The following is a 137031-nucleotide window of genomic DNA, read 5'->3' on the forward strand; positions in this document are numbered from 1 at the left end:
CCACCCCATCCTCTCCATTTGGTAGAATCCACTGACAGAACAGCCCACCTGCCGTTGCTGGGGCAGGATTCCAGACCCACCCGAGGCCAGGGCGTGACTCTGCCTCAGTTTCCTCTTCTGTAAAAGGGATGATAGTAGACCTTGCTGCCCATGTTTGGGAGGGAGAAGTGGATCTGGTGTATCGCAAGGGCTCCAGCCTTGACATTTATTTATACATTCAACACATTTACTGAGGCCTCCAATGTGCGGGCACAGGTCATGGTGCTGGAGACACGGTGCCCAGGATGAAGTCGACCCTGGAGGAGCTTGGTGGGGGGGGGGGGCGGTGCTGGAGAGACAGGCAGTGACTGGGGCTATGGAAAGGAAGAAGAGGATGTCAGGTAGGGACACTGCTGTGGAAGAAACACCGGAAACGAGTAAAGGAGGTCAGCTGAGGGGCGGGGAGGCAGTGCCCCGGGGATGGACAGAAGCCCTGACAAAGGTGCACTGGAACCAAGAACGGCAGGAGGCCAGGCAGTGAGCCTTTTGTTCACCTGGGGGAGGAGGGACCAAGGCCCCCAGGCGGGGATGAGCTCGGCCTGTGGGACAGCAGGGGCCTGGACACACTGGAGTTGGGGGGAGGGTAGAAGACGACCTCGGAGACAGAGGGGAGGGCGCTCCTCCAGAAACGTGGCACCCGCAAACCCCAGAGCAGCCTCTCGGCGGGCGGGATCTGGCTGCACCTCCTGCTTGGGTGGGGTCCGGAGTATCATCCGTAGCCCCAGCCGAACAGACCCCTCATGCCTACTTGGGGTCCCGCACCGTGACGTCCAAGCCCGGATGCCGGGGATCTGAGGGGGAGGTCACTTAGAGGTCTCAGCCAAGTCCCCCTCCATCCCATGAGGATGACTTCCATAATTTGAAGGCGGAAGCCCTGCCCCCAAATCGCCCTCAAAGCCTTCCTGTGACTTCGGGGGTGACCTGTCTCAGACTCCAACGCTGGGGGTTCCCAGAGCCTGGAGGGGTCGGACGCCCAGACCATCCGCCCCATGCCCAGAAGCCGCGGTCCCTGCGCCACCGGGAAAGGCCGGTGCAGCGGGCGCCTGCCGGGCCGCTGCGGCAAAGGCTGGGCGGCCGCGCCCTCCCCCCGCGGTGATTCACCCCGCCCCCTCCCTCTGCCTCTCCCTCCTCCCCCCAGGCCGCCGCCGCCGCCGCCGCCGCTGCAGTGCGCAGGAGACCGCGGCCCGTGCCGCAGCGCGCCCGAGCGGGAGCCGGAGCCGGGCCGGGGTCCGCGCGCCTGGCGGATGCGCCCGCGGTGCTCCCCAGCGCAGCAGCCCGAGCAGCGGCCGCCCGCGCGGCGGGGATGCCCGGACGCCGGGCCCCGGGGCTGGGCCCCCGGCGGTAACCGGAGCGGGGGGGCCGCGCCCCCCCTCCTCCCCCCTCGCCGGTCCCAGAGCCGCAGCTGCTGCGCCCGCGCGCTCCCGGGGACATTCTAACCGCCGCCGGGTCCCGCCGCCTCTCGCCCCGCTATCAATACCGGCGGCCCGGGAGCGGGGCGCAGCGTGCGCAGCGCAGCCATGGGGACGCTGCTGGCCTTCGTGGTCGGCGCGGCACTGGGTGAGTGCGCGGGGGGCGCGCGCGGCGGGGCCACAGCGGGGCACTGGGCGGGCGGCGGGATTCGCGCTCTGGGGCCGGACGGCTGGGCGAAGGCCACCCCCGGCCCATCTCCCGGCCCGGCTAAGTCCGCTTCAGAAGTTGTGCGCGCGGGGAGCGGGGCTAGGGAGGGCGGTGGAGGTGCGGGTGGGCAAGAGCGGGCGGGGGCCCGTCTGGCACAGCTTCGCGGCTGCGGGCGCCCAGCCGGGGGCGAGGAAACGCGGAGTCAGCTGCTCCCGGAGCCCCGCAGGCTGCAATGTGACACCCACAGCGGCGGGAGGGGGTGGGGGGAAGGCGGCGCCCGGAGACGGAGATGAGAGAGACTGAGAGACAGAGAGAGATGGAGACGGGAGAGATGGGGCGAGAGACAGAAGGACTCACACACAGTACTCCTGAGTGCTCTGTTGGGAGGATGGGGACATGAGAATAAAGAGAAACAGAGACAGAGCGAGGGATGCAGAGCTGCCCGAGAGAGACTGAGGAGAGTTAAGAATCTGAGCGGTGGAGAGAGAGAAACTTAAGAGGCAGAAAGAAGTGGAGACACGGGCAGACACGGGGAGAGATGGAGTTTTAAAGGGACAGGGAAAGGTGGAGAGAGATGGGAGAGGCTGTCTGAGCCTGGAAAGAGGACACAAAGTGGTGGGACCTTCAGAGAGCCCCTTAAGAGAGAGAAAGAAGGGGAAACAGAGGCACTCAAGGAGGTGGAAAGAGCAGAGGAGGACAAGAAGCCCCAAGATTAATAGAGGAAGAGATTCAGGGACGCAGAAAAAGACCCAGAACTGGAGCTGGAGACACATGCATTAGCAGTTAGCGCTCGAGGGGGCAGGAAGGAGGTGGCAGGTAAAAATGTGGAGGAGGGACCCAAAGGGGTTGGAATCCAGTAGGGGTGCAAAGGCCCTGAGGCAGGAAGGAGTTTTGAGAAGCTGATAGGAGGTGGGATAGGGGCCTGGAGGTCAGGGAGCCTGGGGGCGGGAGGACAAGGAGGCAGGAGAACTTGCGGAAGCGGGGATGACACAGGAGCTTCTGGGACTGGGGAGCAGGGCTGAGTGTGGGTCTGCCCTGGTTCCAGGGCCCATCTGCCCCTCTGAGGCCCTGCCTTCTCCCAGCACATGTGTCTGGGGCTGGCGGGGTGTGCAGAGCAGTAATGGTGGAAATAACTGCCGCCTTGAACTTCTAATGCAGCTGGAAGTCTAGTCCCACCACCTGGATGCTGCAGTCCCCTGGGCAGGGACCCTGAAGGTGGGGTGCTCGGGTGACAGACCCTGAGTTACTGACAGCATTGACAGCCTGTTGGTTGGGGGCCTCCTGTGGACCGGGCCCCCCGAGGCCTTACCTAACTTATGGAATCTGCCCAGCAACCTCCAGAAGCAAAGACGATCATTGCCCTCACTGTTCACAGAGGGAAACTGAGGCTCAGAGAAGATGAGGACCTTGCCAAGGGCACGCAGCACCTGGCAGGGCCAGGTTTGGTGTCCGGTTCTGTCCCTTCCTTATCATTATTGAGGGGAAACAGATGATTTGTGGGGGCCCGGAGAGCCGACAACCGGCGAATGTGGCATTGCCCCGAGTGACGGGTGCCCCTGCGCGGCCTGTCCCCACAGTGTCGTCAGCCTGGGCGGGCTGTGTGGAGGTGGACTCGGAGACCGAGGCCGTGTACGGGATGACCTTCAAGATTCTGTGCATCTCCTGCAAGCGGCGCAGCGAGACCACCGCGGAGACCTTTACAGAGTGGACCTTCCGCCAGAAGGGCACCCAGGAGTTCGTCAAGGTACGTGGGGCCGGGGGTGGGCGTGGGCGTCCGTGTGGACCGGGGCTGGCTGCCAGGAGGGCTTGTTTGTTTTCAGTAATGTGCTGGTATCGATGACTGGCTCCCCCTTGACCCACTGGTGACCTCGGGCCAGTGGCGGAGCCTCTCTGAGCCTCAGCGCCCTCCTCTGTAACGATGGGGCGGCCGTGGTCTCCAGCTCAGCTCACTCTGAACGGAGTGAGTTGATGTACCTGGCGCTGGCTGGCACAGAATAAATGCCGTCGGAATTATGTAGAACCAGCAGAAATGTCTTGGACAGTTGTCCTGGGAGCACATAGCACCCGCTGGACCTCCCGTGCACTCTGTGTGTTTTGAGTTACGTCTGCTTGGGCGCCATGAGCTTTGAGGGGCTGCTGGAGAACAGGGGTCTGCAGCAGCTGGGGTCAGGCTGCCTCTGTCCCTGCCGAGGAGGGTGCCTGGTGGCTGGGGACAAGCTATAGAGAGTGGGGGCCAGGACGGCTGGACGGGCACCGGGACGGTGACTGAGTGACGTGCGCGTGTGTGGTCTCAGGGCGAGGGGCACAGTCGGGGGCCCGGGCAGACCCAGGCAGGATCCCGGCCCTCCAGACCCTCCCTGCCTGAGGCCATGGGGCCCGAGTCCCCACACGTGTCCCTCTGTGTGTCAGGGCGAGGGACAGCACAGAGGGGTGGGCGGGGAGGGGGCACAGGCGGTGACCCCTGCTCGCCGCCCCCAGATCCTGCGCTATGAGAACGAGGTGCTGCAGCTGGAGGAGGACGAGCGCTTCGAGGGCCGCGTGGTGTGGAACGGCAGCCGGGGCACCAAGGACCTGCAGGACCTGTCCATCTTCATCACCAATGTCACCTACAACCACTCGGGTGACTACCAGTGCCACGTCTACCGCCTGCTCTTCTTCGACAACTACGAGCACAACACCAGCGTTGTCAAAAAGATCCACCTCGAGGTGGTGGACAAGGGTGAGTCGGGCCCCGCTGCCCCCTCATCCCTGTTGCCCACCGGCGGCCAGATGGAGGGACAGATGGCAGGGAGAGGACAGGCTGGCTCCACGCCTGGGCCGACCGTCCATGGTGGCGGGGGGAGCCGCACCTCCTTCCCCAGCTCCAGCTCTGGCCTCTGTTTCTCTCTAACCCCGGAGAGGTCACAGTGGGCCTCTCCTGTGGAAGTTCTGGGTGCAGAACTCAGCTCTGCCCCTTGTGCTGTGTGACCTCCGGCAGGTGTCTTTCTGTCTCTGGGCCAAAGGGTTGCCCTGTAGAAAACAGGATGAAACGTCTCAGGGTGTTGTTTGAACCCTTCTCGTGTCCTGGGAAGGTTATGAGCATCGGGCAGTTTGCTGGATGTCAGCTCCTGGCGCATGTCTGGCTCACAGTGGGACCTCAGTACGCGGGGCGATGGATGCTGGTGGTTCTGGTGGCCGAGTAGCCAGAGCCCCACCTCTCTCTGTCCCGCGGCAGGGGAGAGATGAGTGCGTCACCCATAGCGGTGCTCCTAAATTCTGCTGTGCACACGGAGCACCCTGGAGGCTTGCTGAGGTGCAGTCTGACTCAGCAGACCTGGGTGGCCCAGGATCCCCCTTCTGACGAGCTTGCAGGTGAGGCCATGCTGCAGGGCTGGGCCATGCTGAGCAGCCAGCATCTAAGGTGCTTTGGAAACTTTTCATCGTTTTGGCTTCAGCTGCCTCAACCTGTTCTCTGAACCATCTTCAGATGGGGATAAACTGGAATTTTCCAGGGCCCTACAGCCATTGGCTCAGAGTCAGGGAGATATCCCTGACCTTGGGCAGCAAAGACCCAGGGCAGGTGTGTCCCGTGGGGCCCGTGGCGCACACCCATCGTCATGGGCAACACACAGGGTCCTTCCTTTCCCCAGGATGGGTGCCAGCCCAGCGCCTTACGTGGAGTCCTCCTCGAGAGTCCTCCGGGCAGGGCTCTCACTGTCCCTGTCCTACAGGTGGGGAGGGCCGGGCTCGGGCAGGTTAGATGGTGTGGTCAAGGTCGCAGAGTGGGACCTGGACGTGAACCCGTCGAGCCTGTGACTCCTGTGTCTGTTCTCAGCACGATTCACTGCTCCCTTGTCAGCCAGAGCCTGCGGGTTTCTTTTTATAATTAGCATTTTTACGTTTATTGTCAAAGTGATCCAGCGGAATTCGACGCAGGAGACAGTCTGAGCGACTCCCCGGTGTAGGTGCCGATGCTGGGTGGGCGGCCACCCCCAGACACAGCAGATGCAGCCCCGCCCGCGTGAGTCGGGTGGGGGAGTGGAATTGCTGTAACAAAGGCGCCCCCAAATTCCGCGGCTTAACAAAATCTGTCAGTCCTGTCTCCCAAATCAGTGCTAGGTGAGGGGTGCGGAGGGCGGGGATCCGCGATGCCCTCGGGCAGCCAGGTTCTTTCCATCTTGTGGCTGGGCCCTTGCTCAGAATGGCCCTCATCTTGTGGTGGAGGCAGCAGCTGAGGCATGGGGACCCGGTGGAGCCTCTCCTTCCACGTTATCTGCATGTTACACCCCCTCCCAGAGCGTGTGCTCTCAGCAGCATTTACCACGACACGGAGCCCTTCTGTGGTCTTCCCGCAGCCTGCGGCCCCAGCGTTATCTGCCACCAGATTGCAGTATTGCATGCATGAGAGTACAGTATTTTATATCATACTCTACAGTATATTAACATTACCAAACACACGACAGTATTTTTATCCTAACCCATCATACTAGAGTATTTTTAACATTACTCACCATACTACCATATTTTTATCATTACCCACCATGCTATAGTATCTTAAAATACTATGAATTATATTGTAGTATTTTAAAATTTTTCTTGTTATATTATAATATGTTCATCATTGCCCATCATGCTGTAGTATTTTTAACATTACCCATCACACTGCAGTACTCCTTTCGTATTATTGTCTGGTTAGCGTTGCCGGCCGCCTATCATCTTTTTTATTATGACCCCCCCATCAGACTGTGGTTTCAGCGTTCCCTGTCAGCCTGGATCGCCCGCCTCCTGGTAGTAACCCCCAGGGAATGAACCGAGTCATTTCCAAAGGAGGGGCAGTGGGGGTTGGTGGTGAGACCCCCTCCGCCCTGGCGGGGTCAGAAGACGGTAGGAAGCACCGGGGTCCCCCAACCAGGAGTAGGGCTGGCAGGCGGGGATGAAAGGGCTGATTCTGCTTGGGATGTCGTCGGTGTGAGTGGAAAATGTCTGAAAGCCGGCCCCAGCGGTGTGGCTGGGGCGTGGGACCTGGGGGCTACCCTTGTGGGTGGTGGGTAGAGCTCTTAGGAGGTTGGGGATGTTTGAAGAAATTGAAGGTCTCCCCACAGCAGGTGCCTCTGACCCTCTGTGTGACGCTCTGCCTGGGTCCCTCATCTGTAAGGGAGAATGACAGCCACCCCGGGTGTCTGTGTGGGTTGGTGGAGGCTGCGCTGGATCCCCGGCCGCTATCGCTGAGTCTCTGGCTGTGCAAGCTCTGCAGAGCAGCTCGGACGCTGCAGTCACCTGCACTCGGGGCTGAACCCTGGCCCTGAGTCCAATCCTGGCTGTGCATCCTTGGCCCAGCACCTTCCCCACTCTGGGCCTCAATGTCCTTGTCTGGAAAACGGGTTACAGACCCGTGCTGTCACTGTCCTAATCTAATTGGAAGAGCCGGAGATTCCAGGTTACCAAATTCCTTTGGGCGTTCAGTCCCAGGAGCAAGACCGAGAATTCCAGTGAGGTGACTTTATCCACTTGTAGCCAACTCAGTGTCTTCCTGAGGGCAGCCGAGCGCGAAGCCAGGACGTCTCTATCCTGGGGTGGTTTGGAAGAGTCGGGGAGATGCTCAGATAGAGACGCTGGGGTGAAGCACAGAGCCTGGCCCAGAGGTCACGTTCAGGACAGCTTTGGAGGCAATGAAGGGGTGAACGAATGAATGAATGGACGAGTGAATGAATGAGGTGTGGAATCCGTCCCGGCCCCTCCTGCAGGGAAGCAGGGAGAAGCATCCAGCGCGCACCTCCCTCACTCTGGCGCAGAAAGCCCGGGTGCCACCTGCGCGGGGTCAGGGGCCGCAGAAAGTGGCCGCGCACAGGGCGGGAGGACGCGCGCGCACCGCGGGGAAAAGCAGATCCGGCCGACTGGGAAGGGAGCCGGGATGCGGGGCGGACCTGCGACAGCCGGCGCGACGCCCGGGTGGCCTTGCGCTCTGGTCCTCTGGCTGAATCGAGTCTTTTGCAGTTTAAATTGAGGCTCAATGAAAGGAAGCTGGCAGTGAGAGCGGCCGCGCGGCCCGGAGGCTGGGGGTTCCGCCCCGCCGCTTGGTGCTGATGGCTTGCGCTGCCGAGCCTTGTGGATGTTAACTCGCTTCCTTTTCCCAGCAGCCCTGTGAGAGGCCATGAGTATTATCTTCCCCATTTTGCAGAGGGGGAATCAAGGCCCAGAGAGATAGAGTCATTTGCCTAAGGTCACACAGCTAGTAAGAGGCAGAGCCAGGATTCGAACCCTGGCCAATTTGCCCCAGCGCCCCTGCTCTTCCACGTTGTACAGCCCCAACAATAACAGTAATAGTAATATTAGTAATAGCAAACATTGATTGAATGCTATTTATGTCAGGTGCTAGTCTAAGGATCTTTAAAGCTTATGTCATTCTCATGACACTCCCATGAAGGAGATATTGTGATTATCAACTTCTAACAGATGGGGAAACTGAGAGCCAGAGAGGCTGAGTCACTTGCCCAAGGCCACACAGCTGGCAAGCAGCAGAGCCAGGATTGGAACCTGAGCCCTTGGGTGGCAGAACTATAGATCTGGGGGACCTGCAGCCACCTGAGTGACAGAGATGACCCCCGAGTCACACAGGGAGGCATGAGGAGGGTGACCCCAAGGCCCACCCAAGGCTGTTTATTCAGAATCACAGCAATAACAACGGCCCCGGGGAAGCTGCATGGGTCCCATGGGCCTGGGGAGGCCCAGCCACTTGCCCAAGCTCAACCGCAAGCTGGAAGCACGCTCAGGCTGCCCTGGCTCCCCCAGCCTGGGCTCGGCAGCCGCCTGACCGTGCCTGGCCTCGCAGCCAACAGAGACATGGCGTCCATCGTGTCGGAGATCATGATGTACGTGCTCATCGTGGTGCTGACCATCTGGCTCGTGGCGGAGATGGTGTACTGCTACAAGAAGATCGCGGCCGCCACGGAGGCCGCCGCACAGGAGAACGCGTGAGTGGCGGTGGGGGTGAGGGAGGTGACCCAGGCACCCGGGACTCCCCCAGGGGAGCCTGAGCGGAGCGGGGAGGGGGCTTGGGGCAACCCAGTGCGCCGTCCTTGTCGTCAGAGACAAATATGGCTGCCGTCAGGTCCAACCCCCCTCCTCCCTCAGACTCAGCCCCCACTTCTCTCGGGGCCGTGGTTCAGCCCAGCATCCTTCTCCCCAAAGCTATAGGAATCCAGGGCCCCAGCCCCTTTCTCCCCTGGGACCTGGGCGTCTGAGCCCCCGCTTCCCTCCTGCCTCAGACCCAGGACTTCCTGTGGGTCTCTAGGAGTCTAGCCCGCAGCCCCCTCCTCTAACTCCGGAGCCCTGAGCACCTGGGGCACAGACCTCCACCCTCTTCAGTCTGCTGGGGGTGGGCCGGACTGGTGATGGGTCACCTGTACACCTGGCCTTTGCCCCCACAGCTCGGAGTACCTGGCTATCACCTCAGAAAGCAAAGAGAACTGTACGGGCATCCAGGTGGCCGAATAGCCCTGGTAAGGTGGGTGGGTGGGCAGGGCCCGGGGGCCCGGGCGGTGTCAGCCCCCTCGGTCCCTGATGCCCTGTCTCTCCCTCACCTTCAGGCCCTGGGCTTCACCTCAAGGAAGAGCCAGCCCTACTGGGAAACACCCGGGCACAGCCTGCCCCCAATGGGGGTGGGCCATTCCTGGGCCTCCACAAGCCTCAGAGACCTGCCAATGGAGCCTCCGGGGTGGGAGGGGGCAGGGGGCTTGGCTGACACCCCAATGCAGCCTTCTTTCTCCGGCCCCATCGCCCACCCGCGCCATGCATGATGGGTAAAGCAATACTGCCGCTGCCCCCGCCCTGCTTCTGCTGCCTGTTGGGGGGGGCGGTGAGGTGGGGGCAGCGGCCCCTCACCCCCCTTCTTGCTGATTTGCACACATTGGCCGCTTCAGACACGCACTACTGGGGCCTAGCCCCTCCCTGCCCCCTCCCTGCCCAGAGGGGGTCGTGATGGGCCAGAACAGCTTGGGGCAGCGGGTTCTGGGAGCCACTCTGACCCCCAGCGGCACTTCCCCTCCTGCTTCCTCTGGCTGGACCTGGGGTCCCCTCTCCTGTGATGCACTCCTGCCCCAGCTCAACCCACCCTCTCTCACCAGCCTTGGAGTGTGGCCACTTAGAAAGGGCCCATTCAGCCTCGTCTCTCTTGACACAAATAGTTTTGTTCATGGAATAAAGATTCTTGGACTTGATTGGAAGTCTGTCTGGTGAGCCGAGTCACCCTCTACCCGCCTCCCCACATCCAGGCGTTTCAGTTTTCCTGGGGACCCTCCGCCACCCCCCGCACACGCTAGGAGATGAGAATGGGGAAGGAACCGGTGGGGGCCCAGCGCTGGCAGCTGCTCAGACTTGGTTAGCCTCAGAGTCGGGGGGATCATTAGCTGAGAGCGACTGTGAGTAGGGAGGGAGCCAGAGGGAGAAGAGGCGCCCAGGCCAGGATGGAGGTTGGGGGGCTATGGAGAGAAGAGCGGCAGGCAGGAGTTTGGGTGTTTGCTGTCTTCCCAGCAGTGCAGGTCTCTCTGCAGAGGTGGCAGCTGCGGAGAGGGAGAGGGAAGGAGAGAGAGGGCTGCGAGTGGAGAGCGGAGGAGAGATGGGGATCCCGGCTGAGCAGCATGGGGCTCTGAGGGGAGGGTGCCTGGGGCAGCTGTGTGGGACAGCCTGTCTGGGGAGCAGCTGTGCTCTGACTCTGGGTGCTTGGCTGTCCACGGGCAGGTGTCTGCTGGTGACCCCAGTGTCTGGGCATCTGTCTGGTCCTGGGGCCTGACGTGCGTCACTCTTGGCTGCCGGTGGGACAGTGTGGGTCTGCCTCCGGACACTTCCGGCCTCTTGGCCTGGGCCTTAGCGCTCAGTGCTGCCTTTTCCGGGCCAGGCCCCCCATCCCCCGTCTGTCCGGGACTTCCCGGCTCCAGAGGTCATTGCTGCAGGCGGCAGAGAGGCTGCCAAAGCAAACCAGCCCCCGTGACTTGTAGGAAGGCAGCTGGGGGAGGGGTGGGGGAGAGGGCTCAGGGCCGGGGCCATGGGAGGGGGCAGAGTTGGGGCAGGAAGGGCCCGCAATTAGGCAGGGCAGGGCTGCCTCGTTCAGGAGCTGGACAGGGGTGCAGGAAAGGGCAGGGGCAGTGGTGGGCCTGGGGCTGGGCAGGGGTGCCGGGAGGGGTAGTGTGGACAAGGACAGAGTTCGGCCTGCACTGGGGCAGGGTAGGGGCTAGGCAGGGGGCAGGAGAGGTGGCAGGGGCAGCTGGGGCCCTCCCTGAGGTCCCATCCTTCAGTCCTTACACGCAGCCTGTTCTGTCTCCTGGAACCCCTGCCCCTGCTCCCTCCTCCCCTCACACGGCCTCACCTGGGCCCCCTCCAGCCAGAGGCGAGGCAGGTTGCTGGGCCGGCCCAGTCCAGCCCCTGCAAACCCTACCCCTCCAGCCAGGTGGCCTGCGATGCTGCCAATCCCTTCGCCCGGCCCCTGCCCGCCCCTTCCCCGCCTCTGGCCCAGCCTCCTCCTCCTCAGGTGAGGCAGCCAGGCCTAGCAGGCCCCACGCCGCTCCGGCCGCCGCTGCGGGGCCACCATGCTCCTGCCCAGGCCTGGAGACTGACCCCAAGGCGGCACCACCTCTCAGCTCCGCCCCCACCTGCCGGACCCCAGGGTAAGGACCAGGGCCCTCAATTACAGTCCCCAGGATGTGGGTCCCCTCACTCCCACCCAACCTAGAGCCCACCTCCCAATCAAGGGGCCCTGGGGGACCTCAAGAGTGGAGTCTCTGACTTCTCTCCAGGGACCTTGGAGCTGTGGCCCTTCTTCAGACTCAGAGATTGGGCCCCAGTCTCCTCCGCCCTCAGACCCAGGAGTCCAGCCCCCAGCCCCTTCTCCCCAGGACCCAGAAATCCAGGCCCCCGGCTCTCTCTTCCCTCGAACCCAGGAGTTCAGACCCTCAGTCCCTGCCTCCCCCAGGCCCAAGCACGGGCGCCCCAGTCCTGCAAATCCAGGTGTCTCCTGGCCGCTGGTCAGACACTGACCCCATCCTTGAACCCAGCCCAATCTGCGTCCGTGATCATGGCGTGCGCTGGCTGGGGCCCAGTCCCTGCAGCCTCCCTGGATGGGCGCCTGGGACTGGGGGCACCCGGGCTGGGCTGGCCCCCCCGGGCCCTGCCTCCCCGTTCGTCTCCCCACAGGGCCCGCCCCGGCCCAGGAGGTCAGCCGGGGAATCATTAACAAGAGGCCGTGACATGGCGGAGAAGGAGGGTGAGTCCCCCTTCCCTGATCCCCAACTTTGGCTCTGCCTGCACCCCTCCCTCCATGCTCTCTTCCCCACCCTCCACCCCCTTGGAGCCCCCTCTCTCTCACAGCCCTCCTGGGCCCCTCCCCACCCCCTTCTGAAGCCGCCCCCACCTGTTAACTATTAACCAAATCTGCGGGGCTGCGCCACCACCTGCCTCCCTGCTGCCCCTTATGACTTTCCTGGCTCCTTGCCTCAGTTTCCCCTCGCCCCCCAGTGAGTTCTCAGCTAACCCTGGGCCTGTCATCTGTGTAGGGCCAAGGTGGGGAGACTAGCTATCATGGTTAAGGATGCAGAGTCGGGAGTCGAATGCACGGGCCTGTGTTTGAATCGGCATCTGCCGCTCTTTTGCTGTGTGACCTTGTGCAAGGGACGTTACTTCTCTGGGCTTTGATTCCCCCTGAGTCAAGCGTGGAACCTAATGCTACCTACCTACCCACGTGAGGTTGTTGGGAGTGTAGGACATACACAAGGCACCAACATGGGGCTTAGCACGTAGGACACATGCCAAGGTCCAGAGCCGTCATGACGGGTTGGCTGCCTGGGGGTCCCAGGGACCCAAGACCCCCAGCGACTCCAGGCATTCCTCCTGCTTCCTCGCATTGTGGGCAGAAGAGCAGAGGGAGGACTTTGGACCTGGCCAGGGTAGATGGAGAGGGAGAGACGGCAGAGAAACCACCCAGCAGGACGGGGAAGCGCCGGCCGAGGGGCTGGCACTCAGGACTCCTGGCGGCTGTGCTGGGGGCTCCAGGCAGCCTGGCTCCCTCCCAGCCTCTCCCACACCTGGGAGCCAGCTGGAGGGGCCCACTGAGAGGTGGCCTTTCCTTCCTCCCTCCCCAGCTGGGGCTGCCTCCCTCTCTTCTTCCTGGAACCAGGCTAGCTGGGTTCGTTCCCAGGCTGTAGCACTTTCTAGCTGTGAGGCCCTGGGCAAGCAGCTCCCCTCTCTGGGCCTCAGTTTCTTCATCTGTAAAATGGAGATGGTCCTGGTGCACCTTGTGGGGTGGCGTGAGGATTTAAATGCCACGTAGGCAGGAGGCGCTGAGCGTGTGAGCTGAAATGACCAGCGTGGACCGCTGGCCTCCTGGGATCTCAGCAGTTACCAAATCAGCCCTCAAGCCACTCAGCTGTGGCTGAGCGAACCCAGGCTCCCGCGGGCTCGGGAGGAGCCACTGTGCCCTTGCTCAGCAGGTGGCTGGCCGGGCCCTGCACCGTCGGGATGACTTCTTCCTCGAGCCGACCGAAGGGAGTCACCAGGGCTGAGGGCTGTGGGTGAATGAATGAGGGAGGAGAAGCCGAGCAGGCCCAGAGGATGGCCAGAGGCAGTCTGGGCACAGAGAGAACCGAGGCAGAGTGGGCGCCAGTGCATCCCCAGGCAGCTCGGCCCAGTCTCGGGGGGTGGGGGGGGGGTGGTCCAACCCGGACAGATGCTTACTTGATGGTGACCCGGGGTAGGTGGCTGCACCTGTCTGGGCCTCCTTCCCTCCTCTGTAAACTGGGATGATGATAACAATGCCTTCATCATCAACAGTTGCAAGGATTTCAGGAAACCGCAGGAGAGGTGGGACAGGCTGAGTCGGCCTGCTAGGATTCTAGGAGCTGTTGCTGCTGCGGCGGCTGCTGGTTTGAGTCAGTGTTGTGCTGGGGGAGTCTGCCCTAGGCCAGGCGGGGGCCCTGGGACTGGAGGAAGTTCTATCTGAGTTGATACTCAGGATGGGCATGGGCTAGGGAGGGCGTGCCGGGTGGAGGGAAGAGCGTGGCTGAGGTGGGAGGGTGGGGGGTGATGCACTGCCAGTGTGCAGGGGCGCAGAGGCACTCTGGGTGTGTCTGGAGGTGAAGCTGGAAATGGAGCTGGGAGATGAGAGGTGTGCAGGCTGGACCTGGTCTGCTGGGATGGCCGAGAGGTTGGCCAGGCCCTGCAGTGCTGGGTGTCTCCACAAGAGGGTGCTGGAGGTCACGCTGTGTTTCTTCCTCTAATGTGTGTCTGTGTTTTATGGGTTCTGTGGTTTGGCTGCTTTTTGGAAACTCTCTCGGGGGGTCTGGTAATGACTTTGGGGAAGCATGTTCAGCCCCCGAATCGCTAACAGCCATGCTTGTATCCTTAGACTGTCCTGGGGACTCTGGGGGCTCACAGGGGATTCTGGGTAAAGAAGGGACAGGTTGGATTTGGTGTTTAGGAGGATCCCCCAGGCATCCGTGGAGATGCTGGACCGCAGGGAGGACTGAGCCCAGGGGTGGATGGGGCTGGGGGCAGGGAAGCACAGGGGACAGGAGGCACTGGCGAGGCCTGCAGGCCGTGGAGCTGGCAAGCTGTGGGGGAGGGAGGCATCCTGCACATGAGGGACGGTGCTGAGGATGGGGGCCTCTGAGACTGAACCTAGCACCTGGGGAGACATTGAGACCAGATGGGACCTGGGGGGCGTGAAGGACCTAGGGGATTCCAGGGGGAGGCATCTAAGAGGCTGCCGGACCCCTGATCCGGGACTAAGGGGCCAGGACCAGGGCTGGAGACAGAAAAGGGAAACTGAGGCTGTGGAGGTGGGTGAGACAGACTTGGGTGGGAGGAGGCCTGGAGGGCGGGGGCCATGGCCCGCCCTGTGAACTCCAGATTTCAGGCAGTGGGTGGAGGCTCAGGAGACGGGGAAGGGACATCAGGTGCAGGTGGTATCCCAGAAGTCAAACGAGGAGAGCCTTTCCTTCAGGGAGCTGGAGTCGTGCGATGAGGACCGAGACACGGAGCTATCAACCGAGGGCAGTTTTAGAGACAGGAGCCGAAGACGTCCCTTGGGGGGTGTTGGCAGCCGATCGGTGGGGGCAGCAGACCTGTCGTGTGGGAAGAGATGGGTGGCCCCTGGAGGAGCGGGGTCTCGAGGAGAAGTCGGGGCGCTGGCTTGCTGAGCACAGAGGCCTCTCGCTCCTGAGGACTCACGGCGAGGATGCTGTCCCTCTCAGAGTGAGGGCGCCTCCTGTCTCACCAGAGGCACTGGCTTTGGGGTCCCCTGAACCAGAGGGCATGGAAGGCAGTTCTTCCTCTGCCCTGGGAGACGGGTGGTGATGCCTCCCGCCCCAGCAGACGCACCAGAGCCTCCAGGCTGGGCTGAGCAGCCGAGGGGAGCCAGACCTCCCACTGACCTGGAAGGTGGCTGGGGCGGAGCTGGGGTGGGACTGCCGGCCTTTTCTTGTGATGGAGGGTCAGCCAAGGGGGGCTGGGCTGGTCCGGCTCCCTGGGGCCTCTCTGGGGGGATGGACTGCTCTCTAGTGCCTTGACGGGAGCTGCGGGGCTCTCAAGTCCTTGAGACACCCAGACACTGGCCATCCAGGAGGCTCCTGGGCCACTCCCACTCCATTCCGGGTGCTGGCTGGCCTGTGACCACCAGCTGTCCTCCCACGACACAGAGGGGAGAGCTGGGAGCTCCTGCAGCCCTGGGGGGCCCTGCAGATGCCAAGGGCAGTGGAGCGCGTACCAGGCCCGCTGAGGCTTTGAGCAGCCTTATCTCTTTGGGCCCTGGACAATCCCCAGAGAACGGGTTGGCTTTTACTCCCCAGGGGCCCCGTTGAGCTGGGAATGAAATCCCTCTTCTCCTTGGGCCCAGGCCTCCCCAGCCGGCCCAGCCTTGGCCCCCCTGGCCTTCCCCAAGCTTACGCTGTTCTGGCCACGTCAACGGCTTCGCTCGCCCTCTGACAACCTGTGCTCGTTCTGGCCTCCCTCCTTGCCTGTGCTGCCCCCTCTGCCCATGGTCTTTGCATGGCTGGCCTCGCCCTTCAGGCCCCAGCTCAGAAGTCACTTCTTGGGAGGCTCTCCCTGAGCCCCATGCGGATGCCACCCCGGCCCCGACCTGCGTTATTTTCATAGACTTTGCCACAATCTGGAAGTTACCAAGTTCATTTACTCATTTCCTTATCTACATCCCTACCTTGCCTTACACACCTGAGACCTGTGAGAACCGCAGCTCATCCATCTTGTTTGGGGTGTGTCCCCGGAGCCTGGAATGGAGCCAGGTGCACAGCAGATGCGCCGTAAGACCGTGAATGAATAAAGCTCCACTTTACCCATGAGAAAACTGCGGCCCAGAGAGAGGAAGGCCCTTGCCCAGGACCACACAGCTCTAATGATTTTGCAAGCATTATCTCGAACCTGCTGTGTGCCCGGCCTACAGCACAGAGAGGGGTAGGGCGGCTCTGTGGTTATGCACCTGGGCCCCGGGCTCCTGCGCTCAGCCCTGCCTCTTCCTGGCTAAGTTGCCCTGGGCATGCGACTCCATTCTCTGTGCCTCAGTTTCCCCCGTCTGAAAAATAAGACTCATAACTGAGACAGGAGCTGAATGTATTAATGCATCAGGGCGGCGTAGACACAGCGCGAGCCTCTGAGCAGAGCTTGGTGATGATGAGGATGATGATTTTTATTATTTAAAAGAACTTTAAAGTATTGCATTTAGGGATGAGTGCTAGGTGGATGCCCATTAAGTAGATGAGGAAGCTGAGGCTCAGAGAGGCGATGCCACCTGCCCAAGGCCCCACCCAACAAAAGGTAAGGCCAGTATTTTTAAGTGAGGCTCACAAATTCCACACTTAGGCCCCCAACCTCCAGAGGCAGATTTGACCTTGGAGCGGGGTCCTGTGGGAGAAGTCTGGTTTGGAGGTTCCCCGGGGACAGAGGGTCTGGAACAGCAGGGAGAAGTGAGGCAGTGAGGAAATGCTGAACAGCAGGGAAGAGAGCTGCCAAGAGGGCGAAGGTCAGGGGTCATAGCCCCCAAGAGGCTTGGAGAAGCCCTGGGAAAGTGGGCAGAAGTGAGAGGTCCAAGAAAAGATGGCATAGTGTGATGAGAGAGATACAGAAGCGTGGTATCACTGGGGAGGAAAGATCCCGTAAGTGCAGGCAGGGAGGGTGGCAGCCGTCCCGGCCACACCCCTTCCCAGCTGGAACCCTTAGGGAGCTGGACACCTGGTCGTCCACACTGCAGGGAAGGAAACTGGGCCCAGGCCATGGCAGGCTTAGGCTTTTGCCTAGTCAAGCCTGGGGGGCAGGGCAGAGCTGGCCTCGTGCCGAGACCCTGCTGCGGAGAGAATAGGCCTGGTGGGACCCAGCATGCTGTCTGTTGCAGGTGGCCGGACTGTCCCATGCTGCTCCGGACCCAAGGTGGCAGCTTTCACTGCGGGGACCCTACTGCTCCTGACAGGCATCGGGGCGGCGTCCTGGGCCATTGGTGAGCGTGGCCCCCTGCCCATCTGGCCTCCTGGGGCCCCTGCTGCCCCCCGGCCTGCCCGCCCTCACCTCTGCCTTCTCTGCAGTGACCCTTCTGCTCAGGAGTGATCAGGAGCCGCTGTATCCAGGTGAGCAAGGCCGGCTGGGGCTGTCTGGGGCGTCCTGGAGGCGACTGTGCCTGGGGGCGCTGCTTGGGGCAGGATCCTTTGAAGCGATGAACAGATACAGACATGCTGGTAATAGCGCACGCGCTTGCATCCAGCTGCCCGCTCTGGCCCAGGCGTTGTTCTAAGCTCTTCACTTGTCTCACCTGGTGTTTTTCACACTCTATGCGTGTTCCCCGTTATTGCGTCATGAAATTAGGGAGTTGAAAACCACATTTTTAAAAGTATGAAATAGATTAGAAAATGTCAGAGTGCCTCTCGCTCTGTGAGTAAAAGCTTTGTTAAGCTTTGCTTCTGTTTGATGAGGGTGGCAGTCTTATTCTCTCCATTTTACACATGGGGAAACTGAGGCTCAGAGCAATGTGATGGTTTGCCCCAGAGAACAGAAGTTCAGGGCTACGTGATAATGTAAAAATGTGTTACTTACTGTGGGGCGTGGTCAAACAGGTTTGAGAGGTGCTGTGTGAACTCGGCGAAACTTCTAGCTCTCCTGGGGGGGTAGCTGCTATTATTACCCCCATTTACAGATGTGGAAAGTGAGAACAGGCAGCTGGGAAACGCTGGGGCTGGGAGCAGCTCTTAGCCTTGCCTGGTGGGGATGTGTCTGCAGGCAGGTGGAATGAGTGACCACACTAGTAAAAAGGTGCAGAAACGAACTGTGGAATGAATGAATGAATCTTCCCAAATTCAAGCTCCCAGCTGCCGTTCTGCGGCCCGGGGCAGCAGGAGGAAAGGGGAACTTGGGTGATGGAATGGATTTTGCACTCCCACAAGCCTCATCAATTCCGTAAAGGATTGGGCTCACCTTAGAAGAAAGGGAAGTGTGGACGAGGAAAGCTGCCCTCAGTGTCAGCCCTCGTGGGCGCACTGAGAGAGCGTTTCCACGTGCCGGGCACATCAGTTCATTCAGTCCTCCCACCAGCCCATTTCAGGAGGGGAACACTGAGGCGCCACAGGCCAAGGGACTGACCGCAGGTCACAGAGCCATGCGTGACAGGTCTGGGATCTGAACCCAGCGGCACGGATCCAGCCCTTGTGTAGAGCTGCCACACTGTTGTTTCTCAAGAAAAAGTCAAGAGAGTTGCCATAGTGATGGCTAACGTGTGCCAGGCCCTGTCCGTAGCCTTTGCGCAGTGGCCCTGGGAAGCTGGGGCTGTTGTCATCACCCCACTTTGCAGCTGCAGGAAGCTGAGCCCAGTGGAGGGAGCTGACTTGCCTGAGACCACGTGTGGAGTAAGTGGCGGGGCAGAGGGCTCACGCCTGCCGGCAGCCACCCCGGGGCTCCCCACTGCCTCTGGGCTGAAGTTGCAGCCCCTGGTGGGCTCCGCGGCTCCCAGGCTGTGGGCCCCCCTCTGCGCCCACCTCATGCTGGCTCCCGGCGCCCTCCAGGCTCCAGCTCATGGGCCCTCTCATGCCCTGAGGGACCCTCCTGGCTCGCAGCCTTTGCTCTTGCCTGTTGGCACTCCCGCCCCAGGCAGGATGCGGTTCTGCACGTCCTTGCTGAGCCTGAGGCCTGTCCTGCCCTCCGAGTTGCAGCATCCTCTTCTGAAGCTGGGTGGGACTTGGAGGAGATGCCCTCAGCCAGATCCTGAAACCTTGACTTTCGTGTCTCACCCTTCGGGCTCTAACTTTCCTGAGCAAGGCCTTCCTGTTCCCCAGACTCGGTGCTCCCTCCCACACCCTGTCGCTGGCGTCCCTGAACCCCTACCGCTTCCCCAACTCGGGGAAGCTCCACTCTACTCTGACTGCATCTGTCTCTCCCTGATGCGTGAATTTCCCAGGGGCACTGCCCCAGACAGTGTCTGTGGCGTAGTAAGTGCTCAGGACTCTGTGCTTAAGGAAGAAGCAGGAAGACAAATCCGGGCATGACGTAACTTGTCCCCAGCCTCCAGTGGGACAGTAACGAACCCACGATTCCCACTAGCTCTCGCCGACCCCGGCGCCCTTCCCCTCAGTTACACGTGGGTTTTTCCAAAACGTTGGGAAATTACAAAACAAACAACAGCAACCACAAAACTATATCCCCACCTCATTTCTCGGGGATTTTCACACCTCTAAATATATCAGATGATTTGGTAAGCAAACAAGGTGACCCAGAGCACTCTTCTTGCATTGCTTAAAATAATGCAAACAAGAATAAAGAGTTTAAAAGCGAGGAGCAATGGCACAGAATGTGGCTTTAAAAGTAATTGGAGGGGGCATTTGACATCCCCTCCCCCTGCCACCTCCCCCAACATACATCCACAGAGTGATCGTTTTTTCCTAAGACCTCACACTTTCTGGAAGTCATATTTCTGGAGCCCTTCTTTAGAAGTCATTTTTTTTTTCTTTTGAGGAAGATTAGCCCTGAGCTAACTATTGCCAACCCTCCTCTTTTTGCTGAGGAAGCTGGCCCTGAGCTAACATCCATGCCCATCTTCCTCTCCTTTATACGTGGGACGCCTACCACAGCATGGCTTTTGCCAAGCAGTGCCATGTCCGCACCCGGGATCCAAACCGGTGTACCCCGGGCTGCCGAAGCGGGACGTGCGAACTTAACCACTGCGCCACCGGGCCGGCCCCAGAAGTAGTTTTAAAATGAGAATTCATGCCCACCCCTAGGTGGAATTTCAAACCTGGGTCTTGGTCTTGGGACTCAGGCAGTGGTAGGGACCACCCAGGAGAGGTGCCAGGCATCCCCTGCCCCACCCTGGAGCAGGAGGCCATAGTTACGACAGGCCAGCCAGGAAGCTCTTAGTCTGGGCCGTGGGTGGGTGTGTTCAGGCTGGGGACGGGGAAGGGGCAGGGCGTGTGCAGGTCGGGGGACCTGGGCTCTGAGCCCTATGCTCCTGGGCAAGTAACGCTCTCCAGGCTCGGTTCCCCATCTGCAAGATGGGCGTCGAGATGGCCTCCACTCCCCAGGGTGGCTGTGGGATTCTAAGAAGGACCCTCCAGATACGACACATAGTCGAGGCCAGCCCACTGCCGTCCCCAGGGAACACAGCCAGAGTTTTATGATAGCGCTGGTGTTTTTAACCCCCAGGAGGGAACGTGCCTTGAGAGGCTGTCTAGGGCGACGCTGAAAGCTTGGGGTTTGGAGTCACTCGGGCCTGATCCTCTCTCGCTGCCTCTGACTCCCTTGGTGATGCTGGGCAAGTCACCCCACTGCTCCAAGCTTCAGCTTCCCCATATGGAAATGGAATAACCTCTGTGGCCTCGGGGTGGTGGGCCCCGTCTTGGTTGATGGCGGGACAGGGAGAGCATGCAGCACGGCACTCGGCACACAGTAGGTCCTCAGCAGGCCAGGTTCTCCCTGGCAGCCTTGCCTCCCCTTGTCCAGATCTGCAGGGCGGCAGGAAGACCTCTCAGCTTGGGTGTGGCCTCGCCGGGTCCTTGCTAAGAGGATGCAAAAGCGAGTTTGCAGCAGACGCAGTTTTCTGGAATGTGCTCTCGGAACACCAGCCATGCAGGAGGCTCAGGAGAAAAGGACTCAGGAGTTCACAGCTGACCTTTCCCCAAGCCCGCTCCCTCCCTGCCTTGCCTATCCTGGTCAGTGTCAGGCCCGTCCTTCTAGTGGCTCCAGTCAAACACCTCGGATTGTCCTTGGCCCCTCTCTTTCCCTCACACGCACATCCAGTCTCTCAGCAAACCCCGTGGGCTCCACCCACAGCATCTATCCAGAATCTAATCTCTTCTCCCCACTGCCCCACCCTGGCCCGGCCTCCATCCTCTGCCTCCTGGACCATCACAGCAGCCCCCGCCCTGTCTCCCTGCTCCACCCCTGTCCCCTGCAGTCTGCTCCCCACGGCAGCCAGGAGCCGCCTGCAAACCTGAGTCAGGTCAGGGCCCTCCGGGCTCAGAGCCTCCCCTGGCTGCACTCACGCGGGGTAAAAGCAAAGTCCTCGTGTTCTGGTCTGTCTCCCGCCTCATGTCCGCTGGCTGCCTCTGCTCCAGGCTCCTTGCTGTTCCTCAAGCACCGCCCCCAGCCTTGGGATCTCTGCGGTTCTCTTGGCCTAGTTCTATGCTCCCTCCCATGTCTTCACCACTCTCTTTCTCACCTCCTTCAGATCTTTGTTTGGGTACCACCTTCTCGGGGAGGCTGTCGCTGCCCCCGTCAAGCCTGATTTCTCTCCCGGCCCCTTCTTCTCTTGTGACACGCCATATACTTTGCTTTGTCCTGGTCAATCTCCGTCTCACCTGTCGGCCCTCGAGCTCCACAGGGCGGAGGGTTTGTCTGACTCGTTCATTGCCCAGGATAGAGCCGGGCGTGTACAGAGTGTCTGGTAAATGAAATAATACACCTAAGGGCCGTGGCCAGCTGTGAACGAGGCTTGTCTGTCTGTCCGTCCGGCCAGGTGTGGGGAGCAGCCTAGGGGGAGCTGAGGGGAGGGTTGGCTCTCCACATGCCTAGCCCTAGGCAGGAGGGATCCCCCGTAGGCTCTCGCCAGCCCTCCTGTACATCTCTGCCCCGCCCCTGCTCAGTTTGGGATGTTGTGTTTGCTTGGGTGACTTTGTTATTGTTGTCTGTTTCCCCAGTTCTCAGACTTTGGCTTGGTGAGGGCATAGCCCAGGACTGTCTTGGTCATCTTTGTGTCCCCAGCATCACCCCACACCAGGGTGGGACTGGGCATGGAGTACGCGTCTATTTAATGCTTGTTGAATGAATGAATGAATGAAAACTGCATCCTCTGTTTGGAGAATTATCATGCACTTTCCTCCTATATTCAAGGCTCTGACAAGTCCTGCGGAAAACATAGCATTCTTTCCTTTTTTTGTTTTTTTTTTAAAGATTATAGGATATCTATTTAAATATTTTGGCAATCTGATGTATTAGTCAAGGGTCTTCAGGCTGCAAAAGACAAAAGGAAAAAAAATAAAGAAACTGGCTAAACAAAATGGGACGTGATTAACTTACATAATCAGATTCTAGGGGTTCTTCAAGCCTGACTCCACGAATGGGCTTTAAAAATGTTACCAGAAGTCTCCTGGCTTTTCTCCATGTTGGCTTATATTTCCCTCACGGGGGCAAAGATGGGCCCTGGCAGATCCAGCCTCCCACGCCATTCTCTTGGGAGCTGGGTTAAAACCGTTTCCCTCTTCCCAAATGTCCCAGCAAAGTTCCAGACTTACATGAGCAACCAGCTTAGGAAGCCCAGGGGCGAGTGGAAGTCCCCTGGCTCCCATGGGGCCAGCCAAAGTCCCAGGGCTGCCATTCAAGGGTCCACTGAGTCACGCACGTGCCCTTGCAGGTGCGATCACAGATGTGGGGACATGGGGTGCTCCAATCGGCCTGCAGGGACTCAGGCCCAGAGCCCCAGGCTGGAGAGCTGACCTGGAGGGGCTGGGGTGGGTGACCCGGCTGCGGTCCTGTTGTCCTGCAGTGCAGGTCAGCCCGGCGGACGCACGGCTCACGGTGTTTGATGAGACGGAAGGGACCTGGCGGCTGCTCTGCTCCTCGCGCTCCAACGCCAGGGTGGCAGGCCTCAGCTGCGAGGAGATGGGCTTCCTCAGGTACCGGGGTGCCCCGGGGGGGCGCAGGGGGGGTGGGAGGACAGGCCTGACCCCTGCCCCGCCCAGGGCGCTGGAGCACTCGGAGCTGGACGTGCGGACGGCGGGCGCCAACGGCACGTCGGGCTTCTTCTGCGTGGACGAGGGGAGGCTGCCCCACGCCCGGAGGCTGCTCGAGGTCATCTCCGTGTGGTGAGGAGGGCAGCCGGGGGGGGGGGCATATCCCGGGCCGCCAAGCCGCACCCTGCCTGCTGCCCTCGTTTTCCCTTTATCCGTCTTAACTGGTCCCACTTTTTGTTTCTCTGCATCTCCATCACTGTCTCCCTCGCAGTGACTGTCCCAGAGGCCATTTCCTGACTGCTCTCTGCCAAGGTGAGGCCCCGACACTCAGAACCTCCTCCTTAGACTCCCCAGGGCAAGACCACATCCCATCAGATGCCCCCAGGCAGGCCATATCCTCTAGATCCTATAAGGAGGGGCCTGTGTCATCCCAGACTCCCCAGGGCGGAGCCCTGTCCCCAGAGGTCCCCAAGGATGGGCCTACGTTCCCTCAGATCCCTCAGGCCAGGGTCGTGTCCTCTCACACTTCCCAGATTGGGGTGTGTCCTCACAGACCCCCGGGGGTCCCGGCATCCCCCACTGCCCCTGATGCCCCCTCCCACAGACTGTGGCCACAGGAAGCTGCCCGTAGACCGCATCGTGGGAGGCCAGGACACCAGCCTGGGCCGGTGGCCATGGCAAGTCAGTCTCCGCTACGACGGAGCGCACCTCTGTGGGGGGTCCCTGCTCTCCAAAGACTGGGTGCTGACAGCTGCCCACTGCTTCCCTGAGTGAGTGTCCCCCACGGCGCTGAGGGGGGCGGTGGCGGAGCGGCGAGGTGCGGGAGGCTGCGCCCAGGCAGACTGCCACCCTCCCGTCCTGTCCCCTGCTAGGCGGAACCGCGTCCTGTCCCGCTGGCGAGTGTTTGCAGGCGCCGTGGCCCAGGCCTCGCCCCACGGCCTGCAGCTGGGGATGCAGGCGGTGGTCTACCACGGGGCCTACCTCCCCTTTCGAGACCCCAGCAGCGAGGAGAACAGCAACGATATCGCCCTGGTCCGCCTCTCCAGCTCCCTGCCCCTCACAGGTGAGTCTGCGTCTTGGCCTGGGGACCCCAGAGGCTGGGAGGACGGAGGAGGGCACCGGGGGCTTAGACGCCGTGGGGAGAAAGAAGATGGTCTTGCGGGGCGTGAGCTGGGCAGCCGCTTCGGAAAACCATCTGACGGGTCCTCAACAAGGTGAGCGTGGAGCTCCCCCTGGACCCAGAAACTCCAGTCCTGGGGTGCGCGCCCAAAGTAGTGAAGACACGTATCCACACAAAAACTTATACTAGTGTTCACAGCAGCTTTATCCCGGTAGTCAGAGACGGAAACCGCCTGGTGTCCATCATCTGACACACGATGAACACGCTGTGGTTGATCCACACGATAGAGTAGTATTTGGGCCTAAAAAGGAATGAATTCTGATTCGTGATACACAATGGATGACCCTTGAAAACACTGTGCTGAGTGAAAGAAGCCACAATCTAGATGGTTCCATGGATATGAAATGTCCAGAGTAAGCAAATCTGTAGAGACAGGAAGTAGACTGTGGCTGCCAGGGGCTGGGTGGCATGGGGTCAGGTGTGATGGGGAGGTTGGGAGGTGAGAGGAAAGCATACAGGGTTTCTATTTGGGGTGACAAGAATGTTCTAGAAAGGACTGTGGTGGTGATCACCCCTTCCTATGGCCAGACATGCTCCTTAGCTATTATCTGTGAACCCACTAAAAACCATGGACTTGCAGAATTTAAGTGGGTGGATGGTAGGTATGTGAACTATATCTCAAAAAATCTGTTACCAAAAAAAAAGGTAATTTGGGGCCAGCCAAGTGGTGCAGCAGTTAAGTTCTCATGTTCCGCTTGGGTGGCCTGGGGTTCACCGGTTCAGATCCTGGGTACGGACATGGCACCGCTTGGTAAGCCATGCTGTGGCAGGTGTCCCACATATAAAGTAGAGGAAGATGGGCACGGATGTTAGCTCAGGGCCAGTCTTCCTCAGCAAAAAGAGGAGGATTGGCAGCAGATGTTAGCTCAGGGCTAATCTTCCTCAAAAAAAAAAAGTAATGAAAAATATTTTTAAACCTATGAAGGAATCTGAGGAAGCTGGGGGGCTCCCTCTGAACTCTCCACAAGAAAGACTCACTCGGGGGCCGATGTGCCTTTAACATTTCTCCAACGCACGACTTTTGGGTCAAAAGCAGGCCACAGTGTCATAATAATAATCAAAATAGTGGTGATGATGATGATAACCAAGTCGGAATGGTGACGGTGGTGAAATCATACAATAAGTGATTCCCACAGTGGTGAGGTGGCGCGCACCAGCGCCTGTGCTGTTCCCGGCGGTCCCCCGCGTGCGCTCCGTGGTCGTCAGCAGCCTGGGGGGGTGGCCCTCCTGTAGTCCTGTTTTCCCCTACAGGGAGAGGTCCCAACACGGAGAAGGCCAATGTGCCCCAAATTCCCGCAAGTGGCAAAGACGTGAGCCCCCGCGCCTGGCGCTGGAAGCTGCCTGTCACCCCAGGCTGTGCCACCTGGGAAGTCAGGACCATCCTGTGGTTGGCATTATACTTATTTTTATGGTTATTTTCTTTTTAATGATCCGTGAGACTGGTTTTCCGCTTAAGGGAGCCATACACCTTTTTCTTGAAAACAAAACAAACCCTTTTCTTTAGCGAAAAGAGCGAGGGGGTTAAAGACATTGAATAAGGAAGAGTCCATGGAAACACAGGTGGGTGGGGTGGGAGGGTTGGATCCGAGACACAGGGCCGAGGGGGTCACCACAGGCTTTGGGGCCAGATTCACGTCCTTGCCAGCTGTGTGATCTTGGGTGTGCGACTTTGCCTCTCCATGCCTCAGTTTCCCTCATCTGTTAAGTGACTTCCTACAGTTAGTGAGATGAGCAAAAGGGTGAATCTGAGCAAAGAGTTTAGAGCGGCGCCAGCACACAGTGAGACTCTGTTACTGTCAGTGGTCATGGCCATTGTTGTTTCCTATTATTACCAGATATGTGAGCACTTCCTGTCTGCCAGGCGTGGTGCTCAGAGCTTCACCAGTTTCCCACGACAGCCGCTGGGGGAGACGCTTCTTCTTCCCATTTTGCACCTGAGAGCCCTGAGGCTCAGGCAGTAAAGTCAGCAGCAGGCAGCAGGCAGGGCTGCCAGGATCCCTCGTGTGGGTTGTGCACTGCACAAGGGTGGCACGTCTCAGAGGTGCTTTCTCTCTGTGGTCGGTGTCGACTGTGTATTTATGATGGCGGTTTCTGGCAGCTGGAAGTCAAGTATCTCAAGATAGGGCGACTCTTTCCATTTCTCCTTAAGGCACCTCTAGGCGGGCGCGGCCCTGTGAGCCATGGGTAAGGACTCAAGCTTGTGAGCTGGGCCAACCCAGGGTCAGATTCTGACTCTGCCATTGACTTGTTATGGGGCTTTGGACAAGTGACTGGGCCTCATCTCCGCCCTATGTAAAATGGGCTAATCGTAGCCCGCCCCCCTGGGCTGATGGAGATGAGAGGAACTGACACAGGGAGCACCTGTGAGCTCAGTCGCCGGCAGCGTCTGCTGTGGTTGTTACGAAGAGCAGAGGAAAGGAGAGCCGGGGCGCTGGGGGCAGCTGGACAGAGGTTTGTCCTGGGGCCGCCGGCAGGGGCTGGACCGGCGTGGTGTCTCTCACAGAATACATCCAGCCCGTGTGCCTCCCGGCTGCCGGCCAGGCCCTGGTGGATGGCAAGATCTGCACGGTGACTGGCTGGGGCAACACGCAGTACTACGGTGAGTCCTGCCCCCCGGGACGCCACCAGAGGGAGACGCTGAGCCGGGCTGGGATGGGCAGTCTGGCTGGTGGAATGAATGCCTCTTGGCCCTGGGGCGTGGGGACACCAAGGAGCCCAGGGTGGGTGTGGGAGGGAGAGGGGGTGCGTGCTCCCCAGCTTCGGCCAGCCTTGCCCCCACACCCCCAGGCCAACAGGCTGGGGTGCTCCAGGAGGCCCGAGTGCCCATAATCAGCAATGATGTCTGCAACGGCCCCGACTTCTACGGGAACCAGATCAAGCCCAAGATGTTCTGCGCCGGCTACCCCGAGGGTGGCATTGACGCCTGTCAGGTGAGGGACCGTGTGGGGCAGCCCCGGCCCTGCCGCCCCGGGGATGGAGACCCAGGCAGTGGGCGGCCGGCTCCCTGTCTTGGCCCATGGCCGTCCGCAAGGGCCTCCTGGCCAGCCGTCTCGGCCTCCCCTCCCCCGCCAGGGCGACAGTGGTGGCCCCTTCGTGTGTGAGGACAGCATCTCTCGGACGCCACGTTGGCGGCTGTGCGGCATCGTGAGCTGGGGCACCGGCTGTGCCCTGGCCCAGAAGCCAGGCGTCTACACCAAAGTCAGTGACTTCCGAGAGTGGATCTTCCAGGCCATCAAGGTGAAAGTTGGGCTCGGGTGGGAGCCAGACGGGGGCAGTGTCGGGGACTCTCCTGGGGAAAGGCAGGCAGGGGCGTTCTGGAAACCGACGCTCGGGCCTAGAAGAGGGCGCCCCGGGAGCAGATGGATTTCAGAGGGCTTCTTGGTGGAGGGGAGTTGCGGGGCCCGGGGAGGCCTCTCAGACCTTGGAAGCCCCCAGTTGTCTTTCCCCAGACTCACTCCGAAGCCAGCGGCATGGTGACCCAGCTCTGACCCGTGGCTTCTCCTCGCTGTGCGTGCCTCCAGGGCCCGAATTGATCTAGGTGGCTCCAGCCCCACATGGTGGGGTCCACCCCGGGCCTGGGATGGAACATTATTCTTCTTGGGCCCAGCCCACAGGCCCAAGGATACCCTCCCTCCGGGGTCCTCTTGTCCATAGTGGCGGGCCCACTCAGCCCTGGGGCCACCCGAGCCTCACCCTCCTGACCCCCATGTAAATATTTTTCCACCATCTGGGGATCCCCATCTCGGTGCCCCTGATGACAGGATGCTCTTTAAATAATAAAAATGGTTTTGATTAATGTGGTCTCTGAATTTGTAAACGTAAGCAGCAATGAGGACATTTTGGGGGGAGGGAAGAGAAGAATTAGGGCCTGGCACAAATCAGGCAGGTGGCAGGATCCCTCGATTCCCACTGGCTTAAGAGAAGAGGTTTTAATTGGTTCACTTAACTGGAAATGCCCTGGAATATCGGCTTCAGGTACTGCTGGATCCAGCTGCTCAAATATTTTTCATCAGGACTGTGCCTCATTTCCTCTTTCAAATCTACTTTTCGCTGTGTCAGCTGCATTTCCAAGCAGCCTCTCCTACAACCAGAGACAGAGATGTCCCCTTCCCCACACCCTAGGCATATACGCCATGGACCATTTAGCAGCCCCAGTGAAAAGGGAATGCTTCTTTCTCAATAGCTACGGCAAAAGAAGTCCCAGGCCTAGCTCTCCTTGGACAGATTTGGGTCATGTGCTCCTGTCTCATCAAATCACCATGCACCTGATGCCTGGAGTTTGTGGAGAGGGGTGGTGAGACCCTCAAAGACCACATGACTTTGGGGGGGTTCCCCAAAGGGAAATGTGGTACTGTTGCCAGAAAAAATGGACATAGATGGGCAGTGAGAAGAAAAGACACCCACCTTGGGCCAACACAGGAAACAAGGCCCTGTGGGATGGAGACAGTGGCCCCAGGCCCTGTGAGCACAGCCTGAGACCCCCACCTCTGCCTCCATCTGGGCCCCACTCTTTCCCAGAGCATCCTCAGATCTTGTGGGGGCTCCGATGGCCACCAGGGGGCGCTGCTGCCCCTAAACTGGGAGAAACGCAGGTGTTTCCTGTCCAGCCTCCACCACGTGTTGCTGAAAACCAGATGGTCTTCGGGAAAACGCTCCCTGGGTGCCCCTTTCCCCTGCGTTGCCGTGATAAAAGTTGTAATGTGTCGCCCACCAACCACAAGCCCCCAGGCGATTTCCTAAAACATAAACAGACATAGGACAGCGCCTCTGACTATCTGTTTGGGAAAGGCGCCCACCACCGTCCCTGGACATGGCACCCTTAGCACAGTTGATCCCTTCCTTGGCCTCGTCTGAGTCAGGAGCACCCTGCCCCACGTCTCATTTGCAGGGCGCCACGCAGTTTTTCCAAAGGCCTGCGCGTGGCTGCGCTGTCCTAGCCATCCCCCCGAGATCTAACTGCAGGCTTGACTCATGCCTTGCTTTGTTAGAAGTGTTCTGAGTGACGGGGATGTGACTATAAGTTTTTCTTCATAACTGTTGGCTGAAATATGTACCGTACATGCGTTTTATGAAGTTCAGGGGCTCCAAGAGCACATGGCACACCCTGGGGGTTCTGAGCAGATAGGACCATGTCCCGGAGGGTCTGAGGGGACACAGCTCACCGTGTGAGGGGAGAGGGCCGATCTGAGCAGATATGAACTGCCCTGGGGGGACTGAAGAGGGCATGGCCGCACCCTGGGGCATCTGAGGGGATGCAGCCCTACTCTAGGGGACCTGGCGGAATTTGGACATTAAAAGCCGATAGGTGGTCTCCTGGGAAAATGTCACCCCTGGGGCCACCCTGGATAATGCCAGCATTACTGCTCTTTTGAAGAAGGGGGCGGGGGGGGGGCGGTGGACACTGTGATTCACCCAGCAGCCATCCACCAGTTCCCTTTGTTTGTTGCTAGGGGTCTGGGAGCCTCAGTTTCTCCTCCTGCTCCCACCAACCTTGCCACCCACCCAAAGGAGCCACACAGATATTAGAAAAATAATAATAACACTCCTGGGGTTGCTTTGATGTCCTGCCAAGATCTTAGTCTCCAGAGAGACCGAGTATCAAACCTCGTTCTTCCGTGTCATCGCTGTGCGGCTCCGAGCCAGAAGCACTTGGCCCATCTTCTCTGAAAAATGTAACCACATCAGGACACGAGCAGGCTCTGCGTTTATGGTTGGTGCTTCTATCCGGACACTCACTTTCAAAGATAGAAAGCCCTCTGGACGCCACTTGGAGCGGAAAGCTTGGCGTGGTCTCCGGCTGGCGGCCGCCCAGTCGCGTTGCAGGAGGAACGGCCGGGAACCCTCCCACGGTGTTTATTCCACAAGTAAAACGTGGCCGGGATGGACAGTGACTGTGACAGCCATTGATTTTATGTTCAGAAAGAATTATTGCGAACGTTCAAATAGTGGTAAGTAGGGAAATGGGTTCTAGTTTCTGCAGAAAGAGCCGTGCTATTTGAGGCCCGTGGTTATTTGGGGAGCGGCTGTTTCGGTTCTCGCTGCACAGAGACCACCCCGCTCAGCGGTGGGGAGAGCTCGTGGGGTCTGCAGCTCCGATGGGTGGGGAGCAGCACGGACAGCTTGTCTCTGCTCCCGATGTCCAGCCCTCCGCCGGAAGACCTAAAAGGTGGGGTGACTCGGTGGACAGGGGCTGCACTGGGAGCCTTCTCTATTCCCGCACCTGGCGCCCGGGCTGGAGTGGCCCCGAGGCTGGGCTCAGCTGGGACCACCGGCTCCTTGTCTGTCCAATGGCTTGCGCTTCCTCCAGGCGTGGCTGCCTCAGGACATTTGGACTTCCTCCTAGAGGCTCAGAGTGAGCATCCCAGCAAACGCGGCCTCGTCCACCACAGCCTCACTTCTGCTTGACTCTATCGGTTGAACAGTCCCAAACCTGCCCAAGGAGAAGCGACAGACACAGACCCCACCTCTCGGCCTGTTGATGGGCTTTGGGGCCGTGTTTCAGAACTGCCACAGGAGGCTACAGATGGCGGGAGCACAAAATGACCCCTCGTGAGAGTGTTCAGCCTGAGAGATTTGCCTGCTCTAATTGGGGATGATAAAATTGTGACAGTCATAAATTTTTAATACATTTTCAGGGTTGTTTTTATCTCTCAGAAGTTCATTCTAAGATGACAATCAGCTTTGGGCATATCTTGATTTTTTTCTTTTAATTTTTATTGAGATTATGATAGGTGACAATCTTGTGAAATTTCAGTTGTATGTTATTGTCTGTCAGTCGTGTTGTAGGTGCAACCCTTCACCCTTTGTGCCCACCCCCCACCCCGCCTTTCCCCTGGTATCCACTAACCTGTTCTCTTTGTCCACATATTTAAATTCCTCATATGAGTGGAATCATACAGAGATTGTCCTTCTCTAACTGGCTCATTTCACTTAACATAATTCCCTCAAGGTCCACCCATGTTGTTGCAAATGGGACGATTTTGTTCTTTTTTATGGCTGAGTAGTATTCCATTGTATATATATACCACATCTTCTTTATCCATTCGTCTGTTGATGGGCACTTAGGTTGCTTCCACGTCTTGGCTATTGTAAATAATGCTGCAATAAACATTGGGGTGCATGGGACTTTTGGAATTGCTGACTTCAAGCACTCTGGATAGATACCCAGTAGTGGGATAGCTGGGTCGTATGGTAGTTCTATTTTTAATTTTTTGAGAAATCTCCGTACTGTTTTCCATAGTGGCTGCACCAGTTTGCATTCCCACCAGCAGTGTATGAGGGTTCCTTTTTCTCCACAACCTCTCCAACATTTGTTACTTTTTGTTTTGGTTATTTTTGCCATTCTAATGGGTGTAAGGTGATATCTTAGTGAGTTTTGATTTGCATTTCCCTGATGATGAGTGATGGTGAGCATCTTTTCATGTGTCTATTGGCCATCCGTATATCTTCTTTGGAGAAATGTCTGTTCATGTCTCTTGCCCATTTTTTGGCCAGGTTGTTTGATTTTTTGTTGTTGAGCTGTGTGAGTTCTTTATATATTATGGAAATTAACCCTTTGTCAGATATATGACTAGCAAATATTTTCTCCCAGTTAGTGGGCTGTTTTTTTGTTTCAATCCTGTTTTCCTTTGCCTTGAAGAAGCTCTTTAGTCTGATGAAGTCACATTTGTTTATTATTTCTATTGTTTCCCTTGTCTGAGAAGACATGGTGTCCAAAAAGATCCTTTTAATACTGATGTCAAAGAGTGTACTGCCTACGTTTTCTTCTAGAAGCCTTATGGTTTCAGGTCATATCTTTAGGTCTTGGACCCATTTTGAGTTTATTTTTGTGAATGGTGAAAAAGAATGGTCAATTTTCATTCTTTTACATGTGGCTGTCCAGTTTTCCCAGAACCACTTGTTGGGGCATATCTTGATTTTAACATTTGGCCAGAATACCTATTTGTTGCACCTCTAAATCCTAATGATTTTTATGAGGATAAGCACACCAATTTGAGCGCTTCCTTCATGCTGGGCACCATGGAGAGGTTCGTGTGTTCCCTCAGCGTTTCCCTACATTCGGACGTTAAAGTGTGGCTTTCCTAATTTCTACTATTGACTCCTTCATTCTACTGATATTTATTGAGCAAGCAATTATTAGGTGCCAGGCAGCACTGTTCTAAGCACTGGGGACACAGCTGGAGACCAAACAGACAACGTTCCTGTCCTCATGGGGCTGGAACAAATACCACCGGTAGCGCTTGGGTTATTGTTTTATTCACATCATCTCTTTCCCTTCCCTGTTTTTCCCTTTTTTTTTTTTGCTGAGGAAGAGTGGCCCTGAGCTAACATCTGTCCCCATCTTCCTCTATTTTATATGTGGGATGTCACCACAGCACAACTTGATGAGCAGTGTGTAGGTCCTTATCTGGGATCCAAACCAGTGAACCCCAGGCAGCCAAACGGAGTGTGCGAACTTAACCACTATGCCACCGGGCCGGCCCTGTATCTTTCTCTATTTTTGATCTTAGCCTTGATTTGAACAGTAAAATTAATGAAACTATGGGTTTCGTATGGCAGTGGCATATCTTTTTCAATATAAATAGAAGATATTAGATAGACAACCACCAGTAAAATAATGACGAGTGCTCCTTCGTTGCCCCCCTATACATTCCCAGGGTCTCCGTACCAGCGGCCTGTGGACACATTTTTGGAAACGCCTGTTGGGTCCTCATACAAACCAGGGAAAGGGGCTGTGAATCTGCGCATGGTGGCCCATCTGAGTGGGCTGTGACAGAATACTTCAGGGGAGGGTACTGAGCCCCCCACTGCCAGCCCCTCTCAGCTGACTGGGCTTGGACACTGCCCCTCAGGGGTTCCCTGGGCCCCCAGGAAGCCTGTGTCTCCAGATGCTGGGGTTGTTCTGGGATGGACATGGGAGGCCCTAACCAAGGATGCCTGAGTCAGGGAGGGTGAGGGGCCCCTCACTCACGCCGGAGGGAGAGGGGCCTGCACGTCAAACCATGGCTGGCCCAGCGCCACTCTGTCCCACCTAGTTGACCATATGAAAGGCTGGCTTGGGTTTAGGGAACCAGAGCAGTGCCTTGGGGACCCCCACTTTGAAGATGGAGTCCCCACTGCCTAACTCTGCATGTCCTCTCCCAGGGCGGCCCCCACGATGTCCATGGGGCACTGTCTGCATCACTCCAGACGAATCTCTCTCTTGCCGGGATGTGCCCCTGTCATGCTCCCAAATGCCCAGCCATGAGCTCCTACCATAGCCTCCCCCACTGTTCTCTGCAGAGGCCCCTCTCGGCCCCTCGGCCGGCCTGCAGCCCCTGGATCTCCCCAGGTGCGCATCCTGACCACCTGCTTCGCACACGCTGGCTCGGGCCGCGGGAGGCTGCTGGAGAGAACGGGCCCCGGAAGGAGAGACTGTCTGCCTCGTGGGCTCTCCAGCAGCAGCAGAGCTCCAGGGTCCCCATCTGTGGGGTGCATGACGCATGCTCAGGCCTGCTAACGGGGTGGGGAGCTCCGCCCCGGCCCTGGCTGCCTGTGGTCGCCCTGCCCACTGGGAAAACCCTGGAGGAGCCTGTCTCCTCTCTCCCTGCTCGCCCCATGCTCCTCCACAGGCCCGGCCCAGCCTCAGCCAGACCGGCTGAGAACCAGGATCCTGGGGAGCTTCCCAGGCCCCTGCATCCCTGAACAATGGGCTAGTGGAGCTGATTACAGGCCCCCAGCCCCAACTTAGCCCCAGGTATAAACCAGTGCAGACAGCAGCACACGAGGCCACCATGGGGATGTGCTGGCTACTGCTGGTGTGTGAGTGGGATCGGGGGTCTGGAAGAGAGTCAGCTGTGGAGGACGGACCCCAGCCTTTAGCTCACACCCCTCCTTTCAGCCCTGCAGAACGAAGCGACCTGGAACGAGGGGCTCAGAGGTGAGGCTGGACATGCCCCATAGCCCGGTGAGGGGACAGGGCCATTGGGGCAGGCAGGGAGGGCCCTAGGAGTCTGGGGGTATGCAGCCTCACCCCAGAGAACCGTGGAGACCCCCTGCTCTTGGGGACTGAGGGGACATGACCTCTCCCTGGGGAGTTTGAGAGGACACAGCCCCAGCATGATGGGGCTGGGGAGCCTCAGTGGTCTTGGTGTCCCCAGCCTCACTCCTGTACCTCCACGGGCTGGAGCACGTGGATGAGACCCTCCCTGCAGAGGATGACGGCTTCTCCGAGGGGCTGCAGCTGCTGGAGCCCTTCACGCTCTTTGGGGTCACACACAGGACGGCCTTTGTGAGCCCTGACTCCGGACTGTGGGTCCCTGGGCCTCCCCTCCTCCTGACTGATCCTGTCCACATCTGCTCCTTCCTCCTTTGACCTGTGCCCTCCGTCCTTCTGGGTCCTGGGCCCTGTCCCTTCTCTGATACCTGACCTGATGACACCGCCCTGCCCAGCTCTTTCCCCCCATGGTCCCCAAGGTCTGCACCAATGGCTGGTGTCCCTAGGGGGGCCTGTGGCCCTGTTCACCCCCAGGCATTTCCCCCTAGGGATGGGCCAGGTCTTTGCGGCCCCGTTCTGGGTGGACGGGTCCACATTGAGCAGGGGCCACAGTAGTGCTAGCAGAGCTGCCGGCCGAAGATTTGGCCCCTGCCTTTCCCCACGCCCGTCCCCTGCCCCCAGTGCCCTGCTCGTGGCCACCTGGGACTGAATTCCCTCTTAGGGGCCCTTGGCCCCCAGGCGAGGAAGCAGGTGGGGGAGAGGGGCCCAGGATGGTCCAGCTCCCAAGGAAGAAGGGTCTGGTTCTGGGTAAGTGGGAGACACCGTGAGGGAGAGAGAGATAGAAGGAGAGAGCGAAGGACAAAAACAAGGGGGAGACGGAGAGAGATGGAGAGACAGACGGGAAACAGAGAGAAAGAGAGAGAGAGAGAGAGAGAAGGAGAGACACAGACTAGGAGAGAGACGGAGAAGACAGAGAGAGAGTGAGGGTAGGAGACAACCAGATGGAGAGACAGAAAAAGAGAAAGAAAAGGATAAACGGTTGGGGGCGGGGTGGGGGAGGCAGAAGAACAGAAATAGAAACAGGGAGAGGAGGGGAAGAGGGAGGCAGGCCGCACAGGCTCTGGTGGGCCGACCGGACCGCGGGCTGGGAAGACAGGAGAGCTGGGAAGCAGTGGAGCCCAGCGGGCAGTGGCCGCCAGGGGGCTCATGGGCGCCCCGGGCCAGGCCAGGACGCAGCCGCTCCGGCTGCGCTCCCCCACGTAGGTGAACACCTTCCAGGCGGTGCTGACCGTGGCCACCCGCGCCTCCTGGGCACTGTTTCTTTACAAGGACACCCTGTGGACCATGGGTGTGGCCAGCGGCGGGAGACGCGACAATGGCCTGGGGGGCATCGCGACCCAGGTGGGTGGGGAACCAGCAGAGGCTGCCCGGCATCCTCGGGGAGGTGAGGAGCCGGCCCGGCTGACCCTGTCCTCAATCACGCCTCAGGACGGCTTCAGTAGCGGCCGGCAGAGGGACAACTTCACCATCTCTGGCTCCAGGAGCCCCGACGTCCTGCGCAGACACGAGCAACATGGGCATCCCGGGGTCCTGGGCCTTCCGTACTGACTCCTTTGTGGTTCCCAGTGGCTGTGCCCCAACGGTGAGGTGGTGGGAGCCCCACCAGACCCGCCTGCCCCTGGGTCCAAGCTCTTTCCTCCTCTCAGACCAAGGGGTCCAGCCCATTCCATCCTCAGAGCCAGGAGTCCAGACCCCCAGTCCCTCCTCTCTCAGGACCTGGAGGCCAGGCCCCAGCCCCACTCTCTCCACAGCCCAGTTCCTGCCCTTGGTGCCTCATTCTGGAACAGCATGCCTGTAGCCACCACTGCAGCCGTGGCCAGGCAGGCCGGGTGCGCTGTGGCTGGAGGGCTCAGCAGTTGCACCTACACACCCCTTCCCACGCTGCCAGGCCCCTCCACGGCCCTCCTGCTGCCTGGGTGCCCTGGGCCACCTGCACACACTCCTGGGAAGGCAGCTGAGGCTCCAGCATTGCCACTTTGTCCTGGCCCTGCTTCCTGGCATCTGCGGGGAGGGGAGCTGGGCCCGGGAGCCCCGATGCCGGAGGCCCTACTGTGGCTGATGGTCCATGGCCAGGACATGGTGGTGAGACCTGAAGGCCCAACCGGACCCGTGATGGTGACCGAGGCTGGGCTGGGCTGGAGGGTGGAGCAGAGGTGGGGCACCCATGAGGGGAGAGGCAGAGTCAGAGGAACGGACGGTCATGGAGACCATCAGAGACCAGCAGGCAGAGACTCAGATGGCACATAGACAAGCAGGTGGAAAGAATGACAGGCAGAGAGATGGACAGGAAGACAGATCATCCGACAGATGGACAGAGAGACGAACAGGAAGATAGGATGGCTGGGCAAGTGGACAGGCAGATGGACAGGTTGACAGAGAAACAGAAAAGACAGAATGACATTGGGATGAACAGAAGAGGTGGAGAGACAGACGTCAGGGAGAAGATGGACAGGCGGACAAAGGGTGGGTGGGTGGTGAATCGCTTGGGGACTCACCTGAGGCAGGAGAGACGCAGCCCCCAAGGTCTGGTCCTGACCACAGGCCTCTCTGGCCCTCAGTGCAGGCCCCCGGCGCCTCCCTGTCTTCACCCCCCATCCTCTCGCCCTCACCCCTAGCAGCCGAGCACCCCGGGCCGGCTGCATCCCTGTGATCGTGAACCTGAAGGGCCATCTTACTCCCTGGTGCCCCTCTCCCTGAGGATCGGTTCACACCCCCCCCCCCCCTCAGAGCAAACCCCACCCTGGCTGCGATGTCTCGCTTCCTGTTTAAACCTGGGTGGGAGCCCTCTGTGGGCTCCCCACCCTCCCCGAGCCCCTCTGCCCTGCAGGCTGCCGCCTGGAAGCCGGCTGCGCTCTGGCTAAGCCCCACCCTGCCACTGTCCCTGGGTCTCACCCGCCTTATTGCCGTTCTCTCTGCTCCACGTGGATCAGTCGTTCTCAGAGCCGCGGACCGGCAGCAGCAGCAACTGGGGACCTGTTTGAAATGGAAGTTCTGGGGCCCAGCCCAGACCACCCCGGGTGGGACCCATGTCCGGTTACCAGCCCTTCCAGGACTCTCACGCACAGTGGTCTGAGCACCACTGACCTGAGTCCACACCGTCAGGTTGCCCCTTTCTACTGGATCCTGTCACCACATCCCGACAGGCTGAGATTTGTCCCATCTTAAAAGCTCCCTTGACCTCGTCCCCTCCAGCCATCTCCCCCTTCCTTAGGTCCCCTGCACAGCACAAGGTCGCCCCAGAGCTGTGTGTGCTGGCTGCCTCCCGTCCCTCCTTTCCTTCTCTGTGAGCTCTCTCCAGTCCCTTCAAATTCAGGCCACCAAAACCACTCTTGGCCGGGTCCCCCCAGTTCAATCGGCCATCCTCAGTCCACGCCCTGCTGGACCCTCGGGAGCTTTAGACGCTGCCTGACCCCTCCCTCCTCCATGGAGCGCCTTCTTCCCACTTCAGGGACCACGGCTTCCTGGCTTTCCTCCTGCCCCCTCGCTGAGCGCAGGGCTCCCGCCCTCCCCTCGTCCTCCGCTTCGCCCACTCCCTTGGGCGTCCCTTCCAGGTTTTCTGCTGCAAACACGCCGCCATCTCTTCCCCTTTCCCGTCAAGGGTGCCCCGCCTTACCTGAGCGTCACCCGCTCCTTCCTGCCACGCGCATTTCCATCCCAAATGCCTCCCACTGGAGCCTCCCCCAGAGCCGAAACCCGGGCCTGGGCCCCCTGACCCCTGTGCTGTGTCCCATCCCCGCAGGTGACCGGGCATCTGCTTCCTCTGCCCCTCTCCGTCCCCGAGGCTGGGCTTGCCGTCCACGCACGGGGCTCAGCCAGCCTCCTGGCCATGGACATAGGCCTCGAACTGCGGATCCAGGATGGGCATCTGGAACTCGTGGTACCAGAAGCCGAGGCCATGGTCACCAGGGGCCTGTGTGGGCCCGAGGCCTTGACCCCTCTGGGAATGCCGCAGCTGGAGCCTGGGCCTTTCCAGGCCAGCTGGCAGGAGAGGTGCCCTGTAGCTCAGAATGACCTGTCTGCCCGGCCCACCTGAGGGCCAGGTATGCAGGCCCCAAGGCCTGTGGGCGGCTCTGAGAGCTGACAGACCCCTTTGCAGCCTGCACCTGAACTCTCCCTGTGGGACCATTCGTGGACAGCTGTGTTGAGGAGCTGCCTGCAGCCAGCGGGACCTCTGTCAGGCACTGGCTGCCTTTGCCTGGGCCTGTCAAGCTATCGACATCCCTGTGGGCGGCTGGTGTGGTCCTGGCTTCTGCGGTGAGCTAGAGAGAGATAGTAAAGAGGAAAGGAAGGTGGGAACTCGGTCCAAGAGCACTGTGTAGAGTTGCACAGGCTGTGAACTGCACAAAAATATCCGGCCCTGCCCTGGGGTCTGAGAGGACACAGCCCTACCCTGTGCGTGTGTGTGTGTGTGTGTGTGTGTGTGTGTGTGTGTGTGTGTGTGTGTATGGGGGCAGGGTTTCTGAGGAAAGAGCTGCTCTGGGGTTCTAAGGCGTCATGGCCCTCATCTGGCTCGGGGTGTGGGGGGTGTGAGGGAACATCTTGGATGCAACACTCGGTGTTTACCTCTCACTCTCTGCTTGTTCCAGAACAATCCTGCCCTGAAAACAGCCACTGGGCGACATGTGCCGCCGTTTGCGGGGCCGGCTGACCCCGGAGGAGGTGCCTATGGCCTGCCACAGCCCGAGTCGCGAGGGCTGCGCGTGCGACCGGCTACCTGCTCCGCAGCAGGGCTTGCGTGTCCCTGGCCCTCTGCAGCTGCCCCGGGTGCTCAGGAGCTGAGCCCGTGCTGTCACGAGCTGTGCAAGTCTGGAGGCGTGGTGGCTGCCTCACTGCAGACCCCGGGCATGGGGGCCAGGGCACCAGGCTCTGGCATTGTGGGGTCCCAGGGGGCAGCAGCTGGGTGTCGGGGAACCCCCACTACCACACCTTCCATGGGGCCACCCTCACCGCCCAGGGGGCCTGCCTCTATGTGCTGAGCCCCACCTGTCAGGCCGGCCCAGGGGCACCGGCTGTTTGAGTGGACAGTGAGTACCTGGGCCCCAGGGCCAGTGCCACGGGGGCTCAGCACGTCCAGGCGGATGCCCATGGGGTAACAGTGGTGATGGAGGCCTGCACTCCTGGGAGGGTACAGGTGAGCTTGGGCAGGGGCTGGGACCAGAGGTCCGACGGTATGGAGGGAGTCTGGGCACCCCCCGGGGGGGTCTGATGTGGACTCCCCAGCTGTGTCTCCAAGTTGACGGGACCCAGGCCTACCTGCCCTTACCCCTGGCTGGCAGCCACATGCACGTGCACTTCAGTGGCTCTGGGGCCATGCTGCACAACAACGCAGGCCTCCTCGTCTCCTATGATGGTGCCACCATGTATCCATCATGGTGCCCAAGACCTATGTGGGTGCCCTCTGTGGCCTGGGGGTGGACTTCAACAGGGGCCCCAGGGATGACTGCTGTGGCCCTGATGGCTCCCTGCTGCCCAAAGTGGAGGCCTTTGCACGCAGCTGGAAGGCTCCGGGCTCCATCATGGGCCCCACTCCACTGTGCCCACACGACAAGGAGGGCTGGTACCCGTCCCTGGCCTTCTGCAGGCTGCTGAGGGCCCGAGACTGTGATGAGCCAGCTGAGGCCCAAGGCCACACGGAGAACTGCGTCCACGACCTCTGTGTCACCGGGAGCTCACGGGAGATCTTGTGTGCGGTGCTGGGCAGCTATGCCCAGCAGGCCAGTGGCACAGCCTCCCTGTGTGGCCCTGGAGACACGTGGTGCACTGTGGTGGGCGGCCACTATACCGACTCTCAGCGCATGTGCCCTGCCCTCCTCTCCGTGCCAGCCAGGATTCTTTCGCTTGCTGGCTGCAGAAAACCAAATCAGCTTGTTTTGTTGGCTTGTGTGATTAATGATCTAAGTGCAGCTGCTTCAGGCCCGGCTCGATCAGGCGCTGAAACAGTGTCATCAGTGCTGGTTTACTGCTTCCCACCCTGTTGGCCCCCCTGTCCAGACTGGCTCGGCCTGAGAAGAGCAGCTCCAGAGCTGCAGATGCTCAGCTTGCAGCCCAGCAGGAAAGAGAGAGCCTCAGGTCCTGGAGGGCCCCGCGCAGATTTCACTGTGTCTCCGTGCCTGTGACTGCTCCTGCTTGAACCAGGCGCTGTGGCCAGGCTTCTTCCTGACCCCAGGCTCTGCCCCCTGGGAACCTGCCGGGGCAGAAGCCGGGGTGAGGTTAGCAGTGGGCGGTGGGTCCCGGGTGGTGCCCAGAGGACCAAGGGATGGTCTGCCCTGTCCCTGCCTGCTGCCAGGCCACCTCTGTCAAGAGCGTTAAGCTCTGATGGAGACCCAAGTACGAGACAGTTGGGGACACAATTGTATGAGTCTTCTACTGCTGCCATAACAAATTGCCACAAACTCAGCAGCTTAAAACAACACAGATTTATGATCTGACAGTTCTGTGGGTCCAAGTCCGACAGAGCTCTCATCAGGCTACAGTCAGTGTCAGCAGGGCTGCGGGCCCTTCTGGAAGCTCCAGGGGAGCATCCTTGTCTCGCTCACTCAGACTGTTGGCGAATTCACTTCCTGGACGCTGTAGGACTGCGGGCCCTATTTCTGTGCTGGCTGTAAGCTGAGGGCCGTTCTCCACTTCTAGAGCCGGCCCGCATTCCTGGGCTTGTGGCCCCCCCTCCTCCTGTAAGCCACTTACAGCAGGCGCAGTCCGTCTTGTGCTCCAGATCTCTCCTGCCTCTTTCTCACTAACTCTCCGGCCTCCTTCTTCCACTGTTGAGAGCCCATGTGATGACACCAGGCTCATCCGGATAATCCAGGATAACCTCCTCCATCTCAGGTCCACAACCTTAACCACATCTGCAAAGTCGCTTTTGCCATGTGACATAACCTAGTCACAGCTCCAGCGATTCGGCCTTAGTCGGCCACGCCGAAGCATGTGTTCACATAACACAAAGCGTCACCACACAGGAGCCTGCACGCAGATGCCTTCCATCCCCTTCTTTCTATTCTGTTTCACTTTTTTAAAAGCGAGAATTGCCTAACTCACCTGTCTAGCCTTGAAGTTGAGAACACAAGTCCCCAGGTCAGCCTGCCCCGTGAGAATGCCAGCTGTGTGCTCCCGGAGAAGTCACTTACCCTCTCTCTGTGCTGCCGTTTCCCCTCTAACCAAAGCAAGTGATGGTAACCGTACTAGCTGGCGGGGTTGTTATGAGAATCAAATAGATGAACAGTTCCTGGAGATACAGGGAACGCAGCGAGTCAAGCACTAGCTGTCATTATTCGACTGATTTATAATTTTCACATCAGGGAAAAACTCTGCACTAACGTTGCTTGTCCCCAGGTCAGGACCACAGGCTCTGCGTCCTGGAGCCCTGTTGGTGGCAGAGGCTGTCCCAGGGCCCTGAGTCAGCTTGTCCTGGGGAGGACCTGGGCCATCCCGCCTGGCCCCTCCCCATCTAGCCCGCCCACCTTTTCACCCCTTTTCTGTGGATGTGAGAATTGCACAGGTGAAGAGCAGACACTGAGGCACGGAAGTGAGGGGTCTAGCTCCAGGCCACCCAGCTAGGGGAGGGGCGCTCTGGGCCTGACCTTGCTCTGGCTAATGCTGGGGACATAGCAGAGATGGAGAAAGGCCGGGGCTGTCCCCTGGAGCCCACACTCCGCTGGGAGACTGGGCTGTGCTCAGACAGCGGCACCCCGGACGGTTGGGGCTGTGACGGGGCAGCTCAGGCAGCCTGATCGGGGCTCAGACAAGGGGCTTCAGGGTCTGCGGGAGCCCGGGGAGGTGTCCGGGCCAGCCTGGGAAGTCAGGGCAAGCTTCCCAGAGTGGGGACATCTGAGCTGAGGCCCGAATGAGAAGTGAAGTCAGAAAGGTAAACAAGGAGAGGGCAAGTGTTCCAGAAGAAAGGACGGTTTAGCCTGGAGGAGAGGCGAGATGGTGAAGAGAGTGCAGGGGCTGCAGCCCGGAGCCACAGGGGAGGGGGCCTCAAGTGACAGGTGCAGAGTGGGGACTTTATCCTGACGAGTGGCTCACAGTGACTCTGCTCCCCACCCCCAGTCCCATGCACCTCTCAAGACAGGAAGAGAGTCCAGTGTCCCTCTAACAAGACCCCTCTTTGTGGGAAGGCAGCGGCCCCTGCGCTCCGAAGCAGGTTGGGATGGTGGCGGGGGTAGGGGGAGGTGCCCTGGCTGCCTGGCCTGCTGCTCCTCCCAAAACCAGGGAGAGCCGGGCAGGACTCCCTCCACGTAACAGCGACTCAGGTTAACTACCGGAGTCCCGCTCCGGCTGAATCCAGGTTCCCGAGGGATGGACAGCGTCGGCGCAACGAGCGGAAAATAAAGGGGACGTGAGACTTGGGGAAAATAAAGGGGACGTGAGACTTGGGTTGGTGTAATCAAGTCCAACTTTACTGTGCAAAAGTGTCGTTTTTATATTTTTCAGGATTAGTACAGAAATAGCTCTACAAATATTCTCAGAGAGATAAGGAAGTAAAAAACGAGCACAAGAATATTTATTAGCATTCTATTCTATAGAGCATAAGGTTAATGATCGTCTTCTCTGCAATTAACTATTGTTTGTTGTCTCTAAGCTAAAAGAGATAGGTACCTTGACACCTGTCGTAATTCACGGTATAGTTAAATCAAAGAGAGAAGGTCCAGACCTCCGGACAGGACAGCATTCCTCTGTTTACATCCTTGGGGAGCCACCCCTGCCTCCCTCAATCATTTACACCATTAGTGTAGATGGTTAATGGGAACAAAAGGCAACTCCAGGGTATCGGATCCCCAGGGCTATTTGCGTTCTCAGTGGGCAGTTAAACATCTTTACATTCCCGCGCCCTTTAGGGGGTGAAAGCATTCCTTTGTCCTTCAGGAGGCAGGGCTAACAGTCCCTTGAGCACACTGCCCGGAGGAAATATCATTTTGTTAGTAAGGTAAAGGGCTGAAAAGCTAAGCTAAACTATATATCTTCAAGAATAAAAAGCAGAAACAAGTATAGTCATAACCTTGATAGAAAGCATGCATACCTTTCAGAAAATATCAGCGGTGTCGGCCAGCCATTCTTCACCAGGGGCGTCCCTGCGCCCCTCGGCCCTTCTCAGCCCGGACCCTGTCAGACGGCTGTATAAGTGTTGGTAACAGGGCTCCCGGCAGTTAATGGAGCACCTACCAAGTGCCAGGCAGTATTCTCGGCTGGGGACACCACAGTGAGCAAAACAGACAAAAATCCTGCCCTAGTGGGGCTGCCCTTCCAGGAGAGAAGACACAAAAGTTGCACACTGATACGTAGATTACGTCCACAAAATGCGGGGTTGGAGGGCTGCAGAGCGCTGGGGAAGGGGCACACGGGGTTACACATCCGCAGGGATGGCCGGGTGTGGGGGAAGGGCCATGGGAGCCAAGGGAGGGGGCCACCGTGGGGGCTGAAGGGGAGCATCCCTGCAGCGAGAGCCCGGAAAACTGCCCAGGAAGGAGGCAGGTCCCTCCCAGGCCTCTGGGCACCCAAATCAAGATGAACTTTGAACTGAAAAACTCCCCTGTCCCACTGCAGAGCACCCCTCCATGCTGACCGCCTTCACTGACTCTGAGATGGGAGACCCCCTCCCGATGCACACACACACACACACACACACACACACACACACACACGTGTCTCCTCAGCAATCTCTCCTCCAACATCTGTCCTTCCCCTGATCTTTGAAACCCCTAAAGACAGCAGTGGGGTCTGTCTTGGTCACCATTGTGTCACCAGCACATGGCTTAATGCCTTTAAAAGGATAAACCAGATCTCGTCAAATCACTGATTAAAACATCCATGGCTCCCCATCCCTCATGGGATGAAATTTGACCTCCACGCATCTTCCTGAGACTCACAGGCTGCCTCTCCCTGCCCCCTGCCCACCCCCAGTGCCTCACACCCACACTCCCTCTCCCTCTGGCTCACTCGCTCTGGCCACACTGGCCTCTCTGAAGCTCCTGGAAGATGACGGACTCATTCCAACCTCAGGGCCTTTGCATTTGTTGTTCCCTCTGCCTGCAATGCTCTTGCCCAGATGTCACCTGGCTGGCTCCTTACTGCTATTCAGGTCTCAGCTCAAATGTCACCTCTGCAGAGAGGCCTCTCTGTCCACCATACCCACCGCAGCCCACAGGTTGGCCACGCTGTCACACAGCCCAGTTTTTCAATCTGACATGATCTTCTATTTGTTACTAGTTTTACTGCAAAGGTCCAGATAATAAATGTTTTAGGCTTTCTGAGCCACACTTTTCCACAACTACTCAACATTTCTGCTGTAAATGAAAAGCAGCCCTAGATAATACATCAAGAAATGAGCTGGGTTATGCTAAAATGTTATTTATGAACAGGGAAATTTGAATTTTACATAATTTTCATGCCTCATAAAATATTCTTCTTCTTTTGATTTTTTTCTCAACTATTTAAAAATGTAAAAACCATTTTGAGCTGTTTTATTCACACTTCTGACACCAAATGTGTGGGAATTTTTTCCCCCTACACCAACCACTTCTCCAACTCTCCACCCACCGGCTGGTCCTACAACTCAAATCAGCACTGACACTAACTGCCTGGAGCCAGCGTCAGCCTGCACAGGGGTGGGGCCCAGGCCCCCGGACGATCTCACCTCGGCTGCCGGTAACAAGCGTTTGGGGTCTGAAAGCTCCAAGCTTCAATCAAGGCTTGTTCTTTCTGGCGACCAGCCCCCATCCTGAAGCTGTCTAGGGGCCCCAGCCGCCAGTCATCTCATTGCCGTGTGAAGACACTCTCATGGCTCTGGAGAGTTCAAGGGTGTTACCAGCTGTGTGCCAGGAACTGAAGACAAAGACCAAATATTTATTTTTATTATACCACACATTCTCAGCTTGCGGACTGTACAAAATCAGGTGGCAGGCCAGATTTGGCTCACAGGGCACAGACTGTCAACCTCACTCTAGAACATCAGCACCATTAGGACCGGGATTTCTGTGGTCGCTGCTGCGTCCCCAGCCCCTAGAATGAGACCTGACACGTAACAGACGCTCAGTCAGAGGTGAACAAAGAAATGCTGCAGAGAGGGGCATCGGTACATTCACCAATTCTTTCAAGAAATATTCATTGAGCTTTGCCTTGCGCTGGGCGCTGGGGAGATGGCAGGGAAGAGAATTTGACCTTGGGGCATGAATTGATGTCCTTGGGACAAATGACCTGTGTTCCTCCAGAGCTGGCCTGCCCTCCCCACAGCCACTTGAGCTCTGCGGCTCCTCGTGTCCCAGCTCCTGTGCTGAGCCCGCCCTGCCCGACAGATGCCGTGCCAGGAGCTTTGTGACAGGGGCTTCATGCTCAGCGGCACTGACTGCATACCCCCCCCCACCCCTGTGTGGCTGCTCCACGGGGGGCAGGTCCCACCTGGCCGGGGAGGCCTTCTGGGCCGGGGAGCACCATGAGTGATTCTGCCACTGTGAAAATTCCACCCAGGCCGTGTGCTGCTCCCTGTCCTCCTGTGGGCCTGGGCAGAAGTGTGGGGCCCTGAGGGGCATCTTCAGGTGCCACCCGCTCCCCCCCCCCCCCCCGCCGGCACCTGCCAGGCATCTGGGTACTCACATCTCACCACCTTCGACGGGAGTCCCATTGAGTTCCCAGGCACCTGTGGATCCGTCTTTGCTGAGTCCTGTGGCTCCTCCGGCTTGTTGTCCCTTTTCAGGGCGGAACTGGGGAAAGAGAACAGGTCCAGCAGCCCCTTCACGCTCATCTCAGTGGAGCCCATCCAGATTAACGAGACACAGGTCCACCTCCAGAGGGACAGCCGAGGCATGGCTCAGGTGAGCTCACAGCTTTGGGCACATGTGGGTTCTAGGAATCCCAGCCCCTCACCAAAACCCACAGTGCCAAGGGAAAAAGTTATTTTCCCTCCAATGTTTCCACATTTTTACCTCTTTTCTCTGATTACACTCACTTTCTGTCTATATCCATCAGAATGCATTCAGTTTAAAATAACAGAAACACCTCTCAAACTGGCTTAAGAAAAGAAGGAATTTATTGGTTTACATAACTGAAAAAAGTTTCCAGGTCTCTGGCTTCAGGCATAGCTGGATCCAGGTACTCAAAAAATGTATCCAGAACCTATCTCCATTTCTGGGCTCGACTTTCCTCTGTGGTGGCTTCATTTTCAGGCACATGCTGCCCCACATTGTGAGGACAAAGATGGCTGCCAGTTTAGCACAATGTCACTGGACAGAGGACCTCTTCCCCAAAAGTCCCAGGGCTGTCCCTCATTGGCCCAGCTTGAGTCATGTGACCATCTCTGAACCAGTCACTGGACCAGCTGATCACTGGGCCTGGGTCCTGTGCCAGAAGCTGGGGTGGGGTCAACTTCCTGAGAGCTACATGGATGGAGACTGGAGACATGGCTTCCCCAGGAAATCCAGAGAAAGGAGAAGGGAGTGCTAAGCAGGAGATAAAAGACGCTCGCTATTGTAGTTTTGTCTTTGGCCTTTCACTTAAATATTTCACACGTATGTGAACACCCCCGTGAGCCAAGTGCACTAACCAACAACCACGGCCCCGTTCTCCTGTGCCTTCCCTGCTCCGTCTGCCCCTCTGGTGGACGGTGTGGCGGCGGCCCTCCCTGGGAGCTTGGCTGGGGCAGGCTGGGCCTGCACTGGAGCGGCCTCTTCTCTGTGCTGCTCTCTGACTTTGGCCTCTGGCTCAGCACCGACCTCACCGACGCCCTCACGCTGGCCTGCTGCCACGCTACGAGGGCCACAGCTGTGGGCTCTGCGGTAACTTCAATGGTGACCCCAGGGATGACGCCAAGGCCAGTGTCCCACTGGAGAAGAGCAAGGCTTGTGGGGACGACTGTGGGGCTGCCTGTCCCATGTGTAGTGACGAGGGGCAGATGGCGTCAGCCAGGAGGTGGTGCTGGCTCCTGCAGGACCCTCAGGGGCCCTGCGCCCCCTGCCACAGCGAAGATAACCCAGGGCCGTCTGTATCCAGCTGCGTCGCTGATCCGTGTCTCACCAGGGGCCATGACCGTGTCCTCTGCTTGGCCCTGCAGTCATATGCTGCCGTGTGCCAGGGTGCCAACGTCACCATTGGGCGCTGGAGGAGCTCCTCCTGTGGTGAGTCCTGGCTGAGCCGGCCGGGAACTCACCAGCGAGCTCCGAGGGCCACGCCCGTTGTTGCTAGCAGATGAACTCCTGCCTGCCCCAGCCCCTACTGCACTCCACAGCCTGCCAGGGTGGAGGCTTCCAGACTCTTCCAGGTGCAGCCGGATGCACGCGGGCTGGTGCGGAGCCTGTGCTCCAGGGACTGCTGTACACCTGGGCTGACTCTTGACTGCCTGTGCCACCCCCCGCCTCCCTCTCGGCTGGACTGGGTACCCTTTCCATCCTCAGAGAGCCCGACCCAGGATGCCCACCTTTCTGATCCCCAGAGATGCCAAGATAACAATCCCAACAGCTTCCCGTGCCCCCTGAGCATCCACACTGCGCAGGCGCGGGCTGAGGGCTCCATGTGCTTGTTGCTGTCACCTCCTCAGAAACGCCCTGTGAGCGGGAGACAGAAAACGTTTCTATCTGTATTTTACCGCTGGGAACCCTGAGCCTCCCAGAGGCAAAGTCACTGGTCCAGGGCTAACAAAGGGCATCGCTGAGCCTGGACACAAGACTTTCTTGCTGCAGGGATGGAAGAAGTTTAATTATGGCAACATCCTCCAATTCTTTCTTTATTATAGAAATTTTCAAACATAAACAAAAGGAGAGAGAATAGACCATGAATGCTCCCGTGTCCACCAGGCAGCTTGCGGCCGAACCTGCTCCAGCTGCCCGCTCCGCCCTTTGTTTACTTACTTTGGTGAGGCGAACCCCAGACATTGTGAAAACCCGTAAATACTTTGGCATGAGTCTCTGAGAGACCAGGACTTAAAAAAATGGTTATGATTTGCTCACACCTAACAAAATGAACAGTAATTCCCTGATGTCACAAAAAACCTGTCTACGTTCAGATCTTTCCCATTGTCCACCCCCCGCCCCGCTTCCCCCTACTGCTGCTGCCGGCTCCTAGTGTTTGGATGGCAGAGGCTGGAACGTAAGGGTTGCCGCAGGCATAGGGCATGCTTTCTGGGGGGCACCACCCCCCTGCCCAACCAAAAGCACCCAAAGCCCCCATGGGACCATCCTGGGGGTCAGGAGGCCCCTAAAAGCATGCCCTGCCCCCATGATGTTAGACCCAGGTGTGAATCTCTGACACCCAGGCAGGAGGGGGCCCTCAGAAGCTTTGGAGGAGGAGAGGGGGTGGGACGCTGCTCATGGAGCTGGAAGGTTAACCAACTAGGGGCTCTCTCTGGGACAACATAGGTCACGTCGATCCTGGGCTCCTGATGTGCTAGGGGCTGCCCCAAACACTCCATTTGTTTTAACTTGCTTAATCCTCAAAACAAGGCTGAGGCCAGCACTAAAGAGCCCATTTTAGAGATGGAGGGACTGAGACAGAGAGAGGAAGCAACAGGACGCGGGTGGGACAGAGCCCAGACCTGAAGCTCCCGGGCAGGGACCTGGGGCACCGGTGGCCTGCGGAGCCTTGGCCTCAGCCTTGCGTTCCCTCCGTCCGCCCGGCTCAGTCGCCCCCCGCCCCGCACAGCCACCCCCAGCTCCTGGCGCTGAGCCGCTGCCTCTGCGGCTCCGCCTAGTGCCGCACCACCACGCGCCTTTGGGCTTGGTGGTGTGTGCGCCCAGCGGGGCCGCTCCCGAGACGGGTCCGGCCATCGGGAGGGTCACGAATCCCCAAAACATGCCAGGGATGGGTCCCCAATCCAGGACACCCATACTCAACGGGTGTGGGTGGCGGATTGAGGATTTCCCGTGTGTTACCAGTTAGTCTTCATCGTTGATGATTCCACTATGACTCCTACTGTTTGCTAAAGTCATTCCCCGTTCGCAACGCTAGGTGCTGAGTGCTTCTTATCATCATCACTATTGTTAGTATGGTTGTTTTTATTAGCCATCGTTTACTGAATGCCTGCTAAATGCCCCAACTAAACACTTTGGTAATAATAATGGCAAAAATAACAATAATAAAAAAAATAATCATAACGGCTAAAATCATTTGGCATGCGTAAGTACCAGAGTCTGTACTAAATACCTCATTATTGTTGTTGGTACTGTTTCTTTAGTGGCCAGCGCCCGAGTCCTGACCCATGTCAGGCTCCATCCTACTGCTGGTAGTGATCCTTACCATGTATTGGGCATTTCCTTTGTGTCCGTGCCTGGGCCGAGCATTTTAATAACAACAACAAGAACAAAGGCTAATACACTTTGGGCGTTCACTACGTGTCTCTCTGTATGGGAATGATGATGATGACAATGGCCATATGTCCTGGGCATTGGCTGTGCCCCGGGGCTGAGTATTTAGCGACAGATACGAATGGCACTGGTGAATACGTTTTGGTCATTCACTGCGTGTGTAAGCCTGTTGTCATAATAACAGGTGACATCTTCTGAGATCTCAAACTATGTACCAAGCCCTGGACCAGCATGTTATTAACAACGATATTGGCTAACGTGTGCTGGCAGCGTCCTGGGGGCCAGCTGGGCGCTAAGAGCCTCCACACACAAGCACACTGACCTCGCACGGCCCTGCGTACCCTGAGGTGCAGGGAGGCCACTGAGGCCACCAGACACACAGGGCTTTCAGGGACAGAGCTGGCTCTGGACTCCAGGTTTCTCTGACCCCAAACTGTGTCCTTAACTCTGGGCTGCTTTCCTCTGAGGGAAACGGCTCTCATAGTTTGCTGCCCTCTGGGCCGGTCCTGAGCATCAGGCACCCCCTGTTGTTGCCTCTGAGCAGCCCCTTCATGCCTATTCTCAGGCAGAGCCAGCCCCACGGCCTCTGCTCTTTCTGATCCAGCTGCCAGGCCCCACTTCTGCCTGCCCCTGGCCTCCACACGCCCTGTTCGGGTTGGCCTGGCCGGGCAGGGGACGCTCATCTGGCCTCTGTCCCTAGGGAGGAGACCTGGTCTGGCTGAGCTGACGCACCCGCTGCTGTGGCTGTGACAGACCTGGGCATTTTGACTGTGGCCCAGCTAGGTGCCCCGTTGGGGAGGTCTGTGGTCTGCAGGTGGCCGGCTGGGCTGCCAGAGCCCCCTAGGCACCTGCGTGGCCACCAGAGACCCTCATTACGTCACCTTTGATGGGGCTGTGGCCACTTCCAAGGCACCTGCACCTACCGCCCGGCCCATCCCTGTGGGCCGGACCCCACCCCGGGGGCTTCTCCTTCGCTGTGAAGGCTTCCAACAGGAACTTCTGCAGCCAGCACGTGTCCTTCTTGCACCGCGTGGAGGTGGAGCTTAGCAGCCTGGAAGTGAAGACCCATGTGATCCTGGAACAAAGGCTGCAAGTTCAGGTGAGAGGACAGAAGGGTGAGCCCAACTCCCAGCCCTGTCCAGGCCAGTCCCTCATGCTACCCTCATCCATTTAAGCCCATGCTGCGTCCATCAATCACATAACCATCCTTCCATTCAATTACCCATCCGTCCCTCCACCCCTCCATACAGTCATTCTTCAATCCATCCATCCACCTTTCCATGCATTCATTGATTCACCCATCCTTCTACCCCCATCCTTCCACTCCTCAATTGATCTACCTGTCCCTTCACTGAAACTCCCCTGCATCAGAATATCTCCAGGGATATAGCACAGCATCGATCTATCCAGTCTTCCATCCTTCCAGTCATTGCTCCATCTATCCATCCATCCTTCCATCCATCCATCCATCCTTCCATCCTTCCATCCATCCTTTCATCCATCCATCCTTCCAGTCATTGCTCCGTCTATCCATCCATCCTTCCATCTTTCCATCCATCCTTCCATCTTTCCATCCATCCTTCCATCCATCCATCCTTCCAGTCATTGCTCCATCTATCCATCCATCTTCCCTCCATCCATCCATCCATCCATCTATCCTTCCTTGCATCCACCCATCCATCCATCCATCCATCCATGCACTCACCCGTCTTTATATCCATCCATCCATTCCCCATCTGTCATTCGTCCATTCAACAAAACTTTACTGAGCATCGACTTTGTGTCAGGCCCTGTTCTAGGCTCTGGGGACACAACAGAAAACAAAACAGACAGGTCCCTTCCCTCCTGGAGCTCACCTTATGACAGTGGGAGTCAGACGGTAAAAATAAATATATATCTGATGGTAGTAAGTCCTAGAAAAATAAAACGAGAAAGGAAGCTTGGGGGCGTACATGTGTATGGCATGGGGGTTACAACTTTAAATGGGGTGAGGTTCCCCTGGCTTCATGTGGGGACCAGACTAGTGGGGTCATGGGCGGAGCAAGTAGACTGGAGAGCAGGCTGATGCAAGAGAGAATCCAGCAGGGCAGCAAGCGAGGCTGGAATCAGGGAGGGGATCACGGGGGTGGGGAGAAGTGGTGGGACTCTGAAATATTCTGAAAGGATCAGACATAGGGTGAGAGAGAGGGCAGGTTCCAGGATGGCTTGGTCTTGGGGCTTCCGCATCCTGGAGGGTGGCGCTGCCTGAGATGGGAAGGTGGGGGCATGGGGATGGGGTAAGACGTGAGCTCAGATTTGGATGTGTGGCATTGGAGATGCCCTTAGTGCTCCCTTCCTCCCCCCATATCTGTTGTGGGGGTCACAAAGGGGCATGTGGATGGCATCGGGCAGACCCTGAGCTCCACCCCACCGGTGGATGGCCAGGTGGTGAGCCTCCCCGTGTGGCCAGGCTGCAAGGCCTGCATGTAGCCGGAGGAGGGCCCAGTGAGGCTGCAGGTGGCACCCAGCTCCAGCTGCGCTTCCACAGCCACAACACGCTCTTCATCCTGGTGGGGCCTGAGTTCTGGGGCCGCCTGTGCAGCCTCTGCAGCAACTTCAACGGCGACCCTGGCGATGGCAAGGGCCTCCCCAGCGGGGCGCCGATCCCCAGCGATGCCGACTTCAGCAATGCCTGGCAGACCCTGGGCAGCTAGCCTGGGTGAGCGGCCACACTGGGCCGGGGGAGCTGGGTTGGGGGAAGCGCTGGGCTGGGAGCAAACAGCAAGCAAGCAGGCAGTGCCTCCAGGACAGACAGGCTGAAACAGAGGCCACTGATGCTCCTTAGCACCTGGAACTGCTGTTACACCCACCTACAGATGGGGACACTGAGGCACAGAGGGAGAAGGATCTGCCCCAGATCCCAGAGTAGGAAATGGGGACTGGAAGCCAGGCAGCCTGGCTCCAGAGCCCTTGACCTTAAATACTCTGCTCTACCATCTCCGGAAATGGAGGCGGGAAGCATTTCTGTACCTCCGGTCCTCAGATGTCCCATGAGCAGCCATTAGCCTCATGTGCTCTTTACATGTGAATGTAAATTAATTTAAATGAAATGAGCCCTCCGGGTCCTCAGTCACGCCAGCCAGCCGAGCCGCCTTCCAAGGGCTCGGTGGCCGCCGCTGGCTGGTGGCCCCCGCTGGCTGGTGGCTGCTGTGCTGGACGGCACAGATCCAGAGATCACTCCAGGTGGCAGAGCTGGGATGTGTAGCCGACGAGGCTGATTCCGGAATGCCTGCTCCAGCGACCACTCTGTGCTGAGTGACAGTAGGAACGTCGTTTGTTATTATGGGCGGGGATTTTAAAAGTTTATAAACTGTACCAGGAGCTGCCAGAGGCTGGAAGGGAGAGGCTGGCAGGGCTGGCCAGGCGGCGAGGCAGGACACAAGGCGTGGAGGTGGCCGTGTTGAGTCCCCTCATCCCCCAGCTGCGGGCGGGATGCAGGGGTCACTGAGTGCTACCGGGATAGGCTCCGCATGGAGCAGCTCTGCAGAGTGCTGGCGAACCACTCCGGGCCCTTCGCCGAGTGCCGCTGGCACGAGGACCCCGCGGCCTACCTGGAGGCCTGTGTCTTCCACTTCTACCAAGAGGCCTGGGCAACCGCATGCTGGTTGCTGCGATGGAGGCCTGAGGGAGCTCTGGGCGCCGTGCTGGAGGCCTGCGGGGAGGACTGCGCCCTGCACGGCATACGCCTGCCGGAGTGACCAGCCAGCCTCCGATGTAGTAGGTGCCCTTTCGCCTTCCAAGGAGGACCTCACCCCTTGGCTGGCTGGGCTGGTGCCGTCCCCAGCTGATCAGAGCCCCTCATCCCAGGGGAGACCCCAAGTCTCGCTCCCCGGCATGGTTACCCCAACCTCAAACCAGAACCAGGGCTCCCTTCTCATTCCCACCTCTCACATCCCTGCGCTTGATCCTGAGTTGTCCTCCTTGTGCATCACGTGCCACAATGTTTAAGTGGCCTGTGGACATGATATTAATAAACCCCGTGGGGGGAAAGCACTCACCAGGGACACTGGCGGTTCAGGAAGCATCCCGTAGTCCGTCCCTGCCCCTCCCTGTCCTGCAGCCATCCTAGGTTTTCTCCCTCTGCTCCAGGGATCAGGGCTTCAGGGGGTGGCCTCCAGTCCATCTGTCCCCTCCCCCAGGTGTGGCGTGTCCAGCCAACAGCTACTGCAACTTCTGCGGGCCACCCTGCCCCGCCACCTGTGCCGGCCTGCGCTCCTCGGCGCCCTGCCTGTGCCAGTGCATGGTGGCTGCTTCTGCCGCGAGTGCTTCGCCCTGGAGGCGGGCACTGAGTGCCACACCCTCGCTGAGGCTGCCAGCTGCAGGGCTGCCACGTCCCTCCGGGCGCCGAGGTGCTGCCCACGGCGCCTGTGTCCAGAAGTGCGTGTGCCACCGGCCTGCACAGCTGCTCCAGTGCCGCCCTCACACCTGCAGGCCCACAACTATGCCGCCAGCACGAGGGCATTTGGGGTCACCACCCCATGTGCTACGGGACACTGTGTGGCTCTGTGGAGACCACCCCCTGTGCACCTTCAGTGGGACCCACTCTCGGGTCCAGAGGCCCGGTGTGGAGGTATTGGCTGGAACGTGCTTGTGCCACCACACCCCCGTCGCCTTCTGGGTAGAGGTCGGGCGTCAGGAACTCTGGGGCACCGCATGGGCCAAGCAGGTGGACGTGGATGTGTCAGGATGGCAATGTCACTGCTGGCAGGACAGCCAGGTAGGCATCGCCCAGCGGAGCATCCCGGTGACTAAAGAACAGGAGTAACACGAGGTTAACGAAGTAGCGGCCGAGGGGCATTCCCATGGGAGAGGGAGATCCTGGGGCTCTGTCACCCTTAGATCTGGGCAGAGGGTCCCTGCCCCAGCCCTGCACTTCAGAGGGTCCCCTCTCCGGTCCCCTCCCCGAGGACCTCTGGGAAGTGCCTCCAGAGCCTGTGCCTCCTCCCCACCCCGTTCTAGATGGTGCTCCAGGAACCCCATTCCTTGCCTAAACGGCTCTGAGCCCATTCCAGGGCCCTCAGGGGCCTGGTCTGAGGTCCATCCTCCTGAGAATGGACCATGTGGCCAATGAGCACGCGCTGAGGGCCCCTTGCTGGAGGTGGCTGGGACCACGCTGGGCTGAGGAGCGCAGGCTGGGTGGGACGAGTGTGCAAGACCTCTCGCAGTGTGGGCCAGAGCCAGGGCTGGGGAGCCAGGGGACAGGCCTGGGGCGGCCTCTCCTGGGGTGTCGCGTCCTGTCCAGGAACTCCGGGGAGTCAAAATTCTAAAGTCCCCCCGGCCTCCAGGGCAGTAGGAAGGTCTGTGTCGAGGCAGGAGCGAACAGATTTCACTTCACAGCATGGCAGCCGGGGGACCACGAGATGTGGGCCTCACTTACACTGTTCTTGTGAGCCCCACGATGGGGGGCAAATGGACGTGGCCCATCAGGCGTTAGTCGATGCTCCAGTGAAGTGGGGAAGCCAGTGCTGCTGGGCCCGGAGGCCTGGGTTCCAACCCCTCTGTGCCGTTTGCTAATCACTGACCTTGGTCTAGTGGCCTGACATCTCTGTGCCTTGGTTTCCCCATCTGTAAAATAGAGGATAATGGTACTGTGGTACTACTCTCTTCACAGAACACTTCTGTGATCACAAGTGTGGGTTTTCCACACCAAGCAATTCTGCAGCTCTCTGGGGACACCAGCTGGGTGTCCTACAGTTCAGTCCAGCTCTGACATGGTCTGCCCGGGGGCAGCAGCAGACCCCGCAGGTGAAGGGCTCGGTGCTGCAAGACGGCCCCCCACTTCAGATGTCGATCACAAGGAGTGGGACCCCATCACCCACACTGCTGTCTGACTTGGCTACAAACCGGTGGTCCCCACGACTCCCTCCTCAGTTTCTGCAATTTTTGATAATTGCATTTGATAATGGCTTGCAGAACTCAGGGAAACACTTGCAATTACTGATTTATTGTAAAGGCTGTTACAAAGGAGACAGATGAACAACCAGACGGACAGGGACATAGGCGAGGTCCAGGAGGGTCCCGCACACAGGAGCTTCTGTCCCCGTGGAGTGGGGACGTGTCACCCTCCTGGTACGTGGATGTGTTCACCAACCCAGAAGCTCTCTGAGCCCGCAGTTCAGAGGTTTGTATGGAGCCTTCATCACAGGCAGGATGGTCCTCGCCTCAGTCCCGAGCCCAGAGGGTGGGGGGGCTGAAAGTTCCAGCTTCTCACCATAACGACACACTTATCATGGCCTGGGCTTTCTGGAGACCAGCCCGACCCAGGAGCCCCCAGGCGTCACCTCAGTAGAACAAGAGACACTCCTATCACCCAGGAAGTTCCAAGGGGCTGAGGCGCTCTGGGGTCAAGGACAGAACATCTATTTCTTCATACGTCACGGGTGCCTCCCGGTGTGTGGGGGGACTAAGAGGTGGGGACTGCCCAGGACAGGCCTTTAGTAAGGGCATAAAAGTGTTTGATAAATAAATGAAACATAACCGCAAAGTCAAACTGGCTTTCTAGCAGTGCCCCGCCCCCCAGGGCAGGCTGAGTAAAGATGGAATCTTTAAAAATCTCAAGTCAGGTCACGTGGGTCCTATCTCAAAGCCCTCCCATGACTCCATCTTACTCGGATTAAAACTGTGGCTGATGTGACCCCCAAAACCAGTCTCTGTTATCCCTCTGCCCTCCTCTCCTCCCCTTCAGTCGCTCTGCTCCAGCCACATTGTTCTCTCTGCTGCCCCAATACCCTAGGCAGGCTCCCACCTCAGGGCCTTTGCACTGGCTGTTCCCTCTGCCTGACACTTTTCCTTGAGATGCTCACATAGCTGATGCACTCTCATCCTTCAAGTCTCAGCTTAAGTGTCACCTCCTCTGAGAAGCCCCCCGTCCACCCTTACGACAGGAGCCACTCCTCCCAGTGTCCATTATCATCCCCCATTTTTTTTTCCTTCAATCCACTTGTCAGTATCTTGAGCCATGTTTTCTAAGAATCACATCTTCATTTCCTGTCCACCTTCCTCTTGACAGAATAGGAGTTCCCCTGGGCAGCGACTTTGTTTATTTTGTTGAAAAACAGACAAAACCCCTGGGAGAAAGACAATACCGCATCACAGAAGTAAAATTCTAGTATGCTGGAAGGTACACAGTTTGTTCTGGAGAAAAATAAAGCAGGCAAGGAGGCAGGAGAGCAGTGGGGTCTGACTCCTGAAGACAGGAGGCAGGCACCTGGGGGAGATGAGACAGGGGTTGTGCAGACAGGGCAGAGAGGGTCCAGGCAGAGGGAGCAGCGTGGGCCCCTCCCAAGGTTGGGATGGCGCCTGGTGTGCCACTGGAGCAGAGTGAGTGAGGGGCCGGGGAGAGGAGACGAGGACGGAGGTGACAGAGGCCGGGTTACGGGGCTGCACAGGCCACGGGAGGACCCTGGATTTCTCCGAGGGTACTAGGCAGCCACCGGAGGGTTTTGAGCAGGGAGTGCAGGATCTGAGCTGTGATTTTACAGCACTCACTGGACGCCCCCGGGGAGAGTGCATCACAGGGACCGAGGTCAGCCGGAGGGCTGGCGGCTGGACAGGCCTGTCTTACACAGCCCCAGTGTCTGTGTTCCCGGTGAACGGATCCCAGGCCGGCCTGCCCCTGGCCCTGGCTGGGGGCACGCTCTGGCCTCCTCTGTGTCCTCGGATGTCACGGTCCAGGCGGCCTCTGGCCTCTCTGTGGCCTTTCACGAGTCCCGTGCCCTCTAGGTGAGAGTGCTGGAGACTCACGCTCACACCCTCTGTGGCCCGGGCGGGGACTTAGCCACGGAGTCTCGGGACGATGCCAGTGGCTCCGAGGCACGTGGCTCTCTGACCCCCATAGCTCCTCCCCGGCCCAGCCCTCCGGGCCCACCAGCCTTCTGCGGGGGGCTGCGCGCCCGCCATGGGCCCTGCGCGGCCTGCAGTGCAGCTGCGGCGCTGCAGGTCCATGTGGAGAGCTGTGTCCACGACCTCTGTGCCACGGGGGGTTCGCGGGAGACCTCGTGCGCCGCGCGGGGAGCCATGCCCGGGAGCCCCAGCGTGGCCGGCCGCCCGCCCGTGCGGCCCTGGAGAGCCTGGCGGCCTGCGGTGGGTGGGTGTTGCAGGGGAGGGTCTTTCTCAGCCTGACCCCACCAGCGGGCCCAATGCCACCTCCAGGGTGTCCTCCTGGGTTCGTGCCACTCCTTTGGGTCACTGCACACCGAGAACCCTGCCAACTGACACCCTTCAGTAACGACGACAGCTGACACTGCGCGCCATCGGGTCAGCCGGGGCGGTGGGGCTCGCACGCAGTCACAGGGGACCTGGCGCCCCCATGGCCGGCGTGCACTCCCACACACCGCGCAGTGTTCTCCAGGCCCCGCGCAAGCCCAGCCCAGGAGGCCGCCGCTCTTCCCACCGTCCCCTGGCCAGCCTCACTCAGCTCCGTGGCCAGAACTGGTCACGTCCCGCCGTCTGCAGGAGGCTGGGCCGCGCGGGGTCGGCGGCCGTGAGTGGCCCGCCCGTGCACTGGCTCATCCAGGACCTGCAACAACCCGCTCGGGGGAGCGCAGGGCGGCTTCTGTTTTGCCGGCGGGGAAACCGAGGCGCAGGGAGGCCGGTGACTTGTGCGGGGTCCCTCGGCGTCAGCGGGGGGCGTGGCAGGACGAGGCGCGCGCCCTCCGAGCCAGGCCCGTGTGCGCTGAGCCGCCCCCTCTGACCCCGGCCGCGGCCCTCACCTCTGGTCACGCCTCGGAGTCCTGAGGTGCGTGCCATTCCCTCACCCTCCCGGCCATTTCCTGCTGCTCCTTCAGGGCTCAAAACCCAACTCCAGGGGGCCGGGCGGGCGGGTGGCTCAAGTGAGCGCGGAGCTGGGCCAGTGGGGGGCGGTCTGCCGCCGGGGTGGGCACCGCTCTCCCCGATGAGCTTGCCGAGCAGGAGTGTGGGCTCAGGGAGCCCGATCGCCTGTTCGAAATCCCAACTCCATCACTCGGTTGGTATGTGACCTTGGGCAAGTCGCTTAACCTCTCTGGGCCTCAGTTTCCTTATCTGTAGAAGAAAGGGGGTGACGACAGTCCCTGACTCTGGGCTATTGTGAGGTGTAAACAAGATGTGGAAAAAGAGCTCCTGGTAAGTGCTCAGTTATAGGTAGTTCCTTTTGTTGAAGAGATGACAGTGACCTTGCACAGTTTCTGGCTAGCTCAGTTTTCTCAGTGAATTCGAGAAGAAAATATGAAGAATTATGAGAGAATATCTCTCTCATAAAGAAGCATAAAGCAGGGCCTGGCATATGGTGATTGCTCAGGTAGTGTTATCTCAGGCCATCTTTGTCACCATTGTCATCTCCATCATCACCGTCACCCTAATTACCACCACCATCACCATCACCACTGTCGTTGTCATCATCACCATCGCTGCCACCACCACTACTATCACCATCATCATCACCACCACCGTCATCACCATCATCATCATCATCACCTTACCTCCCGTTGATGCCTCTCCCTTCTCGCCTTTGCCATTGTGACCTTTCCTTGGCCCCCTCAACCCTCCCTCTGCTCCCTTGGTTCTTTCCTGGTTGGAAATGTTCCAGAATAGTAATGCTTGAATAATTATCAGCCCCCATCTGTCTTCCTCCAGAGCTGGCCTGCCCTCCCCACAGCCACTATGGGCTCTGCGGCTCCTCATGTCCCAGCTCCTGCACCGAGCCCACCCTGCCTGACAGCTGCCTGACACCGTGCCAGGAGGGCTGCCACTGTGACACGAGCTTCATGCTCAGCAGCACTGACTGCGTGCCCCACGCCCAGTGTGGCTGCTCCACGGGGGGCAGGTCCCACCCAGCCGGGGAGGCCTTCTGGGCCGGGGAGCACCATGAGCGATTCTGCCACTGTGAGGCTTCCACCCACACCGTGCACTGCTCCCCGTCCTCCTGCAGGCCTGGGCAGAAGTGTGGGGCCCTGAGGGGCATCTTTGGGCGCCACCCACTCTCCCCCTGGCACCTGCCAGGCATCTGGGCGCTCACACCTCACCACCTTCAACGGGATGACCATTGAGCTCCCAGGCACCTGTGGCTCCGTCTTTGCCGAGTCCTGTGGCTCCTTTGGCTTGCTGCCCCTTTTCAGGGTGGAACTGGGGAAAGAGAACAGACCCACTACAAAGATGTCTATCCAGGTGAACAGGACCCAGATTTCCCCACAGAGAGAGAGCATTGACCTGGCCGAGGGAAGCACTTACTGGCCTCTAGGGATGACACTTGAACTAACTGAAGTGAAAAGAAATGCTTTGGTCAAACTAAGTAAGAATCACATGATGTATCCCAGTGAAAGTGCAGTGATTCTGAGTCCACAGAACTTCTCTGTGGGCCAGTTTGGTTGTTCTTGGTTACAAATAACAGGAAACCTCATTAAAGCTAATGAAGTTTAAAATCTCATTAAAACTAGAATTTTGAACAAGTCAAAATTTTAGATTACATAACTGAAAATTCCAGAGGGAGATCAGGCATGGTTTGATCAGGGCGCAGACTTTGTTTCTTGGCATTTCCCTTGATTTGTGGTCCTCCACAGTGTTAGCTTTGTCCTCAGGCTGGCTTTTCCTGTGGTGGCAAGATGACTGCAGTTTTCAGACCTCAAATGTGTACCCCCACTGTTCAAAGCAAAACTCAAATCCTTTCTTCCCTCAACTGCTAAACAAAATTCCTGTGCTTCGGTTTGATTGGACCCCAGTGAACCAATCGTTGCAGCCCAGAGAGTGTCTCAAGCCTGACAAGAGATTTTCACATATTGAGGTATATGGGGTAACTACTCAAGTTCAAAACTGATTTGGCTTGAACTAGAAAGCCTGACTCATGGCCTATCAAACACACATTGTCCATCTGCTTATCCATTAAAGGAAGGACTCTCTCTTGAGATGAAGAATGCAGACTTCCCCTCCTACGCTCTATTGGTAACAACACCCTATTGGTAATGCCGGGATTAGTCCCTTTCCTGGCATCATGGTCCTGTTGACCTGCTAATTTGCAACTGAATACCTCTTTGAAAATGTATCCTGAGTGTGTTTAATGTGTCTTCTTTGTTCTAAAGAGATAGAAGACTGTGCTGAAACCCATGTTTCTCTGGAACGCCTGCTAAGGCCTTCCCGGGTTATAGTCCTCACTCTGGCTCATAGTAAACTCACCCCAATTCTGATTTATAGGATGGTTATGGATTATTTGCGTCGACATTTCTTGGCGTATTCACGGCAGGATTTCAGAGAAACCCACCAGAGACCACCTGGAATCTACACTGAACATTTGGTACCAATAGGGGCCCATTGAGCCCCCTGGATCACTGCACTCTTCAGGTGACCCTGGGGGGTTCTCCTGAAACCCGGAGAAATCCTTATTTTAAGTTGACGGTCCAGAGTTTATATGAGCTGTTTCAAACCTTGAGACTAGGTGTCTTAGGGGGTACTGGTACAGACCCCAGGTAAGAGGAACCCAGGGGGAATTCCTAGGAAAGAGAAACCCAGGGGAATTCCAGAGGCCAGGGGAGCCTAGAGGGAACTCTGGAGTGAACGGGGCAGGCTGACCTTTTTCATTTGGCTTTAAATTGTAAAGAATTGTGTTTATATAAATTCTGAACAAGCTGCTTGATAGAGAATGAGAGACTGATGTGTTCAGCTCCAAAGAAAAGGGACACCAGCTCCTTCCAGCTCAAAGGCATTCTCAGGTGACTGAGGACCTCAGCTGGAGTGTTGGAGGGTCCAATCCTCACGATGCGTAGTGGTCCCATGGGGAACTCCGCTATCACTCATGTTAATTAATCAAAGGCTCATCCGGGGAGGCTCACGTGAGGGTTGGTCACTCCAGCTCTGAGTGCCCATGGCAGTTTTAGGCTGCCGGCGGGAGAAACCAAGGCACAAAAGAGAGTGTTTACGACCTTTCTTTGGGAAGTAACACTCACAAGCAGCACATTTCTGACCCACTACACTGTCCCTAGGAATTGTTCAGACTTTATAGCAAAACAAAACTAAAAGGAAAGTGGGAAATCGAGCTTCTAAAGGCCGACCAGGTCCCAAATGTGCAGCCTCACCTCCAGACTCCAGCTGGCTTCACGCTGTGACTTGAAAGTGCTTAATGAAATAAGGATAGCTGTTAATGGCTGGCAAGATAACCCGGGATAATTTGAAATCACAGTGGCCACTGTGGGTCTCCTTTTTAAGAGTCAGGTAACAAACGAATTTTTAAACAGTTGAGCTCACCAACTTCCAGCACAATTGCTCAAAAACTAAAGGTTCTGGAAGCTGTAAATATTTACAAAGAACAGCAAAAAAAAAAATATTTTACCAGGCTTGTTTCATGTCCTGAGGGCTTGGTTTAATAATCATCAGGTTAGAGGTCCTGAAAAGTGGTCAGACAAAATGCGCTGCACCCCATTTTGTGGTCAGAGATAGTCAGACAGAAATGTGGGTTGCACTCCATTCATAGCTAAGGGTCCTACCGAGCTGCTGCCAGCCTCAGGGGAATTCCATTGGCCATTAGAAGGAACATTCTGATTAGACAAGATCATTTAAAAGTGCACTTAAAAAGCAAAAATTTCAACATTCCAAAATAATCTTATTGAAAGTTTTGTTGCAAAAAGCTAATAGGAAATTAAGTTACAAATAGTAATTAAAGGGATATATTAGGCCATGACTTTACAGACACCCCCATAATCTAGGAGTTAATGAGACTCTGGAGATTTTCTGGGAAACTGCTCTGCTAAAGATTCCTGGAACTGTTCAATACTGCCAGGTAGTTACTGTTTGTCCTGGCTGAAACCGACAAGGTATTCAGAAGGATTTAAGCAACTTAGGATCAGAAACGTGGCCACACTGGAAGCTGACATTCAGAGTCTGATAGGAGTTTTCTTTCCAGGCCTTCCTCCCTAAGTCAAATTAACACTAAGCACCCAGAGGGAAAAAGGCAAATTAGGGTGATGGTGTTGGGCAGGTGTCCTCAACTTACAAAGCCCTGGAAGACTGGAAAGCAGTTCTAGAGAGGCAGTTCAGATTCCATCCAGTCCCTTCATCTCAAAAGGATCATGGCCTCGCCTCTCTGGGAACTGTTATCTAGCTCATCACCAATTCCTGAAACTGAAGGAAAAAAAATGGAAAAAGGCCAGAAAAACAGTCATAAGAGTGGCCTTGCTTCAAATCTAGCATCTTAGTGTCTTCTCCACGAATATTAGTAAAAAGGCTTAAAGTAAAATTTGGACTCATAACTGGTGAGCTTTGTCTTGCTGTACCTGATTCGTGGCAGTAATTTTAAAACAATAGCTGTGGAGACTGTGTATGTATCTGTCTGTGTGTTACATGTGTGTGGTGTTTTACCTGCAGATGGTATGGACAAAATTAAGAGCTCTGATTCATTGGCTTAAACTAAGTGCTTACATAAATTCTAAATGTAATAGAAATTAACCCAATGTCTTTCAAGTTAACATGAGACAAATTAATCTTTGGTAAATGAAAACTTGTTTAAGTTTGCTGGTTTGATTGAAATAGGTGTGTCCTCAGAGCTGTCAGTATTTGGATATGATGCAGACATGCCGCCTGGGTTTACTAGTCAAATATGCTCTTGTGATCTGTACAAATTCATCAGCAAAATAATAGCTTTAAAAGATAGCTAATTTTGTCTAACATCTAATGAAGTTTTTGTGGGGGATCTGAACATAATTGTTGGCAACAAATGATTTAGACAGATGAAAATGGGTAAGAGTTTTTGAGTACAATAATTATATTTTATGGTCTGAATACTTAAAAAACAGCTTTAAAATTTTTGGTGACTTAAAACTTTAGAGTTTTTCTAAATTAAGCTAAATGATAAAAACTTGTTGAGTGTCTGGGTCATTTTCAAATAAGATAAAATACTGAAACATTATTGCTAAATGTATCTAAGTTTATCTACATTTGGCTTCTTATTACAGAGAAACTAAAAAGTGTTTGGCTCTAATTGTAAACATGTCTTGTATTTGTCGATGAAAATAATCCATAACCAATCTATAAATGAAAATTTGGGAGAGTTTATTCTGAGCTAAAATCTGAGGACCATGGCCCAGGGCCTTTCTTCCCGAAGGAAGAAAGGGCACCAAAGAAGTGAGGTATACAGAGTGGTTATATACCCCCAAACAGGATGCTTTACATATGATTGAAATGTCCCTCCCACAACAGTCACAAGATTGCCCTGTCGGCACAGCACTTGATGGACACAGCAGGTAGTGGGTCTGCTGTCTCAGCGGGCGTAGCAGGAGGCAAGCCTACTGTCTCAAGCTGGGTGGTCACAGGTGAGCACAGCAATCAGTTCCTAGCCTAAGGAAAGATGCTTAATCCTTAAGGGAATGCCAACGTTGGGAGGGAGAGAGAAGTTGCACCTTTATCTCAAGGGCCTTTGTTCTTGCCACAGGGAATATCTAAAGCAGATATACAACGCATGCTCAACAGCCTCGGTCAGGCCCTTTTGGAAAGACAAGGTCAGGCCGAATTAGGTTTACACCAAATGGCTTCCTCATATACTCCAATATAGCCTATTACTTGCCATTTTTATTTGTCGTATTTTACTGAAAGATTGTACTACAAAGGTAACGTTTCTAGAAATTATAAAAAGTATTTATAAATTTACCCCAAAATGGTAGTATGAAAGAAAGTTTATAATTGCTTACTTAGTTTTTACTTAGAAATTAAGTCCATAAGAGTCAAAAGTTCTAATTGATATATGTAATTAAAGCTACTAAAAATTAATAAGGAAAACAGCCCTGTATACAAGGAAAGTAAAATATGTTTTCAGTAAAGAAGATAAAAAGAATGGAAGTATTTTTGTTTGTTGGGTTAAGAAAGATAAATTTGTCCTAAAGTACTAGAAGGGAAGATGGAAAGCATGGGACAAATTCTGAAGGTAAAAAGAAAGTTATAGAAGGTTTGTGAAAGAGAAGGTCTGAGGAAGTTCTATGCCTGGTCAAGTTGGCTAAGATTAAAGTAAATCCAATTAAGTAAATGAGTTTTAATGTCAAAAATAAGCTGGCGCAAAAATTAAAATTTGATTTTCTCTCTCAAAAGGATAATTTTCTTGAACTTTTGGTCTTCTCCTGATAAATAGGTTATAAAAGGTTTTTCTTTGAGTAAAGTCTACCTAAAAGACAGAAAAATCTGTTTTGTTAAAATAATTCCCTATGTTCCGAAGGACTGAGGTCTTTCTATTAAGATTTTTTGACTGTTTCTGTTGTCATTTTGAATATATACCTGAGCATTGTTTTGCAGTAAGCATTGTTTCCTATTTGAACAAGTGTTTTAAAACCTTTTGATATTTTTGACAAGCTTCTCCCTCAAAAAAATATTCAAATCCTGAATGAAGGCTTTCCTTTGAGCAGGGAGAAGGAAGAGAATTTCTCTGAGGATTTTCAGAGGGCCCCTGAGACTTTTCAAAGAAATCTGTTCTCTTCCTATAAAGGGGGGGATATTAATTAGACTTGTTTGGGATGCTGAATTGCATGGGAAGCACTGCCAAGTAAATAATGATAAACCTTCTTAGGTTATATTGTGTAGGTAAAGATTATTCACCATTTTAAGCTTGCTACCTTGCTTCCAACATCACAAGGGGAATAAACCATGACTGCATTCTATTATTTAGTCAGTTTACAGATCGGTCTTACTTAAACTACAAGCAAGGATGTTATCAAGCTGGATATGCTGTCCAGCCTCAAGAAGGCCAGCTACTTTCTATGAACTCCGCTAACCTACCAAGAGGTTTCCTTCTAGAGGCTCAAGAAATCGCCACAGAAGAGAAGAAATAAAGGTGGCAACAAAAGGGGGGAAACAGTACTTTTGGAAACTTTCTCCCACAGCAGCTCATAAAGCCTACACTCATTGTGCTACATGCCTAAAATATAACCTGGGGAACCATTTCATGAGTCACAAGGCCACCTTTCCCTTCATAAAGGACCCTTTGAGGTAGGGCAATTGGACTTTGTCCAAATGCCACCATCTCAAGGGTAAATATAGCTTGTAATGACTTGTGTGTTCTCATATTGGGTTGAAGACTTTCCTTCAGAAGAGTGATGGCTTTAGGTAAATTATTATTGAAAATGATAATTCCTGTTTGAGGAATTCCTACTGAGTTACATGGTGACCTGGGAACTCATTTCACCAGACAAATAATTAAATCTATTTGTAACATTTGGCCAATAATGCAGCATTTCCACTGCGCTTACCATCCCCGACCCTCAGGATTGGTGGGAAAACTGACAGCACAATCAAAAGTTAATTGGCAAAGCTTTCAGAAGCATTTCATCTCTCGTGGCCAGAAGCTCTCCCACTAGTGCTCCTCACTCTTAGATCCACACCCTTTGGTCAACATCCGCTGTCTCCTTTTGAGGTAATAACTGGATGGCCCATGCAATGAGATGAGGAAATATATGAACCAACTTTGCTTAAGGGAGATAGACTACGTTGTTGTCAGGTTCTCATTGAGATACTTAAAAGAAATGAAAGGTTGGTAGCTGATGCTTTTCACAGAGCTCCCAGACCTTGAGGATCATGGACTATAACCTGGAGAATTTATTGATCAAAAGAGACATCAAATGAAAGACTCTTTACAGTCTGTTGGAAAGGACCACACCAGGAGGAGAGGACGGCATCTGTGTAGACTGCTGTCCTAAGACTCCGGACCAGGCCTGTATTCCCAACCTTGTGTCTCCATATTTAAACCTTTGTTGTGCTTAAACTGTATACCTATTTTATAATTGCTCCATTTAAGGTTTCAAAATACTATCATACTTAAAGAAAGTGACTGATTTGGAACAGACTGATCTTGAAGGCCAGGCATTTATCGGGTAGCTCTTAATGGAACTCAGTGGTTATGTGGTACAAATCTCTGGCCTTGGCTACTGCCTGGATGCTAAAACACTGCACCCTGAGCTTCCCTTGGATGTAGGGAAGGATTCAGGCTGAGCTGGCATCTGTTGCCAACCTCCCTCTCTTTAAGGCCTGGTGGGCTCATTCAGTGTTCCACTGGTGTGACCACTGAGAAACTAGCTTTATTTGCTCCTCCTTTGGGGCTAGAGGATGTCATATCACGTACAGAAACCCTTAATAGCAGTCAAGCAGGAATAGCCTTATTAGATACTGAAATGTCTTTAATGAGAAAGGCTGTCCTTCAAAATAGAATGGCTTTAGCTATTCTTACAGCATCCCAAGGTGGTACATAGAAATCATTCGGACTTAATGCTGTGTTTTTATACCTGAGGAATCTTCCAATGTGTCATCTCTGCTAAAGCACAAAAAAAAGCAGGTGAGTGCCTCAAGCAATCTCATACCTGGTCTTGATTTGTTTAGTTGGCTCCCTTCCGGTATTGGCTTCCATTTGTGACCTGGATTGCAATTCCTATTTCTATTGCTCCTTGGAATTCTTGTATTGGTCATAATATTCAAACTAATTTCTGTTTTCTCAGCGTCGTATGACTGGCATGCAAGCTAGAGTAATGATTGCTCAGCAACTTGAGATGGTTGATGGATCCTACAACCCTGGATGAATCCCCTTTTACTAAGGCTATGCCCAAGAATTCATTTTTAAGCTTATCATTTCAAGCATTGGATTACCTCTTCTATAATTGTTATAACAAGGTAACTGTAAGAAGTCTTGTAAAAGCACATGTGCAATGTTTGTGTGATAATCTAAAAATAATTGACAAGTTACATCGCCTCTGAAACACTTCCCTGGTTAATATATACCTCTATACTTGTCCACTATATCTGACTATTTCCCCCCAACGTGGATAGCTGGGCAGATCAATGAAATAAAAGCCTAGGACCAAGGGACATGTTGGACCCAGGGCAGGCAGCAGCCACCCTGGCACCGAGGGACAATATTTTGATCAGCAATGCTTTCTATTGAAAGATTATTGATCAAAAGGGGAAAATGACAGGAGATTTTCACATATTGAGGTATATGGGGTAAATATTCGAGTTCAAAACTGATTTGGCTTGAACTAGAAAGCCTGACTTATTGCCTATCAAACACACACTGTCCATCTGCTTATCCATTAAAGGAATCTCTCTTGAGATGAAGAATGCTGACTTCCCCTCCTACGCCCCATTGGTAACAACACCCTATTGGTAACACCTGGATTAGTCCCATTCCTGGCATCATGGTCCTGTTGACCTGCTAATTTGCAACTGAATACCTCTTTGAAAATGTATCCTGAGTGTGTTTAATGTGTCTTCTTTGTTCTAAAGAGATAGAAGACTGGGCTGAAACCCATGTTTCTCTGGAATGCCTGCTAAGGCCTTCCCGGGTTATAGTCCTCACTCTGGCTCATAGTAAACTCACCCCAATTCTGATTTATAGGTTGGTTATGGATTATTATGGATTATTTGCATCGACAAGCCTATATATATGATCTTAGCCTCAGGAGCTGTTGGCGTGAGAGGCCCCCCAGCCGTCACAGCGGCTCACGCAGGGAGAAGGGTAAAACAGGAGCCCACTCCTTGGGTTCACATTCCCAGACCAGTATTTCTTGTTGCAACAACCTTCAGAGAATGTAAACGCCCTGGAAAAGCTCCCCTCTGAGACCGGGGACCTTTCTCTGGAACCCACAGGGTGGATGTGCTTTCCCCGCCTGAGGCCCTGCCTACAAGAGTTCCATTGTTGGCTGTTGGAAACACACAGGCCGTGCCCCTCCCACCCCACCCCCTTCCAGGAAGGGAACTGGCTTTCAGGATTAGTCACGCCGCAGTGTCCCACACAACAACCCCATTGAATCCCAAGGGCAGCCCTGCCAGCCGAGTGCTATTCTTATCCCCGTTGTACAGATGGGCCAACTGAGGCCTCGGGAGTGAGACTTGCTGCCTGAGGTCACACGGCGAGAAGGAGGTGAAGCGAGGATTTAAACCTGGGCTTTCTGGCTCCAAGTTCCTCCCGTTTCCACCTGTGGGCCTACTGTGTGCCCCCAAAGCTGTGAGTGGGGGGACTTGATTCATCTGTTAGGGACCTGGGATATAGTAACTCTCAAGAATGGTTTTCATTTATTCACTCAACAAATATTTTCTGAGCACCTACTTGGTGCCAGACCCCGTGCTCGGTGCTGGGGCCACAGAGGGAACGGAACAGCGGACATCCTTTCCTGCAGGAGCTGACACTGCAGAGGGGAGAGAGATGATACGCGATACACATAACCCATAAGAGTGTAATTATACAGGTCAGGGGGTGCAGGCTAGTGCCACGGAGAAAATAAAGGGAACGGGGTGGGGCGGGGCGGTTCCAGGGGAAAGATGTGGTTTTAAATCCGGCGGCTAAGGAAAGCGTCATCAAGAAGGACATGTTTGAGCAAAGCCCTGAAAAAGGAAGTGAAGGAGGGACCCACGTGCACACCTGCAGAGTCTGGCCGGGTCAGCGCCTGGTGTACTGGAGGACCAGCAGGAGGTCAGTGTGGCTGGAGCTGAGTGAGAGAGTGAGTGACCGCTTGGGGGGAGGAGATGATGAGGCCAGAGAGGTGACAGAGAGGAGTGACTTGTGGGTTGTGGGTCGTGGTGAGGACTTCTCTTTTACCCCGCGTGAGTGCAGCCAGGGGAGGCTCTGACCCTGGAGGGCCCTGACCTGACTGAAGTTCACAGGCGGCTCCTGGCTGCTGTGGGGAGCAGACCGCAGGGGACAGGGATGGAGCAGGGAGACAGGGCTGGGGCTGCTGTGATGGTCCAGGAGGCAGAGGATGGAGGCCGGGCCAGGGTGGGGCAGTGGGGAGAAGTGGTTGGCTCTGAAAGTAGTTTCTGGGGTCTAATTCCCTCTTCTAACTTGATGTCTGTTCTTGGGACCCTCAAAGTTATGTGGGGCCCTCTTGTCTTTTGTCACCTTCCCCCCCAACACACACACACAGAGTGTGGCACCAGATGACCTGGCCTGGAATCCCAACTTTGACCGTCCATTGACTGCGTGACTGGTGGCTAAGTGGCCGAGCCCCTCTGTGCCACAGTTCCCTCCACTGGGAGAATAATGCCCACCCAGCAGGCGGAGAGTCCTGCGGCTGCCCACGCCAGGACTGTTAGTGGCCAATAGAGAGAGGCAGTTGGCAACGGTGGGTGAGTGACTCAGGGATGTGCGCGGTGCGGAGCAGCGTCCACTCTCAGAGGCCGAGGCGCAGGGGATGGAGGCTGGGAATGCTGAGACGTCAGAGGCCCGGCCACAAGCCAACTGCTGGGTCGGTGCCTCCCTGTAACCACGGTGCCAGCCAAGCTCATAGAACTGCAGACTCATCTCCTTCCTCTGCAGCGGGGCAGGAGCCGTCAGGCCGAGCCAGCCCCCAGCCGCTGGGCAGCAGGGAGGGGCAGGCCCCCCAGCTGGGGAGGGGCAGAGCTGGGTCCCCAGGGTCAGCAGCTGGAACCGATCCAAGAGAAGGAAGAGCTTGTGGGAAGGCAAAAAAAGAACACAGGCTTTTATCGAAAGGGAAAATATATATATAATTTATAGTATATACACAAATCCATAATTTCCTGAGTCCAATTAAATTTTGTTTATTGAACTTTTAGGTTACCCAATTCTGAGTTTGCTTTTTCCTCCATTCCTTTGCTGTTTTTTTTTTTTAATCTTGTGGTTTGTTATTTTGTGTTAACTTTCATTTTAAAGTTTTACCGGGGCTGGCCCCCTGGCATATTTGTTAAGTTCGTGCACTCTGCTTCGGCAGCCTGGGGTTTGCGGGTTCGGATCCCAGCACGGACCTAGCATGGCTCATCAAGCCATGCTGTGGCAGCGACCCACATACAAAGTAGAGGAAGATTGGCACAGATGTTAGCTCAGTGACAGTCTTCCTCAAGCGAAAAAGAAAAGTTTTATTGGTTTTCCCCAACTTTTATTTTGAATTTTTTATCTACAGAAAAGTTTTGTAAACAGTACAATGAACCCAAACACCCCTCATAGAGATTCACTCATCCTTAATATTTTGCCTCCTTGCTCTCTCTCTGTACCTATGCATATCATCTTGTGCTGAGTTTCTCCATCTCAGCCATCTTTGCTGGACCCCCTGTGCTGGCATTTTGGAAGGGTCCGTCCTCTCCTTCGTTAATAGCCCATCAAATCCTTTCCAGGAGGGAGTCACAAAGCATGACCTGGCTTTTCTCTAATCGTGCCTTTGCCCCTCGCTGAGGGCAGACCTGGATGACATCCTGGGGATCTTTCCTGCATCAACCACGCCCCCATACGTCCCCAGGATGCGTCTGTCCAAGGTCTCTGCTGTAACCTGGCCGCAGCGGTGGAAAGCGGGTCTGAGATGGGAGGTGACAGGAGCAGGCCCGGGGTCCCAGCACCCGTGGTCTCCCTCTCCCTCAGTCCCTCCCACGGAGCCTCAGCCGGGGGAAGGTGGGGCCTGGGTCACCCCCTGGAGAGGGACCTGCCCCCCAACAGCTGCCACCAAGGGGAGTGTGGGCACTGGTAGGCAGAGTCTCCCATGAGGGCTGGAAACGCGGCTCGCTGTGTTGAAACACCCAATGTCCAGATGTTGGCAACTATTAATATTTGCAGCACTTTGTGAACCAAAGGGAAGACACACAATAGTTGGGTTTGGCTCTGGGGCAGCCAGTTTGAGATCCTTGCCTTAGAGACTGAGGAGGCCGCAGGGCGCCCCCGTGAGCCCCAAGCCCCCGCCCCAGATACATATCCTGCCCTCTTGTGCTTCCCTGTAACCCCGACTCACACCCAGGATCCCAGCTGTCGGCCCAAGCCGCCTCCCCCAGTGATGAGGACACTGGACGATAAACCTGGTCCTCTGTCAGCAGCTCCGCCCTCACCCCTCAGCTCCTGCGAGGCCTCTGTGACCATGGGGAGGGACAAGAATGCCCTTCTCTTAGTCAGCAGACGCCTCCTGAGCGCCCACCACTTGCCAGGCACTGTCAATAATTCAGGTGGGAATCCTGGGGAGGAGCCGACATGCTCACAGGGAGGCGGACAACGGAAAAAGCAAAGAGGAGTTTCCTAGAACACGCTTTGAAGATAGATAAGTCATAAGGGGACGGAAAGGGCGCAGGGTGGGGGGTGGTGATTTTAAATAGGGTGGTCAGGGAAGGCCACAGGAGAAGGTGGTGTCTGGGCCAAGACTTGAAGAAAGTAAGGGAATGAGCCGTGCTGACACATGGGACAAGAATTTCAGACAGAGGAAACCAATGTTGCAAAGGCCCTGAGGCAGAAACATGCCTGGAGCGTTTCAGGAAGAGGAGGCCCAGGTGGCTGGAGCAGAGTGACAATGAGGGGGACCTGAACCTCCCCCCATCTTGCCTAATCCCTGATCCAGGGGACCTGATCCAACCATTGGACACATTTCATTTGGTCCACAAAGTGTTACGGAAACTAAAAGTCAGTCACCAACACTTAAAAGTCAGGAGATTTCACCATAAAAATCAACATGTCCAGCTTCTCTTGGTGTGATGACATCACAGCAGCACCAAGGGCAGACCTCAAGGGGCCTGCAGACCCCAGGCTGCCCTGTGTGGCACTTTACATGGCTCCTGGGAGCCAGGCAGACTCCCACAGACACGCCCACAGCCACGCCACCCAAAGTGGCAGGACACAGTCACCTACCAGCTCTTGCTCTTTTTCCACAGGTGCTGAATTATGAGGCCCTGAGGAGCAGCTCCACAGAGCCCCAGAAGGCCACATGCATTGGCCCGCAGTATCTCGGTCCCCATCTGGCCAGGCAGTAGGAGCTTGGAGCATTGCCATGACCGCACGTCCCCGGTTCACTGGCCCAGCCTCTCAGCCTCTACCTGGGAAGTGGGCCCCAGCCCAACTAGCCCCCCTCACCTGGGCTGGGGTGCCTCTGGCTCCCACACCCAAGGCTGGCCCGTCTAGGGCCTATAAGCTTGCCAGGAGCCTGCAGAAACGCTCACAACCTTAAAAGAAGAACAATAAAGTTACTGACCCCTGAATATCAAAGCAAAGGGCAAAACCAAAATTAATACAGCATTGAATCAGCGACACCCTGGGGCCTTGATTTCAGTACTTCAATTTGGCATTCCAGAAAACTCTGTGATGTTCAGAAACTGCCTGTAGATTTGGTTTTTCTCACTTTGCAAGAATTCCCAGGATACTGAGAAATCAGCTTCAACAGGTTCTTCAGGGTCAAATGATCGCAAAAGCAAAATGAAGGGGAAATATTTCAAATGCCTTTGGTAACTATATACTGTAATAATATATGCAGCATATATTTACATATAAAAGACATACACCCACATGGACACATATAAATAAGTGGGCACACTTTCAATATGGCTGAAGTCAAATCGGCCTAGAATACTCACCCCAAAAGAGATGCAACCCCCAATAGGATGCAAGCTCCCCATGCCCCTGCAGGCCTCTCCAGGGTCCCAGCGTGCACACCTTCACTGTCCACATGGGTCCTGGGTCCTGCCTCTCTGGCCACGAGCCCCAGCTCCAGCCCAGCACACGCGTGGATGTGGCACTGTCTGGTCCAGCCTGGGAGGAAGTTATTGTTGGCCCAGGTTGGGTACAAGCCCCAAAAGCATCTGTATATCCGAAGGCAAGACCATGGCAATTAAAGATTCGGGAAGTGAAGTTGGTTGAGGTCTCTAATTGGTGATCCCCCAGGCTGAAAGCAGCCCTTAGATGTGTTTTGTTTGACCTGCATAATTTTTTAAAAACCTGAGCCAACTTTTAATATGGGAATTCGGCATAAAGATTCAGATTTCCTACATCTATTGAAAATGTAGCAGCAATTGGCTGGAACCGTACAGAAACTATCCTTTAACTCTATTTTTTCTTTTGCTGAGGAAAATTCGCCCTTAGCTAACATCTGTGCCAATCTTCCTCCACTTTATTTGTGGGTCACTGCCACAGCATGGCTGACGAGTGGTGTAGGTCCGAGCCCGGGATCTGAACCCTTGAACCTGGGCTGCTGAAGTGGAGCATGCCAAACTCAACCACTACGCCATGGGGCTGGCCCCCTCTTTCAAGTCTTTTATTTAAACTTTCTTTTCAAAGTAGTGTATTTTTGGGATGTAAAATTCAAAAGGTACAAGAGGGTGTATGATGATAGTGAGTCTCCCTTCCAGCCCGTGCCCCAGCCCCTCCATCACCCTCCCCAGGAGTAACCAGAGGCGCCCATCTCCAAAGATGTTTCACTCACATACAAGTGTATGCATACACATTATTTCCCCCTCACAGATGGTAGCGTACTTCTCTACATCCTGTTTTATTCCCGTAGCAAGATGTCTGGGAGCTACTTCTGTATCCGTCCAGGTGAGCTCGCTTGGTCTCTTCGCGGACTGCCCTTCAGACAGGACAGTAGCTCTCCTCTTTGCCCAGTCGCCACCGTGCCTTATAGTGTCACGCCCGGCCTGCTTCAGTCATTCGCGATTCTTGCCCTCCCCTTCGGCATCTGAGTTCGCTGACTCTGGCGCAGGTGAAGGACAGAGCGTGCCTCCCAGCCACGCGGCACCTGCCCCTGCTCGCTGCCGATGCCTGCAGTTCCTGGACTTCCCAGCAGAGGGAGACACCACTCTGCTCGCAAGACCACCCAGGGGGTCTTCCCAGGGACTGCAGTCTTGAAACATGTGGGCAAGAGATGCTGTCTGCCCAGACATAAAGACCCTCTTAACTGGACTGGGATCCCCCTTAACTGGACTGGGATCCTTGCCCTCGGGTCTCCCCTTACCCTGTTTCTATCCCCGCCTGAACCTCCTGTTTTGACTGAGCCCCACCCTGAGTGCCCTCTCCTCTCCTTATAGGGACTGTCCCCTCCTTAATGGGGTGGGGAGAGGCCTTGTCCGAGTCTGGGGCCAGGGACTGAGAAACTGCCCAAGGGTACCACATAAAGACAGCATGTATCTGGGTGCCCCTCCCTGCTGAGAACCGGGGGGGGGGGGTCCTTTCTCCTTGCCCCCAGCACGCAGCCCCCAGCAGAGTCTTGACCCCGAAATCCGCTTTCCCTCCCTACAGTCCACACTCCCGCCAGGATCCTCTCCCTGGCCCGGCCCCTGTGCCCCTCCGCCCCACCCCCGCTGTGGTGTTGGGGTCGCCTGGAGTCCAGCTGGTGGCCAGCGCAGAGCCACCCCTTCCTGGCCCTGCCCCTCCCCATGACCCCAATCCTCCGCCAGCCACTCAAAGGCGCCTTGTTCTCCATCCAGCCCCCAGACAAAAGTCCCTCTGTCTGAAAAGACGGAATTGGGGGGAGGGGGCACCCCAACGGAGACCGTGTGGGGGCCTGCACAGACCCCAGCAGGAAGGAATGCCATGAGGAGGAGGGGCAGGAGAGGGAGGAGAGGGGAGGGGAGCCCTGCACAGTGCAGTGGCCTTATCTGGAGTGGAGGCGGGTGCCACCCCAACGCCCACTAAGTAGGCCCCGGCGTCTGGCTCCCAGCACCCTTGGGAGGAGGCCGGGCTGGGAAGGTCTGCCTGGTGCTTGGGAACCAGGTCCCCATCTCCCTAGGGCATGATGGGCTCCATGGGCATGATGCGGGGGTCTCGGTCTAAGGCCCAGCAGCCCCCACCCTCACCGCTACCCCCACGACCTCGGTCCTATCAGCATCTCCTGCCGACCTCAAGCTGTGTCAACAGCCCCAAGTGGCCTGGAAGGGGACTCTAGATCCCATCATGGCCACCAATCCCTCCTCCAGGCACAACACAGCATCTAAGTAAAAGAAATTAGGTTGTTACACCAACGCATCCCCTTCCCCCACCACCCGCCAGTCAGGAGCTCTGCTCTTAAAGCTCTGGAAACTTCCTCCTTCAGGTCCTTTTCTGAGGGGCAGGAGATTGGAGAAAGCCTGGCCCCCAATGTGAGGAGCAGAGTTCCCACCCATCCTATTCTCCCTCTGCCTCACCTGAGGCTTTGGGACCCTGGAGACGCCCCTGAGAAGTTCCCCGGCACTAGTGGCTGGAGGGGTGGGGGAACTGTCTCTTTAAGAGCAGGAATGGGGTGAGAGAACCCCTGAGCTTTAGGGAGCCCGCTCACTTGTCTGGGCGTCTGGGCGTCTGGGCTCGTCTCGCCTACCTGCCCAGGTTTGCTTAGGGCGGGGCAGCTGCGGATAAAGGTGGGACCGGGCTGCGCAGGCACCCCCCTCCCGGAACCTGGAGCCTCACGCAGCCTGGGAAGCCACACAGGTGAGCAGCTGGGGCCCTCCCGCCAGCCCCGCCTTGGCTCTGCCCCCAGACGGCCCCTGCCCCTCCCTCCACACCTCTGTTAAAGACCCTAGAAACTTCCCCCTCAGGGTCCTTTTGGGGGGGGGGCAGATTAGAGACAGTCCCCTCCCCTAATGGGATCTTCCCCCATCATTCTACTCTTTGGGGGCTGGGGGAGCCAGCTGGGGTGAGGGTGAGGCCCACAAGTGGGATTGGGGTGCCGGGGAGACTGGCGGGTTCGGGTAGACAGGGGTTGTCTGAGTGGAGCAGAAGTGTCTGGATCGGGGGCATGTGGTGGACAGGGGTGAGGGGGGTGACTGGTGGATGGGGAATCCAGGTGGACCAGGGCTGGATTAGGGGTGTCAGAGTGGATGGGTGGGTGACTGGGTGGACTCGGGGTGTCTAGGGATTGGGAGGTGTGGGCCCTAGAGACGTCTAGGAAAAGGGGGTAGCGGCTTCCTGGGGAAGCTGTCAAATGGGGAGTCGGTAGGAGATTTCAGGGGCACGGGGGAGTCATTCTTCATACACCCGAAGGGCCTGGCCACCATCTTGGAGGAACAGAGCGGATAGCAGAGGGTGGATGTCGGAAACAGTCCTCACACAGGTGTTAGGACCTTGGGGCCAGCGGGGAGCGGAGAGGGGTGGGCAGAGCCCCCACCCACTGGCCGCCTTCCCTCCAGGCCTTCACACGGCTGCAGTCGCTGGGGAGCCCCGGGGCCTCTTCCGGCAGCAGCCTGAGCAGGGCAGGCGAGGGCCAGGACACCAGCTCCGGCAGCCGGGCACCGCGGGAGAGCCGGCAGGGGCTGGGGGCACTGAGACCACCCGCCAGTCTCCCTGTGCTGGGGTGGCTGGGAGACACCCTGGGGACCAGGCAATGGAACCCTCACTGTGGGCCGGGGGGCTTGGAGGATCCCGGAAGGAGGCCTAAGAGCCGAGACTGAGTCCCGGGTGACGGCACACAGCGTTAAGCGGAGTTCGCAGGGGTCAGAGGGCTGCGACTTCAACGTGGGGTAATCGTAGCAGCAGCTTCATCAGGCCGTGAGGATTGTGGAGTGATCCAGCACGAAATGCTGAGAACAGCCCGGCGTGGGGGCGGCTCTCAGGGAGAACTAGCTCTTATTACGAGGGTTCCCGCCATCCCGGTCGATAAGGCCTCATGCAGTAGCTTTAGACACAGGCGGTCCTTCGACACACCCACGCCTGGAGCCAGCAGGCCCTCTGCCCACACACCCACTTGAGCTCTCCTCCCGAGTTTTTGGGGTCCTAAACACCTTAGTAATGCTCCCTAAAGCTCCAGGCCCTCTTCCTGCAAGAAAGGGATGCTCAAACCAGGATTCTGAGCCTGGCATATGGGACTAACAGGGAAGCTGCGAGGATGGCCAGGACCTGGGGTGCGGGGCATGGCAGGGTGGAGAAGGCTGTGAGAACGTGCAGGAAGCAGAGAGAGACGTGAGATGGGCTTATGTGGAGGGTACGGACAGAGAGACAGGGGCCTTCTCTCCAGCTGGGGACAGGAGTCCCCTCGGGGACACAGCAGGAAACGTCTCATGGGCTTCTCCCCGGGCTTGGGGGAGGGGTGTGTTCTGCCACCAGTGAGATGGGAGTTGCAGGAGTGAACACACTGCAAGGTCACCTGGCGGTGCCCAGCACAGCGTGGCTCAGAGGACGTGTTAGCTCTTGCCATCAAGATTATGACAACATACGCTTGTGGCTGTGGGGCGTGGGCAGGGAGAGGCCAGGGGGACGCGCAGAGACCAGGGGCTGATCGCAGGCATGCAGGACCACAGGACGCGGGAGGATGGACTGATTCTAGACCAGGAAGGGACCAAGTGTGGTCTTCAGGCAGGCCCACGATGTGGGGGGCGGGCAACGGGAAGCATTCACTGCCAGGAGGCACTTGGCAGGGATGGGGCAGAGGCGGGGGTGGGGGTGGCACAGAAACAGGGCGGAGGGGACAGGTTGGGACAGGAGATGGGGCTGGGGCTTCAGCCAGGCCGATTGGTCTCCCCGGTCTGCCCCCTGCCCCCAGCCTCCAGTTCCCTCCTCCCCACACCCAGCCCTGAGCAGCCTGAGGAGGCAGCTGGGTCCCTGTGGGGCCCAGCCCGCGGTCTGCAAAGTCTGGGCAAGGCGGGCAGGCTCCGAGCTGTCTACGGGAGACACTCCCAGCACCCCAGGCCTCCTGCCACCTGGCTCCCAACACCCCGTTTCCCAAAACACCCAAGGCCTGGAGAGGCCTGCAGAGGAACAGCTGCTACAGGGCCAGGCCTGGTATAAATGCCCCTGCCTGGCAAGGCGACCCTGGGCACCACCTCCACCTCTCACAGCCTCAGTTTCCCCATCTGTAAGATGGGGGTAACAGCAGGCAGTGCCTCCCTCATTTGGTTGCCAGGGCGATCCACTGGAAGCCTCGCTTCGGGTCCAGTGGTTGTTACTGCTGCGCCCTCATCAGGCCGCGCTCCCACCCGGCCCCGCCCGCTGTTCGCTGTTCGGCTCTTCTCCTCTCCCAGCCTTTCTGCCCTGGGGCGAGCGGCGTGCAGGGGTGGGGAGCAGAGTAGGAGGGGATTGGGAACCAGAGGCACTGGCCTGGCATCCTGTTGGCCCTGCTAAAGCTGGACCCTCCCCCCGGACCCCTCCAGTGCTGGCACGTCGACATGCAAGACCTGGTGGCCCTGAGCCTGCTCGTCCTCCTGGCAGGTGAGTGCAGCCCGCCGAGCCCCCTTGCCCTGAGCCCCACAAGCCTCGCGTGTGTCTCTCATGCGTGTCTCTTGGGCTTTCTGCCTCCCTGTGGGGTGGTGACTATCAGGACGGCATCTCCTTGAGGGTAACAAGTGTCGCACTGGTGAGTCCAAGGGACACACAGAGACAGGACCTCTTACAGCCGCAGCTCCCAGAGCCAGAAGGTCAGCGTTCCATGTCTCCTTGAGGACCTCAAGGAGAAGGCCCAGCCCTGTGCTGCCATGCCTCCGACACCCCCCCTACCGCTTTATTGCCAGGGGTAACTGGGCGCTCAGTGGTTAGGCAGCAGGTTCCTGAAACCCTTTGTGCCTCAGTTTCCTCGTCTGTACAAGTGGAGCCAATAACAGCACCTACTTACAGAGTCATTGCGAGGATTAAACGAGTTAGTATTCGAAAGGCACTTAGAACAGAGTAAGCACTGTGTTTGTGCTTTAAATATAACTAAAAATTATTAATCTCCCTTTAACAAAGAAGCTTAGGCCCAGAGCAGAGGCGGCCCACGGCTTCTCGCCAGAACATAGTGCTCGTCCTTTGCTTCTACTGTATTCGTTTTTATCCCTCCTTGGACGAGGCTGTGTTCCATTCAGAGTCCTGATGTAAAGCGGCATGTTTAAATAAAGGGCATTCAGTTTTATAGTTAGTAAGTTGCTTTAAAGGGGACTAGGGAGCGAGCATGAGGACAAGTGCAGTGTGGAGGTGGCGGCATCAGGAGACAGCAGAGAGAATGGCTGGGACCAACATCACCGGTGGGCTTGACCGGAAGCGTGGGCCAGCCAGGTGTCTGGAAACACGGGCCAAGGGTGGGGAAAGCCACCCAGATTAAAACCTATTTCAGGAGGCAAAGTACTGGCATGGTTGGCAGGATCGGGGCTGAGTGGGGGAGTCCACATCTCCTATGTGGGCTGTGCAGAGGCAGCAAGTCTGGGGCTGGGGCCTGTGCCCTCGGGAGGTGGGGAACTGTGAGTCAGGGGACCCCATCTGGAGGCCCCTGAGGCTCCCGGCTCTGCATACCAGCTTTGCTGAGGCCAGAACCACCTTTTCCTCTCTTCCCCTCTTCTCCCCACCAGGCCTGCCTGCCCTGGAAGCCAACGACCCCGAAGGTGAGTCAGATGGGCCTGCTCCAGCAGCCACACCCCTAATTCTCCCCCCAGGGGCCCGGCATCCTGGCTGTTGGCCTGGATTCACGTTCTTTCTTTCTTTCCTTGCAGATAAAAACAGTCCTTTCTACTATGGTGAGAACCGGCACCCCTCCCCTCATCTCCCCCCACCCCTCTATTTTGTGCCAAGGGTCCCACAGGGTTGGGTGAGGATCTGACGTGGGTGAAACGGAGGAGGCCCGGGCTAGGATTGAACAGAAACACAGCAGATTAGGGAATAAGACATGCCACCTGGTCCTTGGGAAGATTCTCTTCCAGCAAGAAAGTTAGACACACACAGGAAGCCAGGACAGTTGACAAGAAGCCGTTGTGATGGTTCAAATCAACGGGTGGGAGAAGGGCTGGCTTGAGAAAACTGCCCGGAGGAGGTGAGCCGTTTGGCCGAGGCCTCCCGAGGCCTGCAGGTTCCCCACGATCTGCCCCAAGATCCGCCCCACGATCTGCCCTGCCAGCCCTCTGCCCCCACTCCCCCAACACCTGCGCCCCGGCCTCCCTGCTGTTGCTCAGACACAGCAGACGAGCTCCCAGCCTCCGGACCTTTGTACCTTCTGCGCCCCCTGCCTGGAACACTTGCTGCCATATAGTCCCACGGCTCCCTCCCTCGCCTCCTCAGGTCTCTGCTCAGATGTCGCCCCTCAGAGAGACCTTCCCTGACCCCTCGCCCACAAAGAGCTGCCCTTTGGCCTTCTGTCCCCTGGCTCTGCCTGTTTCTCTTCAGACTGCTCCTCCCCACCTGACCTCACATTAAGTTTCCTGTCGCTGGCTTGTGTGTGCAGTAGACGTGAGCACAGGAGGGCTGGGGTGTGTTTGTTCCCTCCACTGCCACATCCCCAGTGCCCTCCACGCCCTGGGTGTCAAGTGGATGGGGGCTTGGATGGGAGGGCACCGGCTGGCATTGAGGGCCCCCTCTGGGTTTCTCCTAGACTGGCACAGCCTCCGGGTCAGCGGGCTCATCTGTGCGGGGATTCTGTGCGCCGTGGGCATCCTGGTCCTCATGAGTGAGTGGAGGAGCGGGCGGGGGGGGGGGGGGGGGGGGGGGGGCGGGCAAGGCAGGGCTGTGGGCCCCTCCCCTGACCATTCCCCTCCCCCCAACAGGTGGGAAATGCAAATGCAAGTTCCGCCAGAAGCCCAGGTAAGAGGAGCTCCCGACCTCACGCTGGCTAGATACCTTTCAGGGTGAAAGAGCTGGATCTTTCTGGCAGAAAGAGGTCAGGCCTCCAGGCTCTGCCCTGGAGAGTTCCTGCCACTAAGATTGCCCAGGTTTATTCTTCAGAGCTGATAATTGTCAGAGGGCCCAAACCCTGAAAAGCTTTGGTCCCTGGGATGATACAACCTTACAATGGAAACAGAGCCAGGAAGCTACGTCAGGGCAACTGAGAATACTCTGGGTTTGAGGGAGAGAACAAACGGGTGGACACAGACCCCATCACTCTTGTTTCCCCAGCCACAGACCAGGGGATGCCCCACCTCTCATCACTCCAGGTAAGGCAGAGACAGAAGGGGGCTGAGGGGACACGGGATGTGAGGGGGGTGTGTGCGCATCGCCCTGGGGAGAAAGTACTCAATCCACTCTCACAGGCTGACGCATCACCTCTTCCAGGCTCTGCCCAGTAACTCCTGAGGATGGACCAGCCATAAGAGCTCGGAGGGCCTCTCTCTTTTCCCAAGTCCATGCTCGGCACAGGAGCCTGAACTCCTGGACGGAATTCTCCCTCCTCTCCTCAGATGGCTTTGCCAGGGCCTCATCCCACCTCTCACCGGAGGGGTCTCTTTGTTCAGTTTTTAATCTAAAATGATCTTGCCTCCTGCCCAATCATCCTCAAGACTCGCTCTGTGAGCTCTGGGGTGGGATATGGGGGGCCAGGAGAAGGTGGATATGTGCTGAGTGCTGGCACAGAAGCTGGCACCTGAATCTCTTTGCCGGGAAAAACCCAAAGGCCTGTTCCTCTGTGACTTGGTGGATGGCATGGGGTCTGCCCTCTGCCTGCACCGCCACGGGAGCCACAAGTGCAATTTAAAACTTTCTAGCAGCCAAATGGAGGCGACTTTTGAGAGTGAAGGGGGCTCTAACTAGACGCAAGGCTGGGACACTCAGGTGGACACGGGTACCATCCCAGGAAAACCAGGATAAAGGATCAACCTACCAGACATGGGTACCCAGATGGCAATAATAATAGTAAGACCCTGTGACCCTCCCACTTCCCCGGGACCCCACTTTATCATCGAAGACCCTTCCTAATACCCAAATGTCCCTGTGAGGACTTCAAATAATTTCCCATGATACTCCCTAATAACACTGAAGGCCACATAGTGTGAAAACCTCCAATGCGCCTCAGACTCCCTTGAGCCCCCTCAAACCCAGTAAGACCGTCAAAGTGTCCCCATGAGCGACCCCATAAGAGGCCTAAAACTCTTCAAAATACCCCAAAATATCTCCCACCATGTCCGGAGACATGACTCCAAGGAGACCCACAGTACACCTGTGACCTGTCCCTAATAATGCCCTTATATCCCCTGAACATCCCCTGGGGCCCCCAGAACGCCAGCCCGCGCTCCTTAGAGACAGCGCAGCAGCGCCACCCTCCCCAGGCCCGCCCCTCCCCCTTTCCAGTGATCTCACGGCAACGGGGGGGCGGGTGCACAGCGCGTTTATTGAGCTCACACACTTTCCGTCCTCCCCCCTGTCACCCACCGGGAAGGGAACCCGGGGTTCCCGGCACCAAATCTCCCTTTGCCGCCTATTCCCCGCGCACGCGCAGTGGGACGGCACGTCGGGCTTCCGCCTGGGCAGCAGACATGCGTACAAGCAGCAGAGGAAGTGAGCCAGACAGGCAGGGAAACCTGCCCAGCGACCGGTGACGTCATGGAGGCGGGCACTGAAAGCGATTGGCCGGATTGAGTTTAGCGGGGAGAGGAAAGCTCTCCCCTCCTCTGTACTTTCACCGGTACCGGGAGCGGTGGGAGTGGTTTGAGGGGGCGCTTCCAGACCACCTGGAGCTTTACACATTACCCGCGTCGTGACTTCCGTATTCCGCTCCGTGCAGTGCGCCCGCCTGAGCCCCAAGTCACCCCTGGTGGGGCATCTGCCCCCATGGAGGGGCAGCTCTTGCCTTGAGCTCGGTCTGTGGTCAGCATCTCACAGGACCAGGCGTCACCTCAAATGGGTCCAAGAGGCCAGTCAAGGAGGGTCCAGAGACCTAAGACTCCGCATGCCAGCCCCCATCAACCATGTTCAGGGTCCCATCCGGTCTCAGGCGCTGAGGTCTAACTCGTGATGCTGGTAGATCTGTGTGGGGCCCTTGAAGCAAGCAGCGAAGAGGAAGCGTCTGCCCGCCAGGGCGACGTGGGCGAAGGCCCGGGGAGCCACCAAGGCTGGGGGCCCCAGCTCCTGCAGCGGCTCCAAGAGCCCCTTGTCAGGCTCCAGGCGGAAGACCTGGCTGAAGGCAAAGTCGCTGCCCAGGATGGCCAGCTGGTCCCTGGCAATGAGCAGTGGCTGAAAGACGTGGGCACCCCGTGAGGGAAGCTGCTGCAGCAGGCGGAACATGGAGCCATCCCAGCGCATGACCTGCAAAGTGCGGCTGCTGGTCAGGGCCTGGGGTCCAGGAGGGTCAGGCCTGCCGGAAGTCCTCTAGGCTCCAGAGGACTTGGGACAGCTTGGAAACAGAGGCCTGTGGGCCCCCCCACTCCCGCAGCTTTCTCATCATGTCACCACCCAGCTGCTTGGCCACAAGCTTGGGGTCAATCTTGGCCCCTCTCTCTCCCTCACACCCCATGTAGCATCAGTCAGCAACGGAACGTGGCAGTTTCACCTACAATGTCTAGATCCCTCCCATCCGCCCTGGCCACACTCCGGCCCGGCCACAGTCACCTCCCTCTGGGACCCCCACAGCAGCCACCCCCCGGTCTCCCCCCTCTGCCCCTGCGCCCACACACAGACGGCCTGTGCACATCTGAGTCAGGCTAGGCCTTCTAGGCTCAGAGTCCTGCCTCGGCTATACCTCGCTCCCAAAAGACAGTGTCTGCGGGGGTGAGCTGTCAGCCTTGCGGGTTCAGAGTGTGGTGTTTGTGGGTGAATGTAAGTCCTGGAATGTGTCAGTTACAGAGCCAGGGTTTAGGGGTACAATCTGAGTCTGGGGCCAGTGTCAGTGTGGGGGATGAGGAGTGGTTTAGGGTTATCCAGCCTTGAGGGGTTACAGTATTGGAGTCAGTGCTGGGGTGGGGTCAGAGTTCAAAGATCAGCACATTAGGTGGGGTAAGAGTTGGAAAGTCAGCCTGTGAGGTCGGGTCAGAATTTAGAGGCCAGTGTGCAAGGTGGGGTCAGTGCTGAAAGACCAGCCCACACCGGGTGGGCAGCGCGGAAAAGCCAGCCCTGAGTGGGAGCTGGTGGTGGGTGGGCCGGCCTGTGGCCTCTGCTGCCTGCCCCACCTGAGGGCCCAGCCTCACCATGGAGTCCCCGATGTAGCGTGTCAGGCACAGGAACACATCCCCGCCAGCCTGGAAGTGGTGTGTGGCGTAGACGTCCTCGGCCTCGGGGATGTCGGTGCGCCTCTCGAAGCGGCCCCCGGACCAGTGGAAGAGCACTGGCCGCTGTGAGGCTGAGGCCAGCAGCAGGTGGGGCCGGCCATCCAGCTCCAGGGCCTCGGCGTCCGTGTCCCGGTGCCAGGCGTGCAGGCTCTGGCGCGGGTAGAAGCCGGGCCCATCCCGGCACAGCAGCGTGGTGCTGCCCGCCTTTGAGGCATCGGCCACCACGAAGCAGGGCTGCTGGTCCAGCCACAGGGTCTCAGCGTCATTGGGCCGCAGCAGCTGCCGCGGGGCCAGGGCCTGCACGGGGGCCAGGCGGAGGCCAGGGCTGGGCCGGGCCCATAGCTGCGAGCCCCCCCACAGGCGGGCAGCCAGCACAATGAGACGTGCGCCCAGCACCAGCGGCTTGCAGGCCACCACCGAGGGCGCTGCAGGAGCAGGAGGGTGGGTCAGGCCGGCGGGCGGGTCACCCCCCAGCCCCGGCGGGCCATGGGGAAGGCAGGAGGCTGGACGGGCACTCACCGGACAGCTCTTCCTCGGGCCGGAAGCGCTGCAGGCTGTAGTCCCAGGAGAGGATCAGGCAGCGGCCGGCAAAGGGCTGTGCCAGGACGATGTGGGGCTCCCCCTGGTAGGAGAAGGGCTCCACGCCCAGTGCCGACTCCCCGACCGTCTGGAACCAGGACAGCTCTGGGGGTGCAGGAGAGAGTCAGGCAGGCCCCGGGGACCCCAAGGGTCCTCATGGCCGAGCCTCGGTTTCACATGTCTGAAATGAGGACTGTCACAGTGTCCACCTCATAGGGACATAGGAATCTTTTTATCTATAGATGTATTAACGCACAACACCATGGTAAGACTTTATTTTCTAAGCTGCATGGCATCATCAAATAATTGCTTAGAAACAGCATATTTATTAATTCATTTAACTTCACAAGATTCCTGTGAAGGGCCTTCCATAGTAATAATATCCACTTTACAGGTGGGCAAACTATGGCTAAGTGGCACAGGCAGCCAGGTGCCCAGCACAATCCATCCTTCCCAACTTGTGGGAAATAGGATTGCAGTGGGCACAAAGCTGTCCAGCTGGGGGCCACATTGTCCCAGCACCACCACCCCCCCCTCACCCCCGGAGTTAGGAGTGGCCACGTCCAGACCAAGTTCCCAGTGGAACAAGAGCAGAGTGATGGGTGTAAGGCTGGCCCCATGGGCGTGAGGATGGCTCGTCCTGGCCTCGGTCTCTTCCCCTGCTCCCCATGAGCTGCAGATGGACGTGCTACAACTCGGCTTCAACCACAAGGACCAGGACAACGCCCAGGGGCTGCTCCGCTGGCCTGGGCTGCACATCAACCCCTCTGTTTTCTTTAATTCATGAGATTTTGAGCCTCTTTGTTATAGCAACTTGGCTTTCATGGTAGCGATGCGGGCGGTTGCCCAGCGCGGCGGTGGTGGAGCCAGGCGGTTGACTCCAGGTTATAACACTTCACTCTACGTGCCGGGCCCTGTTTCCAGGTGCCAGGGCTGAGGCAATGAACCAAGCCACCAAGGATGCCCACCCAAAGGAGGATCTTTTAATAACGTCCATCAAATTATCACCCTCTGCTCAAAACCCTCCATGGCTTCCCACAGCCCTCGGGGTAAAGTCACTCTCCTCTTTGTGGCTCTCAAAGCCCTGCACAGGAGGCCCTGGGCCTTCGGCCTCATCTGTGTCCTTCCCTTCCCTCACTCCCCCAAGCCAGACCTGCCTGCTTTTGATCTCTAAACAGGACAAGCTCTATGCTGCCTCAGGGCCTTTACACTTGCAGTCCCCTTTCTCTAGCATCCCCTTCCCTCTGTACTTCACTTGCTAAATCCAGAGGCACCCCTTCAGGGAGCCCTCTCTGATGCCCCATATAAGGCAGGTCAATCTCCCCGATCACTCCCTGTGACTTATTGAATGTATGTCTCTCCACTCCCCCAGGACTGTGAGGCCAGGGCCCAGGGCTGGTCACCACAGTGTGCCTGTCACCTCTCACAGGGCTGGGCACAGAGTGGACCTCAGCGAATGTTTGTTGAATAAATGAATAAAGAGTAAGCCCCAAGTTAAGGTCTCTTCTTCTCTGAGTCCCACAGACCAAAAATATGTCTTACGTCTCTTATCGTTAATATTATTAGTTATCATTATTATTTTTTTTTTGAGGAAGATTAGCCCTGAGCTAACAACTGCTGCTAATCCTCTTCTTTTTGCTGAGGAAGACTGGCCCTGAGCTAACATCTATGCCCATCTTCCTCTACTTTATATGTGGGATGCCTACCACAGCATGGCTTGCCAAACGGTGCCATGTCTGTACCCGGGATCCGAGCCAGCGAACCCTGGGCCGCTGAAGCAGAACATGCGAACCCAACAGCTGTGCCACCAGGCCAGCCCCATTATTATTAATATTTATATCAATAACATTATTAGTATAGATATTATTATAATGTATATTATTATTTATATTATCATTTAATGATAAAACATTATTAATAATATAGATTAGTATTATAATTTAATAATTATGATAATGATAATTCCCCCATCCCGACCACTCTGCGCTTCCCCCATCCCAGTCCTGGCCACGCTCGGGCATCATTCTCTGCCTTCCTCTGAACAGGGGGTTCTGAGAGGGCAAGACCCAGGCTGTCTTTATCACTGCCGTGCCCTCTGCTTTGCCCAGTAACCATAAAGTCACCAAAATATATTTATGGCAAAGCAAAATGATCATAGGAAGTATTTAGAAATAGTCAATTTTATATTAATAACAACAACAACGAGAGGGAACATTTAAAAGGGACTCCCGTCCCAGGTGCTGTGCCGACGCAGGCGTGGAGAACATCACTGAATTCTCACAGCAATCCCATGGCACGATTTGTTACCCCCATTCTACAGATGAGGAAGCTGAGGCTCAGGGAGCCGACAGTGCTTGCTCAGGGTCTCACTGCCAGGAAATGTCAGAGCAGGGAGTGAGCCGAGCCCCTCAGCCCTGGCGGCCGTTCCCCCGACCTCCCACCTTCTCCTGGGAGCCCCTGCTGTCCCTCCCACCCTGCCGGGAAAGCCCCCACCTATGGCTCTGCACTTGAACGTCTTGGGGTCGAGGTGATGGAGCTGCATGTGGGCCAGGGCGGAGGGGCCGGCGCAGGCCCCAGTCCCCACGCTGGCGTTCACGGTGGGCATCCACTGTAGCAGCCAGAGGACGCGGCAGTCACACTGGAACGGGTTCCCGCGGAGGTCCCTGGGGCAAGAGGCCGGGGAGGGGCTGCGACCCGGCTTCCACCCCCTGGAGGCCACCTCCCCCACCCTTCCCCAGACAAGAGCTCAGGATGGGGCCCCATAGATGGTGTGAAAAATACGCAAGAACCAGCAATACTCATTTGTGCGGACCAAAACTGGGCACCAATATCTCCTCCCCTCTCAGACACTCCCAAACCCCCACCCGCCCAACCCCCTTGAGCCTCACACGTGAGTCAGGGTCTCCAGGCCTCGGAACAAGAATCTGGGGAGGGTCTCAAGGTGGTTATTGGCCAGGCTCCTGGTGGAGGGATAGAAGGAGGAGGAACCATCAGCAGCCACCAGGATGCCCTGTGTCCCTGGGTGACGGGGCGTGGGGTGATGTCAGGGGTTGGAGCAGTGGAGGGGCAGGGCCTGGGAGGCACGCACAGGTGTGTGAGTGAGCGAAGTCCTCTGAGAGCATTCTTAGAGATGGCGCCAATCTCATTGTCCTCAATGAAGCTGTGGAGGGAAGGTGGGGTGAGGGGAAGGCCCTCAGTGCCCTGCCGTGGCTCCACAGTGGTTGGGGGAACTCACCCCATAGAAGCCACAGGCCACTGGAATAGGCTGAATTCTTCCCCCCTCAGTGCTTTGCATAAACCCAGAGGAAGCCTCCCCCGAAAACTTTCCTCACCAAGGTCCCAGCGTACAATCCCGGGAGCCAAGAACTTGACCCTATGGTCACTGCCAACCTTATAATGAACACTATCACCCCATCACCATTACTGCCACCATGACCACTAACACCAGCACTGCCACCAATACCTCCACCACCATCCGTTATGACCAACCCTCAGGCCTCTACCACTGTCGTCAACCTTAGTACCAATAATTGCCATTATCACCATCACCATGCCATGCCACCACTGTCATCAACACTGCCACCATCTTTACAAACACCAACATCACAACCCACTCCCATCATCAATACCAACACCAACACCAACACTGTCGTTACCAAACCCCACACCAGCAACACTGATAAACATCACCAACAACACAGCCTCCATGATCAACACCAAAATGACTGCCACCATCATCACCAACACTACCACCGTTATCAAAAGCATCAGCATCAGCATCAGCATTGCCAACACCAACAACATCACCATGATGCCCAGCACTCACAACTTCACCCACCACCGGTACCACAACTGCCATGATTTTCATACATACCAACACCTCCACCATCACTGCCAAATCCAGTACCAACAACATTGCCATTACACCAACACTAACATTCTACCCGCAGCCAACACCAACAGCAACACCAATGCCATCATTACCAATGCCCACACATTGATAGTCATCACTAACACTAACCCTTCAAATTTCATTACCAGTATCAACAACAGCACCATTACCATTGAGTCCGCCATTTTCCTCAGCATCATCCCCACTTCATCATCCTCAATAACACCACCACTTCTCCATGAGCAGCAGCAACAGGATCACCACCACCAACATTATCATCACCAGCAACATCAGCACCAATGCCAGCACTGTCATCGTCATCACCACCACCACCATCAGTACCACCATCACCATCATCACTACCATCACCCCCAACTCAGAATTGTTTCCTGGTAATTTGAAACATTCCCTTGTCTCCGGCCTCTCTGCCCTCTCCCTGGCCTCCCATAAGTCAGGTAGGGCCAGAAACAGTCTTGGGTCAGCCAGGCCCTTTGTGGGTCTTGATGCACAGAGAGGTGAAGTGAGCAGGCCGAGGTTACACAGCTAAGAAGGAGCACGGACCCCACTCATGAGGCCAGGCCTCTTGCACCTCCAGGAGAGACCCTTGTCCAGACACTTCCTCCCCAGGGCAACAAGCCCCAACCTGCCTCTGCTCTGGGAGCGACAGAGGGGCCACCGCTTCCGCTCCCGGGCCCCCATTCCTGCCCCATCCCCTGGCCTCACTCACAGGTACTGCAGGTGGGACAGGCCCGCAAACGCATCGTCCTCGATCACGGAGAAGGAGTTTGATGTGAAGAGGCTGGCGAGGAGGCAAGAAAGGAATTTTTCCAGAGTTGCTGCCCCGTCTCTGACATTTTAACCTTGGCCCCCACCCTCAACCCACATGGGCATGGTCACACACACATGTGCATGCCATGTAGGTATGTGCGTGGACACAGATGCTTCACAGACACATGCACACACACGTGCGCACACCCCCCAGGCACGTGCATGAACACCCCCTCCCTCGAGCTAGTCGTCGCTCAGCCGGACACCACTCACAGCAGGTGCAGGGTCGGCACCCTCAGGAAGCTGCCGGCCTTCAGCTGGGCCACTCCAGTCCTGACGAGTGAGCTGGGGACATGGGCAGTGGTGGGTCAGGAGGAAACCACTGTAAGGCTTCAGTCCCACCCCAGAGCCGTCTCCCCTCTGGGAGACTCTGCATGCCACCCTGACCCTGGTGTTTCTTCCCCACAACCCGGGAGACGGGCATTTGCCCCCTCGTTTGGCAAGGAGCCCAGCAGCGCTCATTCCACCCCCTGGCTGGCCCTCCCCCCGGGCCCCTGGTGCCGCCCCTGCCCTTTGGAATTTTCCCTCAGCCGCCTTCCAGATCCCAGAGGCCCCCTTTCAGGCATCCCAACATCCTTTGCTGCCCACCTCCCAAGATCCTGATGGGCGCCTGTTTCCTTGGGGCCCCTGGCATCCTGCCCCCAACCCCTGGGGTCCCGGGACTCCCATCCCCACCCTCAGGCCCCCGGAGGGCCTGACACTCACAGTGACAGCAGGCTCGGGGAGAAGTTCTCGGGCAGGTCCGGGGAGCCCTCACATAGGGCACTGTCTTTGGAGCAGGAGCAGCTCAGAGGACACTTTCCCTTTGGGGGTCTCCAGGCCGCCCCCACCCCCGCCCCTGCCAGCAGCAGCAGCAGAATGCCTGCCCCTCCCATGCCCCTCACCCCTGCGAGGCCCCGCTTCCCTCTGCCCACCCAGCTCCGCCCAGGTCGTGGCCACTACATCTCCCATGCCAGGTGCCCCTCCATCCCGCCGGCTGGCACGCTCCGCCGGCTTCTCTCGCCCCTTTCTCGATCTCTCGGTCCGTGTTTCTTCCTGTATCTCTTTGGGTCTAATTCTCTGTTTATTTCTCTTTCCCTCTCTGTCTCTCTCTTGTATTTCTGCCTCAGTGAGTTCGTCTGCTTCCCACTCTCTGTCTCTCTCTCCTTCTGTCTGTCTTTGTCTCTCTGTCTCTGTCTCTCTGTCTCTCAGTCTCTGTTGGCCTCTCTTTCTGTGTGTGTGTGTGTGTGTGTGTGTGTCTCCCTCTGTCTGGTGTCTTTATTTCTTGGCTCCCTACCCCCCCCTTCCCAGCTCTCTGTAAGTTTCTTTGCCTCCTCCCACGCCCCTTCTCCCAGGAGGTTTGGGAAAGGGACTCGCTGGGCACCGGGTGCGCCGGGCAAAGCAGGGTGAGAAGGAGGAGGGGGTCAGAGGCCAAAGGAAGAGCAGCCCTGGGGAAGGACTGGATGGCCCCATGGGAGGGGAGGGGCCGCCGAGGGCTGGAGCCACTCCCAGCCAGCCCCCTCCCCAGATCCCCCAGTCCACCCCACTCAAGGAGTGTGAGGATGTCACTAGGGTGAGAACCAGATGGCTCTGTGGGCAGGAGGGGGGCGGGAGGAGAAAGCACAGGGGCTGGAGCCGGCCTGGCCACTCCCAGCCTGCCCCCTCCCCTGGTTCCAGGAGGGTGTGATGGGTGCTGTCACCAAGCCCTGGAGGGGCCAGTTCAGGGCCAGCTGCTCCCTCTGGTGGCCACACTCAACAGGGCAGCTGCCTCGTCCCAAAGCTGTAAACTCCCTTGCCGGCCCGGAAGTTAACCCCTTGAGTGCCCACCACCCTTTGGGGCAGGGAGCCACCCCAGCAGGAAAATGATGATGATGCCACCCAGTTGCTTGGCGTTGACTCTGCACCAGGCCCTGTCCTAAAAGTTCATCTGCTAGCTCATCGGGACCTCACCACAGCCCCCTGAGGGTGACACTGTTATATGGCTATTTTACAGGTGGACATACTGAGGACAAAGGTCAAGTAACCTGTGGTCTAGGCTACCCCGCTGGGGCAGAGCCCAGGTGGCCGGCCCCAGGGCTTCTCCGGGTGCGTTTGCGTTCTTTCTCTCGAGATGAGAACTCACAGATACTGGCTGTTTTCGTTTGGACTGAGCTTTGAGCAATTTAGATAGATTCTGTCCATTAAATAAGAAAAATAAATCCATGATCCTTTTACCCAGCCTGAAATGGTAGAATAACTCCACTGGGCACTAACCGTGTGCCAGTCTTTACATGAATTTACTCAGTCCTCACGACAACCCCGTGAGGTGGGTAGTACCACTAATCCCCACTTTACAGATGGAGAAACTGAGGCATGGGGAGGTTAAATGGTGCTGGACAGATCTAAACGCAACCGCTCTCCCCGGCCCCTGAGGGAGGGACACGGCCTCTTTTGCCGCCCCTGCATGCCAGGCAGACTTCAAGGAGAAGAGGCTCACCAGCACCAGCTCGGGCAGGGCGCACACATCTGGGTTCCAGGCCTGGTTCTGTGTGGCCTCAGGCAAGTCATTCGACCTCCCTGATCCTCAGTTTTCCCATCTGTCACATGGGGCGAAGGTGGCACCCCTTCCCAGGCATGTAGAGCCCTCCTGAGATGATGGGGGCCATGCCCCTGCTTGGGGCTCAGAGCAGGGTCGATGCCCCCAGTGGCCGGCAGGCCTGAGGGTGGTCTCTGGACTCCGTGCTTGTCCTGCTCTGAGACAGCTCTGTGGTCTGAGCTCGGCCTTCAGGTGACGGTCACCCTGGCTGTAGAGCAGGGGGACAAATTCTCTACAAGGTCTTTGAAAAGAGAAAGAGCTTAGTGCCAGGGACACAGAGGGGACAGAGGGGGCACAGACAGGCCTAAAGCTGTGCTCACAGGGTGGCCCGCCAGAGGGCTCCCACTGTCGTTTAGGATGAGAAGATGAGAAGGATGACAATGGCAATAATGATGATAGCTAAACTTTGTTCTGGTCACCTGTTGTGCGGCAGGCTTGTTCTCAGTGTTTTCTGTGGATCCTTCCAGGTACTCATCCCAGCCTCCCTCTGAGGGATCCTATTATCATCTCCATTTGACAGAAGGAGAAACAGCTCCAGAGAGGGTAAGCCATCTGCCCAACATCACACAGCACCCTGGAGCAGATGGCCCCCCAAGGGGAGGAAGCTGAGGTCCAGCTAGAGCTGGCCAGGGGCCCTCCCTGCTGGCACGCCTTGGTCCTCCCTCTCCGTCCCCAGGGCTGGACAAACACCGGGATTATCATTAACCAAGGCCTGCTGGTGACCTGGGGTGCAGGGCCCCGAGGGGCAGAGCTCGGGCAGACAGGCAGGAGGAGCTTTTCGAAGCCGCTGGGGTCCTCTGAGTCCATGTGCACACATGTATGAGTGTGTCAGGGCTTTGTCCATGCCTGGGCAGGAGTATGTGCCCCTCCTGACTCTGTGTCCTGCAGAGCACAGCTTCTGAGCCCATGGGGCTCTTCCGGGGCTGGGCGCAGCTTCTGTCCTTAACCACCAGGGGACCTTGGGAGAATTAGCTCCCCTCTACTAGACCTCGGTTTGCTTGTCTCTGAAATGGAGTTAATAATAAGATGATGGCCGCCAGCCAGAGGCCTCTGAGTCTGGCCCAGGGTTATACGTCCGACTGTTGTGATTTCTCCATTCTATAGGATGGGAAACTGAGGCACAGAGAGTCACATGGGCTGCTGAGGGTCACACAACCAGGAGTAGCAGAGCCCAGACCTGATCCCAGGCTTCTCTGACACCAGCGCCTGTGAACCTGGCTGCCCATGAGGACACCAGGTGTGTTGTCCTCGCGGGGGTCCTAGAGGCCGCAGGAGCTCAGGGAAGGGGGGCTTGGCAGTTAAACATGTCAACGCACGTTTGGTGGTGGTGTCTCTGAGCGTGGGCCTGTGTGTCTGTGATTGTGTGCCTGCTTGCCCGCACATGAGGGTGTGGACACAGTGCTTGTGTGTCTGTTTGGGCGGTTGTGTGCGAGAGTGGCTGGTTGTGTGGCTGTGTCCTTGACAGTGTTTCTGCTTCCCTGTGTGTGCATGAAAATGTGTGTGTGTGTCTGTGGACGTGTGTACACAGGTTGTGGGCCTTCACAGCTCTGAGACTGTGCAGGAGAGCTGGCTGTGTGTCTGTGCCTTCGAAGGTTTTTAGTGTGGCATGTGTGTATTGGTGTGTTTCTGTACAGCCATTTGTTAGTATGTCTTCACAAGAGTGAATATCTTTGTGACCACTTGTAAGAGAGGACAGTCGTGTGGCTGTGTCTTTGATTGTGTCTTGCACAAGCATCCATCTGAACGGCTGTGTTTGTGTGTGATGTGTGAACACAAATGTGCTTGTGTCGGAGTTTTGTGACTCGTGTAAGAGATGCTGGCTGTGTATGTGTGTCTTTGGGTTTCTCTATGGGTGTGTTGTTCTGTGCGCGTCTGCCTCTGTGTTTGTATGTGTGTTCATATACGTATTTGCCTGGTTTGGTGCCTGTTTATCTGGGTCTTTGGGGTGGTGTGTGTGTGGTGCGCACCCCTGGGGGACCTCACAGCCAGCACCACACAACATACACACACATTGAAATGCCCCCAAAACAACCCTGTGGGGCTGACCAGGGCTCCAAAGAAGCCTGGGGTCAGGGGTCAGTGGGCTCCTAAGCACTCAGGCTGGGTGACCTTAGGCCCTGGCTGGGCCCAGTTCCCAGGGAGCAGTCAGAAAATCACTGACACTCACCCTCCCGCCCCAGCTCAGAAGATCTCTGAGGTGAGCGGAGGGGCACGTGTGTGTGTGTGTGTGTGTGTGTGTGTGTGTGCGTGTGTGCGTGTGTGTCTGCCATCCAGTCCTCCCTGCCAGCTCTCTTCTTCCCAGCTTTCCCCAAACCGGCTGCCTACTGCTCCTCCGTCTGAGCCGAGAGAGTTAACCTAGCGGGCCAGGGCGGTCTGGGCTGGGGGCCGCCCCCTGGCCCCCCTCCAGCCCGGCTCCAGTTACAGCTGCTGGTTGGGGAGGGCAAGACTGGGGTGGGGCTGGGAGGGGAGACCGCTGGGGGCGGCGCGTCCAGCCCCGGGGCTGGGGGTCCAAAGTGCTCGGCCCCTGGGCACAGCCGGACGTTGGGGGCCTTCTTTCCGCAGGCGACAGCCTGATTGGGGTGAGCGTCCCCCGCCCTCCCCTCCAGGCCTCCCCCTGCGCCTGGCTGGGCCGCCTATTTTGGGAGCAGGAGTGGCCAGCCTGTGGCTTCCCAGGCAGGCCAGACCCAAGAGGAAGGGAGTGTGGTGGGAAGTTGGGGTTCCCCCAAAGGTGGGAGTGTGGGTGCCGCTCCTTCCTTCCCTGCGGCTCCGTGTGCACCCCGGCTGGGTGTGGGTTTTGGACACTCACGTGTGTAGGGCCGGTTGCGTGACTGTGTGGGGGCACCAGAGGCCCAGATGACGAGTAATGTGTGCCTGTGTCTCCACCCTACGTCCTGCTCCAACCAGAAGTTGGGGGAGTGGGCGTTGTCTCCATTCTAACCCCACTGCGTGTGTGTGACTGTGTGTCCGTCCCTGCCCCTGGCATCTGTCTTCTGTCTCTCAGCCGCACCGGCCTGGGCCTCCTGTCACCCGCCCGGTGGTGTCTGCTCGGGAAAGATGTCACCAGAGCCGGGCGGAGGAGCTGTTTTTCCCTTCTCCCATTGCTTCCAGGAGAGCAGCAAGGGTGGCCTTTCCCACGGGGACAGCCTGTGGCACTGTGGCAGCCGGGCCTCACCCCGCAGGGCTGGGCATGACCCCCGAGTGGGGGAAGGAAGGCTGTTGCCATGGTGGCCTGTGCGAGGCAAATTCCTCCAGGGTGAAGTGGGAGATATTTTTACCCCGGGGGCAGGCAGAGAGCCGGCCGGCCGCCGAGGGCAGGAGAGCGGGGATATCGCAGACACAATGAGGCTGTGGTGTGCGCGCAGGTGGGCCCTTGGGCGTGTCCTGGCCGTGTCATCCCTCACGGGGTGTCTGTCTCTCCACCGTGGGGTGTGGCACCTTGCTTTCCCCACTAGGGCAGCTGTGGGGATTCTGGGGCCTGCTGCGGGGAGGCCCCCGTGGACGGTGTATGTCTCACCCCTGTCCTTGCTGTCATGTGACACCCATCATGTGGGTTGTTTTAGTGACACTGTGTCCCCATGAAGCAGAGGGTACCCCTGTTTCTTGGGGTGGCCAAGCTGGATGACAGAGGCTTTTGGAATTAAGTCCTTCTACTGTCTCTGACTTAACCCCTTGGGTTCAGGCCCCAGTGGTGGAGGGACGAGGGTACAAATTTCCTGACCTTTGGTGTTCCCAGGACAATGGCATCTCTTGGACACCTCTTGGTTCTCTGTGTGGGTCTCCTCAGCATGGCCAACGCAGGTGAGTCTGGGGGAGGGAGCCCACCACCCACCTCACCCCCAAGGGTGGCAGGGGTGAGGGAAACCTGGCAAGAGAACCGAGTTGGGGACTTCAACCTAAACTGAGTTAGTTGAGGCACCAGGAAACTGGGGCTCCCACATGCAGTCCAGTCACAGGCTGGTATTTGGGGGAGGGGATCAGGCAAAGGTGGGCGACGGGATGGTGGCCAGCTTCCCATGAAGGATGGAATCTTAGCCTGTAATAAGAAGGGGAGCTGGGGCAGTCAGGTGCCCCTTGTCCCTCTCGGGACAGTGCAGAGGGTCCAGGTAAGAGCCAGAGAGGGTGGGCAGCCTGCTCAGGGTCCAGTCACCCCCAAACTCTCAGCCCAGGAAGGTAAAGCCCCAAGAGGGTCACTTTATGCCCCTCCCTGTCCAGGATCCCAGGATCCCAGGAAGCATCCTGATCTCTCTCTCTCTTTCCAGAAGCTCCACAGGAACATGATCCATTCACCTATGGTGAGGGAGGGGCATCCATCTTTGGGAGTTGGGGAGTGGGGTTTGGGTTTGCCTGTCCTGTCCTCATTCACTCTCTCGCTCTTTCTCCCTCTCTCCATGTCTCTGACCCCCAGTGTTTATATCTCTGTCACTCTCCTTCTCTCTCTTTCCCTTGATCTGGCTCTCTGACTCTGTCTTGATCTCCTCTTGTCTGTCTGCTTCTCTCTGTCTCTTTCTGTGTGTCTGCTTCCTTATTTGATCTCTCCCTGTCTCTCTGATTCTTTCTCTTTCTCCTTTTACCTCTCAGTATCTCATTGCCCATCCTCTGCTGCCTTCTGCCCTTTCTCTCCTCCCTGTTCCCCTCATCCTCTCCATCACCCCCCTTACTCCCTGTTTCCTCTCTGCCCTGCCCAGCTTCTCCCCTCCCTTTCCCTTCCACCCTCTCCTCTCTCTAATCTCCCTTCTCCCTCCTCCCACATCTGCTCCATCCTCTCATTGATTTCCTTCCTCCTTCCCCTCCTCCCCATTCTGCCCCTCTCCGATCCTTCCTCCTCCCCTCCCTGCCCTCACTGTTCTCCTTGTTGCCCGTAGACTACCAATCACTGCGGATCGGAGGCCTCATCATCGCCGGGATCCTCTTCATCCTGGGCATCCTCATCGTCCTGAGTGAGTACCCCCGACCCCACCGCCTCCAGCCCCTCTGCGGGTTTCCGCCCCAGCTCCGCCCTGTTCCCGCCCCGCTTCCAACCTCGCCGGTATCCCCTCGGCCTCGCCTCCGTTCCCGCCCCGCCCCCGTCTCCCTCGGCCCCGCCCCTGTCTCCCTAGGCCCCGCCCCTGTTCCCGTCCTGCCCCATCTCCCTAGACCCCGCCCCTATTCCCGCCCCGCCCTATCTCCATAGGCCCCGCCCGCGGCCCCGCCTCTACCCCGCGGCCCCGCGGCTCGCAAGCTCCAGCTGGAGCGCGAGCGCCGCGCCGCGCCCGCCGGGAGCCGACGCTCAGCCCGGTCTTCCCCTTCCCCCCACAGGCAGAAAGTGCCGGTGCAAATTCAACCAGCAGCAGAGGTAGGAGGCCCTCCGGCCCGCACTCACCTACTCCCGCTCCAGAGGGGCGCTGGGAGTGAGCCAGAGCCCCGTGCGCAAATCTGCATTAAGCGCCTACTACGTGCCTGGCCCCGAGGCGGGCGCTGGGACCCAGCCGCGCCTTCACCGCCGCCGGCCTGGCTGAGCTCCCAGCCTAGCGCGGGCGGGGGCCGTGGGTTCCAACAACCCCACGAATGTAAAATCACAAAGCGTGGTAAGCGCTGCAAAGGAAAGAGCCGGGCGAAATGAGATCACCTCACTTGCTGGCCCAGTTTAGCTCGGAGTCCTATTCCTAGCTCTTTGATTCATCTTTAAATAAAAATTTAAAGCCCAGGCGGAGTATGAATACCTTCTCCAAGTTAAAGCAATTAGAGATGTTTTTATAAATAATAGCTAATACTGGTTGGGTGTGTCCTCCGTGCCAGATACTGTCTGACTGTGTGTTATCTTAGTGACCCCTCCCGCCACGTCTATGAGGTAGGTGCTGCTCTCAGCCTCATTTTACAGATGAGGAAACCGAGGCACGGGAGGTGAAGTCACTAGCACAGGATCACTCGGCTAGAAGACGAGGATTCTGGGTTTCTAACCTAGGCCGTCCCTGGGTAGGGTGCCCCCAAGTCCCTTTGGTCATCCCTCCCCCGCCAGCTCCCAGTCCCTTCCCCCAGGCACTCGGCACTCGGGAGATGCTCCCTGTCACCGCGTGGAGCGCCTCCCGCCACGCCCTGAACCTGCTCCTGGGGGCGCCGGCTCCTCGCCCACCGCTGGGCCTCGGGACACAGGTCTATGAAACGAGGCTGCCCTGGGCATTCGGGGAGCGGCCGCCTCTCTCCTTTTCCATCCCCAATTCCTTCTGCCTCTCCTTTCCCAGGACTGGGGAACCTGATGAAGAGGAGGGAACTCTCCGCAGCTCCATCCGCCGTGAGTTTGGGGAGACGTCGGGTGTTTGGGGGTGAGGGACGTTTCCGAGAACCCCTTTCCTGGCCCTCCTTGGCTGCGTGGAGGGAAGGGCTTGGTCTGAAACCCGAAGGCGGGGAGTTCCCCCGCTGCCCACTCCACAGCAGCAGTGTGACTCCCTGACACCCGAACTCTCTGTGTCCTCCCAGGTCTGTCCACCCGCAGGCGGTAGAAACAGCTGGCGCGATGGACCCCAGCCAGGTCCTGAACTCTGACTGGGCTGCGGGAGCGAGTGAGGGGGAGGAGGGGGCGGTGGGCTGGGGGCTGGGGGGTGGCTGGAGGGCTCTCCTGCCTCTCACCCGTTTCACCCCCATAGGATCCCCTGGCACATGACGCCTCCCACCCAGCCCCGAGCGCCCACCGCCACCAGGACTGTCATCTTCCCGAGCCCTGCCCCCACAGACTCGTCTCTGCCGCCCAGACTTCCAATAAAACGTGCTTTCTCTCCTGACAGCGTTTTGTGGATCTGTCGGTCCTTCTGCGCGAAAGCCCAGGCGCCCCCTTGGCCCCGGCAGGGGGCGCCCCCACCCTTGGGGAAGGGGCGGGGACGTCGGCGGTGGGCGGGGGCGGGGGCGGGGGTGGCCTGGACGGGGGCGGGCTCTCCGGGCACCCATTGGCTACCGCCCCCCAACACCAGGGCTCCCCCCATCTCCCCCGACATCAGTCGGTCCCGCTTCCAGCTGCTGCGGCCGCGCCTTCACAGCCTCGGCGTCCAGCCGCCTCTGCTCCGGCCGGCATGGCGACCCCGACCCAGGCCACCACAGAGGGTGAGCGTCGCCTGGGGAGAGGGCGCAGGGGGGTTCTGGTACTGGAAAGGGGGGCAGTGGGGAAGGGGGTGTCTGTCCTTCCTATGGGCGGAGGCCCCTGCAGTGCACCCCTTGGCGCCCCTCCGAGCATCTTTGACACCCCCTCCCGGTGGTGTCGTTCCTGTGCAGGACCCGCGGTTGGAGAGCAGCAGTCCCGGGAGAAAGGATGCTGGGACCGGTAGCTATGGCAACCGGGTGGCTGGTCCTGCACGGCAGTGGTAGTGGATGGGAAAAGATGTGCTTCGAGGGTGGGAGCGGGTGGTTCTGCGGCCGCAGAGGTTCTCGCAGATTTCGGGGGTCCCTGGGGTGAGTAAGGGGAGGGGGTCCATATCCTTCTTTTTTCTAGCGCTGGCTCTTATGGTGGGTGTTTAATCCCTGACAGCAGGTGCGGCGAGAAGCAGGGAGAAAGAGGGAAAAACAGGGAGAAGGATAGTTGGGGGAAGTGAGAGAGAGAGATGGAGAGAGACAGTAAGAGAGGGACACAGAAAGGAATATAGAAAGACACTGACTGAGAAAGCCTGAAAGAGACAGAGAGATGCCAAGAGAGACAGGAGACTCAGAGTCAGAGACACAAAGAGAGACCCAGAGAGAAAGACGGACGGATGTGAGATTCAAAGAATGAAGGGGAGAGGCAGAGAGCAACAGAGATGCAGAGAAAGAGAGAGAGGAAATGAGAGACTGAGAGACAGAAGGACTGAAGCAACTATGGAGAGGGAGGGCATCGAGAAAGAGAGGAGGAGAGAGAGAGATGGACCCACAGCACCAGAGAGAAATAGAAGGAAGGGCAGCACAGGGTGCGGCCAGACCACTGCAGTAAGCCCCCATGGGCAGGAATGGGGGGACCCTCCTTTCCGCCCAACATCAGGGGTGTCGATTTGTCTGGAGGTGCACTTGCGTGTGCACACAGATGCCCCTTCCCACCGCCATCCAGCCGCGCGGTGATGTCCATTTCCCTCCCAGTAACCCAGTTGTACACCCATTCAACACTCGCTCCCCTGACAGCCCCTTCCCTGTGCCTGTTTCTGCAGAGGAGCAAGGAAAGGATGCTTTAATGGGGGGGGGGGGAGGGCATGGGGAGGGTTTCCAGCACCAAGAGCAGGGCCAGGGGATAGTCCAGCGCTGCTGAGGAGCCCCTGGTGGTGAAGGGAACCCCAATTCCACCCCGGTCTCTCCTTCCCTGCCCCCTTTCTTGCTGGGCGGGGGATGCTGCACTGAGCCATATCTGCAGAATTTGAAGCAGGGCGGGGTGGGGGGGCTGCAGAGGCTGGAAGCTACCCTAGGGAGAGGGGGCAGGGCTGAGCCAGCAGGCCTGGCGGAAGCCCAGAGCTGCTTTTCGCAGAGATGGTGGTTAGCAGGATCGATGGCAGCAGACGGGCAGAGGTGGGAGGACAGATGCTCCCCGCACCTTTTCCCCAGTCATAGCACGAGAGGGGACCGCAGGTCTCAGGAACCCCGGGGGGAGGAAAAGCATGTTAGGTGTTGCAAACGCTTGAGGAAACTAATTAATGGACTGTTGGGGGAAGGAAGTGAAGGCTCTCCCCACCCTGTCAGTGAGCAGGAGGGAGAGTTGGGGACAAACAGAAAGGGGAGGTGTGGGCATAACTGGGCCTGGGCCCCTATCCCTGAGAAGGACCCTCGGCTTGGCCAGAAGCCAGCCCTGCAGGGGCAAGAACAGGAGGTACAAAGGGAGCAGAGGAAGTCCAGATTGGCCCCAAGGTTAGAAACCCAACCCTCAAGCCCCACACAGGACCCCACCCAGCCTGGGGCGGGGGTGGGGGGGGTGGGACCCATCACCTCTCTTCACCTCTGGAGATGCCCCAGTTGCCGTAGCAACCACCTCCTTCCTGTTGTCTCCCTGGCAACTGGCCAGAAGTAGTGCACATTCCTTCTCCTGCCTCTTGGCTCCACCCTTAGCCCAGCCTTGCCCTGAGGACCCAGATTACTGGGCAGCAGGGACCAGAAGAGGAACTTCTGCATGGAGCTGGAGCACCTAGGGAAGAACAGAGGAGGATTCTGGGACAGGCGCTCACCCAGTGGGCTCCCGATGGTTTGGGAAGGTAGGGTGTGTGGAAACGCAGGAGGCAAAAGCAGGATATCCAACTGGTCCACCTCTGATGCAGCCTCCTGCAGCCTGGCTGGAGGCTGCATCATATTCATTCATTCATTCATTCATTCGCTCTTCTTTTCATTTATTCTAAAAAACTTCTTTGAAAGACTTTTATAAATACCAGGATTAACAGCAGAGATGAGTTAAGCAAATTTGCTCCCCATCTGCTGGGGGAGCTGAGATAGAGCGCAGATGACTCTCCAACAGTGTCTCCCCATCTGGAGCTTTCGAGTACCACCTTCATGACGTATGCCCTATCCAAATGTTACCCACACTCATATTTATTTAATATGTTTCCCTCAAAAGATTAACTTTTTAAAAACTCAATTAGCCTTATTTTGTATCACCAGCACAAAGGAAAAATCAGGATTTTTTTGCCTTAAATTGAAGGCAGGTATAAAAAGGATCTTAAACAAGTGACTTCACTTTTTGGGGCCTCAGTGTCCCTCTCTGGTGGAATGAGGATGAAGATGCCACCTGTCTCAGGGAGCTGCTTGAAGAGGAAGTGTGTTAATACCTGCAAAGTGCTTAGAAGAGAGGCTGACAGGGAGTCAGTGCCATCAAATGCCGGTTAGATAAGTAAATAAAGGAGAAAACCTGACAATGCCGCAAAATTCTGCTTAGGTATTGTTGCCTGCTGAAGACCCTGAGCCCAGGACCTGTTTTCAGTTGGGTAGAGAGGAGATTAACAAGGGCTGAAAGGTGTTAAGGACACATCAGCACCTACTAGGGACCAAGGACTGAGGAGGGCGCCCTTACCCATGTGTGGCTCAGTGTGGCTCAGGGTCCGGCCCAGGTGCCTGCTGTGCTGGTCAGTTCAGGCTAGAGCACGCCACGATAACGAATAGCACGCAGCATCCCATGGCTTCTGACAACCAAGGTGTATTTCTCACTTACACTGTACGTCCATCTCAGGTCGACCAGGAGCCTCTGCTCACCAAAGGAAGCTGGAGCAGCTCCCACCTTGAACATTCATGTCACCTGGCCCAGGGCAAAGAGAGCTCTTGCATGGGCACTGAAATGCTCCAGCCTGGAAGTGACAATGACACTTCCACTCACGGTTTATTGGCCAGAATTAGTCACATCCCTCCCCCACCCAACACACACACACATCCTTTCTGGAGCCTAGAGGGGGGAAGGAGACTAGTGACAACATGTAGCACCGCCCTGGCCCTCCTGGCCCCTGCCCCCCCAACACACACACAAGGGTGCACGCTTTGCAGAATTCTGCTCTAGACAAGGCAGAACGTACCGAGAGCCATCAGGGGCATTAGGGAGCCACGAGGATGGGCTCCTTGAATGGGAAGGACGTTCTGAGCTCTCCTGACGATGGTTCAGGACAGGGAGTGGGAGTGGGGAGAAGCAAATCCACAGACACGCCCGCATTCTACCCTCACGGTAACATTTATGAAATCAGGGCGAGTCTTCTAATGACGGGTGTGTAGCGTGGCACAGTTACGCGCATGTTCACGCAGGTACACACACGGGGAAAGCTATCACAAAATCAATTTTGAATCTTAAAACCAATGGTGTCTTAGAAATCAGTAACGTAGGATATATTATATAAGATAAGATAGGGTATTTTACAGGACAGCCCCCGGTGCTGGATCTGGGGACAGGAGCCAGAGGCCGAGAGCAGTAGGCTCAGTGCCTGCCTTGGGGGACTCTTGGATGACTGAGGGGTTTTAGGGGGTGTTCAGGGAAAGCTGATATCCTTAGCATCCCACCAGTGGGACTGGAGTCTGTTAACCCCCAGCATCAGAAGCAAAGGCGTGTGGATGTGTTTTTCAGGAAATGAGTCCACAGCTTGCATCAACCTCCACAGAGAACTAGGACCAGGACTGCCATAGTGTGGTTGGGTAGGTTGTGCACTGCACAAGGGAAATTACCACCCAATGGAGTGAACGGGGACTAGAATCCAGCCTATGCTCCACTCCTCAAGCTTTGTGTCCTGCCAGGAGGCCATATCATCCAGAGCAAGGGGTCTCTTTATCTGATTTCTACACAGAAACCGTTGAGCAGGTGGCCCCATCTGGATCCTCAAGAATGTTAAGAAACCCAGGGTTGAAACATTTCTTTCCCTCTCTGTCTCTCTGCCTTCCTTCCACAGCTCCTCAGGAACCTGACCCATTTTACTATGGTGAGTGGCGGATTCGGTGATGAGGGCACCCCGGGGCTGGATGGAGGGTGGCTGTAGATCCCCACAGATCACTGCTGGAGTGGCTTCAGCTGTGGCTACCTGGCACATGCTGGGCCACTGGCCATGTGATCACACTGATGCTGTTCATAGCACCTGGGCCCGTGGAGGGCAGAATCAGACTTGGGGGGTACCTTCTCTGGGCCCCCCCCAAGCTTCCCAGGACTCCAGGCTGGTGCTCTGGGGTCATCAGAGAGGGAAATAACTCAGGTCAGGCCGCCTGGATTTGAATCCTGGCTTAGCCACTCACTAGCTGTGTGGCCTGGAGTAAGCAACTTTGCCTCTCTGGACCCTTCTGTAAATAAGAGATAGTAATAATAGTTCTCACCTGTGAGGCTTGTGGGAGAGATTTATTTGGAGGATGCTCTTAAATCGTCCCCACAGCACTGAAGCTCAGAGAAGTTACCCCCAGGTCTGGCAGACCTGCCCCAGTTCCCTCTCCAAGCCCTCCCCCCCGCCTCTGCTCGCTCATACTGTGCCTCCAATCAGCCAAGTTCTCTCCCACCTCAGGTCCTTTGCACCTGCTGTTCCCTCAGCCAGGAAGCCTCCTCCTCTAGCTCTCCTCACAATCGGCTAAGGCTCCTCTTCCTTCTTCAGGCCTCAGATCATACACTGATGGCCCTGGCTCCCCAGCAAAAGGAGCCACGCCCACATCTACCCCCCACCCCCGTGCCCCCCGGGCACATGACTCAGTTTCTAGTTTTATTTTGATTAGTGCTTTACCACAATATGAAAGTCGACTCCCTGGACCTCTGCTGGTACAGAGCTGGTGCTCCATAAATTAATGTTTTAACAAAAGTTTACTATGGTATATCAGACAAGAATAATTACCATGAAGGAAAATAAAGGAAAGGATGAGATTAGAGAGTGTTGAGGAGAGGAAGGGAAATTCTCCATAGGACAGCCAGAGAAGGTGTCACTGATATTTGGATAAAGCCCAGAAGTTGGTAAGGAAAGGATATCTGGGGGAAGAGATTTCAGGCAGAGGGAATAACAAGTGCAAAAGCCCTGAGGTAGGACCATGCCTGTTATGCTCCAGGAATAGCAGGGAGACCAGTGTGCCTGGAGGAGGGGACTGAGGAGGAGAGTGGAGTGGCATGAGGTCTGAGCAGGAGCAGGGATGAGATGATATAGGGCTCTGTGGGCTGTGGCAGCCACTTTGGCTTTGAATGAAAATGTAGTGGACACCAGGGTGGAGGGAAGGGCTCTGAGCTCAGGAGGACCCAGATCTGACTCAGGTGTTAGTGGAACCCCTGTGGCTGGGGTGGGGGTGGGGGAGACCATAGAGAAGGCTGTTTCTGCATTGGTCCAGTGGGAGACAAGGGTGGACCAGACCTGGGGGAGGCCATAGAGGAAGTCATGCATATATATATATATATACACACACGCAGTAGAGGAACGTTACATACACATCTAGGGCCAAAGAATGCAGGGGAGGGGAGGGGGGAGAGGTCAAGGGAGCCACCGATGCCCAAGCCCACACTCTCCATCTTCACACTCACCCACCGGAGGAGCCTCCGGCACGGCCTGCAGCATCCCTGATTCTGGGCGCCTGGCTGGGCAGCCATGGAGCCAGGCCGAGGCTCCAGAGAGGGCTGAGGTGCCACCCGACCCTGATGTCCCCCCTTGTCCTCCCCAGATTATGACACTGTGCAGACTGTGGGCATGACTCTGGCTACCATATTGTTCCTCCTGGGCATTCTCATCATCCTCAGTAAGTGTGACCCCTTCCTGGGCTCTGGAGCCCCTCAGGAGGGCTGCCTCCAGTCCCAAGCTCCTACAGGGCCCCCACTGGCTCCTGCCCAGACCCGTACGTCTGTCTCCTTGTTCTGTCTGTCTCTCCTAACAGGCAAGAAGGTGAAGTGCAGGAAGGCCGACTCCAGGTCTGAGAGGTCTGGCAGCAGTGGGGAGAGAGGGGAGAAGGGTGGGGGCAACCTGTGGCCCAGGGGTCCCCCAAAGGGGCCTATGGGGCCCCCAGGCCTGCCATGTGTCCCCATCAAGCCCGCGGCTATGGAGCCTCTTTATGCTTTTCTCTCTCGTCTTTGCTTCCACAGCCCAACATGCAAATCCTGTAAGTCGGAGCTTCCATCCTCAGGTGAGGGCAGAAAGTTGTGGTTCTGGGAGGACAGGCGGGAGCAGACAGGGGGCTGCACAGGATGTCCCCAGGAATGGGCCCCCAACGGGCCCACACGGGAAATTCTGTAGGAGCTGAGACCCCACAGATCAGAGGTGTTAAACCGTGGAGAGTCAGTGGGATGCGAAATGTCCCAGAGAGTCCCCTAAGCTTCCCAGAAACGAGTACAGCAGCCTGTGAAAGCCAGGATGAGCCGGTGCCCAGAGGGAGGGTGAGGAGAGGGGCCGGCAGGGACAGCCTGCGCAGTCAGAGCAGAGAGGGTTGGGGCTTAGAGGGGGTGGGGCGTAGAGAGGGGTGGGGCGTAGAGGGGGTGGGGCGTAGAGGGGGTGGGACAGAGAGGGGCTGGGGGTATTGGGTGGAACAGAGGGGGTGGGGCGTAGAGGGGCTGGGGGTATTGGGTGGAACAGAGGGGGTGGGGCGTAGAGGGGGTGGGGCATAGAGGGGCTGGGGCTATTGGGTGGAACAGAGGGGGTGGGGCGTAGAGGGGCTGGGGGTATTGGGTGGAACAGAGGGGGTGGGGAGTAGAGGGGCTGGGGCTATTGGGTGGAACAGAGGGGGTGGGGCGTAGAGGGGCTGGGGGTATTGGGTGGAACAGAGGGGGTGGGGAGTAGAGGGGCTGGGGTATTGGGTGGAACAGAGGGGGTGGGGCGTAGAGGGGGTGGGGCATAGAGGGGCTGGGGCTATTGGGTGGAACAGAGGGGGTGGGGCGTAGAGGGGCTGGGGCTATTGGGTGGAACAGAGGGGGTGGGGAGTAGAGGGGCTGGGGTATTGGGTGGAACAGAGGGGGTGGTGCGTAGAGGGGGTGGGGCATAGAGGGGCTGGGGCTATTGGGTGGAACAGAGGGGGTGGGGAGTAGAGGGGCTGGGGTATTGGGTGGAACAGAGGGGGTGGTGCGTAGAGGGGGTGGGGCGTAGAGGGGGTGGGGTGTAGAAGGAGGTGGCAGCGTTGTGGGGGAGAGCGGGTGAGGGGGTTGGAAAGCATGAAGGAAGATGGAAAGAGAGATGTCAGATGGAGGAGGGGATAAGCGTGTGGATGAAAGAGTGTGACTCCTTGGGGGTGTTAATTTTAATTATATAAAAATATCTCGACCTGTTTTTAGTGGAACCGCGTCCTTTCCAGGGACTTTTAAAAAATCAGAGATGGGAATCTCTCTGCCTTTTGTAAAGTTCTCATAACTAAAAATGGGCCTTGGGGTACTCAATATTTGGGGGGATTTGGTGTGGAGCTGCATGTGCTTTGTTTCATGTTCTTTGAGTGAGATTTAAGAGCATTAACGAGTCGCACGTGGGTGGCTGGGGGGGTTGGCCCTGGCCCCCAGGCACAGTCTAAGAATATGCACAGGATTCTGACCCACTCCAGTTGAGCAATGGTCCCAAGTGGGTGGGAAACAGGAGAATTCCTGTCGTACCCAACGTTCGGGAGATGGGGTGTTGGAAAGGGGTGTGGCTGTAGGAGGAGACTGGGGGCCTAGGAGGGGATGGAGACTTCGTTTCTGCCAGGGGGACGCCCCAGAAAAGCCCCAGCCGGGCCGGGGTTCTCCAGTCTGTCACACGTGTGTTCCCCTCCGTGGCAGTGTCCTGTGGGGCAGGACAAAAGCCACACAGGTGTCCTACATGGCCCAGGCATTAGGTCATGGGGAGGCAAGCGAACTCCCCGGTGCTAGCTCAAGGGTGACAGTCCTTGGGGGTCTAGCTTCCCGGGGGTTGGGGGGGGGGGTGACGGAGGGCCGGCTGGCTGTGGGGCGGGGCCTGCTTCCACCTCTCCAGTCGCTGACCTGGGCGCGCTCTCTCTCACCCCAGCCCCTGGAGGTGGCGGCGTGTAAAACCAACCCGGGGCACCTCCACTGCTGTCCCTGCCTGAGTGCGGGAGCCTGAGGACCGGGTGGAGGCGGTGGGGACCCCAGCCTTGCGCCGGGGAGCGCTCCCCCAATGAGCCCCACCCACCCACCCCGAGGCTGGAGCCGCTGCCCCCGCTGCCCCTCCCCAGGCAACGGCGATCCCCTAAAGTGCCCGTCTGCACCCCAGATCCAGGGCCTCAGGCCTCTAGCTCCTGGGGTCCGGGAGTCTCCCCAGCCCCCGGCATCCCCGTGTGCTGCTCCCCGGCACCTCCTTGTCTCCTCTCCGAAGATCCGGTCCCCTGCACCCTCGGTGTCCATGTCTTGAGCTTAATAAATGGGCATTTGGTTTTTCCCCCTGTTCCGTCTGTGTGTTCTCATCTGTGGGGACAAAACGGGAGGGGGCAGAGGTGGACCTGGGGAGCTCTCTCCCCTCCTTCTCTTTCCCCTCCCCCTTCCCCGTCTGTCCTCCCTCCCCAGGAGCCCCACCCAGCCCAGACCTGCCGGTCTGCGCCCCACGCCGACCTCCCCCAGGCCGGGTGGCTGGAGGCGCCGCCCTGCCTCTCCCCCCGCGCCCCCATCGCCCTCAGCGTCTCCCACTCCTGCTCCCACCCTGGGCTCTGAAGCCAGGAAACCCAAGAGGAAATGACTGGGCGGGTCTTGGTCCCCGCCCGCCAGCGCTCCCCTGGCCACACCCTCCGCCTGGACGCAGCCACCACCGCTGCCCTGTCTCCACGAGGCTGCCGGCCCGGACCCGGCTCGGACGTAAGTCTCTCCTCGCATCCTCTCCCTCCGCCCGCCCTCTGCCCGGCCGCGCTCAGGTGGGGCGACGACGGATCCGCCGGGGGCCTCTCGGCCCCCTCCATGCTCGCTTCTGAGCCTGCTCGTCGGTACTCCCGTGGGCTGCGCTGTTTCGCTCCTCCTGCCTCAGTCTCCCCAGCTCTCCTCCGTGCCTCTGCGGCCAGTCCCTCCCAGGTCTGCCCGGCGTCCTGTTCTGTTGTCCCTGCAGCGAGGCTTCTAAAGCAACTCACTTTTTCCCCTGCCATCAGGAGCACATTACTCACTCTTCCTCTTTCCCCTCCTTGCTGACTCCTCGGCTCCGGGGACAGCCCCAGAGGGAGGGCCCGCGATCTCCTCCTGTGGCCCAGACCCTCCCCGCTTGCAGGGTCCGTCCGCGGGGTGAGTGCTGAGGAGCCGGGTGTCCCTGCGGTGGCTGCTACTGGAAGCTGGGTTGATCTGATGCTTTCTCTTTTCTCTGGGGACCTGCAGAGGCAAGAAGGGGGTGGCGGTGGCGGCTGGGGACCCCCCACTTCGGAGACCCTCCCCCTGCCCCCACAGCCGGCTGTCAGTCCTGGCTGGAGTCCTTGAAGCCAGAGGAGGCTGCTCAGGGTGGGGAAGGGGGCTGCAGGCTCGGGGGGCTGCCCCGGGCCTGCCGCCCTGTCAGCATGGCTGACCGCAGCTCCGCCGGCCCGCAGATGTCGCCCTCTGGTTGTCTGTGCCTCCTCACCATCTTCGGGCTGATTCTCCCCACCAGAGGTAAGGCCCAGCCCTGGTCTCCACGCTGCCCCGGGGCCCCCAGCCCCTCCTCAGGGCGGCTCTGGGCCGCGTGCTCACCCCCTGCTGAGCCGGCACCAGGAAGGGGGGATCCCGGTGAGGGGGTGGGGCTTACACCCTCTTTGGACACCTCAGACCTGGGTGGCCGCTTCCAGTGAGTCTGGCCAGAGGCTCCCCTGCTGAGCATCCTCCAGTTTCACCTCCAAGAAGAACTCACCGAGTTTGATTTGGCTGTGGGATCCGTGTGGGTTTCTCCTGGGCAGCCAGGAAGTGGGGCCCCCAGCGCCCCAGCTCCCGGATCCCCGGGTGATAGCGATTAGGCAAAGGGGGTGAGCGGCGGGGGCCAGTCGGAGACAGAGCTGGAGATGGCACAGCGTCGCCTGGGCTGGGTTTCCTGAAGGCAGGACCCCTGGGGGCGGTCGCAGGAGCCTTCTGGGGCAGGCGCTCTGTGCGCGAGCTCTACTGTTCCACATGTTGTCCTGCCCATTTTACGGATAAGAAAACTTGAGACTCAGCAAAGGGAAGTGCCCTGTGCCGCAGGCTAGTGAGTGGAGGGCTGGGATCACAACCATCCCGTCGGCCCCCCGCTCCAGCTCCGCTGAAGCTGCCCTTTGCTCTCCGATGGAATCATGCTCACGAGTTCCTCCAGTCGTTCGAGGAGTGTTCCCTGAGCAGCTACTCTGTGCCAGATCTTGTTCTCTGTGCGATGAGTAAAATGGGAACTGCTGGTCTAGTTGGGAAGGCCAGACAATAAACAAACCCCTAGTCAATGGTATAGGATCTAGGAGGTGGTGAGTGCCGAAGAGAAAAATCGAGGCGAGCGATGAGATTGTTTCACGACTCAGGAAGACTCAGGAAGGCCTGCCGAGGAGGCTGCTTTGGGCAACACCCTTCCCCCCTCCGTCTCATTTCAATCTGTCTCCAGCCCTGAGAAGTAGATTCAGCTGTTATCCCCACTTTGCAGATGAGGCAAGTGAGTCTCAGAGACGGCACATCACTTGCTCCAGGTCACACAGCAAGGAAGTTGTTGGGAGCAGAATTTGAGATCAGGGCCCTAGCTGCCTGGAACGTCCACAGGGGTGGGCAGGGAGAGGGGGCTGGAGGAAGGGCGCTGGGGCATGAGCATTTCTTACAACACTTCCAGGGGCATGGATCGATAGCGCCCAAGCTGGTCAGTCAAACATCCGTCTGCCTTTCCCAGCAGACAGGGCCTCCTGAGTTACCCCCAGACTTTCAGAAGGGGAGGCAGGATGGGGATGCTGATGAGAGAAGGGGGCCCAGAGGCTCCTCCCTGACTTCTCATCCTCGATTTCCCAGGACAGACATCGAAGGAGGCCACATCCACTTCTCTAGCAGACCCAACTACTGAGGAGATTCGGGTGCAGACTGAAGCCCCAGGTGAGGAAAGAGGAACAGGTCTGTCAAGATCCTGCCATTGCAAATAACAGCAGCAACAAATCTCAACTGTGGACCAAACTGGAATTTTTAGATTTGTGTAACTGAAAAGTCCAGGGATAGACCTTCAGGCATGGCTTGATCTAGGTGCTCAAATGATGCTATCAGAAACCTGTCTCCTTCTCTTGATTCTGTTTCCTCAGTGTTGGCTTTGTTCTCAGGCAGATTCTCCTCTTATGGGGCCAAGATGACCCCTAGAGACCCAGGGCTTCCATCTTACCTGATAAGAATCAAGAAGAAAGAGCATTTCCCCTTGCCCAATCCAGCCAATGTTCCAGAACTGAGTGTCACTGACCAGGCTCAGGTCATGTGCCAACCCGTGAGCTGATCATTGTGGCCACAGGCACAGAAAGCTGATTGGCCAGACCTGGGTTTCATGGTCAACCTCCAGTGGGGCTGGTGCCAGGCCCACTGACCGAAGTGGACCGAGAATCAGGGAAGGATGGTTTCCCAGAGGGCGTTCCAGGGCCTCTCACCGGAGGCAGGCGGATGCCGAGTAGGGGATGGGCGTCCGTGGGAGGAGGGCCTGAGGCGGGAGAGACGGCCTCACATTTGGGCAGTTAGCGGAATGGCCGGATTCAGATTCGTTCGTAAGTGGTTTCCACCACATCAAAACTGAGTTGGTATGGAAATCCTCCTGCACCTGCGCCCACGGGCCTCCTCCGTCTCCTCTCCCTTCTCTCCCTGTTTCCCGATCCAGGCACAGACTACACGGAGCTCCAGCCCACCCCTCAGACCTCAACCCTGCCGGCCGGCGGTGAGTGGGGCAGGGGAGGGGTGGGGAGGGGCGCCCGGGTCAGACGTTCTCCCCGGTTCCTCTGACGCTCTGCGTCCCTGGTCACCGGTTACAGCCCCCCTCCTTTACTCTGTGGGGGGGGGGCACCAGCCAACTCCCTTCACTTCTTCAAGAAAGAAACTTTTGAAATCGTGAAAAAGAACATGCGTACAGAAAAGTACAAAACCCATAACTGTACAACTTAACAAATTCCTCTGAATCGCACCCGGGGTCGCCGCCGCCTGGTCAGGGAGTGGAGCGTCGCAGGCGCTCCGGAAACCCCCCGGGGGCCAGCCCCGTTCATTTCTCCCTTTATCCTCTTTCCCTTTTTCCTTTTTTGAATGTTCAGATTATTATTGAACTTTTCCTTCGATTATAACATAATTCACAAAGTGCTCCCCGACTATCCCATTGATGTTTAATGACACCGTAAACATAACACACATAAACACAGCCTCCCTGGAGACAGTGAAAATACTGCAGGCGAGAGGAAATCCCTTCGTCCATTCCCCACGCTGCTCTCTCCCCCATCTCCGAGAGGCCCCCTCTGTCAGCCCTGGGTGGGGGCGTGTTTCCGTGAGCCTAAGGATACTGGGCGATAGTTCTGCAGTGTGCTCTGCTCCCCCTGCAGTAACACGCCCGATGCCCCCCACCGCATTCCTGTGTGAACACCCATCTTGCTCTGTTTCCCCGCCCCTGGGACTCCTCAGGAGGCTGTGCATGGACCATGGAGCCACGCACATCTCCATGAGCATCTCGGTCACTTCCAGTTTCTTCTGCTACACACAGAGCCACAAGGAGTGACATGTCCCCTGCTCCTCGAGCCCACCCTAGCAGCATGTATTCTAGATGAGTCCTAAGTATCTCACCCGTGTTCACTCGTTCAGCCCTCACCCAAACCCTCGGCGGTGGAAGCGACCCCTATCCCCGCTTCACAGACGAGGATACGAGGGCTCAGAGTAACCTGCCCAAGGTGTCACAGCAAGGCAGGGACACGGCTGGCATCGGGGTCCAGGGGTCTGGCTCTGGGGCCCTACTCCTACCCACAACACTCTGGGGCAAAGGACGCTAGCGCTGAAGTTTGTTTCAGGAGCCGCTTGGCCAACGGCCGCACGAGCTGCGCTGCCCTCAGCAGCAGCGTGTGACAGAGTCCCCCGTCCCAGCCCACGGGAGCGACTTTGGTTTTTGCCAACCTGATTGGGGAGGCCCCCGGCTGTCCTGTGGACCTGCACGTCCCTGCCTCACTCGCTTCTCCCCTCCCCTCCTCGCTCTTCCGACCCCAGTAGAAACGACGCCGCCGAAGGAGGTGGAAACGGAGACCCAGACCCAGCCACTGCCGGGGCCCGAGGCGCATCCAACCACAGACCGGGGGACGGACAGGAGCCGCACGGAAGGTAGGGCCTGGGGCTGTAACAGCAACCCTCGAGTTTTGTTTAATTCTCTATCTAGGTCAGCATTTCCCTAAGTACACTTCTCAGAGCACCCGTTTGGGGAATTAATACATTTTCAAAAAATTTCTTTGCAGTTTGTGGTCAAAGGTCTTTGGGAAACTCTGAGTTAAAGTTAAACACGTTTCCTTCTGGCGGGACTTCTCTAACAAAGTGCATCTGCAGCAGGCTCCCTGAGAGGAGCATGTAGTCCGCAGTGTTCCCCAAGTCTGATAGACTCAGGGCCCTCTTTTGTTCAGGTTCCTTTGTGGGGCTGGTCCCAGGAAATCTGGCTGTGGGTGTTTCCTTGGTTGTGTCTTCTTATGGGAGCAGGAGCTTTCCGGTTGCAAAATCCAGAAAACCCAACTGAAAAAAAGATTTGTTGGCTATATACAATCTGCAAAGTCCAGAGGTATCCAGTTTCAGGCGCAGCTGGATCAAGGAGCTCAAGCTGTCATTATGACTGACTTGCTCCCTCTCTCTACTCTATTGTCTTCATTCTCAAGTGGCTTTTCCCCTCTTGCTGGCAAAGATGGTCCCATAATTCTAAGGTTAGGTCACAAACTCAGCAGCTAGAGAACATCTCTTTCTCATTATCTCCAGCCCAAAGCCTAGAGTGGATTCTCATTGGCCCAGTTGGGGTCACATACACGTGTTTGACCATCGGAAGCCTAGGAAATGGACTGCCCTGATTGGTCAGGCCTGAGTCTTGTGCCCTACCCTGGGGCTGGAGAATGGGGTAGCCCTGCCTAAATCCCGTAACCCAGAGTCAGGAAAGAGGCAGTTCCCTTCAGGACAAGTGAGTTAATGTCACCAGAGGTGTGGGGAAGGGGGCGGAGCCGAGATGAGGGCAACAGGTGGCCTATAATGCTTGTGTGATGATCTGTATTTGAAGGGCAGCCCCTGCTGGAAAGTACAGTAGCTTGGGCACTCCCAGACTGAGATGCATGCACAGTTGTGCAGACTGGGCACTGCACAAGAGCCCCACCTGTAAGGCCGTGTCATTCCCATGGTAGATTTGTGTAATTGTTACAGTTTCCAGCGATGGCAGTAAAAGCATCGCATTCTGACAGAATCTATGAAAACAACTTTACAACAGGTGGAAATAACGTGTCTTGGGAAAGGGACTTTTCTATTTTGCATAAAATTGTCCTCTCGGGGCAGGGCTTAGCAGCTGTGTCCACACTTCCCGGCTGAGGAAACATCCTCGCATCCCCGACTCACTCACTGAGTCCTTGCCACTGAGAGTTACTCTGCGCGATGGTCCACGTTCCTGGTTATTCCTGACAGTCACCCGGGCTGAGCGGGTCAGGGGCCAGTGATAGAGGCACAGCCGAGTCTCAGGGTCAGCAGGCCCCAGCACAGAAGCCCCAGAGCTCCTCTCCCTCCCTCATCTTCGTTTCTCCTGTCTCCTGCCTGGCCGGGAGGTGGCTCCTGTCATCTGCTGGCTCTGAGTTGCACCGTGATTCCGCTCAGATCCCTTCTTGGAATGGAAAGGTCGAGGGAGGGGCGAGACCGGGTCCCCTGCCCCCCCTGTGGCTGGGGCACAAGAGGAGAAGGGAACTGAGGCCCAGAGAGGTTACTCAGTGGCGCTAAGCCACACAGCCCACAGAGGCAGAATGGCCTCTAGCGCCAGGCTGGCTGAGCCGCACACCCACCGGGGCTGTCCTTTGGGTGCTCTGTCGGCTCCCCAACTTTGTTCCTGCTCTTGATCCCGTTGACCCCCTCCTCCAGACAGGCTTTCCCGAACACCTCGGAATCCTTGGCTGTTGGTTCATCTGTAGAGGGTACGGGGCAGAGACTGGCCTGGGGAGCTCGGGCTTCTTGGGGCAGCTGCTCTGCTCGCTGGCTTTGCACGGGGACATTGGTCAGGGGTGACGATTTCACTGGGGACACTTCTCAGTGCCAGAGGCCACGGCTTTTTTGAGGGCGTCGATTCTTTTAAAGACGGGAGCCCTCTGGGATTTTTGGCCTGGGACAAGAGGTGATATTCGAAAAGTCTCATAACAAGCATCTCCACGCTCTGTCACGGGCCCAGGGTCCCGGCGGCCCCTGCCTGGCTGTGACAGACGTTGCCCTTTACTTCCTGGATGATGGGGCGGCCAAGGGGTCCTAGGAGAGGGGCCAGGGGGTCCTCGGGGGTGGGGTGGCTGGTCTCAACCAGGGTGCAGGCTTACCTCAAATTTCATACCTGCCGTTCCTTGCTGCCTCCAGGGGTGGGCGAGGGGACCTGCACCCTGAATGAGTGGGTGACAGGGCTGCTCCCAGATCCAGACGTCAGTGACGTCCCCTCTTTCCCTCCACGGCTCACTCCTGCCCTCCGCCATCTGGCCGTTTTCCTCCCATCCCACTGCAGGCACCACTCTCTCCAAGAGACGAACCCCCGGCAACGATGTGAGGACGGACCCTGCCCTCCAGCCAGCAGGTGGGTAACCCCCCACCCCCCCAGACCACGGACAGGCTCTCTGCTGGCCGCTGTGTGTCTCTAGCTCCTGGCATACGGCCTGGCCCAGAGTTGTCCTCAGGAGGGCTGGGCTGGGTGAATGCATGGCTTCAGGGCTGGCAGCGGGCGCACCAGGCAGACACACAATAAATGTCAGAATAGATGAATGAATGCCCAGGGGCCCCCAACATCGGTGGGTTAAAATAACAACCAGTGATTTAGCTCCCAAGTCTGCGATGTGGGAGTCTCGTCCCGGCTCAGCCGGCTGCTTCTTGGGGTCTCTGCTGGGCTGACTTGTGCCTCTGAGATCTGCTTGGGGTCTGCAGGGGCTCTGCTCCTAGGGGCACCTGGGTCTGGTCTCCTACTTCCTGCCCCGCCAACCCCAGTGGATGGATGGAAATGATGTGCCTGCACGTCACGTAGAGCATTCATTCATTCGAAAGTTTTCACTGAGCGCCTGCTGTGTGCCACGCAGTGTTCTAGCTCCCAGGTACACAGCAGTGAACAAGACAGACGAAAGTCTCCCTCTCTGGGAGCAGACATCCTAGCAGGGGGAGAGAGACGATGAATGAGAATTGTAATCACTTTAGATCAGGGGGTTCTCAGTTGCTATCAGGTTAGAGTGGAGGGAATGAGCGGGGAGTGTGTTCTGTGAAGGGCAGGGAGGCCTCACGGAGAAGGCACTGTGGGGGCTGTGTCTAGGCAGAGAGAACAGCTGGTGCAAAGGCCCTGAGGTGAGCGGGGGGGGGGGGTGGTCTGGTACATCACCAGCAGGCAGTGGGTGGAGTTGGGGCACATGAGTGAGGGGACTGTGAGGAGGTGACGTTGAGAGGCAACGGGAGCCACACTGTGGCCACATGAGGACTTTGGGTTTGTTCTAAGTGTCCCAAGCCTGAGACCCAGGTGTCCCCTCTCCCTGACCTGCCATTCGCTGATTCACTCCGCAAACCTCTGCTGAGTGCTGCCTTTCTCCCTGTCTGTCCCCCAGCTTCCAGTGAGGACGACCCCTTCTTCTATGGTGAGTTGCCCTAGGGGGCGGCGGGGGGAGGAGGGGCGAGGGCCGCCCTCACCAGGCTCCTCCGTGTTCCTCTCTGCAGACGAGGACACTCTCCGGAAGCGGGGGCTCCTGGTTGCGGCTGTGCTGTTTATCACGGGCATCGTCATCCTCACCAGTGAGAAGGGGCAGCGCGCGGCACCAGGCGGGAAGGGGGGCCCAGCGGGCGCTCTGGGGAGGTTGTTCAGCGCTTATCGCTTATCCGTGCTTATCTGTTGGCGACATCACCATACAAATGACCCCAGAACTCAGCGGCTTAAAATGGTAGCCACTCACTCAGCCCTCAGGGCCATGGATGGGAGGTGCCGGCTGGACTCATTCCTGCATCGAGGTCAGCATGGGTCACCGTGGGTCAGCAGGGAACTCCTCCTGTGGCACCTTGGTCCCTGGCTTCGTGGTCTTATCCCCAGGTTGACTGGCCTGGGCTTCTTCACGTGGTGGTGGCAGGCTAGTGTGATGGTGTGGCCCCCAGGACTAGCCACCATGGGCGCTGTGATCACCCCAGCCCCGAGGGCTGAGGGGAGGGCGTGGCTGCACCAGGACCTGCTAGAGACGGAGCTGTAGGGGGTGCCCGCAGGGGCTGTGGCTCCAGGAGAGGTTCCCGCCCACTGCCTCGTGGGCCTCGTGGAAGGCCCACCGGGAGGGGCGGGGTGGGGGTCCCAGACTCCTATACCATCCTCTCCTCCTGCCCTTCCCCCTCCTGCACTCCCACCTCCTGCCCTCCCCTCTCTGGCCTCCCCCTTTTTGGTCTCCCGTCCAGTCCCCCTGCCCTCCTCTCTCCTCTCCCCCAGCTCCTGTCTGGCCTCCCCGCCAAGGCTCAGGCAGAGGGCAGCCCAGGGCTGCTGCCTCTCAGCTCAGCCTCCCAGGACCCAGCCCCGTGCATGGGGAAAGGGGCAGAGGGAGAATGACAAGCAGAGAAACTAATTATTTTTAAAGTTTTTTTTTTTTTTTTTGTGGAAGATTAGCCCTGAGCTAACTGCTGCCAATCCTCCTCTTTTTGCTGAGGAAGACAGGCCCTGAGCTGACATCCGTGCCCATCTTCCTCTACTTTATATGTGGGACGCCTGCCACAGCATGGCTTGCCAAGAGGTGCCATGTCTGCACCCGGGATCCAAACTGGTGAACCCCGGGCCACCAAAGCGGAACATGTGAACTTAACCACTGCGCCACTGGGCCGGCCCCTTTAAAGTTTTCTAAATGCTGCAGATTAAGTAAAACACGAGGGCCGGCAGTTTGCGAGCTCTCCTTAAGCTGAATCACCCACGCCAGGTCCTGGCCTCTCATCTGACTCTCTCGTCAGGAAAATGGGCGCAGCCACACCTTTTTGCCTTGAGGTGGGAGGCAGGGCACTAAAGGTCATGCACCGAGGGGCCACATGTATGATGGTCGTCCCATCAGATTAGTGCCACACAGCCTGGGTGCATTGTACGCTGTAGGTTTGTGTGAGTCACTCTGTGATGTTCACACAATGATGAAATCGCCCAATTCGCAGGACGTGTCCCCGTCGTTAAGTGATGGGTGACTGTAATGTTAAAAAGAGATTGGTAACTCATGCCTGACCCACGCTGAGTCCAGGAGTCAAGCACTGTTGCCTCAGTGGTGTGACACGTCTTTGTCAACCCTGACACTGTGCTGGGCCCTATTCCCTCCCTGTGGGAAAATCGAGGCTCAGAGAGTTGAGGAGTTTGCCCAAGGTCACGCAGCACGTGAGAATCAAGGAAGGCCTGGCGCCAGGTCTGCGCGAGGGCAGAGCCTGGCCGTTAGCTCTGGGGCCAGAAGTGACAAACATCCGTGGGCACCCGCTCTGTGCTCGACCCGGGCTGTGGGGCTGGGGGCACGGCCTGGTCCCCACCCTCGGGAAGCTCACATGTGGGGCTGATGATAAGCAGGTAAACGCACTAGTAAGCAGAGTGGATGTACAGAGAGGTGATTAATTACCATGCAGAAACAGAGCAGAGGACAGGACCGAGAGGGACGGAGGGAGCATCTCCCTCCAGTGAGGTGCAGTCAGCACTGGCTCCTGACCGTGAGAAGGATGATTGGAAAACCAGGGAGAAGGAGCCCCACTCGGAGGCCAGAAGGAGCTGAGCACGTTGCGACAACCACAGGAAGAGGCCAGGGTGGCTGGGCGCGTGAGCCAGGAGAGGAGTGGAAGGATTCCAGGCCAGAGGGCCAGGGAGGCGGGAGGCAAGGGGGGGAGCCAGGAGACTGCAGAGTGCTGTTGTCTGAAGCTCCCTTTGTCTCCTAAGATCCCCCATCATTCACTTGGCTCCAGCCCCATGGCCTCCCTGCTGTCCCTTAAGCCCACATGTCCCGCTCCTACCTCAGGGCCTTTGTACTGGTTGTTCCCTCTACCTGGAACGCTTTTCCTCCAGATGTCCATGTGGCTCCCCCCTCACCTCCTTCAGGCCTTTGCTCAGAGGTCACCTCCTCAGGGAGTTCCCTCTGGTCATCGCCACGAGGATGCCCCAGCTCCTGGACCTGCCTGCCCCCTCCTTGGCTTTATTTTTCTTCATGGCACACATCATCATCTGGCTTATCACCATCTGTACACTGGACTCAGCTATTTTTTTGCAGTGTCAGTCTCCCCCGCTAGAAAGCCAGCTCTACCACGGCTGGGATTTTCTTCCTTCTCGTTCCCGGCTGTGTCCCCAGTGCCTGGCACACAGCAGGTGTATAATAAGTATTTGCTGGATGAATGAATAGCACACGAGCCAGGATGGGCTTTTGAAGGACTCTTCCTTTGGGGCCCTTGCTCCAGCTGCTCTCCGTCGGCTTCTTGTCACCTGCTCAGACGGGCAGGTTGACCGGCTGGTCTCCGCCACCCAGCGCAGCACAGTCGTCAATTCTGTTCCACCTTGTGACCAAACCATTTCCTTTGTCCGCAGGTGGCAAATGCAGGCAGTTGCCCCGCTTGTGCCGGAATTACAACAGGTGAGTCCATCGGAAGCGGGGCCAACGACCGATGGGCATCCGGAGACCAGCCCCGCGGCTGCCTCCCCTGCACAGAGCCTGCGCAATGGTCAGGAATGGCCAGCTGAGAGGGACAACATGACAGCCGAGCCCCTGACCCCTGCCCTGCGCACCCTGAAGGCAGCCGGTCCCTGGCGCGGCCCCAAGTGATCTGTTCTCTCCCCATGACAAGTAAAGCACTGTGGTCCTGCCCCCTGATCTTGGTCATCGTGACTGACAGAGGAGGACAGCAAGGGGTCCCATTCTCACAGCCAAGGGGGGCGGGGGACAGTGAAGGAGCCAGCGTGCATCGTGAGGTGGGAGGGGCGGGAGTGGCCCGCAGGGGCCCTGGCCACGGAGGGGTCAGCGCTGGATCCTGCCTGTGGCTGCTTGAGACCCCAGACAGGTCCCCTCGCAGAGCCTGGGGCCAAGGCCAGCTCACCCCGACAACCCGTGGTTGCGTTGGTCACTGCGAGCACAAAGGGAGGTCCCTGGCCCACGATGGCCCCCCTTGCCGCACACTTGGGTCCCTCCAGCACTGCGAGGGGGCTCGCACATGGGAGTGTGGACACCCTGCCTGCCCATCCGAGCTCCCGAGCTCCATCCGCACCCAACCCACAAATGACCACCTTGGGGCTACCTCTTGGTTTCGGGGTGTGCCCCCCAAGAAGGCCACGTGGGCCTTGCAGTGGCGCAGAGCACTTGGGGGGGCAATTCTGGGGTCGCAGGGCCCCAGAGTGGGGTCGAGAAGGGGCGCAGGCTCCCCGGGCGCTTCTAAGGCCCTCGGGCTCTGCAGCCGGTGGGGGGCTCCCCCGGGTTAGGCTGAGCGGGCCCCGAGGCTGAGGCATCCTCTGAGGAGGGAGACGCCGCCTGTCCATCGGTGGCTGCATCACAATATTCCACCGCCTTCGGGTCACGGCCTGTTCATGGTTACACAGTCAGTTTAGTGGGCCGGGAGTTGCATAAAAAAAGAGAAAAAGAAGTAATGAAATAGGAAAGGAAATATCAGAGTACATCACAAATAATATGGCCTTCTTTCTGTATATATCCTCTGCTCAATTTTTGCCACATTGTCGTCCTACCTGGGTTTTTATTTACTTTCTTAAGAGATCAATTCCCTTTTTAACTTAAATAAGTTTATTTTAAAGGCATAATCATATACGGAAAACCAGTCCTGCTCCACATAAATAAAAGATAGCCAGAAAGACAAATCCAATGAAAACAAACATGTATGAGCTGTATATTGTATTTGTATATGTAATATATATCATACGTGACATACATATTATATACGTAGAGGAGAGAAACAAAATATTTTTTGATTGGCACCCACCACCTGCTAATCAGGACAGACGCCTAGCCAGTCAGGAGGGAGGATTAGTCATATAGATTACATATTACATATATGTTCATGGATAGTGTATTATGTCTATTAAATTGAATCAGGTGAAATTGTCACATTCAAATTTTTTTGATCTGTAAACACGACAATTTCATAGGGCTTAACCTAATATATACAATGATCGTATAAAATGTATTTCATCCTGCAGGTCGCTTTTTAAAAATACCGAGAAGCGCTGGTCGAGGGAGTGTGTAGGTTGTCGTGGGGAGGAAACTAAGTTTCCTTCTTAGAACAGGAAACGCCGGCAGCCACGTTTGCCCTGGAGGGGTGGCCACCCCAGTTTGTGGAAGATGTTCTAGGGCGGTATTTCCCAGACTTCTCTTCATAATTGTTGCCATTTTCATCCTGCTTGTACTGTTAATCACTTTTTTTTAAAAAAGATCAGCTCCCTTTTTTTTTTTTTAACTTAAATACATGTATTTTAAAAGGCACAGTCCTACATGGAAAGCTGGTACTGCTTGATATAAACAGAAGAAAGCCGTAAAGGTAAACCCGATGAAAACAGACAGGGAGACAGACACGCGGTGTTCCAGCTGGATCCTGAGTGGCTGCCCGGGGCTCTGAGCCAGAGGCCAGAGTCTGCTCCGCTGGAGGAGACCAGCAGGGGTCAGGGGTGTGGGTGTCACCTCACTGCCCAGACACCGCGGAGTCTGGGAGGCCCAAGACCACCTCATTTCTGACACCAGCTGCAAGGTGGAGTGTCCCCGAGAGGGCCCCTGGGTTTGATGATTCACTAGAAAGACCCAGAGCTCACTGAGAGCTCTCATGCTCATGGTTATGGTTTATCACAGTGAAAGGGCCCAGCTTAGAATTAACCAATGGACGAGACACACACGGGGCAGAGCCAGGAGAGCTCCTAGCACCAAGCGTCGAGTCATCCTCTCCCAGTGCAGCCATGGACGGTGCCGACTTCCGGCAACAATGTGACAACATGCACGGAGTGCTGCCAACAAGTCTGGGTCCAGAGCTTTCACTGGAGCCGGTCACAAAGACATGGCTGACCATCCCTGTGGTCCTCGTAGTCTCCAGCTGCTCCAGAGGCTGAGCTGATACCTGTGGCCCAAAGCCCCCACCATCAATCCCACTGTTAGAAACTACTAGGTGGGGGAGGGGCGGCCAGCCCAGTGGCGAAGCAGTCAAGTGCTTACAATCTGCTTCGGTGGCCTGGGGTTTGCCAGTTTGGATCCCGGATGTGGACGTAGCACCGCTTGGCAAGCCATGCTGTGGCAGGCGTCCCACATATAAAGTAGAGGAAGATGGGCACGGATGTTGGCTCAGGGCCAGTCTGCCTCAGCAAAAAGTGGAGGATTGGCAGCAGATGTTAGCTCAGGGCTAATCTTCCTCAATTAAAAGAAAAAAAGAAAAGAAACTATAGGAGGGCCCCCAGGCCCTGGGTGGACAAAGACATTCTTCAGACAGGACCTTCTGCGGCTTAGAGATGAGCCTCTCTTTGGGGGAGGTTGATTCTTGACTGCGCCGAGCCTTCCTCCCTCATATCATTTGATGGATTGAGAGATGTTCAGAAAGTGATTTACCGTCTGGTGAAGCGATTCAATGAGAGTGAGCATTGTTTGTGGCCTAACACCGGCCGCCGCTGGAGCGAGCCTGACCCGAGGAGTCCCCAGCCCAGGGCGACCCCTGGCAGCCTCCAGGGCACAGGGCAGCCTCCTTCCCCCTCACCCCATCCCCCAGCGGGGTGGAGAGGAGAACCTGGTGCTGTGTTTCCCAGCTGCCCCTGAGATGCGGCTCTGGATGTGGATTCGGCTCTGCTTCTGCAGGGCCCTCCTGTGAGGTTTGGAAGCCAAAAGAGACCATCTTCCTGCCTCACTGGCTGTTTCCCGCTGGCCAGGATGGCTGTGAAGGTGATGAGCTTTTTGGCTACACCATTCTGGTCACTAGCCTTGTGGACATTGATGCAGTTATGCACATGCAGAAAAAGGATGTCTAAATGGCTAATAAACATGTGAAAAGATGCCCAATATCAGTTATCAGTAAAAAGTAAATGACAACCAGAATGAGACACCGTCACACACAGAATATCTAAAATGAAAAAGGCCAGCGGTTCCCAGTGCTGAAGAGGATGTGGAGGGAGTGGAATTTTCCTGCATTGCCGTCAATCGGAGGGTAAATTGGCACAATCACTTTAGAAACAGTTTCTTTAAAAGGTCATGAGCACATGACCCAGCAATTCAGTTCTTAAATATCTAACCAAGAGAAAGGAGACCAAACGTCCATGCCAAGACTCGCCCGTGAATGTCTACAGAAGCAAGATTTGTAAGAGCCAAACGCTGGACACGCCCTGAGTGTGGATCTGCAACGCCAGCGGGTGTGGACTGTTGCACGCACGTGCGGGGGGGACACGGCTTAGCCACAGAGCGGGAGCTGGTCCCGAGCGGAGGGAGCGCAGCCTGTGCCTCCATGGCCCTGGAGTGAGGGAACCCGCAGCAACTGGGGGCGACAGAAGCGGGACAATGGTTCCTCTGCTGCTGCTGCTGCTGCTGCTGCTGTGGCAGGGCGGATTGAGGGGCAGAGGGAGCGGCCCGAAGGCTGAAGCGTCTGCACCCCAAGAGTGGCGCAGACTACGCAATGTGCGCGTCCATCAGGAGTGACAGCCGACCCTAAGATTCGTGTGCTTTGTTATACCACAGCACAAAACAGCAAAAGGGAAAACAAAAAGGCAGTTATGTCCCGGATCAGACACGGAGCACGGAATTCTGAGGTCTCCACGAACATGGGGCCTCCTGATGGTGGAGGGAGATGCTGCCCAGGTAGGTGGGTTCTGTCTGTCGCTGTGAGACAATGGACAATGTATATATTGGGTTTTGCTCCAAGTTCCTGGCGCACAGCTCTTAAAACCTAGTAATTTCCTAAGTGATAAGAGCACCAGGAGCATGTCTTGTTCTACCATTTGGTCTTCGATGGTGGTTCCTGACACAGAGCTCCTAAATCCCTTGGAATTTCCTGGGTGATCGGAGCGTCTTTTGTTCTAATGAGGTGACACTGGGTGGCCCCTGGATGGCGGCTGGTCACCACAAAGACCAAGTTGTGATGAGCACCTTGGAACTTTCAGCCCAGGTCCCTGTCCTCTGGGAAGGAGACGGGGGCTAGAAATGGACTTGATGATCCTTCATGCCTATGTGTTGAAACCTCGATAAAAATCCCAAAAGTACAGGGTTCGGAGAACTCCCAGGTTGGTGGACACATCCACGTACCAGGAGAGTGACACACCCCAAGTCCACGGGGACAGAGGCTCCTGTGCCCGGGGCCCTCCCAGACCTCGCCCCACGTGTCTCTTCATCTGGCTGTTCGTCTGGATCCTCTATCACGTCCTTTATCGTGATGACTGTCAGTGCCAGTGCCGCCCTGAGTTCTGTGCGCTGTTCCAGTGAACCATCGAATCCAAGGTCGGGGGATTCCTGGGAACCTCCAATTGGCAGCAAAGTTGGACAGAAGCTGCGGGTAGCCTGGGGACCTACTAGCGACTGACCTCTGAAGTGGACGGCAGTCTTGTGGGACCGAGCCCTTGACCTGTGGGTCTGCACTGGCTCCAGTGAGTGTCAGAACTGAGTCGTGCGCCACCCAGCTGGTATCACAGAGAGTTGCTTGGTGTGGGGAAAGTCCCTGCACATCTGCTACCAGAAGTGAGTGAGCGTGGGCGTTGCGTGAGAGTAAAGGAGAGACACACAGGAGGAGGAGCGAGGTTGTCCTTGCCGTCGTGTTCGGGGAGTCATTTGCAAAGTCAGCCTGGAGCCCTCTCCACCGAAGAGCTTGTCAGCCCCTCATTCCCTCTCTTGAGCCAGCCCACTTTTGCTTAAAACTGACAGTAATAAAGGATCTCAAACTCTGAGTGGCTCACCATGACCAAGGTGTGTTTCTCACTCAGGCTTTGTGTCTGTCGTGGGTCAGCTGGGAGCTGTGACGTGACTAAGCTGGTGGGGAAGCCCCACCAGAAACATTTCTGGTTATCATTGACAGGAAGCGAGAACACTGGCTCTTGTAGCCTCTGCCAGGATGGGACCCACATCACTTCTGCTCGCATTCATTGGCCAAAACAAACCACCTGGCCACGTTTGAGTTCAGGAGAGCAGGAAATGACTAATCTTCTTATAGTAGAGCTTGCCACAAAGGAAGTTTATCATCTCACATCGCAAGAATTCTAGAAGCAGAAACCCCATTCAACTGCAAGAGACATAAGCCAGAAGCAACGGTGGCTTCAACAAGCTCATTTATTCTCTCTCAAGTAACAGAACTCTGAAGTGTGTAGTCCGAGGCTGGGGAAGGGGTTCCTTGATGTCATAAGGGACCAGGCTCCTACTGACTTACTGCTCTGCCATCCTTAGCATGTGGCGCTAATCCTCAAGATCACAAAATGGCTGCAGGAGCCTCAGCCATCGTGCCACATTCCAGGGAAAAAAGCAAGAGAAAAAGAAAAAGGTGAGGGGAAAGGCACCACTAGGTGAGCTGACTCATTTTAAAGAGCCTTTTCAGGATACTCTCCCAGAGACTTCTACTTACTTCTGATTGGCCCCCTCCATCTGCAAAAAGAAACTGGGAAATGTTGTCATTTAGCTGAGTTTGTGACACCAGGGAAAACAATAGCCCTGGGGAATTTGTTGATATGGTGAGGAGGTGCTGAGATTCCCCCCAAGTCAAGGGATGGGGGTTCAAACCATTTTTATTCAAATATGAAAGGAAAAGGTTATTCTTAAGACTAGATTCTGTTGATACCGCCAGGGGACAGAACACTGAATCTCAGACGTGGAAAAGACATCCAGAAAGCTCTCCAGTCCTGCTCCCGGTGCTCTCAAGAGGCTGTTCGTCTCCTGCCCAGACCCCGACTGGTGTGACACCTTTGTTTGTCTGTCTGACTGGAGCCTTCTTGCCAAGAGCTAATGGGGTGGCTCTTGTAACGCAGCCAGGCTCCCAAGTGCAACAGTGACAGAGTTCTTGTTCTGGAGGAATTAGGGCCAGATCCCCTTAACTGGAAGGCCTGTTCTCCTCCTGTGAGACCAGACTGTGCTTTTCTTGGGGTCTCAGGAGGGACGGCCGATGCTGGCTTCAGGGAGCTGCGCTTGCTGCTAGGGAGACTGGCGAGTGATGAGCTCCAGCTCCTGCTGGTGGGAGGTTAAACAGAACTTGAAATACTGGCTTTGTCATGTATCCACTTGGCCAGGTTAAACTGTATTTCCCAGAACTCCCCTCCCTGTGTGCTTCTGGTTATGGTGGGCCACGAGAGGCATTCTTGGGGGAGACCGGCTGGGTGAGGTTGCAGCTGCCGCCATTTTGTGGCTTGCACCAGTTGTTGCTTATCTGCCGACTCATCTCGCTGGTGTAAGGCAGAAACTGGGCCTGCAACTGCTCCCCGCCCCTGGGTCTTCCTGCAGCTTCTCCACCTCCGGGGCCACGTGTGTGCTCAGCTCCATGATGACGGGCCCTGGCTTTGACTCGGACCACCGAGGTCAGAGGCAACAAGAATGACACGGGCTTCAGTGCATCCTCCTGGAGTGCAGCTTGTGCTTGCGGGTCCAGATTGCTCTCACTCTTCCCCACCTTACATCCATCATCCCTTCCTGACCACCTGCCCCGTGGACTTAAGTCCCCCATCAAGCCTAGAGGTAACGCCTCACAGAGACAGCTTAACTAGCTCCCACAATTGTGCAAGGTCAACTTACTGTAACAAATCACGTGTGAGTGCGTGTGCGTGTGTGTGTGTGTCGTGGTGGTTCTGCTTTGCTGATACAGAATTCGATCTGAGTGATTCTGGAAGATCAGAATCTTCAGGATGATTTCTGGGTTTTTCTGGAATTGGTTCTCTAGTCTAATTAGATTTACAGTTGTTAATGACCCTGTTTCCAGTGGTAAAGGGGGCACTGATGGTCCGTGGCGTGGAGTGGCAAAACAGTCACTCAGGTCGTTCCCAGTAGCTTCCTATATGTCACGTCCCCATAGAAGACAAGGCTCTGGGTAGCCTGGTATTTGCTTCCATAGAACGTTTTAGTGGAAATACGGAGAGTAATGGGGTTGCTTGGTTGCTTCTAACTGTGCTAGAAAACTTGGGGAAAGGAAATGATGAGCTCAGGGCTTTCAATTCCCAGCCCATGATCTGAGTCTGCGACTGCGCTGAAAGAAACCCTCATCCCCCGTGGTCGCAGGGCCGAGAGCTCTGAAAACCTAACTCGAGTCAGACTGCGGGCGGCTCCCTCACGGCACAGGCGGAACCGCCGGCCTCGCAGGTCTCCTCGTTAGAATTAGGGCCTTGCCTGAAAACTGGGATGGAAGCGCATGAGCAGATTTTCGTAAAGCTGGGGACCCCAAACCCTTAAATTCTGCAGAGTCTTCTTTGCCCACAGAAGCAGCCTGTGCGCCTGCCTGTGGAGGGTTGCTTTCTCTTCCTGAAGAATCTGGAAGGGCCTCCTCGAGGTTTCTGCTGTGCAGGGCATGCTAGTCCTCCTCAGAACCTACTCCTGCTGCCTGTTCTTGCTTCCAAGACCTATAACAAGACTCAAGTATCAACAGAACCCAAAGGGCAAGGTACAAAATGTGAGCGCCGAGGGGTGCAGTGTAACACCAAGACAGCTGCCAATTTCCGTTTGCCAATTTGTATCAACAGAAAACTGGGGAATGTGTGTGGAAATGGGTCTTAAGGGTGTTGAATCAAGGTGGGAGAATATAAAGGTGGACCAGGCCGAATTTGTTGATATCGGCCCACTAAGCAGAGCTACCGGACTCAGTGTCGGAGCTGGAGGGGCTCAGAGTGGCTCTGACCGTTTGCTTGGTTGTTTGATATGCGGGCCCACAGGTGGCCTGTGCGAGGCTGAAATGTCCTTGGTATGTTATAGGGCGGAGTCAACGCACTGTTCCTGTAAAAGGCCAGGTGGGAAATGTGTTGGGTTTCGCAGGCCAGTGTCAGCTGCAGCTGTTCAGCTTTCCCACTGCAGCAGACAAGCAGCCAAAGACCGTTTGTAAGGAAGTGAGCAGTGCTGGGTTCCGATGAAAGTTTATCAACGAACACTGACATTTGAATTTCATATTGTTTTCATGTGTCACAAGATATTCTTCTTTGATTTTGTTTCAATTAAAAATATAAAAATGGGGGCCGGCCCGGTGGCACAGCGGTGAATCTTGCATGTTCTGCTTCTGCGGCCCCAGGTTTGCCAGTTCGGATCCTGGGTGCAGACGTGGCACTGCTTGGCAAGCCATGCTGTGGTAGGCGTCCCACATATAAAGTAGAGGAAGATGGGCATGGATGTTAGCTCAGGGCCAGTCTTCCTCAGCAAAAAGAGGAGGATTGGCAGCAGTTAGCTCAGGGCTAATCTTCCTCAAAAAAATAAAATAAAATAAAATAAAAATGGGGCTGGCCCAGTGGCATAGTAGTTAAGTTCACACCCTTGGCTTTGGCAGCCTGGGGTTTGCTGGTTCGGATCCTGGGTGTGGACCTATGCACTGCTCATCAAGCCATGCTCTGGTGGCATCCCACATACAAAGTAGAGGAAGATTGGCACAGATGTTAGCTTAGGGCCAATCTTCCTCAGCAAAAAAAAAAAAAAAAAAAAAAAAATTAAATTCATAGAAGCAGGGAGTGGGGTGGTGGTTGCCAGGGGCTGGAGAGTTGGGGGAATGGGCAGATTCTGGTTAAAGGGCAGACAATTTCATTTATACAGGATGAATAAGTTCTGGAGATCTACTGTACAACGTGGTGACTATGGTTAATACTACCTCATTTATCACAGTAAACTCAAATTTTCTAAGAGTAGATCTTGTGTTCTCACCACAGAGAAAAAGTGTAACTCTACGAGGAGATAGAAATGTTAGTTAGCTTGATTTTGGTCATTATTTCACAATGTATACTTATAGCAAAACAGCATATTGTATACCTTAAATATATGTAATTTTCATTTGTCAATTAAACCTCAATAAAGCTGGGGAACAAACCCACACGGGCTTAGGGAGATTGGAATGCTGCGTGGCTTTGTCATTTAAGAGTTGTTTATCCACACACACGGGAGGGTTGGGAGACACAATTTTCACTGTAGCCATCAGAAATAACTTCAGAGGGGGAGTCTGTGTGAGGGGAATTTAGTTTTATAGAGAAAAAGGGGGAGAGGGAGGGGCTGTTCGAAAGGAAAGTCCACTGGGGGAAAGTAACAGTTCAGGGTGCCAGCAGCTTCCCATCGGCTGAGCTGCAGCAGCTTCCCATTGGCTGAGCTGCAGTGGCTTCCCATTGGCTGAGGTGTAGCAGCTTCCCATTGGCTGAGGTGTAGCGGCTTCCCATTGGCTGAGGTGTAGTGGCTTCCCATTGGCTGAGGTGTAGTGGCTTCCCATTGGCTGAGCTGCAGCATTTCTCACTGGCTGGGCTGTGGCTGGGGAGGGAGAGAAATCTTGCTTCAGTAGTAAAGTCGTTGTACTTTCTTTTGAAGGTGCAAGCAGCCATCTCTTCCTGTTTGGTATAACTGACAATGGGTGATAAGGTGTGAGAGCTCCCCCTACAGTCCTTCCCAACTCCAATTTAGTTAAAGTTTCTTTATTAATTTCCACAGTGGAAAGGAAAATAATCAGACTTTCCAAGAATTACTGGCACTGGTTTGAACTGACTCTAATTCCTGGATTTCCAAAGCATCACTCAGTTCACTAGTCAGAGCAGGGCCTACGGAGGTCAGGTGATCAATGGAGGTTTTAATCAGCCCCTGAATCAACCCTGTGGATATTTCCTCAGTGCTGAAATGCATAATTGGAATAGACATCTTGAGCAGCTAGAAGAATCCCAACATTGGTTTGCTGACCCATGCCATGAGGGATATTATGGTAGGAAAAGCCAAGTGGGAGCCGCTGGAGCTATCTCTGCCTATGAAAATACTAAGCCAAAAGCAATGCCACATTCCTGGAGAGATTGCAGAGATTGGTGCCGCCATTAAGGACTTGAAAGATGCAGGGTGGTGATTCCCACCACACGCCTGTTCAACTTGCCTATTTGGCCGGTGAGGAAGACAGATGGCTCTTGAAGAATGACAGTGGATCATCATAAGCTTAATCAGGTTGTGGCTGCAATTGCAGCTTTTGTTCCAAATGGGGTTTCATTGATGGAGAAATCAACACATCTCCTGGGACCTGGTATGTAGTTATTGATCTGGAAAATGCTGTTTTTGTCTATATCTGTTAGTAAAGACCATCAGAGGAAGTTTGTTTTCAGCTGGCAAAGCCAGCAATACACCTTCACTGTGCCATCTTAGGGGTATATGAGTGCTCTCGCCCTAGGTCATAATGTGGTCTGGATTGCCCTTACTCAGCTTCCTTTTCCACAGGACAGCTTGCTGTTCCATTATCTTGATGATATGATGATGATTTGATCTGATGAACAAGAAGTAGCAACCACTTTAGACATGTTCATAAGACACTTGCATGCCAGAGGGTAGGAGACAAATCCCACCACCCCCTACAAAACTTCAGGGGCCTGTCACTTCAGGGGAAGTTCCTAGGGTCCAGTTATTTGACGCATGTTGAGATATTCCTTCTTGGGTGAAGGAAAAGCTGCTGCATCTGCCCCTCCCATCACTAAGAGGGAGGTACCATGCCTGGGGAGCCCCGTTGGATTTTGGAGTCAACATACACCTCATTTGGGAGTGCCTCTGTGGTTCATTTACCAAGCAAGCTGAAACGCTGCCAGTTTTGAGTAGGATCGGGCGCAGGAGAACGCTCTGCAGCAGATTCAGGCTGATATGATGGTGCTTGAAGTGTCAGTGGTAGAAAGAGATGCTGTTCGGAGACTTCAGTGCCCCCTGTAGGTGAACCGCAGTGCAGACCTCCAGGATTTGGGGGAAAGTCATGTCATTCTCTGAAAAAATAATTACTTTACTTTTGAGAAACCATTTTTTGGATTTCTGCTGGGCCTTAGTGGAGACTGAACCCTTGACCGAGGGCCACCAACGTCCTATGTGAACTGAACTGCCCATCATTATCTGTGTGTTGTCGGACCCAACAAGCCATAAAGTTGGGCACGCACAGCAACACTCTGTGGAAGAGATTTATACAAGGCTGGGCTCCAGCAAGTCCTGAAGGCACAGGTAATCTGCATGAAGAAGTTGCTCAGATGTCCAGCTTCCTTATGGATGATTCATTGCCTTCTGTCTCTCAAACTGCACCAGTGGCCCATAGGGCATCCCCAGTTGACTGATAAAGAAAAAACCTCAGACCCGGTTTACATATCATTCTGCAGGGCATGCAGGCACCACCCCAAAGGGGACAACTGTATCACTACATCCCCATTCTGGGACACCCCTGAAGGACAAGGGTAAAGGGGAATTTTCCCAATGGGCAGAAATTTGAGCAGTGAACCTGGTTGCCTATTTTGACTGGAAGGAGAGATGTCCAGAAATTTAGATCTCTATCAATTCATGGGTTGTGACTAATGGTTTGGCTAGACGGTCAAAGACTGCTACAGAGTCTAGGGAAGAGGAATGTGGATAGAACTTTCCGGAGTGGGAAGATAATTGTGTCCCATGTGATACAATTCCAATGCTCACCAAAGAGTGACCTCAGAGAGTAAGATTTTAGGAAGACAGGATAACCCGTTCTGTGGACATCAGTCAGCCGCCTTCCCCAATGACTCCTGTCTTTGCTCAATAAGCTCACTAACAGTGTAGCCAAGTGGCAGTGGTGGAGGTTGTTCATGGGCTCAGCAACGAGAACATCCACTTCCGAGGCTGATCTGGCTACTGCCACTGAGAAATGCCCAGTCGACCAGCAGCAGAGAGCAACTCCGATTCCCTGACACAGCGCCGTTCCTCCAGAGGATCAGCCAGCTCGATGATGGCAGGTGGATTACATTGAACTCCTTCCCTTATGGAAAGAGCAGCACTTTGTTCTCTATTTTTTTTATAATAGCTTTATTGTCATATAATTCACAAACCATACAATTCACATCTTTAAAGTGTACAAGTCAGTAGTTTTTGGTACGTTGACAGATTTTTACAACCATCACCACAATCAATTTTAGAACATTTTCTTCACCCTGGAAGGAAACCCTGAGAGGATTCTGGGAAGATGGTGGAGTAGGAAGCACCAGGAATCCATCTCCCACATAGACAACAACTGCATTGGCAGGGTGTGTCTCATGTTACTATTTTGGAAATCTGGACTCTATTGCAACTTCCAAGGGAAGGCTTGGATGGTAAATTGTGGTTAATTTAAACTCTTAGCACAGTAACAGCTACCCATCCCCAACCTCAGCCTGTGGTGGGCAGCCGTGCACGTGTTCCTGAGCAGCTTGCATACGGTCTGCTGGACCAACGTGGGCAAAAAGCACCTTGTCCTGTGCTCTGATCACTGATGGCTGCTTCTGATCATGGAGGTGCAGGCAAAGAGGCAGGCCATCATTGTAGTTGCATCTCCCTTCATTGTTGCAAGCCTCTCCTCCTCCAGCTCAAATGACTTCCAGGGGATTTAAAGGGCTGGTGCCCTATTTTCCCACTTTCATTTTTCTCTTTTTCCCCTTCAGGAGCCAGATAGTAAAGACTGGGACATCCAAAAACAACTGCCTACACAGGAAAAATTAGAAGGAGACCGTGCACACCCAGGGAAAGGGGCAGGCTAAGAAAAGAGCTCAGAAGACCTTAAGTTTATACCCCAGGATGATCCTTGGCACAGAAACAGCCTACAGCAATAAAAAAAAAACAGGAACAATAGCAAAAAACAGCAAATCCTTGGGACGGGAGAGAATCTGATTTCCAGAGTTACGGTTTTCAATAAAAAATCACAAAACGTATAAATAAACAGGAAAACATGGCCAATTCAATGGAAAAAATTAAGCAACAGAAACTGTCTCTGAAAAACATGTGGTAGCAAATCTAACAGACAAAGACTTTCAGACAATTGTGTTAAGTTCAAACATTTTGCACTGTCTACAAACATCAAATTATTGTGTTGTACACCCGGAACTATTATAATGTTATGTCAATTATACTTCAATAAAAAAGTAATTTAAAAAAATAATAGAGTAGATTTTAAAAGTCTTCACCACAAGAAAACAATTTTTGTAACTATGTATAGTGATGGATGTTAACTAGACTTATTGTGGTGACCATGTCCCAATGTATGCAAGTATTGAATCATTATATCGTACACCTTGAATTAATATAATGTTATATTTCAATTATACCTCAATAAAATAATAATAATAATAATAATAATAATAATAATTTTTTAAAAAAGAGGTTCAAACAACCAGAAGAATAATTGGAGAAAGTCAAAATGATGTATGAACAAAATGAAAATATAAATAAAGACAGAAAATCTGGAAAGAAACCAAGAAGAAATTCTGGAGCTAAAATGTACAATAGCTGAAATGAAAAATTCATTAGAGAGATTCAGTGGCAAATTTGAGCAGATAGAAGACAGAATGAGTGAACCTGCAGATAAGGCAATGGAAATGATCAAGCCCAGGGAATAGGAAAAGAAGGAGTGAACAGAGCCTAAGGGACCCAGGGAACATCATCAAGTCGACCCACATACATATTGTAGGACTGCCAGAAGGAGACGAGAGAAAGGGCAGAGAGAATATTTGAAGAAATAGTGGCTGAAAACTTCCCAAATTTGATGAAAGATATGATTATAAACATCCAAGAAGCTAAATAAAACTCCAAGTAAGATGAACTCAAAGAGACACACATGGGAACACATTATAATCAAACTTTCAAAAGCAAAAGGAAAAAAAAAGAATCTTGAAAGCAACAAGAAAGAAGTGATCTGTCACATACATGAGATCCTCAATAAGACTATCAGCAGATTTCTCATCAGAAACTTTGGAAGCCACAAAGCAGTGGGCTGATATATTCAAAGCGCTAAAACAGAAACCCTGAACCTTGAGCAAGAACCCAAATCCAGCAAAACTGTCTTTCCCAAGTGAGGGAGAAATTAAGACATTCCTAGATAAACAAAAGCTGAGGGGGTTTGTTAGCACTAGACCTACCCTGCAAGAAATGCTTAAGGGGGTCCTGCAGGGTGAGATGAAAGGACGCTGGATAGTAATTGGAAGCCATATGAAGAAATAAAGATCTCAATAAAGGTAAATACATGGTGAGATTCTGCACCCAATTTTGATGTGTGGGTTTTTTCCCCATGCCAAGCAATTCTCCAACACCAGCGGGTGTCTTACAATTCAACAATTCTAACACTCTCTCTCCAGAGGTAGCATCAGATTCCACAGATTAAAGGCTCAGTCCAATAAGACTACCCCTCCTTCAGACGCCAATTGCAAGTCCAGGTCGTCACCTGTGCTTCTGAGCAGCTGGCTATAAATTGGAGGTTCCAATGATCCGCTCCTTGGGTTTGATTAATTTGCCAGAATGGCTCACAGAACTCAGAGAAACATCTTACTTACTAGATTACCGATTTGTTATAAAAGGATATAACTCAGGAACAGCCAGATGGAAGAGATGCATAGGGCAAGGTATACAGAAGGGGCATGGAGCTTGCATGCCCTCTTTGAGAGTGCCTCTCTCCCCAGCTCTCCATGTCTCCCCCAACCCAGAAGATCTCTGAGCCCTGTCCTTTTGGATTTTTATGGAGGCTTCATCACACAGGCATGATTGATTGAATTGCTCGCCATTGGTGATTGAAGTCAATCTCCAGCCTCTCTCCTGTCTCAGGAGGTGGGAGGTGGGACTGAAAGTTCCAACCCTCTGATCACATGGTCAGCTCCACTTGCAACCAGTTCCTGCCCTTAGGCACATTCCGAAAGTTGCCTCATTAACATAACAAAAGATACCTTTAGCACTCTCATCACAGGAAATTCCATGAGTTTTAGGAGCTCTGTGCCAGGAAAGGGGATGAAGACCAAATATATATTTCTGATGACGAGTCACGATATTGCACATGGGCAATTATAAAAGTTAATATTATTGTAATAATGATTTGCAGTACACTTTTTGTTTCCTATGATGTAAGAGACAAACACATTTTTAAAAATTATGAGTCTAGAAGCTAGTATTATTGTAATTTTGATTTGTAACTCCATATTTTGTTTTCTATATAATTTAAGACACTAATACATTTAAAAGTATTATTAGTTTGTGTTTTGGGGCACACAATGTATAAAGCTGTAAGTTTATGACATTGACAACCAAAAGGGGAGAGGATGGAGCTGTAAGGGAGCAGAATTTTCATGTGGTGTTGAGATTAAACTGGTGACAAATAAAAATGGCAAGTAATAGAATATATTGGAGTATATAAGGAAGCCATTTGGTGTAAACCCAATTCGGCCTGACCTTGTCTTTCCAAAAGGGCCTGACCAAGGGCCGTTGAGCATGCATTGTATATCTGCTTTAGATATTCCCTATGGCAAGAACAAAGGCCCTTGAGATAAAGGTGCAACTTCCCTTCCCCTCCCAATGTTGGCATTTCCTTAAGGATTAAGCATCTTTCCTTAGGCTAGGAACTAATTGCTGCGCTCACCTGTGACCACCCAGCTGGAGACAATAGACTTGCCTCCTGCTATGCCCTCTGAGACAGCAGACCCACTACCTGCTGTGTCCATCAAGCACTGTGCCGACAGGGCAATCTTGTGACTGTTGTGGGAGGGACATTTCAATCATATGTGAAACATCCTGTTTGGGGGTATATAACCACTCTGTATACCTCACTTCTTCGGTGCCCTTTCTTCCTTTGGGAAGAAGGCCCCAGGCCATGGTCCTCAGATTTTAGCTCAGAATAAACTCACCCAAATTTTCATTTATAGATTGGTTATGGATTATTTTTCATTGACATTGGTATAAATTCAAATTAGATTGTTATAACTTTAGAATGTTAAACTTAATCCCCATTGTAACCACAAAAAAAAAAGCTATAGAATGAATATGAAAATAGCTATATGAAAGGAAATGAGAAAGACATTTAAATATTTCACTACAAAAAAATCAACTAAACACAAAGGAAGACAGTAATGCAGGAAATGAGAGAATAAAAACCTGTAAGACATGGAAATCAAATAGGAAAATGACAAAAGTAAGTTCTTCTTTATCAGTAATTACTTTAAATGTAAATGGATTAAACTCTCCAATGAAAAGATAGAGATTGACAGACTAGATTAAAAAAACATATGCTGTCTACCATAGACTCATTTAGAGCCAAAGACACAAATAGATTGAAAGTGAAAGGATGGGAGAAAAATATTCCCTTCAAATAGTAATCCAAAGAGAGCAAGATTGGCTATACTAATATCAGACAAAATAGACTCTAAATGAAAAAGTTATAAGATACAAAAAAGTACATTATATATTAATAAAAGGTCCAATATAACAAGAAGAGATAATAATTATAAACATTTATGCACCTAATAACAGGCCATCAAAATATATGAAGCAAAAACTGACAGAATTGAAGGGAGAAATAGTTTCAAAATAATAGTTGAAGACTTTAACACCCCCTTTCCGTAATGAATAAAACAACCAGACAAAAGATAAATAAGGAAATAGAGGACTTCAACAACACAATAAACCAACTACATCTAACAGAGGTGCATACAGCACACTGCCCAGCAACACCAGCATGCACATTCTTTTCAAGGGCACGTGGGACATCTGCGGGGTGTACCATATGTAAAGCCACAAATAACGTCTCATTAGATTTTAAAAGATAAATAAGATAAAAAGTATCTTCTCTGACCCCAATGAGATGAAGTTAAACTGAAAAATTCACCAAATTGTGGAACTTAACACACTCTTAAAAAAAATCAATGGATCAAAGAAAAAATCGCAAAGAAGTTAGAAAATACCTATAGACAAATTAAAAAGAAAATCCAGCATACCAAACTTTATAGGACACAGAGAAAGCAGTGCTAGAGGTAAATTCATAGCCATAAATGCCTACATTAAAAAACAAGAAAGATCACAGAACAACAACCTAACTTTACAACTTCAGGAACTAAAAAGAGAAGAATAAACTAAACTGAAAGCTGGCAGGAGGAAGGAAAAATAAAGATTATGGAAGAGATTAACCAAATAGAGAGTAGAAAATAATAGAGAAAATCAATGAAACCAAAAGTTGGTTCTTCAAAAAGATTAACATAATTGACAAGGCTTTAGCTAGATGGACTAAGAAAAAAAAAGAGAAGACTCAAGTTACTAAAATCAGAAATGAAAGTGAGAACATTATTAATTCTATAGAAATAAAAATGACTACAGGCTGTACTATGAAAAATTATATGGAAGCAAGTTGGATAACCTAGATGGAATGGACAAATTCCTAGAAATGCAAAACCTGCCAAGACTAAATCATGAAGAAAAAGAAAATCTGAATAGACCTATAATTAGTAATCAAAAATTTCCCAGTAAAGAAAAGCCCTGCGGCTGATGACTTCACTGGTGACTCCAGCAAACATTTCAAGGAGAACTAATGCCAATCCTTCTCTAACTCTTCCAAAAAATTGAAGAGAAGGGAACACTTTCTAGCTCATTCTATAAGGCCTGAATAACTCTGATACCAAAGGCAGACAAAGACACTACATAAAAAGAAAATTACAGACCAATATCCCTTATGAACATTGATACAAAAATCCTCAACAAAATACTAGCAAACCAAATTCAGCAGCATTTTAAAAGGATTATACACCATGACCAAGTGGGATTTATTCCTGGAATGCAAGGTTAGTTCAACATATGAAAATCAATCAATGTAATGTACCACATTAACAGAATGAAGAAAAGAAACCACCATGATCATCTCAACTGATGCAGAAAAAGCAGTGACAAAATTCGATACCCTTTCATGATTTTCAAAAAAATCACTCAATATACTAGGAATAAGGACACTGCCTCAGCATAATAAGCTATATATGAAAAACCCACAACAAACATC

General features: G+C 55.9%; 7 protein-coding genes across 25 annotated transcripts; 6 read left to right on the forward strand and 1 right to left on the reverse strand.

Annotated features, from left to right (window-relative positions):
* Positions 1-1203: 1203 nt before the first annotated feature.
* Positions 1204-9851, forward strand: SCN1B (sodium voltage-gated channel beta subunit 1). Its single transcript, XM_044759509.2, has 6 exons — positions 1204-1596; positions 3234-3400; positions 4135-4375; positions 8465-8606; positions 9063-9134; positions 9222-9851. The coding sequence occupies exons 1-5, from the start codon at positions 1557-1559 to the stop codon at positions 9127-9129; spliced, it is 657 nt and encodes a 218-aa protein (XP_044615444.2). The 5' UTR covers positions 1204-1556; the 3' UTR covers positions 9130-9134; positions 9222-9851.
* Positions 9852-10841: 990 nt separating this feature from the next.
* On the forward strand, positions 10842-27811 carry HPN (hepsin). 2 transcript variants are annotated; one of them, XM_070498394.1, is made up of 13 exons: positions 10842-11294; positions 11682-11890; positions 17024-17125; positions 17211-17252; positions 22649-22778; positions 22845-22967; positions 23107-23147; positions 23440-23605; positions 23708-23898; positions 26519-26614; positions 26803-26945; positions 27088-27252; positions 27465-27811. In XM_070498394.1, the coding sequence occupies exons 2-13, from the start codon at positions 11875-11877 to the stop codon at positions 27501-27503; spliced, it is 1254 nt and encodes a 417-aa protein (XP_070354495.1). In that variant the 5' UTR covers positions 10842-11294; positions 11682-11874; the 3' UTR covers positions 27504-27811. The 2 variants fall into 2 exon arrangements, with proteins under 2 accessions (XP_070354495.1, XP_014693689.1); XM_014838203.3 differs by having other exon boundaries at positions 11148-11294; positions 11821-11890.
* A 47274-nt stretch (positions 27812-75085) lies between these two features.
* On the forward strand, positions 75086-81183 carry FXYD3 (FXYD domain containing ion transport regulator 3). Of its 3 annotated transcripts, none has more exons than XM_044759526.2 (8): positions 75086-75454; positions 77862-78166; positions 79276-79308; positions 79417-79440; positions 80289-80363; positions 80461-80497; positions 80810-80847; positions 80966-81183. In XM_044759526.2, exons 2-8 carry the CDS (start codon positions 78124-78126, stop codon positions 80977-80979), a joined length of 264 nt encoding a protein of 87 aa, XP_044615461.1. In that variant the 5' UTR covers positions 75086-75454; positions 77862-78123; the 3' UTR covers positions 80980-81183. The 3 variants fall into 3 exon arrangements, with proteins under 3 accessions (XP_044615461.1, XP_044615463.1, XP_044615462.1); XM_044759528.2 differs by having other exon boundaries at positions 78082-78166; XM_044759527.2 differs by having other exon boundaries at positions 78109-78166.
* Positions 81184-81997: 814 nt separating this feature from the next.
* LGI4 (leucine rich repeat LGI family member 4) lies at positions 81998-90761 on the reverse strand. The gene is made up of 9 exons (XM_014838208.3): positions 89894-90761; positions 89402-89473; positions 89088-89159; positions 87557-87628; positions 87357-87428; positions 86962-87131; positions 84409-84573; positions 83809-84314; positions 81998-82930 (listed from the first exon to the last, which is right to left on the reverse strand). Exons 1-9 carry the CDS (start codon positions 90061-90063, stop codon positions 82616-82618), a joined length of 1614 nt encoding a protein of 537 aa, XP_014693694.3. The 5' UTR covers positions 90064-90761; the 3' UTR covers positions 81998-82615.
* A 3269-nt stretch (positions 90762-94030) lies between these two features.
* On the forward strand, positions 94031-98497 carry FXYD1 (FXYD domain containing ion transport regulator 1). 3 transcript variants are annotated; one of them, XM_044759514.2, is made up of 8 exons: positions 94031-94321; positions 95476-95540; positions 96002-96034; positions 96605-96679; positions 97038-97074; positions 97961-98010; positions 98196-98247; positions 98363-98497. In XM_044759514.2, the coding sequence occupies exons 2-7, from the start codon at positions 95480-95482 to the stop codon at positions 98216-98218; spliced, it is 279 nt and encodes a 92-aa protein (XP_044615449.1). In that variant the 5' UTR covers positions 94031-94321; positions 95476-95479; the 3' UTR covers positions 98219-98247; positions 98363-98497. The 3 variants fall into 3 exon arrangements, with proteins under 3 accessions (XP_044615449.1, XP_070354303.1, XP_044615448.2); XM_070498202.1 differs by having other exon boundaries at positions 94196-94321; positions 95422-95540; XM_044759513.2 differs by lacking the exon at positions 94031-94321 and adding an exon at positions 94825-95104.
* Positions 98498-98626: 129 nt separating this feature from the next.
* FXYD7 (FXYD domain containing ion transport regulator 7) lies at positions 98627-107486 on the forward strand. 3 transcript variants are annotated; one of them, XM_044759530.2, is made up of 6 exons: positions 98627-98813; positions 103070-103099; positions 104796-104870; positions 105006-105048; positions 105211-105251; positions 107090-107486. In XM_044759530.2, the coding sequence occupies exons 1-6, from the start codon at positions 98783-98785 to the stop codon at positions 107110-107112; spliced, it is 243 nt and encodes an 80-aa protein (XP_044615465.1). In that variant the 5' UTR covers positions 98627-98782; the 3' UTR covers positions 107113-107486. The 3 variants fall into 3 exon arrangements, with proteins under 3 accessions (XP_044615465.1, XP_070354305.1, XP_070354304.1); XM_070498204.1 differs by having other exon boundaries at positions 98637-98813; positions 105006-105039; XM_070498203.1 differs by lacking the exon at positions 98627-98813 and having other exon boundaries at positions 102991-103099; positions 107090-107484.
* Positions 107487-107604: 118 nt separating this feature from the next.
* Positions 107605-119003, forward strand: FXYD5 (FXYD domain containing ion transport regulator 5). 12 transcript variants are annotated; one of them, XM_044759511.2, is made up of 10 exons: positions 107806-107889; positions 108234-108303; positions 108600-108660; positions 109996-110076; positions 110834-110890; positions 112192-112302; positions 114692-114760; positions 115767-115796; positions 115876-115950; positions 118721-119003. In XM_044759511.2, the coding sequence occupies exons 3-10, from the start codon at positions 108600-108602 to the stop codon at positions 118768-118770; spliced, it is 534 nt and encodes a 177-aa protein (XP_044615446.1). In that variant the 5' UTR covers positions 107806-107889; positions 108234-108303; the 3' UTR covers positions 118771-119003. The 12 variants fall into 12 exon arrangements, with proteins under 12 accessions (XP_014693703.1, XP_044615445.1, XP_070354296.1 ...); XM_070498200.1 differs by having other exon boundaries at positions 112195-112302; XM_070498198.1 differs by having other exon boundaries at positions 107809-107889; positions 112195-112302; positions 115876-116163.
* Positions 119004-137031: the final 18028 nt, after the last annotated feature.

Source organism: Equus asinus, chromosome 26 (assembly GCF_041296235.1).
Source record: "Equus asinus isolate D_3611 breed Donkey chromosome 26, EquAss-T2T_v2, whole genome shotgun sequence".
In the NCBI taxonomy this organism is placed as follows: domain Eukaryota; kingdom Metazoa; phylum Chordata; class Mammalia; order Perissodactyla; family Equidae; genus Equus; species Equus asinus.

Excerpts from the sequence above, each read along its gene's own strand:
- SCN1B (XM_044759509.2), top strand. The coding sequence starts at position 1,557 with ATGGGGACGCTGCTGGCCTTCGTGGTCGGCGCGGCACTGG. Across the intron at positions 1,597-3,233 it reads CGTGGTCGGCGCGGCACTGG|TGTCGTCAGCCTGGGCGGGC; the intron begins GTGAGTGCGCGG and ends CTGTCCCCACAG. Across the intron at positions 8,607-9,062 it reads GCCGCCGCACAGGAGAACGC|CTCGGAGTACCTGGCTATCA; the intron begins GTGAGTGGCGGT and ends TTGCCCCCACAG.
- HPN (XM_070498394.1), top strand. Across the intron at positions 26,615-26,802 it reads GGGCAACACGCAGTACTACG|GCCAACAGGCTGGGGTGCTC; the intron begins GTGAGTCCTGCC and ends CCACACCCCCAG. Across the intron at positions 26,946-27,087 it reads GTGGCATTGACGCCTGTCAG|GGCGACAGTGGTGGCCCCTT; the intron begins GTGAGGGACCGT and ends CTCCCCCGCCAG.
- FXYD3 (XM_044759526.2), top strand. The coding sequence starts at position 78,124 with ATGCAAGACCTGGTGGCCCTGAGCCTGCTCGTCCTCCTGGCAG. Across the intron at positions 78,167-79,275 it reads CCTGCTCGTCCTCCTGGCAG|GCCTGCCTGCCCTGGAAGCC; the intron begins GTGAGTGCAGCC and ends TCTCCCCACCAG. Across the intron at positions 80,364-80,460 it reads GGGCATCCTGGTCCTCATGA|GTGGGAAATGCAAATGCAAG; the intron begins GTGAGTGGAGGA and ends TCCCCCCAACAG.
- LGI4 (XM_014838208.3), bottom strand. The coding sequence starts at position 90,063 with ATGGGAGGGGCAGGCATTCTGCTGCTGCTGCTGGCAGGGGCGGGGGTG. Across the intron at positions 87,132-87,356 it reads CTGGAGACCCTGACTCACGT|GGACCTCCGCGGGAACCCGT; the intron begins GTGAGGCTCAAG and ends CTCTTGCCCCAG. Across the intron at positions 84,574-86,961 it reads GTTCAAGTGCAGAGCCATAG|AGCTGTCCTGGTTCCAGACG; the intron begins GTGGGGGCTTTC and ends CTGCACCCCCAG.
- FXYD1 (XM_044759513.2), top strand. The coding sequence starts at position 95,082 with ATGAGGCTGTGGTGTGCGCGCAG. Across the intron at positions 95,105-95,475 it reads AGGCTGTGGTGTGCGCGCAG|GACAATGGCATCTCTTGGAC; the intron begins GTGGGCCCTTGG and ends TGGTGTTCCCAG. Across the intron at positions 96,035-96,604 it reads ACATGATCCATTCACCTATG|ACTACCAATCACTGCGGATC; the intron begins GTGAGGGAGGGG and ends TGTTGCCCGTAG.
- FXYD7 (XM_070498203.1), top strand. The coding sequence starts at position 103,006 with ATGTTAAGAAACCCAGGGTTGAAACATTTCTTTCCCTCTCTGTCTCTC. Across the intron at positions 105,049-105,210 it reads GCCGACTCCAGGTCTGAGAG|CCCAACATGCAAATCCTGTA; the intron begins GTCTGGCAGCAG and ends TTGCTTCCACAG. Across the intron at positions 105,252-107,089 it reads GTCGGAGCTTCCATCCTCAG|CCCCTGGAGGTGGCGGCGTG; the intron begins GTGAGGGCAGAA and ends CTCTCACCCCAG.
- FXYD5 (XM_070498195.1), top strand. The coding sequence starts at position 107,770 with ATGACTGGGCGGGTCTTGGTCCCCGCCCGCCAGCGCTCCCCTGGCCAC. Across the intron at positions 112,303-114,691 it reads GGACAGGAGCCGCACGGAAG|GCACCACTCTCTCCAAGAGA; the intron begins GTAGGGCCTGGG and ends ATCCCACTGCAG. Across the intron at positions 116,164-118,720 it reads GGACTCATTCCTGCATCGAG|GTGGCAAATGCAGGCAGTTG; the intron begins GTCAGCATGGGT and ends CTTTGTCCGCAG.